Source organism: Equus caballus, chromosome 16 (assembly GCF_041296265.1).
Source record: "Equus caballus isolate H_3958 breed thoroughbred chromosome 16, TB-T2T, whole genome shotgun sequence".
Lineage (NCBI taxonomy): Eukaryota > Metazoa > Chordata > Mammalia > Perissodactyla > Equidae > Equus > Equus caballus.
The window spans coordinates 11,633,539-11,754,141 of NC_091699.1; the positions used below are offsets into that span (position 1 = coordinate 11,633,539).

A 120,603-nucleotide genomic window follows, 5' to 3' on the forward strand; every position below is an offset into this window, starting at 1 on the left:
CAGGAGCTGCGCCCCAGGGATGCAGAGATGAGTGGGGCTACCCTCTGCCTGGAGAAGCTCACTGGCAAGTGGGTATGAGACCCTAAACCACCATAATGCCATGGGCCAAACGCTACCTGCCAACAGCAGAGCAGGAGTGCCCTGGGAACACAGATAATGGCATCAGTAATTCTGCTAAAGATGTGTTCCAGGAAAGATACACAGAAGAGGTGACCTGAGCTGGATGTGGGAGATAATTCCCTAATTATATGCATTCATTTACTCAACAACTATTTATTGAGCACCTACTCTATGCCAGGCACAGTGCTAGGCTCTGGGGACACCAGGGTGAGCAGAAATAGACACAGCCCTGCCCTAGTGGCATTTATACATAGTGGGGAGAAGAGCCATTAATCTTATAATTACACAACCAAATGCAAAACTAAACCTGAGCTGAGGGCTAGAAAGGAGAGGTGCAAGGCTTTATGAAAGGTGAAATAACTGTGAATTAATCAATCTGTAGAGACGTATATAGCAAAGACTGCTAGCTGTATCATAGTGTGAATGAAAGAACTCCTGGCCACCCAGATAAGCTGAAATTTCCCAGCCCTACTCCCAAGCTGCTAGGTTTGGCCATGTGACTAAGGTATGGCCAACAGTGCATGACCAGAAGTTGTGTGACACCTGGGTGTGTCCTTAACAGGAGTTTGTCATCCTTTTCCTCTCCTCCCCCCGGCTGGAGGTGGCGGTGAGCCATCTTGGAGCATATGGACTAGGGCAATACTGTGGGGAAGGTGGACTAAGAAGAGAGAAGGCGCCTGGGTCAATTACACCCCCGGGCCACCTTAGGAGCCTTGGAATCCTTCCACCCAGGCAGTTGTGTGAAAGAAAAATTAACTTTCTTCATTTAATTCTGGCAATTCAGGCAAAAGAGAGAGGATGAAAATGGTAGAGATTATATTCTCCAAGGGGTCATGCCTGTTTTATTCACAGCTGTATTCGTTAGCATCTAGTTATACCTGGCACAGAATAGATGCTCAATAAATATTTGATAAATGACCAGACAAATGGATAGACAATTATCATTTAAATTCTTTATTAGAGAAGCTAAACCCATATATCTTAACTTATACAGTAGACAAGAAACTAGTCATTGCTTCATAATGCAACAGACAATAACATTAGTCCTGCCTGTGTTAAGAAACTATTTGCATGCTGCCTAAAACAAAATTTGATTATGCCTAAATTCAGAATTTGAGGATTTTGTTGCTGGGGAAAAGGAAGTAATCTAAGCATAGGGAGAGAAAGCTGGTTTCCAGAAGGTTTCATGACCTTTCAAAAACCCTCAAATCTACTAGACTAAGCTGTGTGCAGCGTTGAATACCCAAAGGCTGCAATGTCTGAGCATGGCTTCTCATCACAGAAGCAGGAAAGCAGGGGTTAGTGGACAGATAATAACTCCCTTCCCCATGCCTCCATGTGATGGATTCTTAAAGTGGAAGCACTTCCCAAAGAAGTATGGTCGACATCTCTGCCACAAGACAGGCTGCAATAAATACTACCAGTAAGGGGTGGCTTTCTGTCCCATTTTCAAGATCTTCGGGGAAAGGAGTTTCCATTTAATAACACATGCCTCGTCAGTGGAAAATGACTTCGAGTCACTTTATAGCTTATCAAAGCGCTTTCACACCCATTAGCTCTCCTATTTCATCCTCCTAATAACTCAGGTGTGAAGCAGATGTATTATCATTTTGTCTATTATAGCGCAAGAATCTGAGTTACTTACATGAGGTCATGAGGGTTGCAGGAGCAGAGCCAGGTTAGGATACCTGGTGTCCCATCCCCAGGCCCACCTTTCTGTCACTTCCCAGCTTTGCCTCTTGATCACCCGAATCAGTGAACACTCCCTGACCATCTATTCTCCGGAGGGCCTGAGCCAGGCATGTGAGTGGGCCACAAAGGCACACAGGACAGAGCTCTTGGCCTCAGAGAGCTTTCAGGCTTGGTGGGTAAATATGCCAGCCAGGTACACATGGCTACAATATGAAGTTCTGTAGGGTGAGCAACATGTGACAGGCACAGGCAACAATGCTCTCGGCCCTTCAGACTGGAACAGCCAGTAAGAACAAAAAATGAAGGCGTCGCAACTGCTGGAACTCCCACCCTCCCAAGCCCACAGGTGCTGAACCATAAGCTGTGGGCTCTAATACTAATAGTTATGAAGCTGCAGGCTCTAATACTCTGCTGCCTATACACATACACACGCACACACACACACACACACACACACAGACACACACACACACACTCAGAACAGGGACTAAGACCAAACACACCAGGCCCACCACCCTGTTTTTGGAAGTCAACACCCACGGTGAAGGCTCCCAGTGCCCAGACTGCTGTTCTCTACCAACCATCACCATTTAGAGTTCTTTATTTGCTTATTCTTAACCCAATTCTCTGCACCACCTTCACCTCCCAGTCCCTCCCATTGTGCTTTCCAGAACTGTCCCCCATCTGGCCACCCCAACTCTGTTTAGGACACCACTTACCTTTGTCCGTCTCAGGTGGTGGTGGTGTAGTCCCCCCAGCCCACAAACCTCAGGATGAGGAGGTGGGTGTAGCAACACACATTCTAGCCCTCCAACTACAGGAAGTGGAAAGTGTAAAAAACCTTTTTTAAAGCTCCATTTCCTAGACCCTCTCAAAGCCAGGGTGCAGATGCATGCCTTGGCTCTGTCAATCAGAGGCACCCACCGGACACCTGGAGGTAGACGTGAGTCAAGTCACCTGGAGGTGAGTCGAGGTCCTCTGGCAAGTACCGTGAAGGGAGAGTCTGAGGCAGCTGTGGAAGTTTCTGGCGTCCAGTCCCCTCACAAGGGCAGAGCAGCAGGCAGTGGGGGCATTTCTTCTGACTGTGTTGCCCGCAGCGCTCTAAGATCCAAGCTCAGCTCTGTGGCACTCCCAGATTAGCCAGTGAATTCCACTCTCTGCAACTAAGAACCCTGACCCACCCACTTGTTCATTCACTGTACAGATATTTATTGAGCACCAACATTGTGCCAGGCACTTTTCAAGGTGCTGAGAGTCCAGCAGTGAATAAGACAGACATAATCCCTGACCTCAGGAGGCTCACACTCGAGGTGAGAGGAGGACTGACAACAGACAAGAGACATTAAGTCTAATATACAGCACAGTAGTGATAGGTTTGGTTCCTGTTTCCTATCTCTCTTTCAAGTTTCTCTCTGCTGCTGCAACTAAGGTTGAAAGAAAAATCCCATCCCCCATAGGGTGACAAATTATCTCTGCTTTGCTCATTTTTCTGCACCAGACTTTGTGTTATGCCAAGCCCTCCATCTCCACAGTCCACAAACTATGGTGTACATGAAATATAACTTTATTGGTGCTCATGCGTTCTAGTTGCAGTCCCCATGTCACCAGATGACCACACCTTCCCCTTACCCCAAAGTTGGATCTCAGTTCTAGGGGGCAAGGATGTCTTACCAAGGCAGTGGAGTTAGGCAAGGGGCGTGGCTTCTGGTTGATGTCTGTCATCTGTCTGCACTGACACCACGGAGAGGTCCATTGTCCCAAGGTCCCTGGTTATGCGAGGGCTCCCCATGCGCTTGTCTGCACAAGTCTCTGGTTCAGTGGCTCTCTCTGTCACATTGGGGCCTCAGGGACATGCAAACCTCTACCATGGCTACCTGGCGCCCTCACTGTCCAAGACATTACAGCATCATTCCCCCATCTGGGTTCTGGCTGCCTCCCTGTAGCCCTTTCAGTGAGGGAGACATCAACTCCTTCTCTTCTCAGATCCCACAAACCTCTCCACACTTAGTCTAGCCAAACAGAACACAGGTCGTCCTCCTTCTTCCTCCTCAGTTAGCTAAGCGGGTATGGGAAGAGGATCTGTTACTCCAATTTAGGTTTTCTCCCAAATGTTTCATGCATGCCAATAATTCATTCCTTTCCTGAAAGGGCCTAGGCTTCTGGAATCAGAAGAGAGCATTTCCATCCCCCTCCACCTCACCCCTAGGGTTTCTGCTGTCCTGATCTCCCCTGAGGCAGTGAGCCTGGAGCAGTTTAACTTATTGAAATGGCACAGAGGAGAAAAGAATCATAAAGAAATACATGATAGAGGAAGGAAGGTGGGAAGAAACAGCTAATATTTTTAAAATATCACTTGACAGACAATAAGATACAGCAGAAGAACTGCAAGAAGATAGTAAAAGAATGAAGACATGGAAAGGAAAATAAAAGAAAGATGATACTGCTGCGTGCATCCATTCATCATTCTGTGGCAGGCTGTTTTGGGGACTGAATGAAATTTGAAATAATCAGATTGCTTGTTTTTTCATTTAGGAGCCTGCTTTTTCCTAATCAAAAGACTGCTCAAAAGAAGGAAAATTACAGACCAATATCACTGATGAACATAGATGCAAAAATCCTCTACAAAATATTGGCAAACCAAATACAGCAATACATTAAAAGGAAGATACACCACGACAAAGTGGCATTTATACCACAGACACAGGGATGGTTCAACATCTGCAAACCAATCAATGTGCTACATCACATTAACAAAATGAGGAATAAAAACCACGTGATCATCTCAATAAATGCAGAGAAAGCATTAGAAAAGATATAACATCCATTTATGACAAAAATTCTAAATAAAGTAGGTATTGAAGGAAAGTACCTCAACATAATAAAGGCCATATATGACAAACACATAGTGAACATCATACTCAACTGTGAAAAACTGAAAGCCATTCCTCTGAGACCAGGAACAAGATAAAGGCGCCCACTCTCACCACTCTTACTCAACATAGTACTGGAGGTTTTGGCCAGAGCAATTAAGCAAGAAAAAGAAATAAAAGGTATCCAAGTTGGCAAGGAAGAAGTGAAACTCTCACTATTTGCACACTACAGCAACGTTGCAGGGTACAAAATCAATTTACAAAAATCACTTGCATTTCTATACACTAATAACAAACTAGCAGAAACAGAAGTCAAGAATATAATCCCACTTACAATCGCAACAAAAAGAATAAAATATCTTGGAATAAATTTAACCAAGGAGGTAAAAGACTTATACAAGGAAAGCTGTAAGACATTATGGAAAGAAATGAATGATACATAAAGAAATGGAATGATATTCCATGCACATGGATCGGAAGGATAAACATAGTTAAAATGTCCATACTACCTAAAGCAATCTACAGATTCAATGCAATCCAATCAGAATCCCAATGACATTCTTCACAGAAATAGAACAAAGAATCCCAAAATTCATATAGGGCAACAAAAGATCCCGAATAGCTAAAGCAATCCTGAGAAAAAAGAATGAAGCTGGGGGCATCACAATCCCTGACTTCAAAATGTACTACAAAGCTATGGTAATCAAAACAGCACCGTACTGGTACAAAAACAGGCACAAAGATCAATGGAACAGAATGAAAGCCCAGAAATAAAACCACACATCTACGGACAGCTAACCTTTGACAAAGGAGCCAAGAACATACAACGGAGAAAGGAAAGTCTCTCCAATAAATGGTGTGGGGAAAACTGGACAACCACACGCAAAAGAATGAAGTAGATCATTATCTTTTGCCCTACACAAAAATTAACCCAAAATGGATTAAAGGCTTGAAGGTAAGACATGAAATTACAAAACTCCTAGAAGAAAATATAGGCCGTACATTCTTTGACACCGGTCTTAGAAGCATCTTTTCAAATACTACGTCTACACAAACAACGGACACAAAAGAAAAAATAAACAAGTGGGACTTCATCAAACTAAAGAGCTTCTGCAAGGCAAAGGAAATCACGAACAAAATGAAAAGACAACTCACCAACCAGGAGAAAATATTTGCAAATCATATATCAAACAAGGGGTTAATCTCCAAAATATATAAAGAACTCAACAATAAAAAAACAAACAACCTGATAAAAAAAAAAATGGGCAGAGGATATGAACAGACATTTTTCCAAAGAAGATATATAGATGGCCAATGGGCACATGAAAACATGTTCAACATAACTAATCATTAGGGAAATGCAAATCAAAACTACAATGAGATATCACCTTATACCCATTAGAATGGCTATAATTTCCAAGACAAAAAATAACAAATGTTGGAGAGGGTGTGGAGAAAAGCAAACTCTCATGCACTGCTGGTGGGAATGCAAACTGGTGCAGTCACTAGGGAAAATAATATGGAGATTCCTCAAAAAATTAAAAATAGAAATACCATATGATCCAGCTATCCCACTACTGGGTATTTATCCAAAGAATTGAAATCAACAATTCAAAGAGACTTATGCACCCCTACGTTCACTGCAGCACTATCACAATAGCCTAGTCGTGGAAGTAACACAAGGGCCCATTGACTTCTGAATGGATAAAGATGATGTGGTATATATATACAATGGAATACTACTTGGCCATAAAAAATACAAAATCATCCCAATTGCAACAACATGGATGGACCATGAGGGTATTATGTTAAGTGAAATAAGCCAGACAGAGAAAGACAAATACTACATGATTTCACTCATATGTGGAAGATAAACTAACACACAGACAAAGAGAATAGATTAGTGGTTAACAGAGGTGAAGGGGGTGGGGGTGGGCACAAGGGGTAAAGGGGCACATATATGGTGACTGACAAATAACAATGTACAATTGCAATTTCACAATGTTATAAACTACTATGATCTCAATAAAATAAAAATAAAAAATCATTTCTGGGGCTGGCCTCGTGGCCTAGTGGTTAAGTTTGGCACACTCTGTTTCGGCAGCCCAGGTTCAGTTCCTGGGCACAGACCTATACCACTCATCAGCGGCCATGCTGTGGCAGTGACCCACATATACAACAGAGGAAGACTGGCACAAATGTTAGCTCAGGGTGAATCTTCCTCAGAAAAAAAATTCCAAAGATTTTTGTCTGAAAAGATTAGTAAAACTGACAAACTTCTGGCGAGGTTGAAAGACACAGAGAGACAAAGAGAAACAGAATGAGAGAGATCAAATAAAAATATTCAGAGATGAAAAGAGAGGGGAATCTATAGACAGAGTCATGAAATAAAATAGAGAGAAAACTATAAACATTTTTATGACAATATTTTTGAAATCTTAGAAAGCTATAAGAATATATTATGCCAATATGATTCCAGAAATAGTAAAAACCCAAACAGAACTATAATCATTAAAATATTTGGTTTTTAGAACTTAACAATAAAAAAGCAATTAAATGAAAAAAAAAAAGACGCTCAAGCCATGTTATAGATATAACTGAAGATAAGAACCAAAATGTGTTGTGTCAGGAATAGTATTTCAGATATATGTACTTTTGCTTTAAAAAGGAGGAATGATATGATGTGGGAGAGGACGTGTGGGGAGAAAAATGACTTCTGTATCAAGGAAAAGCTGCTCAGAGTCAAATCACAAGAAAGAGAACCAGACACAGGTGGATCAGCTTCAAGGGGCCACAATGAAGGAAGACATTCAACCAAAATGGCAAAATCTTTCCAAAGGAATACAGAAAAGCAACTCAACATTGTAAGAAAGTGAAGGCTGAAAATGAAGCTTTCAACAGAAACAGAACAGAAAAGACCACAAGAAGAGAGAGAGATCAAGCAAGAAGGAGCCGCAATAGAAAAGCAGCACTGCAGAGAAAAGAAGTACATATTTATAAGTAATATATTCAAGGAGCACATTCCAAAAACAAGTTTGCTATTACCAAAACAAGTTTTTGGTAAGCCAGTATATGTGATAAACCTTAATCCTTCATTAATCATTTGCCAAGTAGATATTTTGAGAATTGACTAAAGCCCCTGATTGAGAGCCAAGATTCTAACTTAGCCTCTGACCTCAAACCCAAGCTCTTCACACCATGTCCCACTATCCTCCTGAAACAAATGAAAGAGGTGAAATAAGTAGCCAAACAGGAAATCAAACAGGGCCTAGTGAAAATTAATGAACAGAAACCTCATTTAAAATGCAGTTGAGAGGCCAAAAAGGGGAGCTCGTATGCCCTCTGATGATGGCAGAGCCCACTGGGAAGAAGAAAGGCTTCCTCTTCTTGCCCAGCACCAGCTCAGCCAATGAGAGACTGTCACAGCTCAGCCAACAAAAAGCCACCACCCTTGGGACTCCCAGTCTCCTCAATGGACTCTGTTTACAATAGCCCTCCCAATTTCCTCTTCCCCTCTATAAAGGAGCTTCTCCTCTCCTTGCAGCTTGGGACTTGCACATGATTTGCCACAGTTGCCAACCCCAAACTGCAATTCTTTGTCGATCCTGAATAAACCCATTTTTGCTGGCGAAGTAATTCGTTGTCTATTTGTTAAGGTCAACACTTTGGTGGCCCATAAAGGGATCCAGAGAAGATCCCCAGTGACTCTGAGGCTGGTGATAAAAGAGGTGTGGTACCCACAAAACAGTCCACCAAGCTTGCTGCTTTTCTCACTGACTCTGGAGTTTGAGGGTAAGTCTTTCTCCAGATGTGAGCTTCTACCCTCTTCGTATTTTGAGGTCCTCCAGGTTCTATTCAGGATCTGTTTTAAGGTTTTCTCCTTTTCTGGTTAAGGCCTTGTTTTGTCTGTGACTACTTACTTGGCACTTTGGCCTGACTCTTCTGAATCAGGATGTTCCATTGGAACTGGCTGCTCAGCCTTCAGTCCAATTTCTTTGGAATCAGACTGACCCCTCTTGAACCAAGCTGTTCTATTAGAACTGTGCTGTTCGGCCTTCATCCTGACTCCTTTGGGATTACGCTGTTCCCTTAGAACTATCCTAGTACTAAGCCTGCAGGCTGACTGAGCTGTTCAAGCTGTTTGAAAACTAATCTTTTACTCTAAAGAAAAACCTCTGAAAACTGGGATCCCAGTTATCTCAATATTTTGAGGGTGCCCCTTCTACAGGGACCCTGGCCAATTTTATTCTTAAAAACTACAGTCATTGCTCATGTGCATTTCTAACTAAATGACCAATTTAACCAAAAGTAATTTAGAATGCCAATGGCCATTATGGGGAACTTTTGAACTCCCAAACTTACTTTTCTCAAAACTTAATTGGACAATTGTAGCTCTGTAATTTCCAAGAATGAACGGAATGTCTATTCTGAGACTTCTAAACATTATCAGGAGTCTAAAATTGCCTCTTTACACAATAAAATTTTAAGATTAACTGAGGCAAACAAATGATTAAAAAAAGATAAAATGGCTTTCGAAGCTTCCTGTTCCTCTCCCCCGCTCCTCAAGCTCAGGCCTTGCCTCAGTGCCATCTTCCTCCTTCCCTTCTCTACCATCTACACCTCCTCTACACCCTCAGTTCCCCCATACTAAATCTCTCACCGAACTTCCCTCTTTCCCTGAACCTCTCCCCACTCCCTCTTCCTCTGAACCTATCAGAACCTGTCCCTTTAAAATGAAGCCTTCTGAGGATCCAAAGCCTAAACCCTTAATTTCTTATATTTCCTGGACTAAAGCTGAACTGTGAGCCACAGTCAAAGATTTTCCCAAAGTAACCAAAGATCCTCAGAGATTTGCTGAGGAATTTAACACAGTCACTCAACTTATCAACCTGTTTTCTCTGACTTATATCAGCTAGTTCATATGCTTGTTGGTGAAGGCCAGGCCCGGCATTGGATGAAAACTGCTAATTGTGAAAATCCTGAAAAGTCTCTAGAATTACAACCAGGAGACTAACCCACTGACCTGTTGTATGATCAGGCTCAAACAATTGCTAGACAACTTCACTGGGCAATTCCCAGGGCTTTCCCAAAGCCTATTGATTGTAACAAAATTCAAGCTTGTGCACAAAAACCCGATGAACCTGTTCATAACTATTACAATCGACTTCAGATTATTTTTAAAGGAAATTTTGGTCTTGTTTCAGATGTTGGTTCCACCTGGGTAGCTGGGCTGAACAGGACCTTTCCCTTCTAGTAAAGAGGACCAGAATGGAATAGGAAACTATGTACACACCAGACTTAGTTAATGTGACAAACCCAGCTCTCTCACACCCTAGATGAGTCACCTAAAAGAAAGACTGCTAAAATTCTTAATCTTCAACTCCAGCAAATGAAGGCCCCTAAACAAAACCACAATTCTCCTAGTTTCTGTTATTATTGCAAAGAGCTAGGACATTGGAAAAGAGACTGTGACATATTTAAGCATTTCAGGCAACTTCAGCCCTCTAATCAGCCTTTCCAATGTCCTCAAAACCCCTAATGACAGGGCTCTGAGGAACGACAGGGCTCTGCCCAGTCCTCACTCTTAATCGGCTTGGAGAAGCATTTCTCCAGATCAGAGATGAATCTCTTTCTGACACCAGAGCCATCCTCTCAGTGCTCAACTCCACTCATAAAGCAGCCCTGCCGCGGAGGATTAAGACAGTTCAAATACTGGGGATTTCTAATAAACCTCAGCAGGTTCTTGTCTCTGAACCTGGACCCTTTTGTTTAGGCCCTTTGAGAGACACACATCCTTTTCTCCCTAGTTTCTCCATCCCTATTTACTTATTAGGCTGAGACTTCTTGGAAAAGTACCATGCCAGAATTTCTTTTCCTCAAAAGGGAGAAATAATTCTAGAATTTAACAGTCGTAAAAAAGTGAATTAAATGACCCTTTGACATCTCTTATTTGCTCCATCTCTAACATTCCTAGAGCTGATTCTGGAAACACTGATCATTTGTCCCTATTGAATCAGCCACCACCCTCCTTATGGACAAAATCTCCAACTGATAATGGTAAAGTTCACCATGCACCTTCCGTCAAAATTCAAATGGATCCCTCAAAATCTCTCCCTTGAATTAATCAATGCCCTATAATTAAGAAGCCCTTTGAGGTATAAAGCTCTTGAATTACGACAGAGGGTTACAAGGCTCAAGGCCTCCTTATTCCCTGTAATACTCGTATTTTACCTGTGAGAAAACCCAAGGACCAGGGGTAGAGATTTGTCCAGGACGTCCAGGCAATAACCAACATTGTTCTCTCTCAACACCCGGTTGCTCCCAGCCCTCATACATTACAAACATCCATTTCCACTGGAAACAAATTGATTTACGCAGCGCATTCTTCAGCATTGCAGTGGATGAAGCTAGCCAATACCTCTTTGCCTTCACTTGGGAAGGAAAATAACTCACCTGGACAGTAGCCTAGGGTTTTAGTGAGAGCCCTTCTTATTTCTCACAGGTCCTGAAGGCGCTCTGGATAATACAATGTCCCCTAGCGGCTCACTTGGCTACGATATGTGAATGGTTTGCTTCTTTGTTTTCCCTCCCAAGTCTCCTCAGGAAGACAGCATCCACTTGCAAAAGCTTTTAGCCTTAAAGGGACATAAGGTCGCCAAAGAGAAATTGCAGTCTGCCTAAACCCAGTTTTGATACGTAGAGTATCTGAAATCAGAACAAGGCTAAATCTAGATTGAGGCATGCTTCATGGTGTACTAAGTTTCCCAAAACCCAGAACTAAGTGCCAGCTGCGAGGCTTTCTCAGGCTACTTGGTTATTGCCGAAACTGGATTCCAAATGTCTCTCTTAACGGTCAAACCTCTGTATGTTTTACTGAAGAACAACAAAACCGACTCAATTTTACGGGAAGAACTAGTGACACAGCCTTTAAGGCCTTAAAGGAGAGTCTGATGAAACCACCTGCCCTTGGACATCCCAATTATTAGATTCCATTTTTCCTTTTTGTATATGAAAAGGAGGGGAATGCCCTTGGGGTACTCATGCAAAAACACAGGGACCACCATTGATCCCTAGGCTACCAGAGGCAACAACTGGGCCCTGTGGCACAGGGATAACCCTTTGCCTTAGAGCCATTACTACCACTGCCCTTTTGGTTCAGGCCATGGAGAAAATCATTGCGGAACCTCCTTTAACCATTTCTGTAGCTCGTGCAGTAGAAGCCCTCCTGAATTCTCATCACACTCAACATTTTCCAGTTAGCCGCCTCACCTATGAAATCCCTTTGTTAACCGCTCCTCACATAACTCTTTAACGTTGTGATAACCTTAATACTATCACTCTTCTCCCCTCCATGACCAACAGTCCTTCACGACTGCTTCACGCGGACCGATCACCTCCTCACCCCTCGTGATGATCTGCAGGAAACTCCGTTGGGTATCGCCAACTTCTCCTGGTTCACTGATGGTTCCTACTTTTAAAAGGTGACAATGGCAAATATTGTGCTGGCTATTGCCACACCTTTTGATACGACTGAGGCAGCAGCTTTACCTATGGTTACTTCAGCCCAACAGGCTGAATTATACGTTCTTACACAAGTTTGTACTTTAGTCAAGGGCCAACATTTACACTGATGGTAGAGACGCTTTTAGAGTAGCTCATGATTTTGGAATGCTGTGGAAGTAATGTGGCTTCCTTACTTCCAGTGAAAATAAAATCCAAAATGGCCTCTATGTTCAGAAATTATTGGATGCTATACTTTACCTGCTGCTTTAGCTATTATTAAGGTCCTAGGGCATTCTAAACTTGACTCTGGAAGCTAAGGGAAATTACCTTGCTGATACTTCTGCAAGGAATGCTACCCTTAAAGGAACCAAGAGCAACCAAGCCTCTGTCACAGTCCAAAGGGATATTTCCCCAAATGATAACTTAGAAAAACTGACTACAGAAGCCTAACAATTGGTCTCAGAAAACGAAAAACAAGAGTGGAAATTCAACAATTGTTGGTTTGATAAAAAGAGAAAGCTCTGGTTTGGACCAAATAACAACCCAGTCCTACCAGAGACGCTAAATTTCCACCCCTAACCACTGTACCTGCATTTAACCATTGGTCTACTGACAAAGTGATAGTATTCATGAATCAATATTGGTGGGGAAATATTAACAAGGCCACAAAAAGTGCGTACCTCACTTGTCCCACTTATCCAAAATACAACGCAGGGAAGCCTGTTCCTACTGCTCCTGGACATTTTTAACTGCCTAATGGACTGTTCAAGGTTGGGCACACAGATTTCCTACAACTTCCCCATCTCATGGAGATAAATACGTTTTAGCCATGGTCTGCATGTTTTCTCACTGGACTCAAGCTTTTCCTTGCAGACAGGCTCCTGCCTGTTCTGTGGTTAATGTCCTTTTGGAAAAGATTATCCCTACTTGGGGAACTCCTCTCAAGCTTCATAGTGACCAAAGAACCCATTTTACTGCTCTGGCACTTCAACAAGACTGTGCTGTTTGGCCGGTTTTACAACACTTTCACTGCACTTACCACCCTCAATCCCCTGGTTCAGTTGAACCCACTAACAGCATTATTAAGACTCAATTTGCAAAATTTATAGAGACCCTCCAAATACCTTGGCCAACAGCATTGCCATTGGTCCTTCTAAATCTCAGATCCACCCCCTTTGGAACTCATAAGCTCTCACGTTTGAGACAGTCACAGGATGCCCAAAGCACTTGTCTCATGCCTCTTTTGACTGACAGCTGATAAAAGGAGATATACTCCAATATTGTAAAGGCCTAATTGCTTCTATTAGAGCAATCTTTCTCCAGAGAGACAAAGACCTTAAGAATCATACGTTGCAACCTGGAGATTTTGTCTATTGGAAAAGACACCTCCAGAAGGACTGTCTGCAACTTTTGCTGGTAAGGTGCCTATCAGGTACTGCTAACTAACCCTTGTGCTGCAAAACTCCAGGAAAGAGACTCGTGGATTCCCATGACACACCTACAGATAGCACCAACCCAACCCCTCAGTGGACCTGCACATCATCTGGTGACCTGAAAGTAGATTTCCCAGAATTGAAACAGAACCAAAAATACAGAACCAAAAGCAAACAAACAACAACAAAAGACTCACACCCAGTTAAATGTGAATTGAGCATGCAATATTTGGGACATACCTATACTAAAAAAATACTGGTTGTTTATCTGAAATTTACATTTAACTGGGCATCCAGTATTTCACCTGGCAATCGTACTCCCCGGGCCACGTTCAATGAGACCACACACAAGGTTTCTTGGCCATTTTGCATTTTTCAGAAACATTAAACGGACAGACTTGGCATTTTTAAAAGTTCGATTTCGGATTCTCTTTGGAAACGTGTCCTCGCCCCATCCCGGCCTACCTCCATCGCCCGCACGCGGGTCGTCGCGGGGAGACTGGCGCAGGCGCAGAGTGGCCCTCTGGCTGGCTAGTCGCCATCTGAAGCCGCGCGGGAAGGGCCCGCGCAGGCGCAGAGAGGCCGGCGGGGCTGTGGCGGCGTGGTCCCCGGCCGCCTGAGGCGCCGAGGGCGAGCACCTGTCGCCTCAGCGGAGCTGCCAGCGCCCCGCTCCCCCCGCCGCCCCGGCGTCTATTTATATCGCTCGGCCGGCGCAGGCCCATATTGGGCAGTGCGGCTCCGTCAGGCCCGCGCCCTCCGCCCCGAGCGTCAGGCGGCCGGCAGGCCAGGGCGGGCGCCATCGCGGGCGGCGCCTGCGGAGCGAGCGGGGCCGGGCCTCGGGCCGGGGGCGGCAGCTCTGTGAGTACAGCGGGAGGGTGGGCCCCTCGAAAGCCTCGTCTTGGTTCCGGGGCCGGGCGCGGGGTGGGGCGGCGCCGGCCTGGGCTGGGGGCCCGCAGTCCCTCGGCTCTCGGCCCTCCGTGCCTCCGCGCAGACCATCTCTGCCCAGCCAGGGCGGCTCGCTGCCCTCGGGCGCGTCCTTGGGCTGGCAGCGTTCGCAGTGTTCCCACTCCCCGAATTCTCCCGCCCCGTTATCGTTTCCCACTCCCGCCGCTGGAAACGCCGTTACGTAGGGGCGCTTTTGCCTTTCTGTTCCCGGGGGCCCTCCTGGAACCTGGAGGAGTGCCTGGCGCTGTGAAAAGCGGCAGTAAACAGCGAACGCGTCCCCGGGCAACTGTCTTAACTTTAAGGCAAGAAATAGAATTGCCGTGCATTTCCCCCCACGTGATTCTTCAGAGGAACTAAGGAGCTATAACGCATATTGAGGCACCTCGAAAAGTATAAAGCGTGGTGAGAACGCAAAACTTTGTGAATTCCTCAAAGGAAACTTGCCTTATTTAGCTTTATCATCCCCACGCCTGGCCGTTATTAAACGCCTAGGATGTGGGATAGGTTATTACTTTTAAATGAATCAGGTATTTTCCCACACTAGCCAGGGACTCAGTGCATTTAGGGTGATGCAGAGTGCATTTAGGGTGATGAGCCATTTTCTGCCAGTGTCTGCACAAGATGGTGATGCTGAAACAAAATAGGATATGGTGATGTAATGGTAAAAACCAGGGGTCACAGACTTAAATGGCTGTAGGATACATAAAGGGGCGGGAGTGAGAAGAGCAGTAGCATCAGAAGAAGTATAAATGATGACTGCGGCTTAGGTCTCTAGAAGAGAGGATAATGGGAGCTGGGGAAGGGGGAACAGGTGTGCCATCTGAGAGGGGGCACCTGGCCACTCAGATTCTGCACGCTGTTGTCTCCATGGGAATTAAGGGTCCACTGCTGCCATATCTTCTGGTTTTTTTTCAATAGATGACGAAATGATTCAGCCTTGCATGTTGACAACTAATTTACAAGGAAAAAAAAAAGTGTGAGTAGCCAATTTGCAATCTCTGGCCTAAGTGAAGCCAGTAGCATGGCTTCAGTTCTCTAAGAATGGGGGCCAAACTTCTGAGAGCACATGGTGACTGACTGGGAATTAGTTTTGAGGGTAGGGTGAGAAGTGGGTGTCACAATGCATTAAGCTATAGGCAAGGAAATCAACTTAATGATTCTGGGTGCTTTATTTGACTTGGATAAAGGGATAGCAACTTGCAGCATCAAGCACAATTTTTATATGTAGGAAAAAAATCTTCAAGATAGTGGTTTATTAACATGTATATAACCTAAAAGAAAAAAAAGAAAGATGTTCATGAACTTGTAATTTAGAACTAATCCAAGCCTTCATTTAATTGCACAAACTGTATTGAATAACTCTTATGTGCCAGGCATCATCACAGACAAATTTTAAGAATACAGAAATGATTAAGACATGAGTCCCCTACCCTCCATGTACTCTCACAGAAAGGGGAGGCAGCATATGTGTAAGTAAATTATGGTAACAGCAGAGCAACAACCACTATGTTCAAGATACAAGAGAGGAGGGGCGGGCAAGGCTCGCTGAGGAAGTGATGTTTGAGCTGCATTTTGAAGAGCCAGTTACATTTTCTCAGGTGGGAGAGGAAGAAGGATATTCCAGACGTAGAGGACAGCATGTGTAAAGGCCTGTATGCATTAGAATTGTTTGTGGTTCAGTACTACTAAAAGATTGAAAAATACAAGGAAGAGGAGCCAGGAGCTGAGGCAGGAAAGGTTGGGAGGTACATGATGTGAAGGGCCTTGTAATGCCTGATGAGGGATAGTGTTGGTGAAAATAGGCTCAGGATAATTTTTTTAATGTGAGTTAATGGTTTTATACATGATATATTGGCATTGGGACATCAGTTTCTGATATCATAATGTTGACATTCCTTGGGTTGCCCGTCCAAGTCTATTGAATGGAGTCTTAACGGAGTGGAATTTAGGAGCCTGTCCTAGTCATTTCTCAGGTCTCCACTTTTTTCATCAATAAAATTCAAGGCTTTGATGTTTATCAGCTCTATCAGATCATATTATAACCTACTTGCCATACTGAACATGTCTATGGGGAAAAAATGCATACCAATTCAGGAATCTAGTAGCTTTTTCCTACCACAAAGCAGGAGTAGGAAGGAATTGTTTCTGCCCTTCCCCCTCATAGAGGCTGATGCCAGGAAATTGCGGAGGGAGGGCTACAGCCGCAAGTTTTCAAAGCAGTTCTCATTCAGACTGGATAAGTAGGTTGTGAGCTTTCGTATTTTCCAATGCTTATAAATTGTTCTGCCTACACCTTGAGAGTTAAAAAGAAAATTCATAATGGGTCTATGTATCCTCTCTCTATATATAATATGCACAGACATAGTTTGCAGTGGGTTAGATTTTCAAAAGATAACACAATTTTTTATTTTAATATAATTTCAAACTTACAGAAAAGTTCTAAGAATAGTACAAAAAACTCCTATATGCTTTTACCAGATTCATCAGTTGTTTATATTTACTGTCAGAATATATCATCATTTGCTGTATTAGAATATATAATATTGTTTTGCATATTTTAAATATGATATCAATGGTGTGCAGCATCTATTCTTCTGTCTTTTTCGTACATTATTATGTTTGTCAAATTCATCCATGTTGATACATGTAGTCCTAGTTTATTCATTTTTTTCTGTACAATATTCTCTTGAATGAATATACTACAGTCTATCTGTTCTCCTGTTAATGGGTATTTAGGTTTTTTCCAAATTTTTGCTATTTCAAACAGTGCTGCCATGAATTTAAACTAATTTTAACTTCAAAACATGAAGAGTTTTCGTAGAAAAGAAGACATGGTCGTGTATCAATCATTACTTTGAAAAATTAGCAACTTTAAAGATAATATAAAGATGATAAAATTGAATATTATAAAACATTGTCAGTTTAAGTAAATTAACATTATATTCCACGTTAAAATCTATAGCAGTCCATTTTTCAAAACGCTGTAATGGATTTGGGTATAACTGCATTTTGGGTTTGCAAAGTAATTAGGCTTTATTCTTGTGATTTATATTTATCTTTGCTACTCATTTTTCTCCATTATTACGGGTACTATTAATATGAATGCATCAATTCAATCTTCTATAAATTGGAGCAGAGAATAACTTGCCATTGATATCATTGAGAACATTTGTACAATTTTGTTTTGCTGATGAAAGGAGAATGCCTTCTATGCCCTCATTACAAGAAAAAGTTGCTGTCAGCTCTCTTTTTATTTATGAGCTGTGTCTGTCCCCACAAGCAGTTGTATATGTACCCAAACATTGTTATTATTTGAAATTTATTTGTACAGGTGTATCCTTCTTCAACTTTACCAAGCAAATTTTACCAAGCAAATTATGTATTGTAAATGCTTGTCCTTATTTAATTCTCCCAACTATTCTTTATAATTCTCAAAACTAATCCCAGGTGGGAAAACTGAAAGAGGCTGAGAAACTTGCTCATGTTGCTAAATGGAGGAGCAAGGATTCAAACCCAGGCCTCAGTAACTCAAGCCGAAGACCCTATTCCTAGACTCTGACTGACACTGTGCTACACCACTGTAAAGTGACAATAATTTCCTTTTATTGAGCACTTGGATGCCAAAGACTGATCTGACTACTTTACATTATCCCCATTTCACGGATGAAGAAGCCAAGGTTTAGAAAGGTTATATAATTTCAAGATTACAGCAAGTGGCTAAACTGAGATTCAAAGCCAGGGCTGTCTCACTTCAAAGCCCCCGTCTGCAATGCCGGTGCCTTCCCTGCACCTTCTATGTATGAGAAACAATGTGGAGAATGGTTTTTGAAGTGTGGTGGCTGATTTAACTGCCCAGGTCGTTTTCAGGATTTCCATCAGTAAATTCATTTGGTCTGAATTTATAGCCTAAATTAGAGTAGCTTCGAGGAGTTGTATGAAAGGCAAGGAAGGAAGGGATGCTTAAATATCTGTGCACATTTTAAAAATTCTGAAATGTTCCTTCAGAATATTTGAAACAGTTATTTCTGTTTTAAAAGTATTTTTTATTGTTGAAGTCAATGTTTATGGCAGAGAAGCTGCATCCAAATAAAGTATTTATTTAAAAAATTGATTTATACTTGGGAACCCTGGGGACAGCCAGATGATCTTTTTAAATAGGAATCTCACCATTCCCCTTCTCAAAATTCTTCAACTGGATTAAGCAGAGAACTGGAGATTAGGCACCCAGATAGGATGTTGTCCTACTTGTAACCTAGAAAATTGATTTGTTTATGACACTAGAGCAGGAGTCAGTGACGTGCTGCTTGTTTTTGTATACTCTATGAGCTAAGAATGCATTTTATAACTTTAAATGGCTTTTCAGAATCAAAATAAGAATACTATTTTATGACATGCAAATGTATGCAATTCAAGTTTCAGTGTCCATAAAACGTTTTATTGGCACACAGTCACGCTCATTTATTTATGTATTGTCTATGGCTGCTTTTGCACGATAATGGCAGAGGTGAGTCATTACAACTGAGACTGTATGACCTACAAGCCTAAAATATTTACCCTCTGGGCTTACTTTGCTGACCCTTGCACAAGAGGGAGAGGTTAAGGGTGTAGCCTTTGGAGTCAGACAGAACTGGGTTCAAGATTCAGTTCCTGCACCTATAAAATGTTGTGGCCATTAAATGAGAAGAGGTTAACTCAGAAAAGTGACTTAGTGATTGTTGCCTTCCATCAAGGAGAAATCAGGATAAGTAGAGATTTCTGTGGTTCTTTTACCTGATGGTGTAATAATAGAAAATATGAGAATGTAACAAAAGTAAAATTTTATATGACATGTAATTCCCTTAGACAATCTTTTCTCAATACTTTTGCATATGCTGCTTATACTAGTAAGGACTCTTCAGTGCAAATGACAGCAATCCCAATTCAAACTAACTTAAATAATAAAGGAATGGTTCATTTCTCAAAACTGAAAAATAGAGATATAAGGCATGTTTCAAACTCCATTGCTCTGGATTTTCTGCCTTCTTCCCTGTATTGGCTTTGTCCTCATGCTAGCTTATGGGGACATGGCTGCCACAGTTCCAGACCTCCCATCTATACAGCACGTGGACACCCCAACCATTGAACCAGAGCCCTGAGCTTCACTCTAATTAGGCCAATTTCAGATCTCATACCCATCCCTGAACCAGTCACAGTGGTGAGGGGTATGGGAGTCCACCTTACCCCAGTGGTACAAGAGAAGGCAGTTGGGTACTAGGGGAGACTCAACACTGTGCACTATAACATTGTTTGTAAGATATTACCTATAGTGTGTTTATAAAGCAAACAAGTGCATAATCTACTAGTTGTTCCATTTTTAATCTCTCTTTGAAACTAATGCCACCTGTGTTTTTATTAAAATAGCCTTATGCCAAAAAGTTCAACAAGGATAGTTTGTTTATGTCTTAAAGATAACGAAATCCTAAGGTTGTGGTCATATCATTTGGGCCCCCAGCATCTCATTTCTGTCCTAGCAACGTCATGGTCAACACTTTAGGAACTAATGAGTCTAAACTGCCTGCAGTGTGTTAGATTTAGCTATCCTATCTGGAAACTGCACTTGGCCTTTTAGCACTGTGAGTGTTGGTATCCTTTGAGGGATTCTTGTATATCAGTACAAATTGAATAGTAGGAAGTTTTTAATATTTACTTCCTTGGGGCCAGCCCTGTGGCCTAGTGGTTGAGTTCAGCGGGCTCCGCTTCTGTAGCCCAGGTTCAATTCCTGGGTGCAGACCTACACCACTTGGCGGCAGCCATGCTGTGGCGGTGCACATGCAAAATAAAGGAAGACTGGCACAGGTGTTAGCTCAGGGACAATCTTCCTCAAGCAAAAAGAGGAATATTGGCAGTGGATGCTATCTCAGGGCGAATCTTCCTCAGCCAAAAAAAAAAAAATTGTTTCCTTATAAGAAATCTTTTATGGGGCCAGCATGATTGTGTAGTGGTTAAGTTCACACATTCCCCTTCTGTGGCCCGGAGTTTTCAGGTTCAGATCCTGGGTATGGACCTACACACTGCTCATCAAGCCATGCTGTGGCAGCATCCCACATACAAAATAGAGGAAGATTGGCACAAGTGTTAGCTCAGGGATAATCTTCCTCAAGCAAAAAGAGGACGATTGGCAACAGATGTTAGCTCAGGGCCAATCTTCCCCACCAAATAAAGCAAGCTTTTATGCTTTTCGATTCAAAGTAACAGCTGTCATCTATAAAGCTGATTGATATGTTTATGTATAAAGAAGCCTTCATAATATGATTTGGTCTGGTCATAATGTGTTGTAGGAGAGTTCAGAATATATAATGACCTCTTAATTGCTCATAATTGGATTCTCTTTGTAAAAATCTAAAACAAACAAAAGCAAAGGTTTCACTTTTAACCTGCACGCCCTATCAAAGTCTAAAGCTTTTATTAAAATAAAACAGAGCCATTAATGCCGGGAAATCTGGCAAGGAGGGTTTTATTCGTATTTCAAGTATTCAGATTCTAAGATCGACTGGTTGTTATACTTCCGCACTCTTCACCACAGTGATTTTTAGGTTTTATAGTTGCCATTATATAATTAAACATCCCTATCATGCTTCACACTTGTTTCCTGAAATGAATTTTATCAACACTGAAAAAATTGCCATCTTTCACTGAGATAATTGAGATTTCTAATCCTTTCCAGGATTACACAAATTTAGAAAATTTATTACAGCTGACAAATTTTGCTTTCACATTGTTGAAATTATCACCTCCCCTCCTTAACTCCTAGTCCTGAATTTTCTACCATCAACATTTATTCTTATTGCATGCTACTTACAGCCAAGTAAGAACAAGAAAGGATGACAGAGACTTGAGATCCACTCCTCACATTAAGGTTTCTGACTCTAGGAATGTCCTTCTTTAAGTCAAACAGCTAATTAACTTCCTTGAAACATCCTGTTTCCATTCCCCTGGGGAAGGAGAAGATGTGGCAACTAGCTTAAAAAGACTTTTAATTAGACCAGTGCTTTTTAAAGCGGGAAGTCATTCAGTGTCTGCCATTATGAAATAGGGAACAAAGAGAAGCTGAGCAAGGAGGGAGGATAGAGAGATGGGATGGCTTTTGTGCATTTTTTAAGTTTAGGACGGTTTAATTTTAAGTTTCAAGTATTGTGAATTCTCAGATCAGTAGACATCTGGTTGTGCTTTCCGAAGCACTGTTTTGAATTATTTGCCCCATAGCAAAGTTTGAGCAGAATTTTAGTGGACTTTCTTTCTTCAGCCATCCTATGTGTCCCCATTGTGATTTTGTGGATTGACCATTATAACATTTGGTTGCATTTTTTGGAGAGGTCCACATAACCTTTATGGTGATGTTACATCTCCTCAGAAAGAATGTTAGCTAGTGACCGTGTGTCCTCTGCCTGTGGGTCAGCTGTATTTGGTAATTGGGAATGGAATTGCAAAATATGCCCATCTTATCACTTCTCTCTTCATTCACCTTGGGAGGGAGGACTTTCCAGCCCTCCTAGAAAAATCTCTGCTGCTGATTAAGAAAATATTGCAGTGGTTAATAATTTACTGTTTATACAATCAATGACATTATTTTTAGATACAAAAGTAGTTGTCTTAAAGTTAAACTGCTCTGTTTGGAATGAATAATATTTATAAATACTGATCAGAACTAATACTGCATTTTTTAAATTATAGAGAAATTTTTTCTTAGAAGAAAACTTCTTTTTTTCCCCTCAGGAATGTTACATGACATCTCTGTTGCTTTGTGAGTAGTCAGACATGCAAATAGCCCCTCAAGAATCAAGCTGCATTTAAAGACTTACTTGGAAACACTGAAGAATATAACATGGAGTGCAAGATTCAGGGAAAAGAAAAATACCAACATAGCTTGAATTTACTGAATAAAGTTAAGAATATGAAAGAATTAGCAGAAATGGTTGATGTAGTTCTCATAGCGGAAGGGGAGAAATTTCCTTGCCACAGACTAGTCCTGGCTGCATTTAGTCCTTATTTCAAAGCTATGTTCACGTGTGGACTACTTGAGTGTACTCAACGGGAAGTCATACTTTATGACATCACAGCAGAAAGTGTATCAGTAATATTAAATTACATGTACAGTGCGACTTTGGAGATCAATAATGCCAATGTACAAACTGTAGCTATGGCTGCCTATTTTATGCAGATGGAAGAAGTCTTTAGTGTGTGTCAAAAATATATGATGGACCATATGGATGCCTCGAACTGTGTAGGTATCTATTATTTTGCAAAGCAGATTGGAGCTGAAGATTTATCTGATCAATCGAAGAAATATTTATATCAGCACTTTGCTGAGGTGAGCTTACATGAAGAAATACTAGAAACTGAAGTGCACCAATTTCTGACACTTGTTAAATCAGATGACCTTAACATATCCAGAGAAGAGAGCATTCTGGACTTAGTTCTGAAATGGGTAAATCATAATCGAGAATTACGCACAGTGCATCTTGTTGAGCTTTTGAAGCAAGTCAGATTGGAACTGATAAATCCTTCTTTTTTAAGACAAGCCCTAAAAAGGAACACAATGCTTCTATGTGATGCAGGTTGCATTGACATAATTCAAAATGCATTCAAAGCCATCAAGACACCCCAACAGCACTCTCTAAATCTTCGTTATGGCATGGAGACTACTAGTCTTTTGCTTTGCATTGGCAACAATTCTTCAGGAATCAGGTCAAGACATAGGAACTATGGGGATGCCAGTTTTTGTTATGATCCCGCATCACGGAAGACCTATTTCATCTCGTCTCCCAAGTATGGGGAGGGTTTAGGAAACGTGTGTACTGGTGTTGTCATGGAAAACAACACTATAATTGTGGCTGGAGAAGCAAGTGCCTCTAAACTCTCTAGACAAAGGAACAAGAATGTTGAAATCTATAGGTTTGTATCTAGCAATATGTTTGTAAATTTATTTCAATTATCTTGCTTTGACCTTAACAACAGTAGAAGAAAATACTCCTGAAGGAATGATCACATTTTGAATTTCATATAGTCAAAATTACCCTTTAATTACATATTTTATGTATATATAAAATTCATAATGAAATCACCCACAATTTAGAATTACTTTTTCTCTTCCTATATTTGTTAAGAACATATAGTTGAATTTGCAGAAGTTAAATGTATGTATGTTATGATTCCATGGTATATTTTCACTCTTAGATTTCATTATTTATCTATATTATGGGGTGTAATTGCTTTGTTTTTGGAGAGCTTGATATAACTTTTAATAGGAAGAAAAATTTATTAATGCTGACTGCTTGGAACTGATTTTTTTAGTTCATAATGCAGAGTAGTAATAAGTAATTTTTTTCTTGACCAAAAATTACTAATTATCTATCAGTTTTCATTCTCTATCCGTAATTTGTGAATCTTTCCTAAACTTCCAAGAGTATAAAATGTAGCTTAGGAATACTTCAATCCTAGAGTGGTAAAAGGAACCAGAGTGTCTGCTAAGAAGGAGCATATCATCTAGGTCTTGTATGTGAGGACGCATACATTTGTTTACTGTTTATTCAGCAAGTATTAGTGAGTATTCAGCTCTTAAATCTGGGTAAATAAGAAATATGCACATAGAATAAAGACTAGATAATAAAGTTCCCCTTCAATATCCTTCCCCTCTCAGCTCCCTCTTACCAGGGTTTGTTCAGACTTTTCAGTTAGGAAGTAATTCTTCTTGACTGTGAAGTTGGGACAAAGAAAGAATTAAGAGGTCAATGATTTTTCTGGCATCTTTTAGTATTCCATTATCTGCTTCAAGCTATAGGCCTGTCCGTTTTACACATTCAGACCTTGAAGACGTGTTTCCTCTCCGCTTGTAGTGCTAGGGGAGGGAATGCAGAGCCCTGGATGAGTGACCTGGCCCTGTGCCATGGTAGCAGAGCACATCACTGAACAACAGGAGCAGCCGTCTTCAGAATTATCAGGTAGAGACTGCAGAACCAGGATATCAGATCCGTAAGGAAGAGGAAGCTCTGGCTTTCCTGGCGTGGTTCTTATAGGTCCATGCCACTTGTTTTATACTTGTTCTTGGTTAGGTACCCTTCTTTCCATCTTCTAGCCTCTTGTACAGGTACCTCAGTTTTCTTTAGAGAGCTTTTTTTTTTCTTACCAAGATAGTCCACAATTCTGCCATCATTATCTATTTATTTTTTATTATTTTACTGAGGTCATATTGGGTTATAACATTATGTAAATTTCAGGTGTACATTATTATATTTCAGTTTCTATATAGACTGCATCATGTTCACCAGCAATAGTCTAGTTTTTATCCATCACCATACATATATGCCCCTTTATCCCTTCACCCCCCTCCCACCCCCTCCTCCTCTGGTAACCACTAATTTGTTCTCCTTGTCTATGTGTTTGTCTTCCATGTATGAGTGAAATCATAGAGTATTTGTTTTTGTCTGACTTATTTCACTTAGCCTAATACTCTCAAGGTCCATCCATGTCGTAGTCATTTGCAACACTAATTCAAAAAGGATTTGTGATTTGATGTTCTTTGGATAAATACCCAGTAGTGGATTAGCTGGATCATATGGTATTCCTATTTTTATTTTTTGAGAAATCTCCATGCTATTTTCTATAGTGGCTGCACCAGTTTGCACTCCCACCAGCAGTGTATAAGGGTTGCCTTTTTGCCACATCCTCTCCAACACTTATTTCTTGTCGTGTTAATTATAGCCATTCTGATGGGTGTGAGGTAATACCTCATTGTAGTTTTCATTTGTATTTCTCTAATAATTAGTGATGTTGAACATCTTTTCATGTGCCTGTTGACCATCTGTATATCTTCTTTGGAAAAATGTCTGTTTATATCCTCTGCCCATTTTTTGATTATTTGTTATTCATTTTCTTGCTATTGTGTTGTATGAATTCTTTATATATTTTGGAAATTAAGCCCTTGTCAGATATATGATTTGCAACTATCTTCTCCCAGTTGGTGGGTTGTCTTTTCATTTTTGTCGATGGTTTTCTTTGCTGTAAGGAAGCTTTGTAATCTGATGTAGTCCCAATTGTTTATTTTTTCTTTTGTTTCCCTTGCCTGAGTAGACATGGTATTCGAAAAGATACTGCTAAGACTGATATGAAAGAGTGTGCTGCCTATATTTTCTTTTAAGAGTTTTATGCTTTCAGCTGTTTCATTCAAGTATTTAATCCACTTTAAGTTAATTTTTGTGTGTGGTGAAAGGTAATGGTCTACTTTCATTCGTTTGCATGTGGCTGTCAAGTTTTCCTACCACTATTTATTAAGAGACTTTCTTTTCTTCATTGCATATTCTTGGCTTCTTTGTCAAAGATTAGCTGTCCATGGGTGGGTGCTTTCATTTCTAGGCTCTCAATTCTGTTCCATTGATCTGTGTGTCTCTTTTTCTGCTAGTACCATGTTGTTTTGATTACTATAGATTTGTACTCTAATTTGAATTCAGGGAGTGTGACACCTCCAACTTGGTTCTTTTTTTTTTTTTTTTTTTTTTTTTTAATTTTCAAAGATTTTATTTTTTCCTTTTTCTCCCCAAAGCCCCCCGGTACATAGTTGTGTATTCTTCGTTGTGGGTTCCTCTAGTTGTGGCATGTGGGACGCTGCCTCAGCGTGGTCTGACGAGCAGTGCCATGTGCGCGCCCAGGATTCGAACCGATGAAACACTGGGCCGCCTGCAGCGGAGCGCGCGAACTTAACCACTCGGCCACGGGGCCAGCCCCTCCAACTTGGTTCTTTTCCTCAGGATTGCTTTGGCTAATTGGGGTCTTTTGTTGTTCCATATACATTTTAGGATTCTTTGTTCTATTTCTGTGAAGAATGTCATTGGGATTCTGATTGGAATTTCGATGAATCTGTAGGTCGCTTTAGGTAATATGGATATTTTAGCTGAGTTTATTCTTCCAATCCATTTGCATGGAATATCTTTCCACTTATTTATGTTGTCTTTGATTTCGTTCAATAATGACTTATAGTTTTTGGTGTATAGGTCTTTCAACTCCTTGGCTAAATTTATTCCTAGATATTTTATTCTTTTTGTTGTAATTGTAAATGGGATTGTATTCTTGACTTCCCTTTCTGCTAGTTTGTTATTAGTGTATAAAAATGTAACTGATTTTTGTATGTTCATTTTGTCCTCTACAACTTTGCGATATTTGTTGATTATTTCTAATAGTTTTTTGGTGGATTCCTTAGGGTTTTCTATAGAGAGAATCATGTCACTTGCAAATAATGAGAGTTTTACTTCTTCCTTTCCAATTTGGATCCTTTTTACTTCTTTTTCTTGCCTGATTTTTCTAAAACTTCAAGTACCATGTTGAATAAGATTGGTGACAGTGGGTGTCCTTGTCTTGTTCCTGTTCTCAGAAGAATGGCTTTCAGTTTTTCACTGTTGAATATGATGTTGGCAGTGGGTTTGTCATATATGGCCTTTACTATGTTGAGGTACTTTCCTTCTCTACCCATTTTATTCAGAGTTTTTATCATAAATGGATGTTGGATCTTGTCAAAAGCTTCCTCTGCATCTATTGAGATGATCATGTGACTTTTATTCTTCATTTTGTTAATGTGGTGTATCGCATTGATTTGCAGGTATCAAACCATCCCTGCATCCCTGGTATAAATCCCACTTGATCATGGTGTGTGATCCTTTTAATGTATTGTTTATTTGATTTGCTGATATTTTGTTGAGGATTTTTCCATCTATGTTCATCATTGATAATGACCTGTAATGTTCCTTTTTTGTGTTGTCCTTGTCTGGTTTTGGTATCAGGGTAATGTTGGCCTTGTAAAATGAGTTACAAAGTGTCCCCTGCTCTTCAGTTTTTTACAAGAGTTTGAGAAGGTTAGGTACTAAATCTTTGGATGTTTGGTAGAATTCACCAGAGAAGCCAACTGGTGTGGACTTTTGTTTTTTGGGAGGTTTTTGATTACTGTTTCAGTCTCTTTACATGTGATTGGTCTATTCAGATTCTCTATTTCTTCTTGATTCAGTTTTGGGAAGTTGTACAATGCTAAGAATTTATGCATTTCTTCTAGGTTTTCCAATTTGTTGGTGTATAGCTTTTCATAGTATTCTCTTAGAATCCTTTGTATTTCTGTACTATCTGTTATAATTTCTTCTCTTTAATTTCTGATTTTACTTATTTGAGTCTTCTCTCTTTTTTTCTTAGTGAGTCTGGCTAAGGATTTCTCAGATTTGTCTATTTTCTCAAAGAACCAGCTCTTAGTGTCACTGATCTTTTCTATTGTATTTTTAGTCTTTATTTTGTTTATTTCTGCTCTGATTTTTACTGTTTCCTTCATTCTACTGACTTTGGGCTTTGTTCTTCTTTTGCTTTTTCTTTTAGGTATAGTGTAAACTTGTTTATTTGAGATTTTTCTTGTTTCTTGAGGTACACCTATATTGTTCTAAATTCCCCTGTCAGCACTGCTTTTGCTGCATCCCATAGCTTTGGTGTGTTGTCTTTTCGTTTTATTTTCTCTACAGGTATTTTTTATTTCTCCTTTGATTTCTTCATTGATCCAATAGTCGTTCAGTAGCATGTTGTTTGGTCTCCACATATTTGTAACTTTCCCAGCTTTCTTCTTGTAGTTGATTTCTAATTTCATACCATTGTGGTCAGAAAAGATGCTTGATATGATTTCAGTCTTTTTAAATATATTGAGACTTGTTTTGTTTCTCAACATATGGTCTGTCTTTGAGAATATTCCACGTGCACTTGAGAAGAATGTGTATTCTGCTGTTTGGGGATAGAGTGTTCTATATGTATATATATTGTTCATTTGGTCTCGGTTTCATTTAAGGCCACTGTTTCCATGTTGACTTTCTTTCTGGATGAACAGACATTTTCTGGTTTATCTCCTTGCTCCAAGTTTTGTAAACCTTGCCTTTTTGTTTCAGGTAGGAGGGCTCCCTTCAGCATTTCTGGTAAGGTAGGTCTAGTGGCAGTGAAATCTCTCAGCTTTTGTTTGGGAAAGTTTTTATTTTCCCATCATATTTGAATGATGATTTCACTGGATAGAGTATTTTTGGCTGATAGTTTTTCTGTTTCAGTGTTTTGAATTTGTTATTCCACTCTCTCCTAGCCTGTAGAGTTTCTGCTGAGCAATCCACTGAAAGCTTGAGGGGGGTTCCTTTTTAAGTTATTTTCTTCTCTCTGGCTGCCCTTAATATTTCTTCTTTGTCATTGACTTTTGACAGTTTTAATATTATATGCCTTGGAGAAGTCTTTTTGCATCGAGGTAATTAGGAGTTCTATTAACTTCATGTACTTGCATGTCCAGTTCCTTCCCCAGATTTAGGAATTTCTCAGCTATTATTTCTTTGAATAAGCTCTCTGCTCCTTTCTCCCTCCCTTCTTCCTGTGGGATACCTATAATCCTTATGTTACTTTTCTTAATTGAGTTGGATATTTCTCAAAGAATTTCTTAATTTTTTAAAATTCTTAGTTGTCTCTCCTCCTCACCAGAATCATTTCTAGACTTTTATCTTCAAGCTCACTAATTCTGTCCTCGTTAAGGTCTGCTCTATTTTTAATGCTTTCTACATTATTTTTCATCTCATTAATTGTGTTCTTCATATCAAGAATTTCTGTTTGAGTTTTTTTAGGGCTTCAGTGTCTTTGGTATAGTATTCCTTGTGTTCATTAGTTTTGTTCCTGAGCCCATTTTCTTTCTGTTCTGCTGTGTTACTGTAGTTCTTCATGGTGTTTGATCCTTTGCTGGCACATTTGTGGTAATAATCACCTTTTTGTATTTGGGTGCGGCTTTGTTACTTTGGTTCTGAGCTGCTTCTCCTTGTATTTGAGAGCCTACACTTTCCACACTCCACTGCGTCTCCCAGAAGTATCATCAGCACTGTCTTTGTGCTGCTTGTGCCTCTGGGGTTGCTAGTGTCTTGCTCCTTACCATGTTGCTGAGTATCAGGTGATTCCACTGGGTTCACCAGGCTGTGAGCACTTCTGCTGCTTCCGGGGTCCCCTGGGTCTTGTGTTCCTCCACTAGGTCTCTGTGGGCCTGGATGCTGCTGTCCCGTGCCTCACTTGTGCTGCTACTACTGGGTTTTCTATAGGTGCTGGTTGTACCATTACCAGGGGTGCTAGGTTCATGGGTGTCACTGTTGCTGGTGGGGGCCCAGGGACCCTGGGACTTGTTGTAGCCAATGCTGCTGGTGGAGCTAGTGTCAGGGTGGCACCACTGGGGACTGAGTCACCACTTCTGCTGTGGTTCCTGATGCTTGTGGTCACAGGTTCTACCTACCATCACTGGGGGCGGGGGCAGGGGCAGGGGCTGGGGCTGGGGCTGTGGCTGTGGCTGTTTTCTCTGCTCTGTCTGCCCACTCTGCTCACAGTTGTGCAGGTCATGAGCTGTCACACAGGCTGGGTCATCCTCACCTCCACTCACAGTCACACAGGCCACTGCACGAGGATCCACCCCTGGATTGCTGCTGCCAGGGGAGGGGGAGGGGCCTACTCCCTTAGTTCCACTGCTTCCCAAGGGTCAAGTCCACCTACCTTCAGATGTATAGATACATGACTCTCTTAGTCATCCTGTTGTGCTGTGTGGGGAATCCTCTGTTGGTCAGTGGATGTGCACTTAGTTGTAATTTAGAGGGGAGTGACAAAGGGAACAACTCACTCCGCCATGATGCTGATGTCACTCTAGAATTTGTTTTTAACAAATGTCTGACCCTGTCAAAGTGTCTTCCTGTTTCGATCCTTAAACATTTTTCTTCTAAACTTTTTTTGAAAGGCTACTTCCCTTTATTATGGCATATTTCTGACTATATTCCCCATGTTTCCCTTCTTACCTATCTTGAAGTTAGCCATGTTCCCATCACCAGCCAGCTCCTCCACATTGGTCAGAATTAAGGTAAAAGTATCAGCTGCCCTCCTCATTTCCTTCAATAATAAAATTGTCAGCAAGGCAGATAATGAAATTATCAGAAGTATTGCTTTGGGCTCAAATGAGACTTCCTAGTTCTCTTAAGTTTTCGTCTACTATGTGGAGATTGCCATGCAGATTTATTTCTTCTTGACCTAGAAAAGGAAGTAGACTAGTACTTTGGTAGGTCATTTCTTTTCAAAAATATATACCTTTCCATCTCTTTTAACTGTCTTTCATACTTTGGTATACAAACAGCTGAGGATATAAATGTCTTTATCAACCTCTATGAACGTTGAATGCTTTTGTCACTACTACTTTCTTTTTTATGTCATATCCATTTTTCTTAGTAAGTTTTTAGTTTTATCCAGGCATTTTCTCTCCCCATTTTCAGTTCAAAATGTTAAAACAAAAATCAGATTAGTGAGTTGCCCAGCAAACATGTATTTCCCAACCTTCTTGGGATGTATTTCGTTCTTGGCCTATTTTCTTAAACCATGTCTCAGAAAACTAAAACCCATTTTTTAGTTCTATTCATATATTTATCCATTGGCTTTACTTCCATATCCCCCACCTATAAACACCTAATTCTCCTTTCTCTTCTAAAATCTAATACAATTAAAAATAGCAGTGAAAAATATCCCCTATGACTCTAGGGACTTTGCTTTTCTACCTAGAATTACATTGAAGACAACTATCATAAGATTTGATAAATTTTCACATTCGACTTGTAATAAGCCAGACGTGCCCTCGAGGAAAGGAACATAATCTGCCCACTTCCCTGTCAATCCTGAAGTAAAAATTTATCTCTAGGGAAGACTGTAAGAGTTGGCCTAGAACAACTGGGAAAAACTCTTATAATATGATTAACTGTCAAATATTTGATGCAAAATAAGTAGTCTATACTTAAAAACTGTACTCTATATAGAACACACACATTATAATTTCTTCATTTGCTTCCAAACAGGACTTTTTTTTCTGTATTTTCCTGGTTTGTTTTGTTTTGTTTTCTTTTCTTTTGAATTCAGGTGTACTTTCTGGATTTTCTACAACAGGTCTGATTTCACATATTTTATCCCATTCTCCCCATAAGTACTTTTGTCCTTCGACTATGTGTCCCAAATCATGATTGGAGAGAATAGACATCATCATCAAGAGGCAAGACAGAAGATAGCCACAAAATCATATACTTAGTGACTAATGCCATACACACAATCAGTTAATGTGTTGGACTCTAGTAGATATTGAGAGACCGTGTATCTAAGTGTCCCTACCTCCCAAGACTCTTCTCAGACCAACATAATTATTCGTGGCATAAATTACTGAAATTACCATACCTAGAGGAGTAGAATAGGCGTTAAATGTCCAGCAGACACCTACTGGTGGGTTTTTATACACCTAAAGGTGCTCTTGACTTTGTTCTAAGCCAGTTAGAACTATAAGAACAATCCTTAAAATTCTACATATCCTACGTAATCCCATTATAAATCTCCGAATTGGAACATTTTCAGATTCTCTGCTCTGAAAGTGACTTCTTTAATGTAGTGTTAAAGTGTGACTTCTAGTTCACAGAATAAGACATTTTTGTATTTTTCTTTATTTTTACTTATTCTTATTACAAATTACAATGTTTTTTAGTTTTATCTGGGCATTTTCTCTCCCCATTGTCAGTTCAAAATGTTAAAACAAAAGATTAGTGATTTACAGAAATGCAAATTACAAATGATTTGCGATTTTTCTATTTGTTCTCGATTTTCTTTTCCAGAATTAGTAAATGAAAGATAGTCCTGGATAATCTATACCTTTTCAATGTATTATTTTTTATAAAATCCTTCAGGTAGGTATGGTTAATTGTTTCCATGCACATTATATTTTGTTCGTCAGTCTTTGCAAAGAAGAAAGGCACAAACCTGTATCAGTACCTTATATTAATTTTTTCCTCTCCAATTAGAAGAACCAAATCATGTTGTTTTTATTTGGAAAAGAAAATGAAGTGTGTTTCTTGGATATGTTGTTTTCATGTTAATGCTAATCCTGGGTTCTATTTCTGTTAATTTACAGGTATCATGTTAGAGGAAACCAGTTTTGGGAAAAGTTATGCACAACTGAATTTCGAGAGCTCTATGCTCTAGGCAGTGTCCGTAACGACCTCTATGTTATAGGAGGACAGATGAAAATGAAAAACCAGTATCTTATTACAAACTGTGTTGATAAGTACTCCGTAGAACGGGACAATTGGAAAAGGGTGTCTCCCCTTCCACTACAATTGGCATGTCATGCTGTAGTAACAGTGAATAATAAACTTTATGTGATTGGAGGCTGGACCCCTCAGGTTAAGAAATTTCCTGTATACCTAATTGCATGGCTATGCTGAGTCTGGCTGCTGTATTGAAAAATGTAGTTGTTGAATGCTAAAAGAGTATGGCTTGCATTTTAGTAAAATGCCTTTTATTTTATAGAACATTAAACTTAAGATTTTAAAGCGTTAAAGTAATTTAGGAGAATGAATTTTAAAGTATATTATTCATAGACATGACTTCATTGAGTATTCATATTATGTTCTTCATAATCCCTCCCATTCTTGCTAATTATGAAAGATGCTTATACTGACAGCTTATTTGTAGGGAGCGTCTAAGTAGGAAGAAGAGAAGCTGGATCCTGCTCCCACTTCTGTCTGCTTAATAGCCATGTGACCTGAGGCAAGTAACTCTTAGGTCTTTTCCATATTTAAAATTCTTACTCTAAGTAGGAAGCCAGAATACTCATCCTGTGATGGCCTAATCATTTCCACAAAAGTATATTGTAATTTTAAACACTTTATGTCTTTGCTGGGCATCAGCAGATAGAGAAACCAGAATACTGTTTGTATTTAAGCCTAGCAAACTGATAGGAAGCCAAAGTTGAAGTCAGTAGAGTGTGACCACAGTGGCCCTTTCTTTTGTCTTTGGGTGTCCTTCCCACTGCCTTGGAGCTCTTATAGTAGTATCACTCCAGCTGCCTTCTGCTCTGGCCATCTAGTCTTTCTAATAAAAATTAATCTTACTAGCTCATTGTCTGTCCCGTGACAGAAAGTAAATTTATTTTTGCCAGTATGATTTCTTATTTCTCTAGATTTCCTTCATGATAGGACTGATGCTTCTTGCATTCATTTCATAAGCTTGGATTTTGCCATTTATACCATATCATACCTGTTTTTAAAACTTAAACTTTACATTTAATACATTTTTAAATTTGTGCTATGTATCAATAAGTAGTACAGACTTAATCACACCTAGTGGCTGAAACCTGACAGATTATTTGTAATTAAGCTTTTTCAAAACTATCCAAAACATTATTAGTTTTGCATGAATAAGCTCCAAAGACCACTTAGAAGCTTTTCTTTCACCAAAATCGAGATTAAATACTTAAATTAGCAGGAAAATTAAAACAATAAAGTCAATATTTGTTAATTTATAATGTCTTTAAATAGATGACATGTGACTATTTATTGCATAACAAAAGCTTTTGCTAGTTTGTACCTAATACAGTGTATTAAATTGCAAGATGAGATGAGTTGTGATTGCGCTATAATGATCATAACTGTCGTATTTGAAGTAGTTCACTAAAATTAATTGCACACAACTTTCTTAAGTATGGCACTTATTTCTGTGTTGAACACCTACATCCAAAACAACAACAAAAGACACGTATGCATCCTTAGCCTGAAGCCATAGAAGGTTCTGACACATTGTAGAAAAAAAATTACTTCACTTGAAGTTTATGAGTAGGAGAAGCCACATACATCTGTGTAAGAATAAACATTCAATTTGTACTGTCTCTAGTCATTAAAAGTCCATATAAATAAAATAAAGTACGTAAAAATAACTGCAAGTAATTTATTTCAATCCATGTATCTTGAAAATTGAAGTCACACCATTCTTACATAAGTCATAATTATGGTGTAAAAATACTCCAATTATTAAAACACTAAAATATTTTTGTAATTTTCTTCCATTTGGATTAGAAAAATATTCTAAAGAAAAATACTTCATAAATTATTAAAATTAGTTTCTCAAATATTATTAAAATTCACCACTATAAAGTTTGATAAAGTGAAATTACACTTTAAAAGGATACTGTTCAAGAACACTTAGTTTCATTTTTAAGGCTTTGCGGTTGCTTAATTTTTTAAAAAATGCTATATTGTCTTATTGCTAAGATCACAGATTGTTTGCTGTAAGCCAACACCTTAGTCTCCTTATTACAGAATATAAATTCTTCTGGTATTGGCAGTGTACTTATAACCCCAAGTCACAGGATTCGGTGTGTTTGAGTCACTACAGTTAACCTCTGTTTATCTCCTTCGCTGTCTGCTTTGATTAATTGCATTCTTATACTCACAAATATGCCCAATGATATGTTATTATATTGGCTGTCATATTTTATACAGATGGATCTTCCTGATGAAGAACCTGATCGATTAAGCAACAAACTGTTGCAGTATGACCCCAACCAAGATCAGTGGACAGAGCGGGCACCCATGAAGTACTCTAAGTACCGATTCAGTACAGCTGTAGTCAACAGTGAGATTTATGTTTTGGGTAAGAAGAAGCAGATTGCTAAAAGAGTATAACTACTTTTATTTTTCTTAGCAGTTTGCCTCGGTAAAAATGAAATATTCTCCCTTCTGCCTGCATCCGACTTCAAATGTATACACAACTAGCCAAAAGTTTTTTCTCATTTATTGTTTTCTAGAGCACAGTGAGGTAAGATTAAATGAAAGTCCACTAACTTATTGAAAACAAAATTGTTTTATGGAATTTTCAAGTTCCTTGAATGCAATAATGGTAGTGATACATCCTTGTATATACTACTAAGTAAAATGTTTTGAAGTAAGAGTAAACCTTTGGTCACCTTTAGTTGATGAAACATGGGCTTTTACAACCAACTGTGATTATCTGCACTAATAGAAGAGAAAGCCACTGTAGGTAAGACAGTGCTACAGATTATGTCAGTCCTCTTCATTTTTCCTCACCCACCAAATTTCTGTAGAGGCGTTAGCAAATAATTTTTATCTGAATACATTTTTTTTTAAAGATTGGCACCTGAGCTAACAACTGTTGCCAATCTTTTTTTTTTCTGCTTTATCTCCCCAAATCCCCCCAGTACATAGTTGTATATCTTAGTTGTGGGTCCTTGTAGTTGTGGCATGTGGGACTCCGCCTCAGCGTGGCCTGATGAGCGGTGCCATGTCTGCGCCCAGGATCCAAACCGGCGAAACCCTGGGCCACCACAGTGAAGCGCGCGAACTTAACCGCTTGGCCCCTGGGCCGGCCCCATGAATACATTTTTTTTTATATCTTGAATACGTGTAGACTTGTACAAGCCAGGGGGAATTAGTGAAAGATTGGTTTGTTTCCACAAGAAACAATTCTAGAACATCCCTTATATTTCCCCTATCTTTCTTCACTCCTTGTTTTTTCCCTCTTTTATTAAGTCCTTTGCTCTTCTAAGCACATTCCATCTCCCTGACATCATCCTCTTTCACCCCACTCCCGCCTCCTCTGTCACTTTCCCTTAAGTATCAGAGAGAATGAGACTGAGGTAAGGAGGCTTACTGAACTAGTAAAATGATAAATATGCCAATATTCTTTATTTCATCCTATTACCATTGATGGCTAACTGGCAAAAACATGTGGAACATGATGGGTAGCAAAGAGATGGCAAAGGAAAAACATGAAATATGGGCTGAAAGCTAACTGAGGATTTGAATAGATTTCCTTTTTTTTTTTGCTAAAGGGAAGCCATTATCTCTTGGCTGCCTGCACAGCATGAAGCAAAATAATTAATGCTCTAAAATATTAATAGTTTTATGATTTGAAGTACAAGAACATTATGCAACATAATTTATGACTACCTCAGTTATGAGACACACTTGTAATTATAATTGTTTTTCCTCTGAATGTATATTTGTTACTTTGTTCTGGCCATATGCTGTGACTTAGGCCCAGAAGAGATAATATCTAAACTAGGATAGATTACCTAGGTTAGATGTATAACTCAGGGGAGTGACGAGCTGATCTACTAATTACATTCAAATTGGAGGAAGTCAAAAGTGGGATAAAAGTGGTGTATCAATTGAACAAAAATGAGATTTCCCACTAATGTGGAGCCACAACTAGGCTAGATGTGGAATAAAAATGAAAATGTCTTTTTGGTAAATTATATGGGGAAACGCACCTTAGAGACACCTTTTGGAGCTTACACTTCATGGCCTGAACAAAATGCCCACTGAATGAATGAAAGGAGGTAGGTTTTAAAGAACCTGTAAGATTTGGGTAGGTGAAATAGAGAAAAGAGTATGCTCCAGGAAAGAAGGTAGTGGGGAGAGGCAGGGAAGAATAAGTAGGGAAAGTGGCAGAAGCAGAGGTTTGGAGGTGAAAATGAAGGTGGTAAGAATGGACAGTGAAGGGAGAGTGAGTAAATGAGCCTACCAGGGGCAGGGAGTTGTGAGAGACAGAGTTGCATAGGTAAACTGGGAGTCAAATTATAAAGGCCCATGGATGAAGAATAAGAATAATAGTAAGCAGTAAGAAACTACACATAAGCAACATGATTAAAGAATGTTTTTGGAATATTGGTGAGGTGAGAATCTAAGAACAGATCAAAGGTGAGAGGAAACTGGAAGTGGAGAGACCATTTAGGAAGACTGTTGAAGTAGCTTAGAATCTGGTTTCTGAATATTCAGAAGATTTATATAAGTGTTCAGATGTTGTTATCACAATTTTTTATTGAGCCCCTTTATGTGACAGATAGTTGCTGAATTGTTTGCATAAAGGATTTCATTTAATGGTCATAAAAAACTGACAAAGTATTAACTCTCCTCTGTATGACTGACTAGATATCTGGACTGATCCTCCCACTGAAAATACCAAAAAATATTGGGTAAAACATTTTTAAAATCTCCTGAAAATCTTCTAAGATCTGTTATGGCAGTAAGAACTTAGCACACCAAAAGCTAAGTGAAAGCAATAGACTTCCAGCTATGGAGACTCGAATGAGTTGATGTCCTCTCTCCAAAAAGCAAGTATAAAACCAGACAAATTTGTCAAAAGCAACCCTTTCAGATCTCTAGAAATAAACCTAAGACAAACAACAAATTGAGAAGAGCTTGGCTTCTCAAAACTGCTGTGCTTGAAGTAAGTCTTCAGGCAGACTGTTGCGTTCTTCTCTGAGGCTGCCCCATCCTTGACCTGTTCATTTAACATGGTAGTTCTGCCAGAGTGGGGCTAACTATGAAAATTAGCATCTTTGTCTGTCAGACGGGACTGGCTGACATGTTTGGGAGTGAAGGATGGGAATCCCACTCTCACGGCGGCAAATGGGAAAAGCCTGCAGCTCTCCTGGACAGAGCTTTTAGTCCTGGTTGGGACAAGACAAGACAGTAGACAGTAGACAAGAGAGCTAGCCAGAAGTTTAACAGGGATCTTCCAAGGAAATCCTGAAAAAGAGATTCATAGAGGGGCTCAATAAGTTCTCCACATGTCCATGGAGATTAGGGAAGCTGCACAGATATGCAGCCCTCAAAAGGGTACAAGCTCTGCACACATTCCTTCTTGACTGATTGGCTGAGCACATGTACAGAGGAGATCTGAGAGGACCAAGCACAAAGTAAAATTCATGGTAGACTTGAAAACTACCTGAACTTTGAACGCATTCCCCAAACCACACAGATCCACCAAGAGAGGGTGGAAGCATTATTGGTGTTTGAGTACAAACAACTAGTCATTGACTAGCCACTGAACAAGGAAAAAATAAGCGTAACCCCTAGGCTAAAAAATAAAAATGAGAATTTAAAAAATGGAGCAGAGACAGCAGCAAACCACAGGGAAGCTCAGATTAAATCCAAATAGTAACAATAACAAAAAGCAGGGGGAAAGTACCCTCAGGGGAAAAAAATAAAATCAGAGTCAAAAGTTGCTACAGTATATTATTTTAAACGTCCAGTTACCAACAAAAGCTTACAACATATACTAAGGAAAAGAAACAGGGAAGTGTAACCTATGCTGTGGGGTGGGAGGAGGAGCATTCAATAAAAGCTGTCTCTTAGCAGGCCCAAACGTTGGATTTAGCAGGCATAGACTTCAAAGTAGCTATTCAATATATGTTCTGAGAACTAGCAAAAACATTTTTACAGAATTAGAGGAAAATATGATGACAATGACATTAATAAAAAAAATAGAAATTATGTAAAAGAACCAAATAGAAATTCTAAAGTTGTAAAGTATAAAAACTCAAGTGAAAAATGTACTAAATGAGCTCAAGAGCATATTTGAGATGTCAGAAGAAAGAAGCAGTGAACTTAAAGTAGAGCAATAGAAATTATATAATCTGGAGAAGGGGAAAAATTGAGGAAAAATCAGCAGAGCCTCAAAGACATATGGAATAACACTCAAGCCTACCAACATAGGTATAATGGGAATTGCAAAAGGAGAAGAGAGGAAGTTCTTTTTCAAATAAATAATGGTCAAAAACTTCTCAAACTTGATGGAAAAACATTACAGATCCAAGAAGCTCATCAAACTCCAAGTAAGATAATTCACGGAGATCTTTAACTAAATACATCGTAGACAAACTATTGAAAGACAGATAATTCTTAAAAGCATGAAGAAAAAAATGACACGTCACATAGAGAGGAACAACAATATGCTCAACAGGTGACATTATCAGAAACAGTGGAGGCAAGAAGGCACTGGAATAACATTCAAAGTGCTGCGAGACAATAAACTCAAGGTGGCATCAGCATCATGTCAGAGTGAGTTCCCTTTGTCTCTCCCCTCTAAGTTACAATCAGTAGGACATCTATAGACCAACAAAGGACTATCTGCACAGCACATCAAAACGCCTGAGAGATCCATACATCTATACAACTGAAGGTAGGTGGAGTGGACCTCCTGGAGGCAGTGGAACCAGGGGAGCAGTGGTGGCAGCTTCTGGAGACTGAAGGTTCCTGGAACTGCAGCCATGCCAGAGGCCCCAGGAACTGGAGTAACACCCATGAACAGAGACCCCAGGAATCCCGGCAGCCTACACTCCTGGAGGCACCAGGAATCACTGTGGGCCTGCAACCAGAGGCTCTGAAAACCACAATGATACCTGTGACCCTCTCCCCTGGTGGTGGCACCTCTGATGCTGGCCCTTCCAGCAGCAGGGGCTGCATCCAAGACCTCGATACCTCTGGCTGCAGTGACAATGCCTGTGACCTGAGATTCCAAATCACACCAGTACCAGAGACCAGAGACTGCAGTAGCTGCAGTAGCACTCATGGCTCAGCTCCTGCCCCTCCCCAGCAGTGGCAGGTGGTGCCGGTGACCTGAGGCTCCAGGAACCACAGTGGTGACTGTGACCCAGCCCTATCCCCATCCCCCAGTGGGGGCACCTCCAACACTTGCCCTTCCAGCATGGGGCCTGCATCCAAGACCTCAATACTCCTGGCAGCAGCAGCAGTGCCATGACCTGAGAGTCCAGGAGTTTCACTGGCATCTGAAACTAGAGGGGGAAGGAGCCACAGTGGCACTTGCAGCTCAGTTCCTACCCCTCTGCTAGCAGTGGCAGGTGGCACTTGTGACCTGAGCCTTCAAGAACTGCAGTAGTGCCCACAACCCAGGCCCTCAGCAGTGGCAGCAATGCCTGTGACCTGAGGTTTCAGGAACTGTGCAGGTGCTAGAGACCAGAGGCATCTGGAACCCCATCACTGCTTGCAACCCAGGTACCCTTCCTGCTGTGGTGATGGTGGTGTCACTCATGACCATGGCTGACCCAGCAGTGACAGTGACACCCACAAGCCCAGCTTCCCTGGCAGTGGTATTGATAGTACCCCCAGATAACCCAGGAGCAGCAGCACAGGAGGCATATAGAGCATCAGCACCCAAGCCTGCAGAGAGCCTGTAGAGAGCCACATAACAATGACAGCAGAACCTATGACTCTGGTCTTCCCCCACTCCAGCTGCAGAGATATCCACAACTTCACCCCCCACACACCCGTAGCAGCCATGCCTGCAGACCCAACCTGAATATGGCAGAGGTGCCCATGACCGTGGATCCCACCCTACTTTCCCTCTCCCAGCCACTGCAGTGGGAGAACACACACCCCAGGCAACCCCAGAAGCAGCAGAGGTACTTTGCAACATGGTGACCCCAATGGCAGCATTTGCAACTGCAGTGACATCATAAGTAGCAAAGCACAAACAATCTTGGAGGCACAACTGCCTCTGGCTGAGGCAGTGCAAGTTGGAAAGCACAGACTCGAATCCATCAGAAGCAGCTCAGAATCCAGGTAAAGAAAGTGTTGCCCAAATAAGAAGGGTGTTTGCTACCACAAATGTGCTGGCAGAGGAAAAACTCATCAAGCACCCTTGGGGTCCAAGATGCTCCCCAGGAGCTCAGGAATCAAATTAACAGAAGGAATACTTCACCAAAGAGATTAAAACTTTGTTTAAAAAATTCTGGAGCTGAAGAATAGAATAAATGAGATGAAGAATAAATTAGAAAGCATTGGAAATAGAGCAGACCATGTGGAATAGAGAATTAGTAATCTTGGAGATAGAAATCAAGAAATTATTTGGGTGGAAGAGAAGAGAGAAATAAGGGGGTTTTTCAAATGCAGAAATTCTATAAGAAATATCCGACTCAATTCGGAAAAGCAACTTAAGGATAATGAGATCCCAGAAGGAGAAGAGAGGGAGAAAGGAGCAGAGAGCTTATTTAAAGAAATAATAGCTGAGAACTTCCCAAACCTGGGGAAAGAACTGGGTATACAAGTATGTGAAGCAAGTAGAACACCTAATTATCTCAATACAAAAAGACGTTCTCCAAGGCACATTATATTAAAACTGTCAAAGGTCAATGACAAAGAAAGGATATTAAGAGCAGTCAGACAGAAGAAAATAATGTACAAAGGAACCCCCATTAGGCTATCAATGGATTTCTCAGTAGGAACGCTGCAGTTTGGGAGAGAATGGAATGATATATCAGAAATATTGAAAGGTAAAAACTGTTAGCCAAGAATACTCTATCCAGCAAAGTTATCCTTCAGATATGAAGGGGAAATAAAGGCTTTCCCAGACAAACAAAAACTGAGGGAGTTCATTGCCACTAGACCTGCCTTACAAGAAATGTTGAAAGGAAACTTCCTACCTGAAACAAGAAGGCAAAGGTATACAAAGCTTTGAGTAAGGTGATAGAATGAGAAAATTGCAAGTCTATATCAGAATGGGTTAGCAAACACTTAATAAAGAATAAAGGAAAACAAAGCATTAAAAATAACTATAATCGCTTCAATTTGGTAATAAACTCACAATACAAAAAAGGATAATTTGTAACAACAAAAACATAGAAGGGGAATACGAAAAAGATGGAACCTGCCTAAGCAAATGGAGATAAGTTGCTATCAGCTGAAAAAGGACTATCTCATCTGTGAGATCTTTTATATAAACCTCATAGTAACCACAAAACAAAAAGTCAGAGCAGAGTCACAAAACATAAAAAAGAGAAAACAGATACACATCACAGAAAATCACCAAACTGAAATGGCACACAGAAATATGTGAAAAAGAAATAATGGAAATATAGAGCAACCAAAAAACAGGATAAAATGGCAGTGCTAAGCCCTCATATGTCAATAATCACCCTAAATGTAAATGAATTGAATTCACCAATCAAAAGATACCGAGTGGCTAGATGGATTAAAAAACAAGACCCTACAATATCCTGCAAGCAGTAGACACATCACAGCTCTAAAGACAAACATAGGCTCAGAGTGAAAGGATGGAAGATGATACTCCAAGAAAATGACAAGCAAAAGAAAGTGTAGCTATACTTAGACAAAACAAACTTCAAGACAAAAAAGATAACAAGAGACAAAGATGGACATTATATAATGACAAAGGATACATTCTACCAAAAACACATAACATTTATTAATATATATGCACCTAACACAGGAGCACCAAAGTATATAAAGCAACTATTAACAGACCTAAAGGGAGAAATTGACAGCAACACAATAATAGTAGGGGACTTTAATACCCCACTAACATCAATGGAAGATCACCCAGACAAGTCAACAAGGAAACATTGGCCTTAAATGAAATACTAGGCCAGGTGGACTTAATAGATAAATATAGAACATTTCATCCAAAAGCAGAAGAATATACTTTCTTCATAAATGCACATGGAACATTCTAAAAGATAGACCATACGTTGAGAAATAAAACAAGCCTCAATAAATTTAAGAAGATTGAAATCATATCAAGCATCTTTTCTGACCACAATGGTATGAAATTAGCAATAAATTACAAGAAGAAAGCTGGGTAAGTCACAAATATGTGGAGACTAAACAACATGCTACTGAATAACTGTTGGATCGATGAAGAAATCAAAGGAGAAGTAAGAAAAATACCTGGAGACAAAGGAAAATGAAATAAAAACATACCAAAACCTATGGGATGCAGCAAAAGCAGTACTAAGATGGAAGTTTATAGCAATATAGGCATACCTCAAGAAACAAGAAAATTTTCAAATGAACATTCTGACACTACACCTAAAAGAACTAGAAAAAGAAGAACAAACAAAGCCCAAAGTCAGTAGAAGGAAGGAAATAATAAAAATCAGAGCATAAATAAAAGAAATACAGACTAAAAAGACAATTCAGAAGGTCAATGAAAATAAGAGTTCATTCTTTGAAAAGATAAACAAAATTGACAAGACTTTACCTAGACACACTAGGAAAAAGAGAAGACTCAAAATCAGAAAGAGAAGAAATTACAACAATAGCACAAAAATACAAAGGATTATAAGAGGAATGCTACGAAAAGCTACATCCCAACAAATTGGATAACCTAAAAGAAATGAATAAATTCTTAGAATTATACAACCTCCAAAAACTGAATCAAGAGAAAATCTGAATAGACCAATCACAAGTGCAGAGATTGAAACAGTAATCAAAAACCTCCCATAAAACAAAAGTCCAGGAGCAGATGGCTTCTCTGGTGGATTCTACCAAACATTCGAAGAAGATTTGGTACCTGTCCTTCTCAAACTCTTCCAAAACATTGAAGAGTAAGGGACACTTCTTAACTCATTTTACAAGGCCAACATTACCCTGATACCAAAACCAGACAAGGACAACACAGAAAAGGAAAATTATAGGCCAATATCACTGATGAACATAGATGCAAATATCCTCAACAAAATATTATCAAATCAAATATAATACATTCAAAGGATCATACACAACAATCAAGTGAGATTTATTCCAGGGTTGCAGCAATGGTTCAACATCTGTAAATCAACCAACGTGACACACCACATTAACAAAATAAAGAATAAAAATCACATGATCATCTCAATAGATGTAGAGGAAACATTTGATTAGATTTGACATCAATTTATGAGAAAAACTCTGAATAAAGTGAGTATAAAAGCAAAGAACCTCGACATAATGAAGGCCATATATGAGAAACCCGTAGCCAACATCATACTCAATGGTGAGAAACTGAAAGTCATTCCTCTGAGAACATGAACAAAGCAAGAATGCCCCATCTCACCACTCTTATTCAACATAGTATTGGAATTCCTAGCCAGAGCAATTAGGCAACAAAAAGAAATAAAAGGTATCCAAATTGGAATATAACAAGTAAAACTGTCACTATTTGCAGATGACATGATTCTCTCTCTCTAAAAAAAAAAAAAAAAAAAAAAAAAAAAAAAAAAACTCTAAGGAATCCATCAAAAAACTGTTAGAAATAATTAAGGAATACAGTAAAGTTGCAGGGTACAAAATCAACATACAAAAACAGTTGTGTTTTTATATGCTAACAATGAACAAATAGAAACAGAATCAAGAATACAATCCCATTTACAATTGCAACAAAAAGAATAAAATACCTAGGAATAAATTTAACCAAGGAATTGAAAGACCTATACACTGAAAACTGTAAGACATTATTGAAAGAAATTGAGGATGACATAAGAAATGGAAAGATATTCCATGCCCGTGGATTGGAAGAATTAACATAGTGAAAATTACCTAAAGCAATCTACAGATTTAGTGCACTCCCAATCAGAATCCCAACATTTTTCATGGAAATAGGACAAAGAATCCTAAAATTTATATGGAACAATGAAAGACCCAAATAGCCAAAGCAATCCTGAGACTACAAGAACAAAGCTGGAAGCATCACAACTCCCTGACTTCAAAATATACTCCAGAGGTACTGTAATGAAAAGAGCATGGTACTGGTGCAAAAACACACACAGATCAATGAAACAGAATTGAGAGCCCAGAAATAAGTCCACTCATCTTGAACAGCTAATTTTCAACAAAGGAGCCAAGAACATACAATGGAGAAAGGGAATTCTCTTCAATAAATGGTGTTTGGGAAACTGGACAACAACATGGAAAAAAATGAAGGAGATCATTGTCTTATACCATACACAAAAACTAACTCAGAATGGATTAATGGCTTCAATAAAAGACCTGAAACCATAAAACTCCTAAAAGAAAACATAGGCAGTATGCTCTTTGACATTGGTTTGAATATGATGTCTCCTCAGGCAAGGGAAACAAAATAAAAAAATAAATAAACTACATAAAACTAAAAAGCTTCTGTACAGCAAAGGAAACTGTCAACAAAGCAAAAAGACAGCCTACCAATTGAGAGAAGATATTTGCTAGTCATATATGCTAAGTGGTTAATTGCCAAAATATGTAAAGAACTCATACAACTCAACAACAAAAACTGAACAGCCCTATTTAAAAAATGGGCAGAGGATATGAACAGACATTTTTCCAAAGAATATATGCAGATAGCCAACAGGCACATGAAAAGATGTTCAACATCACTAATTATTACATAAATGCAAATCAAAATTACAATGAGATATCACTTCACACCCATCAGAATAGCTATTATTAAAAAGATAAGGAGTAATAACTGTTGGAGAGGATCTGGAGAAAAAAGAACCTTTGTACACTGATGGTGGGAATACAAATTGGGCAGCCACTATGGAAAACAGTATGGAGATTCCTCAAAAATTAAAAATAAGGATCTTATCAAGATGGTGGTGTAAGCAGACTCTGAACTAATCTCCTCCCACGAACGCAACCAGGTTGCAACTATTTTTGGAAAAATTACCCTGGATAGAAAACTGAAAACTGGATAAAAAGAACCCCCACAACAAGGGACAGTCCTGACTAAGGCAGAAGGGGCAGAAATTCCTGCTGGAGAGAAAAAGTCACCTTCAGGAGCAGCAGGGTTTCTCAGCTGGCCAGGCGGGAGCCACCCTAAGGTACACAGCCCTCCCTGGAGGAGTGAGGTCTGGAGCAGGGGCTGATACTGCTATAAGAATCCTCAGACTCAGCACAACTGAGACGAGGGTCTTACTATCTGGCTTTGCTGGCTATTAACTGCAGCAAGGAATACCCCCAGGAAAGCTATTGGATAAAAGCCGAAAAGACCTGAATCTTAAAGGGCCCACGTACAAACTCACCCATCTCAGCAAACTAAAATCACCAGAGAGAAAGCTGACAGTCATTAGGTGAAAAGAGACTCACCTGGTGTGCTCTGGGTTATCTCAATGAGAGGAGGGACCTCTCCGGAGACTGAGGCATTGGTGGGGGCCATTGTTCTCACCTGGTCCAGGCGTGCTGACATAGACCCCAGGAGATGCCATTGAGGTTCTTCCCCTGGCCTGTTAGCCCAGGGGGCTTCCACCCCCACCCCCACTAGAGCACAGATTTAATCCAGTTCAGCCAGGGCAGGCAGCCCACCCGAGGGACCCACCCTGCCGAACAGCAAGCCTTCAGGCTACTTGTCAGCCTGCATTGGCTGGGTGCCTTGATCCGCTAGAGGCAGGCGAGTGTGTCTGCCTCTGTGGGGCAGGGCCTGTGTGAGGACCTTGTGAACTGTGGGTGGCACTGGTGGAGAGGTGGGGCCCTCTGCAGTGGGGTGTGGGGTACACTCCAGTGGGTTGGGAAGTGTGCATGGACCAGGACTGTGTTGATGGTGTGTGTGGTCCTCTGGGGGGTGAGGTTTGTCAGCAAGAAGTGGGGGCCTCTGCAGTGGGGTGTCAGGGTATGCTCCAGGGGGTTGGGAAGTGTGCATGGACCAGAACTGTGTTGACTGTGTGGTCCTGTTGGGGGTGAGGCTTATCAGTGGCAGAAGATCTGTGCTTCACAAAAAGCCATATGAAGGATCAGCCCCACCTTCCAAAGGCTTAAACAATTGAGTGCTCCCATGCCTAGGGCCAGCCCCACTCAGCTGCACTCCTAAGAGAACTGACAACAGCCTTGTAGACCTGAGACCTGTAGCAACTGTAAGCCCCTGAGCCTAGCAACCAGTTACACTGGGTACCAATTAACAGGAAAACTGCAACAGGAGTGTGCTGTTAGACCTTGTAGCCAATGGTGCTGGGGCTCCCCAAACCAGATTTATAAACAGCTGACCAGGAAAGGAAAGACTAGACTCCCTGGGTACCTGCATTAAGAGAAACCCTGCCACAGCAGAAGGACACAAGTAGCCCACAAAAGGGTCGCTCCTGGGTCTTTTGGACTGGTGATGAGAGGGAAGCACAGTGCTGGGCCTCAAAAGTCGTCTCTTACCTAAGGCCGCTTCTCCAAGATCAGGAGACGTAGCCAACTCACCTAATACATAGAAATAAGCACAGAGAAAGAGGCATAATGAGGAGACAAAGGAATACATTCCAAGCAAGGGAACAGGACAAAACCCCCGAAAAAGGACTAAATGAAACAGAAATAAGCAACCTACCCAACAAAGAGTTCCAAAAAAATTTCATAAGGATGCTCACAGGTATTAGGAGAAGACTGGATGAACACAGTGAGCTCATCAACAAAGAACTGGAAAATATAAAAAGAACCCATCAGAAATGAAGAATACAATACTGGAATTGAAAAATCCACTAGAGGAACTCCATAGCAGAGTAGACGATACAGAAGAACAGATCAGCAAGGTAGATGAAAGACTAGAGGAAATCACCCAAGCAGAACAGAAAAAAGAATTAGACAGAATGAGAAAAATCTAAGGGAACTCAGAGACAATATCAAGTGCACTAACATTCATAGTATAGGGTCCCAGAAGAAGAAGAGAGAGACAAAGGGGCAGAAAATTTATTTGAAGAAATAACAGATGAAAAATTTACTAATCTAAGGAAGGAAACAGACATTCAAGTACAGGAAGCACAGAGAGCTCCAAACAAGAGAAGCCCAAAGAGGCCCACACCAAGACATTAGAATTAAAATGTCCAAAATTAAAGACAAAGAGAGAATCCTAAAAGTGGCAAGAGAAAGGCAACAAGTGACATGCAAAGGAGAGCCTATAAGGCTATCAGCAGACTTCTCAGCCAAAACCATACAGACAAGAAGAGAATGGCATGACATTTTTAAAGTGCTAAAAGGAAAAAACCTACAGCCAAGAATACTGTATCCATCAAGGTTGTCATTCAGAAAGGAAGGAGAGATAAAGAGCTTCCCAGACAAGCGAAAATTAAAGGAGTTTATCACCAAGAAACCAGTTCTACAAGAAATGCTGAAGGGACTTATTTAGGAGAGAAAGCAATGACCACAAATAGAGATAAAACAATTATAAAAAAAAACCAAGCGAAAAAATCACTGGTAAAGGTAAAAATATAGTAAAGATAGAACCACCTGTGAAGATAGGACAAATGTTAAAAGACAAAAGTACTAAAATTACCTATTTCAATGATAAGAGGGTAATGGATGGACACACACAAAACAAGAGATTATATATGATTTCAAAAGCATAAAATGTGGGAGGAGAGGAGTGAAAAAATAGGGCTTTTAGAAAGAGGTTAGGCTAAAGAGACCATCAACTTGATATAGACTGTTATATACATATAATATTATGTAGGTTCCTCATGGTAATCACAAATCAGAAACCTATAATAAGTAAACAAATAAGTAAGACAAAAGAAATCAAACATATTACTAAAGAAAGCAAAACCACAAGGGAAGAAAGCGAGAGAAAAAGAAAGGAACAGAGAAGAACTACTAAAACACCCAGGGGAAAAAAGTAACAAAATGGCAGTAAATACATACTTATCAATAGCTACTTTACATGTCAGTGGACTAAATGCTCCAATCAAAAGGCATAGGGTGGCCAATTGGATAAAAAAAACAAGACCTATATATATGCTGCATACAAGAGACACACTTCAGACCTGAAGACACTCACAAACTGAAAGTGAAAGGATGGAAAAAGATTCCATGCAAATAACAAAGAAGAGAAAGCAGAGGTAGCAATACTTATATCAGACAAAATAGACTTTAAAAGAAAAACTGTTAACAAGAAACAAAGAAGGGCACTACATACGATAAAGGGAACAATCCAACAAGAAGATATAACACTTGTAAATATCTATGCACCCAACATAGGAGCACCTAAATATATAAAGCAATTATTAACAGACATAAAAGGAGAAATAGACAGTAACACAATAATGGTAGAACACTTTAACACTCCAGTTACACCAATGGGTAGATCATCCAAACAGAAGATCATTAAGGAAACTGGCCTTAAACGACACATTTGACCAGATGGACTTAGTGGATATATAGAACATTCCATCAAAAAACCATAGAATATACATTGTTTTCAAATGCACATGGAACGTTCTCTAGGATTGATCACATATTAGGCTACAAAACAAGTCTCAATAAATTTAAGAAGATTGAAATAATACCACGCATCCTCTCTGACCACAAAGGTATGAAACTAGAAATCAACTACAGGAAGAAAACCAGAAAAGCCATAAAAATGTGGAGATTAAACAAAATGCTACTGAACAATGATTGAGTCAATGAAGAAATAAAAGGAGAAATCAAGAAATTCCTGGAGACAAGTGAAAATGAAAATACGACATGCCAAAATGTATGGGATACAGCAAAAGCAATTTTAAGAGGGAAGTTTATAGCAATTCAGGCCTACCTTAACAAAGAAGAAAAATCCCAAATAAACAATCTAACAGTGCATGGAAGGGTAGTGGAAAAAGAAGAACAAACAAATCCCAAAATCAGCTGAAGAAAGGAAATAATAAAAGTCGTAGCAGAAATAAAAGAAATAAAGACTAAGAAAACAATAGAAAAAAACAATGAAACCAAGAGCTGATTCTTTGAAAAGATAAACAAAATTGACAAACCTTTAGCTAGACTCACCAAGAAAAAAAGAGAAGGCTCAAATAAAATCAGAAATGAAAGAGGAGAAATTACAATGGACACCTCAGAAATACAAAAGATAAGAGAATACTATGAAAAGCTGTACACCAACAAATTGGATAATCTAGAAGAAATGGATAAATTCTTAGAAACATATAACCTTCCAAAACTGGTCCAAGAAGAAGTAGAGAATTTGAATAGACCAATCACTAGTAAAGGGGTTGAAACAGCAATCAAAAACCTCCAAAAAATAAAAGTCCAGGACCAGATGGCTTCCCTGGTGAATTCTACCAAACATTCAAAGAAGACTTAATACCTGTTCTTCTCAAACTCTTCCAAAAAATTGAAGAGGAGGAGATGCTTCATAACTCATTCTACGAAGCCAACATTATCCTGATACCAAAACCAGACAAGGGCAACACAAAAAAAGAAAATTACAGGCCAGTATCACTGATGAACATCAATGCAAAAATCCTCAACAAAATACTAGCAAATCGAATACAACAATACATTAAAAACATCATACATCATGATCAAGTGGGTTTCATTCCAGGGATGCAGGGATGGTTCAACATTCGCAAATCTATCAATGTGATACACCACATTAAGAAAATGAAGAATAAAAATCACATGATCATCTCAATAGATGCAGAGAAAGCATTTGACAAGATTCAGCATCCATTTATGATAATGGGTATAGAAGGAAAATACCTAAACATAATAAAGGCCATATATGACAAACCCACAGCAAATACCATGCTCAACGGAGAAAAACTGAAAGCTATCCCTCTAAGAACAGGAACAAGAGAAATATGCCCACTGTCACCACTCTTGTTTAACATAGTATTGGAAGTCCTAGCCAGAACAATCAGGCAAGAAAAAGAAATAAAAGGGATCCATATTGGAAAAGAAGAAGTGAAACTGTCACTCTTTGCAGACGACCTGATTTCATATATAGAAAACCCTAAAGAATCCACTAAAAAACTTCTAGAGATAATAAGTGAATACAGTCAAGTCGCAGGATACAAAATCAACATACTAAAATCAGTTGCATTTCTATACACTAACAACGAAGTAGTAGAAAGAGAAATTAAGAATACAATCCTCTTGCAATTGCAACAAAAAGAATAAAATACCTAGGAATAAACTTAACCAAAGAGGTGAAAGATCTGTACGCCAAAAACTATAAAACATGTTGAAAGAAATTAAAGAAGACAGAAAGAAATGGAAAGATATTCCATGCTCTTGGGTTGGAAGAATTAACATGGTTAAAATGCCCATACTTCCTAAAGCAATCTACAGATTCACCGCAATCCCTATCAAAGCTCCAACAACATTTTTCACAGAAATAGAACAAAGAATCCTAAAATTTATGTGGAACAACAAAAGACCCCAAATAGCCAAAGGATTCCTGTGAAAAAAGAACAAAGCTGGGTGTATCACATTCCCTGATTTCAAAATATACTACAAAGCCATAGGAACCAAAACAGCATGGTACTAGCACAAAAACAGACACACAGATCAATGGAACAGAATCGAGAGCCCAGAAGTAAACCCACAAATTTATGGACAGCTAATATTCAACAAAGGAGCCAAGAGCATCCAATGGAGAAAGGAGAGTCTCTTCAATAAACGGTGTTGGGAGAACTGGACAGCACCATGCAAAAGAATGGAAGTAAACCATTATCTTACACCATGCACAAAAATCAACTCAAAATGGATTAAAGACTTGAATGTAAGACCAAAAACCATGAAACTTCTAGAAGAAAACATAGGCAATACACTCTTTGACATCGGTCTGAGAAGCATATTTTCAAGTACCGTGTCTGACTGGGCAAGGGAAACAAAAGAAAAAATGAACCTATGAGACTACATCAAACTACAAACCTTCTGCACAGCAAGGGAAACCATCAACAAAATGAAAAGACATCCTAACAATTGGGAGAAGATATTTGCAAACTATATATCAGATAAGGGGTTAATATCCAAAATATACAAAGAACTCATACATCCCAACAACAAAAAAACCAACAACCCAATTAAAAAATGGGCAAAAGATCTGAACAGAGATTTCTCCAAAGAAGATATACGGATGGTCAACAGGAATATGAAAAGATGCTCAACATCATTAGCTATTGGGGAAATGCAAATCAAAGCTACAATGAAGTATCACCTTACTCTGGTGAGAATGGCTATAATTAACAAGACAGGAAACAGCAAGTGTTGGAGAGGATATGGAGAGAAGGGAACCGTCATATACTGCTGGTGGGAGTGCAAACTGGTGCAGCCACTATGGAAAGCAGTATGGAGTATCCTCAGAAAATTAAGAATAGATCTGCCATATGATCCAGCTATCCCACTGCTGGATATTTATCCAAAGAACTTGAAAACACTAATGCATACAGATACATGCACCCCTATGTTCACTGCAGCATTATTCACAAAAGCCAAGACTTGGAAGCAACCTACATGCTCATGAAGGGAAGAATGCATAAAGAAGATGTGGTATATATACACAATGGAATGCTACTCAGCCATAAGAAATGATGAAATCCGGCCATTTGTGACAACATGGATGAACCTTGAGGGTATTACGCTAAATGAAATAGGTGAGAGGGAGAAAGTCATATACTGTATGATCTCACTCATAAGTAGAAGATAAAAACAATGACAAACAAACACATAGCAATGGAGATTGGATTGGTTGTTACCATGGGGGAAGGGGAGGAGCGGGGAGGGCAAAAGTGGTGATTAGGCTCACACGTGAATTGATGTACTATAATTAGTTTTTGGGTGGTGAACATGATGTAATCTACACAGAATTTGAAATATATTATGATGTACATCTGAAAGCTATATAATGTTATAATCTAATGTTACCACAATTAAAAAAATTAAAAAAAAAATAGAAATACCATATGATCCAGTTATTCCACTTCTGGTTTTTTATCCAAAGAATTTGAAAAGATGTTTGCACCGCCATGGCAGCATTATTCACAATAGCCAAAAGTTGGAAGCAGCCTAAGTGCCCATCAATGGATGAATGGATAAAGAAGATGTGGTATATATAAAGTAGAATACTACTTACCATAAAAAAGACAAAGTCTTGCCATTGCAACAACATGAATGGACCTTGAGGGTATTATGCTAAGCAAAATAAGTCAGGCAGAGAAAGACAATCACCATATAACTTCACTCATGTGTAGAAGATAAACAAACAGCACACAGATGTGGAGAACAGATTGGTGGTTACCATGGGGGGGGGGGGTTGGTGGAAGGGTGAAAGGGGTAAAGGGACACGTGTATGATAAGAGATGGCAAGTAGACTTTTGGTAGTGAACATGATGCAGTCTATGCTGAAGTCAAACTATAATGATATACACCTGAAATTTATATAATGTTATAAACCAATGTGATCGCAGTAAAAAAAGAAAGAAAAAAACTCAACTAAGAGTTCTATGTCCAACAAAACTATCCTTCAAAAATGAAAGTAAAGGGGCCAGCCCCATGGCATAGTGGTTAAGTTTGGCATGCTCTGCTTCAGTGGCCCAGGTTTGTGGGTTCAGATCCCAGATGCAGACCTAGACCACTCGTCAGCCAGGCAGTGACCCACATATAAAGTGGAGGAAGATTGGCACAGATGTTAGCTCAGGGATAATCTTCCTCAGAAAAAAAAAAAAAAGGTAAAACAAAGACATTCCTAGATAAAGACTGACATAATTTATGGCTAGCAGACTTGCAAGGAATACTAAAGAAGTACTAAACTCCTTCAGATTAAAAGGAAATATACCAGACACTAACTTGAATCCACAGGAAGAAATGAAAAGCACCAGAAATGGTAAATATGTAGGTAAATATAAAAGACTGTGTAAATCTTTTTCTTTTTTCTTCTTTGAATTTCTTTAGATGATATAAGAGCATATAAAGCAGTAATTACAGAACTATATTGTTGGATTTATTACATATGTCGATATAGTATATATAATCATATCAGAAAGTAGAGGTGGAGAAAATAGAGATGTATTGGAACAAAGTTGCTGTATCTTAATGAAATTAAGCCAGTATTAGCCTGAATTAGATTTTGATAAAGTATTATACATATGGGATTTCTAGAGCAACTACTTGGAAAAAATTTAAAATAGTTTAAAAATCAAAAGAATTAAATGGTACACTTAAAAAATGTCAAACACAAAAGAAGGCAGTAAAGGAGGACCAGAGGAACAAAGAAGATATGAGTCATAGGAAACAAACAGCAAGGTGGCAGTTGTAAATCCAACCAAATCAAAAATTACATTAAATAAGAAACCAAAAATTTTCATCAAAAGACAGAGATTTTCAAACTAAATAACAAAGTAAGACCAAGTATATGCTGTCTATAAGAGACACACTTTATGTTCAAATAGATTGAAAGTTTTACTATCATTTTATAGAAAAAGACATACCATACAAACAGTAATTTTAATAGTTGAAGGTGCTATAATATTATCAGAGAAAATAGAGTTTAAGACAAGAACTACAACTATGGTAGAGAGAAATTTCATAATAATAAAATAGCCAATACATCAGGAATATAAATCAGTTATAAATGAGTACCCAACAACAGAGCCCTAAACTTCATGAGGCAAAAACTGAAATGAGAAATAAAGAATCACTTGGAGATTTCTATCTCATTATCAATACTTAATAAAACAACCAGACAGAAAATCAGCAAAATTAAAGAAGACTTGAACAGCACTATCAACCAAATTTACCTACATGACATTTATAGTACATGCATATAACATCAGCAAGTACACATTCTTTTCAAGTGTACATGGAACATTCTCCAGACTAAATCACGCCAGCCAAACAAAAAACAAGTCTCAATAGATTTAAAAAGTTGAAGTTATTCAAAGTATGTTTTCTGACCACAACAGAATTAAATTATAAGTCAATAACAGAAAACAAATTAGGAAATCCTCAAATGTGTAGAAATTAACACACTTCTAAATAACCTTTGGGTTAAAAAAGAAATTACAAAGCAAATCAAATATTTTGAATTGAATGAAAACTACAGACCAATATCCCTCATTCCCGTATGTTCAAAAATCCTTAAGAAACAATTAGCAAACTGAATCTAGCAACATAAAAAATGATTATATACTGTGGCCAAGTAGGATTCATCCCAGGAATGCAGGAAGCAAAGTTGATTTAATGTCCAAAATGCAATTAAGGTAATGCACCATATTAATAAAGGACAAAAACCAAATGATCACCTCAATAGATTTAGAAAAAGCATTTGACAAAATCCAATTCATAATCAAAATTCTCAACAAATTAGGAAAAGAAGGGAATTTCCTCAACTCATTAAAAGGCATCTATGAAAAATCTACAGCTAACATGATACTTAGTGGTGAAAGATCATTCTTCCTAAGATCAGGAATGAGGGAAAGCTGCCTGCTCTTGCTATTCCTATTTAACAATTAACCAGTGGTTGTAGCCCATCCAATAAAGCAAGAAAAAGAAATTAAAGGCATACTGATTGGAAAGGAAGAATTAAAAAGTATTCACAGATCATATACTCTTGTGTATAGAAAATCCTAAGGAAGCTACAAAAAAAAAGAAAGAAAGAATAAGAAAGACTACTAGAGCTAATAATTTTAGCGAAGGTCACAGGATACAAAGTCAGTATACAAAAATTAATTGTATTCCTATATGCTAGCAATGAACATTCCAAAAATGAAATTGAGAAAGTAATTCCATTCCCAATAAAATCAAAAAGACTGAGTTACATATGAATGAATTTAACAAAAAAGTGTGAGAATCATACACAGAAAACTATAAAACACTCCCAAGAGAGTTAAAGAAGATCCAAGTACATAGAGATATATTTCTTGTTTATGTATTTGAAGACTCAGTATTGTTAAGATAGCAGTTTTCCCCCGATTGATCTACAGATTTGACACAATCCCTCTAATATCCCAGCATTGTTTTTTAATATTGACAAGCTGATCCTAAAATTTTGTGGAAATACAAGGTACATAGAATAGCCAAAACAATTTTGAAAAAGAATAAAGTTTGAGGACTTAGTTAACCCATTTTTAAAACCTACTATAGAGGTATGGTAATTAAGGTGAAGTAGTATTAGCCTAAAGTCAGGCAGATACATCAATGTAACAGAAATGACAGTATAGTAATAAATCTTTACATTTATAGTCACTTGGTCTTTGACAAAGGTGTCAAGGCAATTCACTGGGGAAAGATGAATTTTCAAGAAAGGTACCAAGACAATTAGGTATCTGTATACAAACCAATGAGCTTAGCCCATTACCTCACACCATAGCAAAGAAAAAAAAACTCAATATGAAGCCTAGACCTAGGAAAACATAAGAGAAAATTTTTGTGACCTTGGATTAGGCAAAGATGACACCAAAAGCATAACCCATAAAAGAAAAGTGTTGAATTGGACTTTGTCAAAATTAAAAAGCTTTTGCTCTTCAAAAGGCAACATTAAGAAAAGTGAGAAAACAAGCAAGAGATTGGGAGAAAATATTTGCCCATCATATATCTGATAAAGGACTTGTATAAAGAATATAAATAATTTGTAAATAATTTTTCAATTCAACTATAAGAAGACAATCCAATTTAAAATGGGCAAAAGATTTGAATAGATATTTCACCTAAGAGGATACATAGATGTCTAATAAGCACATGAAAAGATGATGTTTTCTTGTCAAAAACCACAGGAGTGGGGCTGGCCCTGTGGCCAAATGGTTAAAGTTCTATGTGCTCCACTTCGGCAGCCCAGGGTTCATGGGTTTGGATCCAGATGTGGACCTTTTCCACTCATCAGCCATGCTGTGGAGGCATCCCACATACAAAGTAGAGGAAGATTGGCACAGATGTTAGCTGAGAGCTAATATTCCTCACACACACAAAAATACATGGGAACAAGAAGGCAATAGGAAAACATTTTTTAAGTGTTAAAAGAACTGTCAGCATAAAATTATGTATCCCATAAAAATACCTTTCATGGAGGTGAAATAAGTACACTCAAAGATGAAATAAAACTAAAATGCATGAGAATTCATAGCAAGTAGATCTACTCTAAAAGAATTGCTAAAGAAAGTTCTGCAGACAGAGGAAAACTATAGCAGAAGGAAACTTTGAACATGAGGAATTAAATACGACCAATAGAAATGGTAAATATCTGGGTAAATATAATAGAATATCCTTTCCTTTTGAGTTCTTTAGAGTATGTTTGATGATTGAAAGTAAAAATTATTACATTTCTGATTTTTTAAAAAGTATGTAGATGTAATATGCGACATGTATTTATATAGCATAAAGAGGGGAAGGTAAAGGGACCTATAAGGTAGTAATGTTTCTACATTGCAATTACAGTGGTAAAATATTGATTCCAAGTAGACTACCAAACGTTAAGTATGTATTTTTTAATCCCAAGACCAACCGCTAGAAAAACTATATTCAAAGGGATATGGTCAAATCACAGTAAACATATTAAGATGGAAAACTGGAAAATGTTCAAATCCAAAAGAGAGCAGACAAAAAAGAGGAACCCCCCAAAAAGAAGAAAAGAGCAGAAGGGAATAAACAGAACACAAGCAATAAAATCATAGACCTTATTCCAGCCATAGTAATAATTACTTTAAATGCAAGTGGTGTAATGATACCAATTTGAAGACAGAAATTGTCAGAATGAATGAAAAATAGAATAACCTAACAATATGTTGTCTACAAGAAACCGACAACTATAATGATGCAAGCAGTTTCAGAGTAAAAGGATGGAAGAGATATATGACGCAAACACTAACCAAAAGAAAGTTAGAGTGACTGTATTAATATCAGACAAAATAGACTTTAGAGCAAAGAAAATTACCAGGGATAAAGAAAGACATTACATAATAATAAAATTATTGATTTACCAAGAAGACATAACAAATGTGTATGCACCTAACAACAGATCTTCAAAATATGTAAAGGAAGAACTGATAGAACTGAACGGTGAAATAGACAAATCCACAATTATAGTTGAAGATTTCAACATTCCTCTTTCCATAATAGGCAGAACCAGTAGTCAGAAAACCAGCAAGGGTATAGAAGAACAGCACTGTCAACCAATTGGATCTAACTGACATTTATTGACAACTTATTTAAAAAGAGCACATGGAACATTTAAATGCACATGGAACAGTCACCAAAATAGAACATATCCTGAGTCATGAAACAAACCTTAATAAATTTAAAAGAAGTGAGATCATACAAAGAATGTTCTCTGACCATGGTGAAATTAAACTAGAAATCAATAACATAAAGATAACAGGAAGGTCTCCAAACACTTGGAAATTGAACAACACACTTCTGAATAAGCCACAGGTCAAAGAGAAAGTCTCAAGAGAAAATAGAAAACATGTTGAATGAAAATTAAAACACAATTGTCGAATTTGTGGAGTGTCACTAGTGTAGTGCTTAGAAGTTAACTTGTAGCATTAAGTGCTTATATTAAAAAATAAGAAAGTTCCCAGATCTATAATCTAAGAACTCACCTTAAGAATCTAGAAAAAGAAGAGCCATATAAACCCAAATAAAGTAGAAGGAAAGAAAAGAAAAAAGATGAGATGAAAACAATGAAATTGAAAGCCAAAAAAAAAGAGAAAATCAATTAAACCAAAGCTGTTTCTTTGAAAAAATCCATACAATTGATAAACTTCTAGCAAAAGTGATAAATAAAAAGAGAAATAAGGCACAAACTACCAATATCAGGAATGAGAAAAGGCATATCACTACAGTCTCTGAAGACATTAAAGGAAACAGTGCTACAAACAACTCTCCATGCATAAATTTGACAATTTAGATGAAATGAACCAATTCGTTGACAACCACAAACTACATAAAGCAACTCAAGGTGAAATTGATAACCCAAAAACTATTAAATACGTTGAATTCTTCATTTAAAACATTCCAAAAAATAAATCTCCAGGCCCACGTCATTTCACTGGTAAATTTAATCGAACACTTAAGAAAGCAAGAACACCAATTCCACAACATCTTTCAGAACATAGAAGAAGAGAGAACACTCACCAACACTCATATCATTACCTGATATGAAACCAAAGATGGTACAGAAAAAGAAAATTACAGACCAATATCCCTCATGAACATTGACACAAAAATCCTCAACAAAATGTTAGCAAGTTTAATCCAGCGATATATAAAAAGAATAACACACCATGACCAAATATGCATTTTTATACTGGGAGTGCAAGGTTGGTTCAATATTCAGAAATTAATCAATGTAATCTACCATAGTAACAGTCTATAGAAGAAAAACTACATGATCACATCAATTGATGCAGAAAAATCATTTGAAGAAATTTAGCATCCATTCATGATTAAAAACTCTCAGCAAATTAGGAAGAGCAGGGAACTTCCTCAACCTCTCAACCTGATAAAGGGCATCTATGAAAAAGCTACAGTTAACATTATTCTTCATAGAAAAATTGAATGCTTACCCCCTAACTGTAGGAACAAGGTAAGGATGTCCACTCTTACTACTACTACTCAACATCATACTGGAAGTCTTAATGCAATAAGAAAAGAAAAAGAAAGAAAAGTCAGGCAGGTTGTAAAAGAAGAAATAAAACAGTCCTTGCTTTTAAATTACATGATCATTTATGTAGAAAGTCTCAAAGGATCTATTTTTTAAATTCTTAGAACTACTAAATGAGTTTAGTGTGGCCAAAGAATACAAAAATTCAGTATTATTTCTATACATTATCAAAGTACAAATGGAAAACAAAAAATTTTTTAAACTGTTTACAGTTGCTTCAAAGAAAATGAAATAGTTAGATATAAATCTGACAAAACATGTACAAGACCTGTATGCTGAAATTTTTAAATGCTGATGAAATCAAAGAGGATTGGAAGACTCAAATAGTAAAAATGTCAATTCTCCCCAGATTGATCTATAAATTTAATGCAATACCAATAAAAGTGCCAGAATTTTTTTGTAGATATAGACAATATGATCTAAAATTTATATGGAAAGGCAAAGAAACTAGAGTAGCTAAAACAATTTTGAAAAAGAATTAATTTTCAAGAATTTTCAATCACACTATGTGATTTTAAGATTTTCTATCAAGCCAAAATAATCAAGACAGTGTGTCACTGGCACAAAGATAGGTATATAAATCAATGGAACAGAATATAGAGTCCAAAAAATGGACCCACAGAAGTCTGGTCAGTTGATTTTTGACAAAGATGCAAAATAAATTCAACGGAGAAAGGATAGTCTTTCAACAAATGACATTGGTGTTCTAACCAACTTTTACAGATTTTTGTAATTGAAGATTTAGCATCCACTGATCACAGGACCAACCTGCCAAAGTTGTTTACATCTCTCCTACATTCTGGCTTTTGTGGCCACTTGAAATCATATTGCAAATTTGCAACCACAATTCCCAACATCTATAGTTTCCCTTCCTGCCAAATAGGGGACGTCCCCACCTAACAACTTCCTGCCATATGGTAATAAAGACTCGTACCCATGCTTTCCCTTTGCTCCTCTGCCTTCTGACTGACCTTGGTACTTCTCCCATGTGGCACTGTGCGCCATGGTATGGCCCCTTCTCTCAGGAATTGTAACTAATAAATTCTTTCAGTGGCATTGACCTCTCCATGTCATCACTCAGTGACCTCCAAAAATTAAAATCCCACAAATACAATCAAGAAAATTGGAATAATTAGTCATACGTATGGAAAAAAAGACACTTCAGTCTAAACCTCACACCGTATGCAAAAATTAACTCAAAATGGATCACAGATATAAATGTAAAAAAAAAGACACTTCAGTCTAAACCTCACACCGTATGCAAAAATTAACTCAAAATGGATCACAGATATAAATGTAAAACATAGGAATGTAACATTTCCAAGGAGAACATAGAAAAAAATCTAAATGATCTTGAGCTAGGCAAAGAGTTCTTAGATATGGCACCAAAACCTCAATCTATGAAAGAAAATATTGATATACTGGGCTTCATCTCAATTAGAAACTTTTGCTCTGTGAAAGATACTGTTAAGAAAATGAAGATAAACTGTATACTAGGAGAAAATATTTGTAAATCACATATATGGCAAAGAACTTTTGTCCAGAATATATAAAGAATGCTCAAAACTCAGTAAGAACAAAAGATAGGCAAAATACATGAACACTTTACTCAAAGAGGATATAAGGATGGCAAATAAACGCATGATAAAGTGTTCAACATCATTAGCCATTAGGGAAATGCAAATTAAATTCAGGAGAATATATCATTTACAATAGCATAAAAATATCAAGTATTCATGAATAAACCTAACAAAAGTGATAGAACAGTTGTTTGGAGAAAATTTTAAGAGACTTTATTGAAGGCATTAAAGAACATCTAAATGTATGAAAAAAATACATGATACTCATGGACAGAAAGGCTCAATCTTATAAATATGTCAGTTCGTCCCAGAATACAGGGAAGCCTCAAACTTTGAACTTTTTTTTAACTTGACAGGCTGATTCTAAAACGTTAAAGTGTAATGGCTAAGATAGCTTCAAGAAGAATAAGGTGTGATGGCATTCTGTATCAAATATTCATACATACTATGAAGCTGTAATACTTAGAGCAGTGTAACATTTGCATAGGGATAGGCAAATATTCCAGCGGAAAAGAACAGAAACCCCAGAACAAATCTACATGTATATGGACATTTGACATCATAAACATGGTATTGAAGATCAGCAAAGAAAGGTTGAACTTGCCAATAAATAGTGCTGGGACAATTGGGTATCTGTATGGGGGAAAAATGAAATTATAACACTAGTTCGTACTATTTGCAAAAATTACATTGTATTCTAGATTGTTCCAGGACTAAATCTGAAAGGCAAAGCTATAAGGTATATTTCAAGTGGCTTTTAGACCATGTACATTTCATGTAATTACTAATATAGCTGGATTTAAGTTAACCATCTTGCAACTTGTTTTTATATGTCTTATCTGTTCTTTGTTTCTTTATTCCTCTTTTCCTGCCTTCTTGTGAATTAATCGAGTATTTTTATTCCATTAAAGTAATTATACATTCATGTAATTTTTCGGTAGTTACCCCAGGGATTTCAATATGCATTCTTGACATTACAGTCTACTTTAATTTAATACTTTTGCCACTTCTCAAACAATGTAAGAACCTGACAGCAGTTTAACTTCATCCCCTCTACCCACTGCACTTTTGTTGTCATATATCTTATATATCCTTATATTATGGTTATTGTTGCTCTTGTTGTTTAAACAACCTTTTATATTTATTCACAAAATTGCCATTTCCTGTGCTCTTTATTCCTTCCCGATGTTGCAGGCTTCCAACCTTCCCATAAAGAGAAATTATCTTCAGTCTAAAGAATTTTCTTTAATATTTCTAGTGTTGCAGGTCTGGTCTGCTGGTAATGAATTCTCTTGGCTTTTGATTGTCTGCAAATGGGTTTATTTTGCCTTCATTTTTGAAGCATATTTTTTGCTGGTTATAGAACTCTAGGTTGGAAGTATATTTTTTCTTTCAGCACTTTAAATATGTCAGTCTTGTTGCATCTGGCTTTCATAGTTTTTGTTTAAAAAAAATGTCATTCTCATTGTGGTTCCTTTGAAAGTAATGTGTCCTTTTTTTCTGACTTCCTTTAAAATTTTCTCTTCACAGTATTTTCAGCAGTTTCGCTGTGATCTGCCTAAGTGTGATTTCTTTGTTTTTATTCTACTTGGGGCTCACTGAGATTTTGGAATTTATGGATTGATGATTTTATCAGTTTGGGGGAAATTTTCAGCCATTATCTTTTTGAATATTGCTTCTATTTTATTTTTTCCCTTCTTTCCTTTGGTGAGACTCCAATTAGCTGTATGTTAGACCTTTAGACTTGTGCCACGTGTGTCTTATGATCTTATCTGGATTCTTTTTCCATACTTTTTTCTTTCTATACTTCAGATTGAATATTTTTTATTGAGCTATCTTCAGGCTCACTTATACTGTCTTCTACTGTGTTCAGACTTCTTAACCTATCCTATGAGTTCTTATTTTCAGATACTATGTTTTTTGGTTCTATAATGTCCACATGAGAATTTAAGAATTGGCTTTATAGTTTGACCCATTGGGTTTGGGTAAGAATGTAATGTGATTTCTGTTGCTTTTGTAGTTTAATAATCGGCTTTATAGTTTGACCCATTGGGTTTTGGTAAGAATGTAATGTGATTTCCATTACTTTGGTAGTTTTTAAATTTTGTTTGTTGTTATCTGAATTTGATATAGTAAGATTTGCAATATGTATAAAAATTCAAATTACAAACCCCTTATCAAATATACGGTTTACAAATATTTTCTCTCATTCCATAGATTGCCTTTTCACTCTGTTAATTATTTCCTTTGCTGTGCAGAAGCTTTTAGTTTGATGTAGTCCCACTTGTTTCTTTTTGTTTTTGTTGCATGCTTTTCTGTCACATCCATGAAATCATTGCCAAGACCTATATCATGAAGCTTTGCTCCTAAGAGTTCTTCTAGGAATTTTACAGTTTAAGGTCTTATCTTTAAGTCTTTAACAGTTTTGAATGGATAAGTATTGGCAAAGATATGGAGAAAGTGGAACACTTGCATGCTGTTAGTGGGAATTCAAAATAGTGCAATCACTGTGGAAAATAGCACAGAGGTTCCTCAAAAAATTAAAAATAGAAATACCATGTGACCCAGCAATCCCACTTCTGGGTATTTATCCAAAAATTTGAAATTAGGCTCTCTAAGAGATGTTAGCATTCCCATGTTCATTGAAGCACTATTCACAATAGCTAAGATGTGGAAACAACCTAAGTGTCCATTGACAGATGAATGGATAAAGAAAATGTGCAATATACATACAATGGAATACTATTCAGCTTTAAAAACAAAAAAAGAAGGAAATTCTGTAATATGCAACAACATGGATGAACCTTGAGGATTTTATGCTAAGTGAAATAAGCCAGTCACAGAAAGAAAAATACTACCTGATTGCACTTTTCTGAGGTATCTAAAATAGTCAAATTCATAGAATCAAAGAGTGGAATGGTGGTCGCCAGGGGCTGGGGGAGGTGAAAATGAGGAGTTGCTAATTGTTGGGCATAAAGTTTCAGTTAAGCAAGGTGAATAAGTTCTAGAGAGCTACTGTACACCATTGTACCTATAGTCAACAATACTGTATTGTACACTTAGAATTTTGTTAAGAGGGTATATCTCATGTTGTGTTCTTACCACAATAAAATAAAATTAAAAATATTAAAATTACAAAACATGCCATTGAGCTAAGAGAGATGTAAAGGGATGTGGGAAAACTCACATACTAGGGAAAGAAAATTTTGTATAGAAATTCAAAATTATTACAGTGAGGCAGGTGGGAAGAAGCAGGTAGCAAGGGCTAATGGGAAGGAAGAAACTTCAAGAGACTTAGGAATGGAAACAGTTCTTGGGAGCTAGATGAATGAAAATGAGCAAAGTTTGGTCTCTCAGAATTGAGGGAAGAAATAATTTAGTGAAAAGTAAGCCTTTTTAAAATAACAGCCAAAATTCAATTGAGTAACATTGGTGTCAGATAGACTAATAATTTCCATTGGAAAGATATTGTATTTTCTTATCATACTATAATTTGATTCAACAAATACTTATTGGGGCATATGATATGTCAGACTCTGGGCTGGTGCTGAGGACCTAGAAATGAAAGACACACTCTAGGCCCAGAAGGAACTCATGGACTAGGACAAGATAGACAGAGATCAGTTGTTCATACAGTTAAGTGCACACCTATGGGCATATAGTGGAAGGTCAACCAACTCACTCTATAGGTAGGAATTAGTCAAATGAAGAAAAAGGAGAAAGATGTGCTTAGCACCAAGAACAATATAAGTTAAAACATGGTAGAGAAAGATTAGGTTGAGTTTTTTTAATGCTTTAATATCTTCATAAGTGAATATTAATTTAATCTGTTTCTCAATTAAATGTCAGTTATTGATTACCATTAAAGGATGAGACCACCACTCAGTATCTGAAATCAAAAAAGCTGAACTTATTGCTTACTTAAGTGCGGGAATGGTTCGCTGGTAGAGAGATTCTCATTGAGCAAAGGTGACTGGTAATCTTAAATGGGATCATGGGCAGGAGTTTATTTTGGATTATTGTTACAAAGGTGTGAGTGGGTTGCTGTCAACCTTAGAAGTGTGGTTTGTGTTCATTATGGAGGCAGGAGTGTGTCAAACCAACCTCAGCAGAGGATTCAGTGAAGTGATTCAGCTGCTGGTTTCAGAGTGTGAGGCTCCATCTGACTCACTGGTTCCAGAGGCATGTTCACTGAAGCAAATTGCCATTGATTGATTAACCAGGTTGAAAACCATTTCTGACGTTGATTTGTTACCATGGCTATAGAACAATTAGTCTTTCCCTAGGAGTGCAGAACTTTTACATATTCTCACTCTCCCCTTTTAGTCTTCTGTCAGCCAAAGCAACAGGAAAGACCATCAGGGGTTGTCCAGATGTTCTCCGCTGTTGTTGATTCTTCTTGAAGACAAGGTTTTATTTGTGGATCTGATTTTCAGTTTGTGAGTCGATCAGCATGAGTTCATGCTGTTTTTCTCTTTAAACCATTTGTTGAAAATTTGTTAGGACAGTGGCTATGTAGATTTAAGACTCTGGATAAACAAATCAAGCTGTGCAATATACAAGTATAACAAAGTATTAAAGAAGGAATCGGAGGACATTCTAATGGCCCGATGTAGACTTTTCCAGGTCTGACCATGGAAACAAGTCCCCCAAACTCCCTGGATCCTCCTTAATAGTCAGTTTTCCTTTTCTTTTTGTGTAGATAGAAATTGTTCTACCTCATCTGTGGTGTTAATCCAGGTACAAAATGAAGTGTTAGCAATAGCGCAGACTCTCTTTGGTTAGCAATAGAAAAATCCAAGGTTATACTAATTTCCATAACTATTTGGGCAAAGAAATTTTAACTGGTTAGTTTACTATTTTCTATGTCAGCCAAAGTGAGGGACAAATTTTTGAGGATCACCTGAGTTGAACAGCACATACGGATGAGATTGTTATCCTCAAGAATTTGTGCCACCAGTGTTCATTTATACCGCTCAGGAAGGGTTTTATCTCTTCAGACTCTATAAGAAGACATAGCCCCCTGAGAGTATCAGAGTCATGCACTTGAATGGTCTAACTAATAGATGATAGAACAGTTGGTCCTGGTCCTGGATTGGCATCAAAGAGCCTGATTCCCACACAGGAAAAAAGAGCCCCGGAGCTGCATTAGAGATGTGATCAGCCTTGTTGGAGCTGTAAGTGTACTGTCTTTAGGTCTCATGATGAACAGCCACTGTTACATCCCAAGAAAATTTTTATCCCCCCATCTCAGTACAAGGACATTTTTTAAATTTTTGTATTTTATCATTATTGATAATGTTAGTGTAACAATGTCCATACCATACTTCAAATTAGCACAAGCAATAGTTTGGGAGAACCAAATTATAACGTTAGAATAGGCCTCGTCCCTTAGTAATCCAGTAAAGAGAAAAAATATGACTGAGGGAATAAAGAATAACACCACACAGAACCAAGTGTGGCGCTGGGTTTAGTAGACTCTTGTTCTCACGGTTTTAGGCAGGGTGCTTGCTTTGGACAGTGGTCTTCTTAGTCCAAGGCTTTTCCGTGGACCAACTGCTTCTGGGGGTTATCTGGAGAACCTCATTAAGATCCCTGACAGGTGCGTGTCCCACTCTGTTTACTTTCTAAAGCTCTTTGAAAATGTTCAGCCCATGTTAGAGATCCTCTAAATCAGCAATTTTCCATTCAAATTTATTTTTTCTGGGACTCCAAGTTCAGGTTTGAATCCATTTTCAAAAAGAGAAGACAAGGTTTCCTTTCCTTTTGCTATTGAGTGTTCCCCAGAAAATTGTTTGCAAGTTTCCTGAAGTCTATTTTTAAAGTCTCCTATTGGTTCATCTTTATTGTGTTTACAATTTTGAATCTTTGTGTTACTATTACTTATCCAGCACTATTTAGATAATTACATTGACAAGACCCCTGTCCACAAAAAGTTTATCATTTTACTTATAGGGTAAAACATACCTTTAAGTAAGCAGATAATCCACTATGTCTGAGTTCTGAGTGGTGCAAAAACTGTTTTCCTTGGATTGGAAAATGAAAGAATCCATACAGTTACATTTTCCAAATAATTGATGCCAGCACCTTTAAACACCAAAATATGATAACATTTTTGACAAGAAAGAAATACTTTAAGTTATCACAGTCCTCTCTGCCTCATGAAAAATTTCTTTGAGGGAAAATAATATTTGTCGAAGAACTACTAAATGCTGGGTGCTTCACACATACTGTCTCAGTTCTCATAATATCCTACAAAGGTAAGTTCTTTGTTTATTTTTATCTCACAAATAGTGTGATTAAACCCAGGATTCAAATACAAGTCTGTCCCATTTCAAAGTTAAAGTAACTTTTAAAAATAACTCAATCATTATGAGCATCAAAAATTGTGCTCCTCTATATTTGAGTGCTATACATTGGCTGTTGAATTATGTAAGACTATTGGCCCCGAATTAGAAGGCCACCAATTGCTGTGTTTTGATGGTTCTTCCTTTCCTTCCCACTGCTCAGTTATCATTTCTTCACTTCTCATTGCCATCCCCATATTATACATACAAGATTCCGCCAACAGTTGTACATGCATATTGTTCATACAGTTGTACATACAAGATTGCGCATGCAGACAATTGTGCGTTCATACAGATTGTACATTTAGTTATGTCATTAGGCCATGTGTCTTTAACAATGTCTCCAGTTTTTCAGAATAAAATTCAAGGTCTCTGTCACAGCACTGTTACTTTTTTGCACTTTTGTTCAGGGTTTGCTTTTGTGTTCTGGACTGTGGTTTGAAGTCTGGCTTCCTTTTAAATGAGAGGTTACTGTAACAGGTTAACTGGAGCACTAGGGGCCTTAAAAGCCCTAAGTATCTGACTACCATGGGGAGAGATTTAGGCATGAGGGATAATGTAGCTCATTTGATTAATGGCCCTTGCCTTTATGTTATTGTATTTTTATAAATCTTCTGAGTTAAATCTTTACAAAGATTTCCCCAGCATCTTCTTTACCTCAAATAATGGTAAGGTCCTTCTACAGACAGATCCTATTCAACTTAATAACACTATGTGATTGTTTTTTATTATGGTAACATTGGTTTATAACATAAATTTCAAGTGTACATCCTTATATTTGGATTTCTGTGTAGATTACATCATGTCCACCACCCAAAGACTAATTACCATCCATCACCATACACATGTGCCTAATCACCCCTTTCGCTCTCCTGCCTCCCTGCTTCCCCTCTGGTGACCACCAGTCCAATCTCTGTCTCTATGTGTTGTTTTTTGTTGTGTTTATCTGCTATTTATGAGTGAGATCATACGGTATTTGACATCCTCCTTCCGACTTATTTCACTTAGCATAATACCCTCGAGGTCCGTCCATGTTGTTACAAATGGCCAGGTTTCATCCTTCTTTATGGTCGAGTAGTATTCCATTGTGTATATATGCCATATATTCTTGATGCATTCGTCCCTTGAAGGGCACCTAGGTCACTTCCAAATCTTGGTTATTGTGCATAATGCTGTGATGAGCATAGGGGTGCATGTATCTTTATGCATTTGTGTTTTCATATTCTTTGGATAAATACCCAGCAGTAGAATAGCTGGATCATATGGTAGCTCTGTTCTTAATTTTTTAAGGAATCTCCATATTGTTTTCCATAATGGCTGCACCAGTAAAGTATGAGAGTTCCCTTTTCTCCAGATTCTCTCCAATGCTTGTTATTTCCTCTCTTGTTAATTATAGCCATTCTGATGGGTGTGAGGTGATACCTCATTGTAGTTTTGATTTGGATTTTCCTGATGATTATTGATGTTGAACATCTTTTCATGTGCCCGTTGGCCATCCATGTGTCTTCTTTGGAGAAATGTGTGTTCACATCCTCTGCCCATTTTTTGATTGGGTTGTTAGGTTTTTTGTTGTTGAGATGTATGAGTTCTTCATACATTTTGGAGATTAATCCCTTGTTGCATATATGAGTAGCAAATATTTTCTCCCAGTTGCTAGGTTGTCTTTTTGTTTAGATCCTAGTTTCCTTTGCTGTGGAGAAGCTTTTTAGTTTGATGTAGTCCCATTTGTTTATTTTTTCTATTGTTTCCCTTGCCCAGTCAGACATGGTACTTGAAAATATGCAGCTAAGACTGATGTCAAAGAGTGTACAGCCTATGTACTCTTCTAGAAGTTTCATGGTTTCGGGTCTTACCTTCAAGTCTTTGAGTCATTTTGAGTTTATTTTTGTGTATGGCAAAAGATAACAGTCTACTTTCATTCTTTTGCATGTGGCTGTCCAGTTTTCCCAACACCATTTATTGAAGAGACTTTCCTTTCTCCATTGTATGTTCTTGGCTCCTTTGTTGAAGGTTATCTATCTGTAGATGTGTGGTTTTATTTCTGGGCTTTCATTCTGTTCCATTGATCTGTGTCTGCTTCTGTACCAGTACTGTGCTCTTTTGATTACTATAGTTTGTAGTATATTTTGAAGTCAGGGATTGTGATGCCTCCAGCTTTGTTCTTTTTTCTCAGGATGTTTTAGCTATTCAGGGTCTTTGGTTGCCCCATATGAATTTTAGGATTCTTTGTTCTATTTCTGTGAAGAATGTTATTGGGATTCTGATTGGGATTGCACTGAATCTGTAGATTGCTTTGGGTAGTATGAACATTTTAACTATGTTTATTCTTCCAATCCATGTGCATGGAGTATCTTTCCATTTCTTTATGTCATCATTGATTTCTTTCGGGAATGTCTTACAGTTTTCATTGTACAGGTTGGAATTTTATTTTTTGAGGTTTTTGATTACTATTTCAATCTCCTTACTGGTGATTGATCTATTCAAATTCTCTATTTCTTCTTGATTCAGTTTTGGAAGGTTGTATGATTCTAAAAATTTATCCATTTCTCCTAGATTATCCAATTTGTTGGCATATAGCTTTTCATAGTATTCTTTTATAATCTTTTGCATTTACGAGGTGTCTGTTGTAATTTCTCCTCTTTCCTTTCTGATTTTATTTATTTGAGACTTCTCTCTTTTTTTCTTGGTCATTCTAGCTAAAGGTTTGTCAATTTTGTTTATCTTTCAAAGAACCAGCTGTTGGTTTCATTGATTTTTTTTCTGTTGTTTTTTTAGTCTCTATTTCACTTATTTGCACTCTGATTTTTATTATTTCCTTCCTTCTGCTGACTTTGGCCATTGTTTGTTGCTTGAGGAAGATTGGCCCTGAGGTAACACCGGTGCCAGTCTTCCTCTATTTTATATGTGAGTTGCCACCACAGCATGGCTTGCTGAGTGGTGTAGGTCTGCTCCCAGTATCTGAACCTGCAAACCACAGGTTGACAAAGCAGAGCATGCCGAGCTTAACCACTACGCCATGGGGCCAACCCTGTATTTGTTCTTCTTTTTCCAGTTCCTTTAGGTGCACTGTTAGATTGTTTATTTGGGATTTTTCTTGTTTGTTGAGGTAGGCCTGTATTGCTATAAAATTCCCTCTTAGAACCACTTTTGCTGTATCCCATAAATTTTGGCATGTCATATTTTCATTTTCATTTGTCTCCAGGTATTTTTTGATTTCTCCTTTGATTTATTCATTGACGCAGTAGTTGTTCAGTAGTATTTTATTTTCCACATATTTGTGGCTTTTCCAATTTTTTTCCTGTAGTTGATTTCTAGTTTCATACCCTTGTGGTCAGAAAAGATACTCGGTATTATTTCAATCTTCTTAAATTTATTGAGACTAGTTTTGTGGCCTAATATGTGATCAATCCTGGAGAATATTCCATGTACATTTGAAAAGAATATGTATTCTGCAGTTTTTGGATGGAATGTTCTGTATATATCTACTATGTCCACCTGGTGTAATGTGTCATTTAAGGCCAATGTTTCCTTATCGATCTTTGGTTTGGATGGTCTGTCCATTGGTGTAAGTGGAGTGTTAAAGTCCCCTACGATTATTGTGTTGCTGTCTATTTCTCCTTTTATGTCTGTTAATAATTACTTTATATATTTAGGTGCTCCTATGTTGGGTGCACAGATATTTACAAGTGTTATATCCTCTTGTTGGATTGTTCCCTTTATCATTATATTGTGCCCCTCTTTGTCTCTTGTCACAGTTTTTGTTTTAAAGTCTATTTTGTCTGATATATGTATTGCTACCCCCACTTTCTTTTCATTGCTATTTGCATGGAGTATCTTTTTCCATCCCTTCACTTTCAGTTTGTGAGTGTCTTTAGGTCTGAAGTGTGTCTCCTGTATGTAAGCATATATATGGGTCTTCTATTTTTATCCATCAGGTACCCTATGCCTTTTTACTGGAGTTTTAGGTCCATTAACATTTAAAATAGCTATTGAAAAGATGTACTTATTGCCATTTTGTTACTTTTTTTCTAAGTGTTGTAGTAGTTCTTTATTCCTTTCTTCTTCTCTTGCTCTCTTCCCTTGTGGTTTGATGGCTTTCTTTAGTATTATGTCTGGGTTCCTTTCTCTTAATTTTTGTGTATTTATTATGAGTTTCTGGTTTGTGATGACCATGAGGTTCATATATAATAGCCTACCCTATATATCAATCTATATTAAGTTGATGGTCTCCTAGGTTTGACCTCTTACTAAAAGTTCTACTCTTATACTCCCCTCCTCTCACATTTTATGTTTTTGATATCATATCCAACCTCTTTTTCGTGCATGTGTAGCCATTACCCTCTTATCATGGAAATAGACAATTTTAGTACTTTTGTCTTTTGACCTACATATTAGCTTCATAGGTGGTTGATCTGCTACCTTTACTATATATTTGCCTTTACCAGTGATTTTTGGGTTTTGTTTTTGTTTTTGCTTGGTAATTTTCTCATTCTTGTTTGTGGTCTTTTCTTTCCCACTTAAATAAGTCCCTTTAGCATTTCTTGTAAGGCTGGTTTCTTAGTGATAAACTCCTTTAGCGTTTGCTTGTCTGGGAAACTCTTTATCTCTCCATCCATTCTGAATGATAACCTTGCTGGATAGAGTATTCTTGGCTGTGGTTTTTTTTTCCTTTCAACACTTTAAATATATCATGCCACTCCCTTTGGGCATCTTTGGGTTTATCTTTTTTGGTACTCTCTGTGCTCCTCTACTTGGATGTCTGTTTCCTTCCTTAGGTTAGGAAAGTTTTCAGCTATTATTTCTTCAAATAGGTTCTATGCCTCTTTGTCTCTCTCTTCTCCTTCTGGGACACCTATAGCATCAGTGTTAGTGCTCCTGATGTTGTCCCAGAGGTCCCTCAGACTGTCCTCATTCTTTTTAATTCTTCTTTTTTTCACTGTTCAGTTTGGGTGACTTCCTCTAGTCTCTCATCCAGCTCGCTGATCCATTCTTCTGTATCATCTACTCTGCTATTGAATCCCTCTAGTGAATTTTTCATTTCCACTATTGTATTCTTCATTTCTCATTGGTTCTTTTTATATTTTCCAATTCTTTGTTGAGATTCTCACTGATTTCATCCATTCTTCTCCCACGATCAGTGAGCATCCTTATGACTATTAGTTTGTACTCTTTGTCAGATAGATTGTTTATCTCTGTTTTATTTAGTTCTTTTTCTGAGGATTTGTCCTGTTCTCTTATTTGGAACATATTCCTTTGTATCCTTATTTTGCCTCTTTCTCTGTGCTTATATCTATGTATTAGGTAGATCAGCTATGTCTTCCTGATCTTGGAGATGTGGCTTATGTAAGAGATGCCTTATGAGGCCCAGCAGTTTGCTTCCTCATTGTCACCAGTTCCAAATGTCCCAAGAGTGACCCTGTGTGGGCTGCATGTGTCCTTCTGATGTGGCAGGGTTGCTCTTGCTGCATGTGCCTACGGAGGCTAGGCTGTCCCCCTGGCCAGCTGGTTGTAATGCTCAGCTATGTGTGGCTGCTATGGTCCCCTTAGTAACTTTATCAGGTGTGGGGAGCCCCAGCACAGTTGGCTGCAAGGTATAATAGCACTTTCCTGTTTCAGTTTTTTTGCTAAGTGAGTAGGCCCCAGCATGGCTGGTTGTTAGGCTCAGGAGCTTACAATAGTTGTAGTTGCAAGGCTGTTGTCAGCTCTCTCAGGAGTGCTAAGTGGGGTCAGCCCCAGGCACAGGAGCACCCAATTGTTTCAGGCTTTGGAAGGTGGGGCCAATCCCCCATGTGGCTGTTTGAGAAGCACAAGTCTGCTACAGCTTAAAGCCACATCACCTAGAGCCACACACCCCTGAAGCACAGCCCTGCACTGTGCACACACCCTGACCTACTGAAGCAGAGTCAGTCACCCCGCTGCAGAGGCCCCAGACACTCCACCAGTGCAGGCCCACCACTTGTGCATGCCCTGCCTCACAGAGGCAGACCTGCTCCCCTGGCTGCAGAGCTTCCAGGAACGTCGCCTATGCAAGCCCACAAGTTGCCCAAGGGCTTTCTGTTGGGTGGGCCCAGTCCCTAGGGTGTGCTGCATGCCTTGGCTGAGCTGGATTAAATCCGTGTTCTAGTGGTTGGGGCAGACCCCTGGACTAATAGGCCTGGGGAAGAACTCCAAAGGCAACTGCCAGCATCTGTGTCAGCAAACCTGTACTAGGTCACAATAATGGCTGCCACCAAAGTCTCACTCCCTGGGCAAGTGGTCCCAGCTTGAGGAGGTCTCACCTCTCACCAAGATGCACCCAGAGCCTATCAACTGAGTCTCTTTTCACCAAAGGACTGTGCACCTTTCTTTCTGTCGATTTTAGGTTGATTTATAAAATGGGTGAATTTATGCATGAGCCCTTTAAGAACAGGCTTTTTTCCTCCTTATGTCTGATAGCTTTTCTGGGGGTATTCCCCGTTGTTGTTACACTATGTGATTTTGAGCAAATTGGTTAACTTCTCCAAGTCGGTTTTCTTCATTCATAAAATGAGGATGATAACAATATATTATCATCTCATGCAGTTGTGAAGCTTAAGAGAGAGTATTATGTCAAATGATGAATACTGTGCCTGGCATATAAGTGCTCAATAAATGATAGTTACAGTAATTGTTATTATTTTTACTTTGGCGAGGTGCCTAATTATGCCTCAGTGCTGTAATAATGCTCAGCCCTATTCTTCTCTTATCTTTAATAGCCTGGAATATCCTAGCTCCTCCCGACAGGTCTCTATGCTGGCTACATGGCCCAACTAAGGAGGCGTCATTGTGCTGAGGTCACTCTTTCCTCATGCATTTGGAGTCAAAAGACTGCTTCTTTATACTCTCTTCATTTCCTCCCATTTCACCAATGACACCAATGACATACTGCACATTCAGACAACTTGCTTTGCTATATGGAGTAGGTACACATTTTCATATAAGGGACTCTGAAAATATTGTCTAAAATGTATTTTTCTCTTAGGAACTAAAGATGAAAACACTGAACTACTGGACATTGTGGTTAACACTGACCCTGGAGATTTGATTTGAGTTGTAAAGATTTTAGAATATTGGCCTTAGTTAAAATAAAATTTTTATTGTGGAAATATTTTGTCTTTGAAAAGCATGTCATCAGAGATACTGTGCATAAGTTGAATTTAGATGAACACAGCTTATGTAATAATGGCAAACTAGCCAAGTGACAATTGATCAGATAGTGGATAGCTTTTCTTGGAAATCTGAAAATTTCTTTCTTAACATAAAAATACAGACTAGATTGTTTGCTTAAGTGACTCCATTGTTCATGCAGTTATCTGTGTATTTTATCAGCTTTACCACACTATAATTGGCTCTTCTGTTGAGTAACTTCCTGGAAAGCTTAAAATAATTTAAATAGTCTATATAAACCTTATGAGTAAATGATACCCTTATTGAAAACCTAGGTATTTAAAACCAGCTGATTTTCATTTTGATTTTTTTCCTTAGGGCTTTCTTGGGAATGTAACCATTTTTGTTAGGAAGTGCAGGAAAGAGTGGAGCTGTGTACGTAATGACAGAACCAATTGAAATCCTCTGGGAGAAGGTCAAATGGAAGGGTGCTGTTTAAGGCCATGCATTTTAAGATGCTTTATTTTTTAAGAAAAGTCTTTTGTCATTTGTACCGTGAGAGCTTATTATAAGAGATATTTAAGGTACTTTAATCCAGAATATACCCTAACCTTCTAAAAAATGTTCTTTAAAAAGACAATCCAAAGTAGGATATATTAGGTTAATATTTCCTATTGCTATGAGAAAAATGTTAATTCCTTGTTTTCAAGGTTTTAAATCCTACTTTTATGAATAATAAAGTAAGAAGTGAATTAATTGCAGACTCCTCTTAGTAAGGTTTTGGGAAAGATAGAACCTTCTTGGCTCCACCTCATTAAAACCTAGTTGTGAGCACTTGTTGAGTGCCTCCACTATAAAACAGAACACCAGAGCACCAGAATCTATTTGTGGAAATGTCTAGACCTTTCACAAACTGGCCCCAGCCTGCCACTGCAGTCTCATCTCCTCCAGCCATTTCCCTCCCAACCCCACAAAACCTAAACTCTAGCCACAGGGACTGAGAGTCACTTCCTGAACTTGCCTCCCTTCTGTGCCTTTGTTTACTCTTTCCTCTGCTCTTAGTGCCTCCTCCTCTGCTTGGCTGACTCCTACACATCCTTCAAGGTCTGGAAAAATGCCGTCTCCTCTTGGTGGTTTGTGTGACCCCTGGTCAGTATTAGTTGCACTGGTTCTCTGCAGCATGCTGCTCTGCCTCTGTCATTGCCTCATCACACTGTACTCAGACTGTCTAGGGAAAGAGAGCTTGCCTCACTCATGTCTGTGTCTCTTCTAAAGCCAGCTCAGGCCTGGCTTATGGGATAGATGCTTAGTAAATATCAGTTTACTGAATTTACTTTTCTCATCTTGTAGCCTGTCCTAGTCTCCCATCATGTGAAAAGCCAAAAAAATAATCAGAGTTACAGGTCTTGTAGAGAATTTTTTAAAGTAAAGACTTTTGATTTCCTTGTCTGGAGCTAGCTAATAATAAGTCTTCCCACACAGCTAATGTCTCAAACTATTGGTGTTGTTTTCTCCAGGAGACCGTTCTGTGCCTCAGTGGCTTACTGAAACAGCAGCCCTGTGCGAGTCTGACTCAGCTGGAGTGCCATTGAGGGTGATGAAGGAAAAATTACACAGAAAGTTCCAGTTACTATAGTAAATGCATTTCAAAGATCACTTTAGAGATAAATTATTTTATGAGATGAGAGGACCAAGTTTCAATGTGGTAAGGTTTCACCTTTTACTTTCTTTTGATAAAATTCTAAGCAGTTTTCTTAAATATGTTTTTCTCAAATTACCTAGGTTGTTTATTAAAATGACAGATTCCTGGTCCTCACCCTTGGCAAATCTGAGTTAGTAGGCCTGAAATGAGACTTAGGAATCTGAACTGTAGGAAGCATCTGGTGTGCATAATCATATGACTGCACTTGGAGAAGTACAGATATGGTGGGGAAAGTGAAAAGATAATCTCATGTTAATGAAGGTATCATACGCTCAAAATATTTACTAAGCATGTGTTACATAAGCCAGGCTCTGGGCTGACTTTTAGAAGAGACTCAGAGATGAATGAGACAATGTCTCTTCCCCTAGACAGCATTGTGGAGTTGAGTATTCTAGGAAAATGAGTGAGGTTATTTGGTCAAAGTATCCTGGCATTCATAAGTTATCACAGCAGGCTGGCAAGTATGTTCTGATCTAATTCCAAGAGTTTTATAAGCTTAAATGCACATTTCTTAAGCTCATACTGAACAAGGAAAGAAATATGCTTTTACAATAGCCAAAGAAGTCAGATGGTATTCCTAGTGCCTCCTTTTGCTGAGAAAAGACTTGGATTTAGAGATTTGACAGCTGAAGTGACTTTGAACTGGAATGAATGTTTTTCCTGTAAGTATCCATGAAATGTATTTCCAGCTAATCAAATGAGGATATTAACCTTGATTATCTGGCACTCTCAGTGGGGACCCTAGAAATAAATGCTCTAAGAGACCAAAATTTTCCTATGGCTCCCAAATTGTGACTTAGCTATATAGTAAATTTTGTCATTGATATTCTAAAAGTTCACGGAGAGTTGGCAGTTCCACATTTTACTGTAACAATTAGAATTGTACTTTATTCAATCAGTGTATAATTAAATGCTGTATTATAATGGTTTCCTATCTGCCTTTGATTTCCCAATAGACTGTCTCTTATGAACAACAAAAAAATCTTAAACTTGTTATTCTATGACACCTAGTACAAACATGAAGTGAATATCCAAAATATACTTATAAATCGCTTAAAATTAACCAGAAGTTTAGAGTGTTTTTGATTCTGAAATCAGAGAATTTTTGAAAGCTTCTATAATGTGAAAGCCCCTGATGAAGAGTGATAATAATGTTATTGAGACTAGATGAGAAATATCTTAGGAGAATGTTGTCTTGGCCTCTGATTTACTTCTGTATGTTTGCAGAAAAGCATAATGTTACACAACCAGAGTTGTGTAACTACACATTCTATGCTGTGCTTTTATGAAAAAGAGGTAAATTGCTAAAAGCCACACCAATAGCAAGGATTTGTTCCAGAAAGCAAATCTTAGGTATGTCTTCATGCAGCCTTATGTATAGAACCATCTATATCTATGGCATATTGTGAGAATAGATCATATTGTTACTCCTGAATCCTTAAGAAAATGTTAAATTATATTTAGTATCTTCAATTCACTAAGGCAGGGAATATCACAATATATGTTTTAAAGCATCATAAAGAGTTGAAACAGAAAAATTTTGATGCTTTAATAGAGGAAAAAGTCAATTACCAAAAAATCCTCTCATTCTGAGTAAAATGTATATCTTCTATTAGTTTACCCTAATTCGTATATGTAATCATTCCCTTCTTCTACCAATTCTTGGGTAAATATGGAAATGAGCACAAATTATCACTTTCTGTAAATTATTTTATTTACACACAAGATAAATATGCCAAAGAATAATTATGATCTTTTTCTTTAATAGTTATCCAACAAATATTGTCAAGTGTCCTTTAGAAGAAAGACATTATGCTTGGACCCTCAGGGAATATAATGACGCACATTTTGACTCAAGGACTTATATCTTGTGTCTCTACATTTTGAAGCTGTGGAATATATTTGATTAATAGTTCTTTGCAGGGCCACTTCAGAAAAGTATTAGTAGGAAGTTGGCCTGTCTCCTGTTAGTTTAGGACTAGCCCAAGTTAATAGAAGTTAGTGATTCTTTTTGCAGGTAGATCTGGGATGAAACATGAACCCCAAAACAGACTCACACCAACAATTTCTCTCAACATCTGGGCTGAGATTACCATATCCTTTAAGAAGCTGACTTTTATAATCTGACAGGAAGTGAGTTTTCAGCAATTTGGACTCAGGGCTTAACACATTTTGGAAAGACAGCCATTGCTTTTTGTTTTGACAAAAGAGTATGGGAAAAAAAGATACCTGGGATGAGGGTAAGGAGCTGATCCATTCATACATTCAGTTAAATTTTTATTTCTTGACTATCTGTATCATGTAAAAAGTGTTGGGGATACAAATGTGAATTCTGCCCTCAAGTGACTTACAGTCTAATCTAATAGGAAAGCATACATAAAGATAAATAACAGCAATATATGTTATAGGGATCTTGATTTCTATTCAGAGGACAGTGGAAACCCAAAGGAGGGAATGGCCAATTCTATGTAGAGAGACATGAAAGATTTCTTAAGAGGATGACTACTGATCTGAGCCCTGAAAGAAGAGTGGGAGTTTGTCAAGTTGAGGAGAAGGAGGAGAGACCATTCTAGGCAGAGAGCAGTCTAAGCAAAGGTCCAGAAATAAATAACCCTGCCTGTTTGGGAAACCGCAAGTCTCTGAGTGTGCCTGGAGCATAAGGTGCTGGGGAATGTGGAAGGGAGATGGGAAGGGTGAGGAATGTGAAGAATTGGGCAGTGGCCGGGTGATCAAAGCTTTATATACCTTTAGATGAAGGTACAGATCTGAGAAGTGTTGAGAAGGCACAATCAACAGAACTGTGTGACTGATGAGAGATGGAGAGTGCTGAATCAAGGAGGACAGGGGTGACACTCATCTCAGGCTGAGCTTTGTCACCTTTGACCTGTTGTGACATCAATAGGTCATCGGTTAAACTTGCTCCTACTCACTGTTCCCAGGCTCTCCCTTTGTTCTCCCTTTTTGTGCTTAGCCTTCAGACCTGCTAGGACCTGCAGGACAAGCTAGTGAAGAGGGATGGGGAAGAAACAAAGAAAAGACAGGCCTAGGGTTCAAAAGAACTGATGAGGTAAGACCCAGACTTGCCTCGCACATTGAAATCCACTGAGGCCCAATGCTGGGCTGAGACCGAAAGCCCAGGGATTACACGGAATCAGATGGGATAGCAATGTTGTAATTGCAACTTGTGTGGCACCCCGGGCTCAGTGCCAGAATTTTCTATTCAACTGTCTACATTTCCACTTAGAAGTTGTAAGACATTTCAAACACTTGATTTTCCCTCCAAAATCAAGCAAAGGCAATCTCTAACAAATAGAACTTCCCTTTTCCCCAAAATGATCTTCTCTTTCAGCTCTTTTCTTTGATTTCAGTGGTAATCTGCTTTGAGGAGCATACAAGATGCAGACGGATGATTATGTTTTCTTAGCCTGGCGAGAAAAAACTAGCAAAGGACAATGAAGGGTAGGCAGGTGAAGAAATTGTCCTTAATACAAATATCCTTAATACAGACCATGTTGTGTGGGCCCAAGAAACACTGTAGGTTAGCATTACCTGGCATAGCCCAGAATTTTGTAGAAGGCAGGTAAACCTGCTTTCAACCCTGTCCTGAACGACTTTTTTCTGAAAATACCCAAGGGACCCCTGTGTCAGATTAAGATAAGGACAAGAAGCTAGGTTCATGTCTTAGGCTTGAGTTCATGTCTTCGGTTTAGGTCTTAGGCTCCAAATCTGGAGCTCTAAAATGAGAGTAGAAAAAAATCAGAGAGCAGACAACTCAAGTGAGAATGAAATTGTCACAAGCATTATATTAGCAGTGAACAGATTGTATTTGACATGCAAGTCAGAAAGTAGCCCATCCACTCAGCTGGGTGGACTAGCTTCACTCCTGGAAGCCTGTAGATTACAAAATCCTTTTCTAGCATTTATGATGTCACCTAACTGCTCCCACCTCTCTGAAATGTTTATGACCAAATGTTACTCGAAATCATGTCAGGAGAAGGCTCAGCTAATTTCTCAGCCCTTTGACTTTCTGATTATCTCTATCCAACCTTAAAGAAACTTTTAAAAGAGACTTGACCATACAGTCAGTAAGACATCAATTATAGACATAGCAAATAATTAAACTGAGAATAAGCAAACGTAAGATTTCAGTGAACACTGGTTTTACTTACACAACATCCTAGAGCCTAAAAGAGAAAGAATGAACATTACTGAGTAGCTACTACATGCTAGCCATTTTGTTTACATGCAATATGTGAGAATAAATAAAATTCCTAGAGTAATACTTGTGCATAGGTATACAGGAAATGTGAGTTCCTCCTTTACATAATTATCCAATATTTTAATCTTTGCAAAAATTATGAAATTGGTATTATTGTTCTTAACTTACAGATGAGAAAATTGAGACTTAGAGAAATTTTATTGACCAAAGTTGTCCAACTAGTAAGTGGTGACAGGCATATGAGCCAAGGTCTGTCTGTTTCCAAAAGCCCGCATGCTTTTTCAGTGACACATGGGAGCACACAACAGTGGATTTATTTACTAACGCTTGTTTCTAAAGCTTGTTGAGCAATGCAAGCAACTTTGGGAGCTTGCCAGAACAATGATAGAATGTTCCTTCTCTTTTGGATCCAGCCCAGCGGAGAATAGAGTAAGCCTGCCACCTGAAGGCAGCCAGGCAGGCAGAGGGGTCTTTGAAGCCAGCACCATTGTCTTCAAGGTGCCATGGACTGCAGGGCAATTCTTTGGAGAATGTCAAAGAAGTATCACTCCCCTTCTGCCCTCAGCCAGCTGCCTGCCAGGTTTGGCATGGGGAGAGATTTCCTCCCACACCCAACGGAAAGAAAGGAATCTACAATAGGAAAACACAAGAAGAGTGGGCCTTCATCTCTATAGAAATGAAAAAGAGGAGAGAGAGGCATTATCCTCTTCTATAATTTTCTACACTCCCCGCAACCAAAAAAACTAAGGTTTGTTTTGCATTTGAGGTCCACTTGGGTATGACTCACAAAGATAATCTCTATTCATTTGTCTGTTTTAGAATAAAGAAAAGTCAGGCTCAGACGTTCTGAAAGCATATAAATTAAAGATATGGAGGTATCTCATTGAAATTCTAAAGACGTGCGGATCCTACCCTAGGATTTCTCTCATCAAAAGAGTTCTCTTGTAGTGGTGGTGCTGACTTATTAATAAAGATCATGCTTTTATTTGATGATTTATCTAATCAGGATTCACCTTCAGTTTAAGCTCATTAAGTCTGCTGTTAATAGGCTGTCGCTGAAAGTGTACCTGATGGTAGAATTACATCCAAGTGAGACAGAGAATGTGTTCAGGCACTAATGGTCAGAAACAAAGACAGCGCCCTGGAAGCCCATGTCACCCTCAAGTGGAGTGTGTGAACTGTCTGCTAACCAAATAGAAAGAGGACATATTTAAAAGAGTCATTTGTAGAGTAAGAGATGAACATTATAATGAAACACACTTAGTAACAGAGAAATGAAAATGACAAGCACTCTAATTATTCCGAAAACCAGGAGAATAAAACCCATTCTTTATATGCATTATGTTGAAGCTTTTCTAATGGGCTTTTGTGTGAGACTTCTGCGTTACACTCAGGATGTTGGTTGTTCAATGTGCCCCAGCCCGACTCCCAGTGACTTGCATTTAACCTGTTTGCTTCCACTTACTGGTTTTCTAAAGTGGTTGTAATATAAACCAGCCTAACAACATCTCTCCTAGGTCTTGCAAAACAGGTAACTATATCATTCTCGTTCTTACCTGATGGGTGGTTGCCAGGTTCACTTGCTACAGATAATTCCTCTTCTTTAAGGCCCTCCTGCCCCACAAATAGGAAATTCCACTTTTTGTTGGACTAAGAAACCTCCAGCTACCACAGTGCCACAGTGAAAGAGGACCCACGAACAGCAGAGCTGTCCAGTTAACCAAGGCCAGTGTGTCCCCTCCTTGGAAATGCTGCAGCTCAGACTGGGCACTGTAATGGGCTAAGTTATTTATCCAGTCCAATAAGAGAGAGAGCAGCTAAGAGCTTCCTGAGTTTATAGCCTCAGTCCCTGGATTCAGGCTAGAAAGGAGACAGGCCAGGCTCTATCAGCAAAGAGAAAAACTAAAGACTTCCTCCAAAGCCCTGTTCCATCACCTCTTATGCCTGGCAGAAGTCCCAACCATGGAGAAAGTAAGCTGTTCCCATCAATCTTCTTGGATTTCTTGAGTACTGTGTGTCAGGCACTATGAAATATAAGACGTGTAAAAAGTGGTCTTTGCCCTCAATAAGCTTACAATACATCCACTTGGACAGACAGAGAAAGCTTAGGAAAAGTTCAATTTCTCATTCATTCATTCATTCCAAACACACATGTCAGGCATTGTACTAGGGAATGGGGATGCAGTACTAAAGAGATGAAAAAATAGGTGATAATGAAAATACCATCAGACTAGTGCAATAATGGGTAAAAGTTCTTAAATAACAGTGAAAGAAGAAATGCTTTGAGACAGTATGTGATTAATTTCTCAGTAAGTGATATATTTGGTAAATGCCATGAGATCAGAGCAATTCTTAGTTTGGTTTTGATATTGCTATAAACAACATAGCCAAGCACCGTCAACACCCCACAAGTGCAATGACTCTTTTAGGACCCTCTCTACAGGAAAGAGAGCTAGCTTAGCCTGTGGCCAGCACTTTAAAGTCTTCTTGATTGGTCATGTAAATCAGGATGATCAGATTGCATCAGCATGGAATGAGATCACCAATGAGAGGAGTGTCTGCAAGTACAGGTGTGTCTTTCCTAGGGAATTCACCTCAGTGTCAGGAGCCATCCTTCAGGTCTAGGAAATATGGCCCTGACGCTTCAGAAATTTCACTGTGGGGCTTGAGGGGAGAGAACAAAAGAGATCACATGCAAACTTGTGTTTCTTATCACAGTGGATTGGAAATTCTTACACAATTACTTGTCCCACGGAGCGTTGTACTTAAAAGTCATAATTATGTTAATGATATTTCTGTTACTTCTTACAGTATCTGCGCTTCTGAGTCTAATTTGTATCTCTTTTAAGGTACCTGTCATGATGTCCTCTACCTATTTATTTACATACATGGCCCTTTTGACTCCATTAATTTCTTAATGACAAGAAATAATGCCTTATTTGTCTTTCTAAACTCCTTATCAGTTAGCACATTGCCTTGCATGTAATAGGCAATCAATGAATATCTGTTGAATGAACTGTATCGTTCAAAAATGGAAGATGTACTGGACTTTTGGGTTTGGGGCATTCCTTTGACCCCAAACCTGAAATTTACCAAATAATGGCCCTTCCTAATGGGGAAAAATTCACGCAGTTTAAGAAGAGAGGGAGAGACAGGCTTGCAATGATGAGGACACATCTGTAACTAGCCAGATCAGTGAAATCATTGCTAACAATCAACAGGAAGGCAGACGTCCGAGTCGAGTTATCCTCACAATCAAACCTGAAATGCTTATTCTAAAGGGGATGCTCATTGTGTGAACCGATGTTGGATGCGGTAGAATATAAAGCCGCCACTGGAATCAACCTCATGCATAAGAACAAACAGATGGAACACTGTGAATAAAAATGATATTAAATTTGGCTATGGAGTACATAGGTAGACATCACTATTGCTTAGAAATTATCTTAGAAGTAGCACCAGGCGAGAAAGAGAAAAGTCAAAGGCCCATAAACCTGTGATATAAACCATAGAAGGAAAGGGGTGCTATCCCCGATGAAGTTTCAGTTCCTGGTCATCTCATTTCTGTGTTTCATTCTCTGTAGGTGGAATTGGCTGTGTAGGTCGAGACAAGGGCCAGGTTCGAAAGTGCCTTGATGTGGTGGAAATCTACAACCCTGATGGGGACTTTTGGAGAGAGGGCCCACCTATGCCAAGTCCCCTGCTCTCACTTCGAACCAATTCTACCAATGCAGGAACAGTGGATGGGAAGCTGTATGTCTGCGGGGGATTCCATGGAGCAGGTACTAATCCAGTTTCAAACACTCTGTAACCTCCTTCGGTGTTGATTTTGACCTCCGTTAACTGACCCAACCACCAATGAATAGTCCTGAGAGCAGTGTGAGTGCTGTCAAAAGCACGGCTTTTAGAGTTCAGTGACCATGAGCAACTCAACAAACCTCTGAACTTGGGTTTGCACATCTATAAAAAGGAGGTGCCACCTCCACAGGCTATTGTAAGGGTTAAATGAGATCTAGTTTATAATGTGTATGGCATATAGCAAACACTCGATAATTACTAGCTGAATCTGAGGAGAGAAGAAATGAGAGAGGAAAGGCTAATGCCTGATTGTAGGACTAAAAGAGAGATTTAAAAACATGAAGAACAGGTGGAAGTGGAATAATGATCTGAAGCATTGGATTTTATCTCTGCCTGTATTGATCGAGAGATCCTGCCCTCAGAAGACGCTCTCATCCCTTCTCCACTACTGCCACTTGAAATAAATTGCTTGAAAACATTTCTAAAATAGTACCCAATACCCAATAATACCTATCTATCTAATTTTACCACCATTGCAATCCACAGTATAGATTTATAATTTTTAATGTAACAGGGGGATTTTTAAATATGCACAAATTTAATAAGCTACCATCTCCAAAGTTCTATTAGTTGCATCAGTAAATAAGGCAGAATACAATTCTATTAAAAATGACTTTAAATCTGACCACACTAATAGAAGCACTAGACCAGTAAATATCCATGAAAAACATGTCTCAAGAGCACTGAAAATTTTGAAAGTGTGCCAGATTGAAGTAAAGCTGACATTGCAGCAAAGAAAACACTTTTATAAGCCTACTTTCATTTTTACAGTACATAATTATATGTAACTTAAGGAATAAAGTTTTCAGTACTAATTAAAAGATACAGGAAATATATGAACTAGATACAATGAGTGGGCATTATTTAGCTCTTGATTCAAACAAATCTTCTATAAAAAGATATTTTTCAGGTGATTGTCCCAGATTTTGGAAATTTTAATATGGACTGGAAATGAGATAATATTAAGAAATTATTAATTTTGTTAGGTTATGATAATAATGGCATTGTAGTTTTATATAAAAGAGAGAGAAAAAAGAAAAATCTTTCTTAACAATTAGAGATTGTTTGGATGAAAATGACATGCTGTCTGAAATTAGCTTTAATCTACTCCAGCAAATATTTTTTTAAAAATTAATGGAGGGGAGCCAGCCCTGATGACTTAGCAGTTGAAGTTCAGCGTGCTCCACTTCAGCGGCCCGGTTCGGTTCCTGGACACAGAACCACACTGCTGTGTGTCAGTAGCCATGCAGTGGTGGCAGCTCACACAGAAGAAGCAGAAGAACTTACAACTATACACAACTATGTACTGGGGCTTTAGGGTATAAAAAGGAAGAAAAAAGCAGGAAGTTTAGCAACAGATTTTAGCTTACAGAAAATCCTCCCTTGCAAAAAAAAGGAGAGAAATTTTTTTTAAAAAAATGTACCAAGGGCATGAGGGGATAAGAATAGATTTTACAGGGGGCTGGCCCCGTGGCCGAGTGGTTAAGTTCGCGCGCTCCGCTGCAGGCGGCCCAGTGTTTCGGCGGTTCGAATCCTGGGTGCGGACATGGCACTGCTCGTCAGACCACGCTGAGGCAGCGTCCCACATGCCACAACTAGAGGAACCCACAACGAAGAATACACAACTATGTACCGGGGGGCTTTGGAGAGAAAAAGGAAAAAATAAAATCTTTAATAAAAAAAAAAAAATAGATTTTACAACATTGGTAAAATGTTGATTGTTGATTTTACCATTGGTAAAATGGTAATTGTTGAAGTTGGATAATGGTTACATGAAGCTCTATTTTACTACTTTTGTATATGCTTGAAAATTCCCATTATAAAAAGCTTTAATTTTTCTTTCTCTGTTTGTTCTTCAGAGGACTTTTCAAAGAGGTTTTTTAAAAACTGTTTTAATATATTTTATATTAAACATCACATGGTTGTGTAAAGGTTGTAATCTATCATAGTAGCAAGAAGCCTGGCAGAGCAAGGAGAAATAATAAGTACCCCCTTGTTCAAGCTCTGTGTGTAAGGAGTCAGGAGAGAGATCCCAGGTGCTGGACCCACTCATCCACCAGGGCTGTCTTGCAGCTGCAGATCACATGCCTTCCTCTCCATCCTCTGGCTTTTGGCTTTCTCTTGACCAGAAGAGAAGAGCAGAGAATATAAAAGGTAGCCTCTGGACCGCCAGAGGGAGGAGTGGTAATTAGTGTCTAAGGATCTAGAAGTTGTTCTGTTTTGTCCACTTTCTTTATCTCATCTTTCTTTATATAATATTGAGATAGAGAATTGATATCCTACAGTTTTCCAAACATGTCTAAACTCATACTATGAGCCAGCCTCTTTTCTTGGGATGATAGTGGACTAACAATGCTTTCAGCCAGAGGAAAGGGATTTACTAAATGAGCTCTCAAAGTCCATTTTAATTATTTGATTCTAAGATGGTCAATTGTCTGGGATTAGCTGAATGAACCATCACCAGGGTTTTATGAAAAATAGAACAAGTGTATAATGGCATGCCCATTATGAACTAGATATCTCAGTATCAGACCTAAAAACAGGCACTGAATTTTCTTTCCTTGTCTGATGCAAACCAAGTCATCTCATTTATTTATTCAGAAAACCTCAGTCAAGAAATTCATCTCTTTTAATTCAATAAAAATGTTTTGAAACATTACTGTTTACAGGTATTTGGGACACAATATTGAGCCATTCAACATTTGATGGGAAAGACAGATACATTAACATGTAATAAATATAGTAATTTGGTTTTGGTTAAAATAGTAGGTTGAACATCTCTATTGTCTTCTCACGCCTCAGTAAAATGACAGTTAATAGAATAAACCGTAGACAAAGAAGAGGAGGGAAGATAACAGGAACCGAATCTTGGAAGCAGGAAAGCAGATGAATGAGTTGGAACTAACTAGACCTGAGAAAGTTCAATCTTAAACTGGCAACGGGAAAAGCAAACAAACAAAAAAAACCAATTTGTATCACAGAACCCCAGATAGTCTCAGGAACTGGCAACAACAGGTAACTCTGGAAGAGGGAATGAAGGTGACGCTGAAAACATGAAGATTAGTTGAAAGACAGGAAGACCCCAAATCTCCTGCCCTATTCTCAATAGTGAGATAAAGCCCCCCCTCTACCCTGACAAAGACTGAAGTTGAGAGAAGGAGTTGAGGTCATCCATCCAGTACTAAAAACGGAGATGAAGTGAAAAATTGCATTCTGTATATTGATATCACCAGCCTTCTTCCTTTCGTGGCTCCCAGAATGTGAGCAACCATACCCCCGGACAGGAGACTGGAAGATTCTTCTTTGGGGATCTGACCAGCCCCAAAATAAGGCAAAGCCAAATCACCCTCTAGAGAACTTCACAGAAAAAGCTTCCATGGTGTCTTATTCCTAAAGATGAGCAAACAGCTGAGGATCATTAGACATGTGAAGAAAGCATGTATATAAAAGACAGAAATCAGAACAAACAAAGGAAGAATAACAACCTGGAGGAGTCAGAGACTATGCCAGGAGAAGTATTCTCAGAGAGATGAGAGAAAATATTGCATCAGTGGAACAGGAAAAGAATATTTAAAAGAGTTCTTGGAAGTTAAAAATATGATAGCAGAAATTAAATATACAATAGAAAACTCAGAGTATACAGTGGAGGAAACTTCTCAGAAAGTAGAGCTAAAAGCAATTAGATGGAAAATGAGAGAAAGAGAAGTTAAATCCAGGAAGTCCAATGTTCGCATAATAGGAGTTCAGTAATAAAGAACAGAGAAAATGGAGAGGGAATAAACCATCCATGAAACAAATAAAGAAATTCTCCCAGAACTGAAGTCATCCTATTGAAAGGATACACCGAGTAGCCAGCACAGTAGATGAAAACAAACCCAAGCCAAAGCACATCGTTGTGACGTTACAGAACACGAGACAAATAAAAGATCCTAAAAGCTTCTAGAGAGAAAAAAATTTCATAGAAAGTGTCAAGAACTAAAATGGTATCAGACTTCTGAACCACGACATTGGAAGCTGGAAGAAAATTAAGCAAATGCCCTCAAAAATTCTACAGGAAAATTATTTTCTACCTACACTTCTATACCTACTGAACTATTAAGTGTGAGGGCACATTTTCAAACATGCAATGTTTCAAAAAGTTTAGCTCCTATGTGCCTTTTTATTGCTATATGCTTCACAAAAAATGAACGCTTAAACCAAGAAAGAACAGACATGAGATCCAGGAAACAGGATTAAACACAGTAGAAGGAGTAGGAAAGCTCCAGAAGTATACTGAGGGAAGACCCAAGAATGACAGCTTGTACAGCAGACCTAAAAAGCAACCAGTACAGAATGGAGCTGGTCAAAAGGCTCTGGGGAGATGACTTCCAGAAGAGAAAACTGATCAAGTCTTAATATTTTGAAAGATTTAGACATTTGGAGAAGAGCAATGAAAACTAACAAAAATAAAACAATTAACTTGAAAGAAAACAAGATGTTGCACAGGAAAGGAAAAGTATGCTCCATGAACCAAGCATCTGTGAATAGAATTTATAATAATAATGTCTAATAATGTAAATATTAAATATTGAGCTAACCAAAGTTGTGCCTTAATTGTACTGGAAAAATGAGAAACATAAAGAAGGCAGATATGGTAGGGATGTGAAAGAAAGCTAAAACCACATTTTCTACAGTGGACATGAAGAGTTAATGCCTTCATCTGAGAAATCAACAAGTCTCAGTACAGTCACGTGCCACGTAATGACATTTCAATCAACGACAGACTGCATATATGACAGTGGCCCTGTAGGATTAGTACCATATAGCCTAGGTGTATAGTAGGCTATATCATCCAGGTTTGTGTAAGTACACTCTGTGATGTTCACACAAAGATGAAATCGCCTAACACATTTCTCAAAACATATCCCTGTCATTAAGTGATGCATGACTATAGTGTAAAAAATGTTATTATAGTGCTCAATGCCAGAAGAATCAACCAGAGTTGAAACAGGAGCAGTAATGAAGAGCAGGGGAGAAGACAACTATTTTTAAGGAATAAGCCTTGTGAAACTGTTGACTTTTTAAACCATGTGCATGTATCACTAATAAAACTGAAACTAAATTTAAAATATCTAGTAGAGGAATAGTGAGGGAAGTACATATAGTAGAGGAATAATGAGGAAGTATTAAGGAGAATAGTAACAGGTGAGTCTGTTGGAAGATAATTCTCCATGGGTCTCTTGCATTTCTGCAGAGACGCATGACTGTCTTTACTCTGGACTATCTTTTCAAGCATGTTCATATTGCAGACAACCTTGGAGGATAAGGATAGTGTCTCCCTCCATAGCAAAGGGCAGTCATGCTTACTGGCCATATAAAAGCTTCAGGTTCCCTAAGCTCAGGGTTCCTCTCCTATAAAGCAAGCCACTGATTGTACAGGTGTCACCTGGCACTCTTCACGTTGCCCTGTGGGAATTGGGGCTCAATATAACTGACATTTTAAAAATGCTCAAACACTGGCTGCTACTATTGCTATAAACGACAGTGTCCATCTCTGACCTAGGAGTTTCACATCATCTATGAAATGTACGTGAAACTGGCAAGCTCCCTTGTAAATCTCAGACTCTTCATATTTCTTGACAGAGTCTTGGGACTCACCAGGAAAAAAAACAAAACCTCTTTTCTCCACCTCCAATACAGAGCGAGGATGCCAACGTTAAGTTTCCAAAAAGGACATAACACCAACCCTTCACAAACTTATAAAATTTAGAAGAGGAGGAAACATTTCCCAACTCCTTCTACGAGGCCAGTATTTCCCTGATACGAAAACTAGACAAAGACATTGCAAGAAAACTATAGGCCAATATCTCATATGAATATTGATACAAAAATCCTCAATAAAATATTAGCAAACTGAATCCAGCAACATACGAAAAGAATCATGCACCGTGACCAAACTGGATTTATCCCAGGAATGCAGAGTTAGTTCACAGTGTGAAAATTAATCAATGTAATACACCATTTACTTTAGTAGAATAAAGGACAAAAACAGATTGATCATCTCAATAGATGCAAAGAAAGAATTTAAAATCCAACACCCTTTGATGACATAAACATACAATAAACTAGAAATAGAAAGGAACTTATTCAGCCTGTTAAAGGGCATAAAGTCTACAGCTAACATCACAGTTAGCAGTAGAAGACTGAAAGCTTTCTCCCTAAAATCAGGAACAAGACAAAAATGTGTCTCTCACCACTTGTATTTAATGTCATACCGAGGTTCTAATCAGGGCGATTAGGAAATAAAAATAAATAAAAGGCATCCAGATTGGAAAGGAATAAGTAATTGCATATGCCATGATCTTTTATTTAGAAAATCCTGGAAAATCCACAAAAAAAAGCTATTAGAGCTAATAAATGAGTTCAGCAAGTTTTCATGACACAAGATCAGTATACAAAAAGCAATGGTATTTCTATACACTAGCAATGAGCAATCGGAAAATGAAATGAAGAAAACAATTCCATTTATAATAGTATCAACGAGAATGGCACATCCCACAACTACAAGGACCTGCAACTAAGATATACAACTATGTATGGCGGGGTTTGAGGAGATAAAGCAGGAAAAAAAAAAAAAGGAATGAAATACTAAGGAATAAATTTGACAAAAAAATATGCAGGTCTTGGTAAGACATTGCACACAAAAATTGGCAAGCTGATCCTAAAATTTATAGGGAAATGCAAGAGACCCAGAATATTCAAAACAAGCTTGTAAAAGAAGAACAAAGTTAAAAGACTCGTAGTTCCTAATTTCAGAACTTACTTCGAAGCTGTAATAATCAAGACTGTGTGGTGCTGGTATAATAATAGAGATGTAGGTCAATGGAATATACTTGAGAGTTCAGAAGTAATCTCTTATGTTTATGGTCAATTGATTTCAACAAGGGCGCCAAAACAATTCAAAGGGGAAAGGATCCCTTTTACAACAAATGGTGCAGGAGTATTTAGATCGCCACATGCAGATGAGTGAGGTTGGACCCCTACCACACACGTGTACAAAAATGAATTCAAAGTGGATCTGAAACCTAAACTAAGAGCTAAAGCTATAAAGCTCTTAGAAAAAAACATAGGCATAAATCTTTGTCATCCTGAATTAGGCAATGGTTTCTTAGATATACCTAAATCACAAACAAAAAAGAAAAAAATAGATAAAATATACATCAAAATTAAAAACTTTTGTGCTTCAAAGGGCACCGTCAAGAAGATGAAAAGATGACCCACAGTATGGGAGAAAATATTCGCAAATCATGTGTCTGATAAGAGACTTGTGTCTAGAATATATTAAGAACGCTTACAACTCAATAATAAAAAGAGAAATACCTATTTTTTAAAAAAATTGACAAAGGACCTAATTAGACATTTCCCCAATGAATATAAACAAATGGCCATGTGCTCAGCATCATTAGCCGTCAGAGAAATGCAAATCAAAACCATAATGAGATACGACTTTGCACCCACTAGGATGACTGTAACCAAACAATGAGTAACTTGTGTTGACAAGGATTGGAGAAACCTCGTACACTGCTGGTGAGAACGTGAAATGGTGCAGCTGCTTTGGAAAACTGTCTGGCAGTTCCTCAAAAGGTTAAACATATGACCCAGAAATTCCACTCCTAGGTATATACCCAAGAGAATTGAAAATATATGTCTACACAAAAACTGTACGTGAGTGTTCATAACAGCAGTATTGATAATGGCAAAAAAGTAGAAACAACCCAAGTGTCTATCCACTAATGAATGGGTAAATGAAATAATAAAATATGGTGCATTCATACAACAGAATATTATTTGTCAATTAAAAAGGAATGAGAGGGGCTGGCCGGTTGGCATAGTGGTTAAGTTTGCCTGCTCTGCTTCAGCGCCCTGGGGTTTGTGGGTTCAGATCCTGTGCACTGACCTAGCACTGCTTGCTGAGCCATGCTGTGGCGGCATCCCACTTAAAGTAGAGGAAGATTGGCACAGATGTTAGCTCAGGGCCACTCTTCCTCAAGCAAAAAGAGGAAGATTGGTAACAGATGTTAGTTCAGAGCCAGTCTTCCTCACACACACACACACACAAAAAGGAATGAAGTACTAATACATGCTACACGCAAATGAGCCTTGAAAACATTATGCTAAGTAAAAGAAGGCAGTCACAAAAGACCCGTATGATCCCATTTGTATGAAATGTCCAGAAAAGACAACTGCATAGAGACAGAGAGTAAATTTGTGGTCGGCAGGGGCTAGGGGAAGCTGAGCTAAAATGTTCTGAAATGAGATGGTGGTGATGGTTGCGCAACTCTGTAAATATACTAAAAACCACTGAATTACACACTTTTAAAAGATGAATGTTATGCTATATGGATTGTATCGCAATAAAACTGTTATTAAAGAAAGAAAGTCAAAGCTCTGCCCCTCCCTGCCCCCCAGAGTAGTCAGCTTTTGTGTTTGACACTAATAGGGAGAATTAAACTGAATTGCCCACAGGGAGAATGCATGGAAGTGGGTTCTTTGAGTGGAAGAGGCAGAAATGGCTCAATCCAGGGTCAGAAATTTAGTTTTCCAGAGACAAGAGAGAAGACAGTGGTGGCAGATGACACCTAGTGGCAGGAACCTATATTCTGCTCATAAGAGCCTCCGAGAGATGAAAGCATTGAGGTCTTAGGAACTTGCAAAAGATTCCTGTGCCCATGCTTGGCACACAGAAATCCTGCCTTTCCAGGGACCAGGAGGGCTTAGACAGCAGGCATCTTGGTGATAACTGTAATGAACTGAATACCAAAGACCCCCTCCTGTGTTTTCTAGCTTGGGGATGCCCCCAAGATTCCTGTATATCCCACAAGGAGGGGTTGCTCCCAGGGAGCTCAGCCAGCTCCCTGCTGACGAAGCCCCCACTTTGGCTCTTGTTCTCTTTAGTCTGTTTGCCCCTAACTCTCTGGTACAGGATCCCCTCCCCTAGACCCTACAGCAGCCAGTTGGCACACAGACTTATTTGCGATCTGCAGCTACTCTTCCCTCCCTCCTGGGTAACCCTGGACATCCAGGAGCACGCTGAGGCAGCAGGGAGGCCTGCTGTTCTCCATTTCAGCTCTGCACGGGCCAGGGCTTTGGGCAGAGAGCTTTCTCCCCAGAGTCCAGTCATACGTCCTTCCTGCTTTCAGGCCCCTCAACCCAGCTGAGACGTTTTCACCATCTTCTTGGGCTAACTTGGAGGGGACTCAGGCAATGTTTTCACTTTGGTCTCATTCCCTCCAAAACTGTCCTTCCTCCACCCAGGACTGGAGAAGCTCTCCACCTCCCCTATCTGTCTGCAAGAATTTCCCTCAAACCACCGCTCTGTCTTCTCTAGACCAGCCTGGGGCCCAGGCTTAGTGGTGGAAAGTCTACAGAGGACAAACCTGAATTGTCAAAAAGAGAAAATGCATTGCAAAGTATTTCAAAAAATAAATTATCTCACTAACAAACATAGAATAAAATTGACAGCTGACAGTTACCTCGTGTTGACTCTACTAGGGGCTTTTCTAAGCACTTTCCGTACGTTTATTTGATCCTCACAACAGCCTGTGAGGTAGATACTGTTATTATCCTTGTTTTATAGGCGCAGAAACTGAAGCTGCCTGAAGACGTCACACAGAGGGTAAAGGTTGAATCTGGGATTCAAACCCAGATAGTCTGGCCCCAGAGTCTGTATTTTTAACCAGTAGGCTAAACTGTCTCTCCATGTGAGACAAATTAAAGCAGAATATTTGGGTATGGAGCCTGGGCATCAATATTTTTTAGAAGCTCTTCAGATTATTCTAATATGCAGTCAGGGTTGAGAACCACTGCCCTGGCTGATGTCTGTTGGTTTCATTTATTCAACAAACCTCTATTGAATGCCCTCTAGGTAGTAAGTCTGTGTTAAGCCACAGAGATTCCAACATAAACATATGCAGTCCTGGCCCTGAAGGAGCTAAGTGAGGGCAAAGTAGGAAGTTGCTACATAAGTGATGATGTCTCGGCCAGCCGCTTAGAATGTAGCTGTGCTCTATAGAGAAATAGCTGATTCCTCGTTTAGAGCACAGAAACTACAAGGTAAGCTTAGGATAGCTTGTTATACCAGAAAGCAAGTGAGCTGTCAGAGACTTAGGGAGTCATATCAAAAAACAGAGAAGCCAGCCTAAAAGGGCAGTCACTGGCCAAATTTGGAATAATTTAAACATCAAAAATCATAATTGTTTATAGTTGATTGAAGCACATTGAGTAAAAAGCCAGCTAATAAAATGTAGAAGGAGATAGAATCATCACTTTGTAACCCGTAATATAGTAACTGGTTCAGGCAAAATCACCAGTGGATACTAAAAGCATTGGTTGAAAGGTTATGAAGAAGAGGATATGCACATGGCACCAAAGTATTACCCAATGTTAATCACAATACTAGTACTAGTTACAATGAGAAAAAATATGCACTTTTACAGTGGCAAAACTGGATGGTCACCATTGTAACCAAATGATCATCATTAATAATGGGATAAATTTATAATGTTTTCTTTCTGTGTAATATATTATGAAGTATTCTTGCCCCCTGCGTAGCCAAAATGCTTAACTTGTGTCTAATCAAGCCTGTAGGCTTCTGGTTCATAGGAAATACAAGCGAGAAGAACAAATTAAATGACCCTATGAGGAAAAAAATAGATACATTCAGAATGTGGGACATTCAACAAGAAAACTGGCCTGGGGGCCAGCCTGGTGGCGTAGTGGTTAAGTTCGTGTGCTCTGCTTCTGCAGCCTGAGGGTGGCAGGTTTGGACCCCGGGCACAGACCTATGCACTGATCATCAGCCACGCTGTGGTGGCGTCCCACATACAAAATGGAGGAAGATTGGCACAGATGTTAGCTCAGAGACAATCTTCCTCAAGCAAAAAGAGGAAGATTGGCAACAGATGTTAGCTCAGTACCAATTTTCCTCACATACACACACACAAAAGAAAAGAAAACTGGCCCAGACTCTTAAAAATGTTGTCATGGGAAAGAAAAAAAACCAAGATGGTGCTATCTGAAATGAAAAAAGACCAAAAAGATATAAAAACCAGATATAATCTGTGAGAGTTTATTGGATTCTGGTTTGAAAAGAACAACTATGTAAGACACTTTTGGGCCAACTGGGTAAATTAGAATATGAACTGGATATTATTCAATGTTATGGAGTTAATGTTGTTTTTTCTTAGGTGTGATCATGGTATGGTAATTATGTAAATGAATATCGTTATTCTTAGAAGAAGCATGCTGAGTATTTAGGGGTGAAGTGTCACGTCTGCAAATAATTTTGAAGAATTTCAGGAAAAAATGTATGTGTGTGTATGTGTGTATATGTGGGGGGGCAGTAAAGGAAATATGGAAAAATATTAACTATTATTGAATCTGGATGCAGAATCTACAGGTATTCATTGTAGTATTCCTTCAACTTGTCTGTTCCAAATTTCTCAAAATAGAAAGTTGAGAAAGAAACAAAGCTTTGGCGGCCACTAGCTACGGTAGCCACTATACTATCAATTTTTATTTTACCCTAGGACTACTAACTACAGAAAGAAATATAGTATGGTTGAATTTGTCTGTTTTACACTTGGTATTTTGGTCCTCCCTGGTGAAATTGTACTAAAACTGTGATATCTTGAAGGAAAGTTGCTGCTTTTATTTTCAACTTTAAATATACCATATATTTATACTGTATATGTCATATATACAACATCTGTTTCCAAAAAGAATGGAGACAATTTCTAGAAGAAGCATAGATACAATAAAACTAAAAACATGCTCAGTAGTAAGTAGAGGGGGTAATTTTATCAGAAAACCAAAGCCAAGAAAAACTTCCAGAATTTAATTCAGCTTCCTAGCCACCAAGGCAAAGAAGGAAAAATGATGGGTTCTAAAGTTCTTGTTGTGAGAGGCATGTGAGAGCTTCTGCTGCTTCTCATCCTATGTGTGCCTTATTCTGTTCTCTCTCTTCCATCTGTGTTCTTCTCAGGGACCTCCCATGATACAGGGCAAGATAGTTCAATAGCCATCAGTTTCACCCTGCTCTTCCACTCTGGCCTGATAGCACTGCTCCTCTAGACGCTAGAGCAGTGGACTGTGAATCAGATCATGTGTGGGCCGTCAGGACGGTAATATTCTCCAACTGATAGCACCTCCTGTCACTAGGGAGTGAGAAGTTACAACGCTATCCTGAAATCCTGTGGCCTCACTGCATCAGTTCCTGTCCTGACTGCTAATGGACTGGTTCCCTCTGCCACACCACTGGACCTATTCTTTCCCCTCTACACCATTTGGCTTCATTTTCCAATTCAGTTTCCAATAAATAAAAGTAATCATCTGTCTTAAGTTGAGCTCCCTGGAAAGTAGACACTGAAACAAAGATTTGAGTGTAAATAGTTCCAGAGGCACTAAGCGGGAAAAGAGAATGAGACAGGAGAAGAGTGAAGCCATAAGGGAGTATTAACTGGCAGTTACTGCTGTGGGTCATTGGGACTCAATCCCATTGGAAAACTGAGAGACTCTATGGAACACGCCTCGGAGTTGTTCCCTCCCAGAGGGTAGGGAATCTGAGGTATTTATCCTCAGACTGACTTCCTGTGCTCCCAATTTGCCCCACTTGAGCTGAGAGAAAAATCCTCAAAGAGTAGCAGGTGGATGTAATCAGCATGTTCTGGAACAGTGATCAGAGAGGGGCTATGGCTGACAGCTCACATGTCAGTATATTACTGACAGTCTCCTCCGCCATCTTAACCCCCAACCTTTAAACAAGGAAGGTTTATTACTTTTAACTAAAAAGATACATCTGAACAGATTCAGCTTGTGTGGTTTTAGCCAACTGTCATTGTCTCATCTTGCACCAGCTTCTTTCCACCATGTAATCACTGGTTTTACATTCTTTTTTCTAGAATGCATCCAAGAATAGGAACTCAGCCTCCATGCTCTGTGCTAAACTGACATACAGATCTATATATGTTTTATAAGTTTTTGCAAATTTGAAAAATTGACATTGATTTGTAAGCATTAAACAAAATTCTTTCTCCAATCGCTATCAACTAGGAAAGGCTTAAGAAGTCTGCTACTCTCTGGACTTCAGGCAGCAGAAAAGGCCTGGGATTGGTCACTGCTATTTGCAATATTGATTGACATCACAGTGGCCATGAGAGAATAGAATTTAGGGGAACTCTGTTCTTTTATAAACTTATTTGGAAATAACTTCAAACTTACAGAAAAGTTGCAAAAATAAAAATAGTGTAATGAATACACAGATTCACCTGTTGTTAACATTTTGCCCTGTTTGCTTTATTTGACATTTTTTCACTCAGTCAATCTACCTGGCTATATGTATGTATACATTCAGACAGACAGACAGACAGATACATAATTCTGTTCTGACCGTATGCAAGTAAGTTGCATAGATCTTACCCTTTCCCCTGAGTGTGTAAAATAGGAATATTCTCTTATGTAACCACAGTATGAATAACAATTTTAGGACTTTTAACATTGATTCCATACTTTTATTTATTCTACTTGACCTAATAATGTCCTTTATAGCATTTTTTTCTCTCCATACCAGTCTTGGATCATGTATTGTGCTTTGTTGACATGACTCTTTAGTTTCTTTAAACCTGGAATATTTCTACATGCATTTTTTGCCTTTCATAACATTGACATTTTAAAATAATACAATCTTCCCCCCACCCTTTTAAATAAAATATTCCTGTTTTGAGGTCTATCTGATGTTTCCTTGTGACCAAATTCAAGTTACACGTTCCTGGATGGAATATTACACAACTGCTATTATGTCGTTCTCGGGGCATCACATCTAGAGGCAAACCAAGTCCTTGTGCACCTCCTCAGCCATGTTAATCTCATCTACCTGGTCAAGAGATTGTCTAATTTCACCACTATGTAGTTACAATTTTTCCTTTGCAACTAATAGGCAATGTGTAAGGAGAGCCTTTAAAAACATGCATTTTATTTTTTTTACTTAGCAATATCTCCCAGAAATCATTCCATATCAGTGGTCTTCCTTGCTCATTTTATAGCAGTGTAGTGTTTCATTGTATGTATGTATCATAGGAACTCTGTTCTTTATTTTTTGCTAAGGCAATTTCTCAACATCTCTTTAGAGCAAAAACTAGGGCCATCCTCTTGATTTTAACAAGACTGGAACAATGGATTCCAGTCAGGATGGAGTAGCACCTTTCACCCTGTCTCTCCCACTGAATGCAAATAAAAACCGTGGACAGAGTGCGTAGAGCAGCTGTCTGAGGACTCTGAAAAGTAAATAGGAGTGGGCAGATTGGGGAAAGAAACCAGAACTTGACGTATCACCAAATCAGTGATAAGTTTCCCGTTTTTTCCCCTCAATATCTCCTGACCTGAACTCTTAGGCAGCCTGAAACCTGGAACTTCACGCAAAGTGTGGACAGAAACAGCTCCAAGAGAAACCCTCTATTTCTGTTTCAAGGGTCAAGAAGAGGACTCCTTGGGTCAGAGAGAGTAGGGGAACATTTTCTTTCTTTTTCTTTTTCCATTCTCTCAGGGGATAGCAGAAGGGGCTGGGCTGACCCTTCTCTCTTGACCAGGGGAAACTTGGCCCCGAGAGGAGCGTAAGGAAAGTCCCCATTGCTTTTCTCTCTCAATCCACCGGCCACTTAGCCTGGAGGCATAGACATTTGTGGAAAGTGTGCAGCAGAACATGGACTCTAAAGCCCAGCTTTTTAGCCAGAGGACCAGGAGGGAGAATAGGGAATGCCTGGGATCAGAAGAGTGTCAGAAAGATTGCAGACAGGAATGAGCTCAAGAAAGTGACCCCCTAAAGTTGGACATGAACTTCTGAGCTCACACTTGAGCTGCACATGGATGATTTAGTCCTGAACCGTATAGCACAGTCTCTGAGAACTGATCTGAAAGGTAAGCCTGCTCAGTCCCAGCCTGGCCACTTGATGATGCACACATGGAGCAGATCCAAACAGCACTGCAAGGGCTTTGAAAACTGAGCTGACATTGGAAACAGCCCCCAGAAGGGAGGTGGGAACTTGTGACCTACCTAACTGGGTCAGTTTTCTACTTTGAAAATAATCAATATTTTCCATAGGATTTAAACAAGACCCAGGATCATATAATATGATATTCAAAATGCCTAGTATATAATTCAAAATTACTTGACATACCAAGAACCAAGAAAACATCACCATCTCACAAGGAAGAAAACAAGACAAGCAACTGATACCAACCCTGAGATGGCGCAGATTTTGAAATAACTAGACAGATCTTTAAAGCAGTTATTATAATAATGCTCCAAAAAGTAAGAATGAACACTTTTGAAAGATATGTAAAGACAGGAAATCTCAGTAGAGAAATAGAAGTTATTTAAAGAAAAAAAAACCAAATGGAAATTTTAGAACTGAAAAATAAATAAAAGAATTACTGAATGGCTCAATTGCACAGTGGAGATGACAAGAAGGAGTGAATGCACTTGAACATAGACAAATAAACATTGTCAAATCTGAGTAACAGAGAAAAAGATTGAAAAAGTGCACAGAGCCTCAGGGATCTATGGGACAATACTAAAAGGTCTAATGTTAATGTACATTAGATCCCAGAGGGAAAGGAGAAGGAATGTGAGTAAAGAAAAAATATTTGAAGAAATAATGGCTGAAGACTTGCCAAATTTGGCAAAGACACAAACTTATAGATTCAAGAAACTCAGCTAACTAAAAACAGGGTAAACTAGAAATAATCCACACCCAGACACATCATAATCAAACTTGTGAAAAATGAATAAAAACTAATGAAGAAGCCAGAGAAAAACAACAGCTAACATGTGAGGGAAAAATTGTTGATTTCTCAAACCATGGCGGCCAGAAGGCAATGAAACAAAATTTTTAAGCACTGAAAGAAAAGAGCTATCTGGAACTATATAGCAAGCAAAAATATCCTTCAGGATTGAGGGCAAAATTGTGATAAGATAACAATCTCAGATTGAGAAAAACTAAGAGAATTTATTGCCAGCAAACCTGCCCTAAAAAAGAAAGTTAAAGAAAAATTTTCAAATGGAAGGCAAATGATACCACAGAGAAACTTGGAACATCAGGAATCAAGGAAGAGAAACAGAAATGGCAAATACCTGGATAAGTATAGTGGATTGTTTTTTCTCTTTATCAATTCTTTAAAATATGTATGACAAGTGACAGCAAAAATTATGACATTGTCTGATAGTGTTTTCAGTGAATGTTAATGTTACACAACGAGGACCATCTCCCCTTTGCTGACAATTACAACATGAAGTGGGGAGGGTGAGAGACTATATGGTGGTAAGTAGGTTCCTACATTCCACTTAAAGTGATAAAGTATTAATTCAAAGTAGTCTGTCAAAAGTTAAGTATGTATATTGTAATCCTTAGAACAATTGCTAAAAACATAACTATACAAAGAAGTGTAGCTAAATACTCAAGATAAATTAAAATGGGATATTAAAAATATTCAAATAGCCCAAAAAAAAAGAAGGAAACGGGAAATAGAGGAACAAAAATAAAAGAAATAGTAAAAGACCTAAATCCAAACATATCAATATTTACAATAAATATAATGGTCTTTATCAGATAATTTCATCTCATTGACCCTCCACTTGTACTTAGAGAAAGCTTAATCTCATTTAAAAAAAGGGGGGGGAGCCGGCCCCGTGGCCGAGTGGTTAAGTTTGTGCACTCCAATTCAGTGGCCCAGGGTTTCCCCGGTTTGGATCCTGGGCGCTGACATGGCACCACTCATCAGGCCACGCTGAGGTGATGTCCCACATGCCACAACTAGAAGGACCCACAACTAAAAATACACAACTATGTACCAGGGGGATTTGGGGAGAAAAAGGAAAAATAATGTCTTTAAAAAAATAAAAATGAAGAAAATAAAATAAAATCTTTTTAAAAAACAGGGGCCATCCCCATGGCCGAGTGGTTAAGTTCACATGCTCCGCTTCAGCAGCCCAGAGTTTCACAGGTTTGGACCCTGGGTGCGAACATGGCACCATTCATCAAGCCGTGCTGAGGTGGCATCCCACATGCCACAACTAAAAGAACTTACAGCTAAAATGTACAACAGTGTACCGGGGGGGCTTTGGGGAGGAAAAAGAAAAAGAAAATCTTTAAAAAAAAAAAAAGATGTCTTTCTCTTAAGAAAAATAAAATTAAAAAACTAATTTTCTTGAAAGAACCATTTCCTATTTTAGCTCTTACATGTACTTTAAGCATAAAACACATTTTATGTTTCTTATAAATAAACCCAGAATACTTAGTAGGAGTTTGTTTACAACTCCCATTACATGGGATGCCTATTATCCCTTGATCAAAAGTGAATTTACCTAAACTTTCTTCAATCTGGTGAAAAATATAAATCTTTGATTAACTAATTGAATTTATAGATAGAGAAAGAATGTTACTGTGCAGCATTACTTTTATAATTATGCTGGTATACTCTAGAGGACTATAAAGAATTGTTGTTCCCATCCCATTTACAGACAGGCAACTACATATACTCAGCCATTTATTTTTCTTTTGTGTCCGCTTGAATGGACTATTGGCCTCCTCCACTAGCCAAGGCAATCATCTGCTGGTCATGCCTATTTGTGACACTCATGACTGTCTTCTTTCTGCTTGAGTCAGGGCAGCTAAATTACCCCTTTCACTGACTAGTGGCTCCTTCACCACTAGAGAGGGTAGATAACACCCCTCACCTGAGGACAAGCCAACCAGCTGGACAGGCCAACTTAACCTGCGTCAGTTACTCATTTTATGACATTATCTATTCACATACTCACTCCTTCAAAATGAAATTGAATTTGAGATGGCTTATAGAGATGCATACAACACAATAAGATAGAAATTAAATAAATCAGGAAATGGGGTGAAGGGAAAGTAAAAGTAGAAAAATAAAATCAAGCAAGACGGGTAAAGGTGCCCAAAGCTCTTATGCACTGGCTATAGATAGACCACAATTTCTCTCTGATCTCCCTAGAGACCAGAGCAAAAAGGAAAGCCTGCCCTCTTATAGATTTGCAGCGTCCTCAAGAGAAGAGCAAATCACTGCTTAGAAGGTGCGCATCTTGTAAACATGGGAGAAATCTCTCCCCTTAGCTTCATATGTGGTGATGGGAAATGTCCTCAATGCTAATCCTACAATAAACAAAATGGCAAGTTAACATTTCACCAAAGAGTATGTCAGGAAAAAACAACTCTGCAAGGGACTAAAAAACTTCCTAAGTTTCAGTTTTCTGATAGTCTGTTTGAATTCAAGGATGAAATTTAGACTAACATGGTACTTCTCGAATTTTTCCACTCAAGTACCTCCAACAACAGAGAGCACCCCCTGAAACGCATGGGGGTACAGCCCAAGGCAATCTACCATACACATGAAATTTCTTTGACATCTCATTATTTACCTCAGAAAGTCGTGTGAATTTCTTGTTTACTTCATATAAAATAATATTTTAAATTGCTTACTATTGGAGGTGGCAGCATGCAGGGAGAGTTTCCTGACTCCTTTAATAATTAAGATGATGTTGTATTAGTGTGTCTATTTTTGGAAAATTAACTGAATTGAAAAGAGCTGACATTAAGTTCAACTTCCAGTTTCTTTTTCCTTGTTAATATAATAATATTTCAAGACCCAAACTCACATAAATAGGTAGATACAAATGCCACTGTTGTTTCCTTGCATTATGAGCTCTGTAGGGTAGAAACTTAGGATGGCACCCAGAATGGCCCCACAAGGATATGCAGTGCCGTCAGACCACTCTGGGCAGGAGCTTTGACCAGTGTGCATTCTTCCCGAGAGCTCAAGTCTCTGTGGTCACATAAAACAAATGTTATATAATGTCTGTGATCTAGTACATTCTCTCTTTCACAGTCAAGAAAGGTTGCTGATTATCTTCTTTACTTCTTTACCACTAATGCAGTAATTTTCATTCCATGTAATTAAAATAAGAGATTTTAATAAGAGGAATATGGTAATATGCATGCATGGTTAAAAAAGAAGTCTCCCCAATAAACACTGAAATGAGCAAAAGGAAGCAAAATAAATGCAGAAAACTCTGTCTACTCTGAAATTTTAAAAGGCCCCAGGCTCGTTAATTTAAATAAGGACCCCGTAAGCCTTCATCTAGCTAAAATAAAACAAAACAAAACAAAAAACCCAGGTGTGGCAATTGTGAAAGACACATTCCAAGACAATAGCAGAAAATGGGAAGTAGAAGGCTGCTTCACCTCTATAGGAGGAACAAGCAAGAAGCCAGAACAAGGGAACCCTCATACACTGCTGGTGCGAGCGCAACCTGCTGCAGCCACTGTGGAAAACAGTATGGAGATTCCTCAACGAATTAAGAGTACAACTACCGTATGATCCAGCTATTCCACTTGTGAGCATTTATCTGAAGAACATGAAAACACTAATTTGAAAAGATAAATGCACCCCTATGTTCATCACAACATTATTCACAATAGCCGAGACTTGGAAAGAACGTAAGTGCCCATCAAGGGATGAATGGATAAAGAAGATGGGGCATATATATGTATACAATGGAATACTACTTAGCCATAAAAAAGGTGAAATCCAGCCATTTATGACAAGCATGGATGGACCTTCGGGGAATTATGCTAAGTGAAATAAGTCAGACAAAGACAAATACCATATGATTTCACTCATATGTGGAAGATAAACAAGCACATAGATATGGAGAACAGATTGGTGATTACCAAGGGGAAAGAGGAGGGGGAAGGGAAAAAGAGGTAAGGGGGCATATATCTATGGTGATGGATAGAGACTAGACTTTTGATGGTGAATACAATGCAGTCTATACAGAAGCCAAAATATAATGCTATACCCCTGAAATTTATATAATGTTATAAATCAATGTGACCTCAATAAAATTTTTAAAATTTTTTACAAAGGTTATGGACAGGGGCTGGCATCTCGGCCAGGTGGTTAAGTTTGCATGCTCTGCTTAGGCAGCCCGGGGTTTCACCAGTTCAGATCCTGGGTGCGGACATGGCGCTGCTCATCAGGCCATGCTGAGACGGCGTCCCACGCAGCAGAGGCAGAAAGACGTACAACTAGAACATACAACTATGTATGGGGAGCTTTGGGGAGAAGAAGAAAAAAAGAAGATTGACTACAGATGCTAGCTCAGGTGCCAATCTTTAAAAAAGAAAAAAGAAAAAGGCTATGGACAGAAAGACAGCCAGACCTTATGTAACTCCTGATGAAGTACACAGCACCACCTTTGAAATAGCCTTGCCAAAAAATCAAACCTGAATCCAATTAAGGTTTTGCATCCAAACACCAATTTACAGGAAATCCAAGAAAGAAAGAGATGTGTTAAAACAACCTCATGAGGATGCAAGCAGCAAAACCAGAGTATGGAAATCTCTACAGGACAAACACCTGAGTTTCTTAAAAAAAAACAGACAAGGAAAAGAAAAGGCTGGAAGAGGAATTCTCAGATTAATAGAGACTAAAGAGACAGATTAACATATGACAATATTACCAGAGGGGAAGGAGGGAGGAAAGAGGGCAAAAGGGGTAATTAGGCACATGTGTGTGGTGATAGATTGTAATTAGTCTTTGGGTGGTGACCATGATGTAATCTACACAGAATTCGAAATATATTACAATGTACTCCTGAAAGTTATATAATGTTATAATCCAGTATTACTTCAATTTAAAAAATCACAATAAAAAAGCATTCTGGGAAATGCGAGTGCTGACTGGATATTGGATGATACCAAGGAATCACTGTTAAATTTGGGGGGAGAGGGGATGTTGGTCTTGTGGTTATATTTTTTCAAAGGAATTACCCTAATATCTCTTTTAAAAGAGGTACATATTGAAATATAGGTGTAATGATAGGGTGTCAGATTTACTTCAAAATAATCTGTGGGGGTTGGAGGATGGGGAGATGGATGAGGAGAAGAAGGTGGAAACAAAGTTGACCACGAGTTAATGATGGTTGAAGTTGAGTAATGATATTGGAAGGTCGTTATACTTGTGTTATGGACTGTATGTTCGTGTCTCCCCAACATTCTTATGTTGAAGCCATAACCCCCAATGCGGTGGTATTTGGAGGTGGAACTTTGGGGAAATAATTAGGTTCAGAAGAGATCATGAGGGTGAAGCCCCCCATGATGGGATTAGTGCCCTTACAAGAACAGGAAGAGACACTAGAGCTTCCTCTCTCTGCCATGCCGTGTGAGGATACGAAGGAAGGCAGCCGTGTGCAAACCAGGAACAAGGCCTCACCAGAACTTGACCAAGCTAGCACCCTGATCTCAGGCTTCTCAGCCTCTAGAACTATGAGAAATAAATATCTTGTTGTGTAAACCAAAAAAACGAGAAAAACCAGAAACCAGAGCAGCTGTAAAAACATCTATGTGTTTAGCCACCTATAGTCCAAGCCCTCTCCCTTTACACTTAGGAGGACAGCCCTGCTCCCACTGGGAGGCTGGAAGTGGGAGCCTTCGTCATCTCCCCCTCTGATAGACAGTCCCAGGGTTGGGCCCATCAACCTCTCACTCCCAGGACTCTGAAGGGAATGGCGGTGTTCCCAGCAGTAGTGCCCCAGCCACGGCAGCCAGCAGTGTGTAGGAGCCAGGGTGGCACTCCGGCCGGATTGGGCCCACCGCCAGGCCTCCAGCTTCCCTCAGTCTGGTGAGCCACCTTCCTTCTAATAAATCCCCATTTTGCTGAAGCCAGCCCAAACTGGTTTCTGTTGTTGCTACCAAGAACTCTAATACAACAGGCATGACTCCTTTTGCGTTTAACAACACAACTTTAAAATATATGAAACAGTAACGGTTACAAATCATAACATAAATGGATAAATCTACACATGGACTTTGAGATACCGTTCTCAGAAATCAACAGATCAAATAGATTAAAACACTAAAGCAAAAAGAGATCTAGAGCTTTGTGTCTATTTAAGTTTTAATTTAAGCTAATTACAATTAAATAAAAGTTAAAATCAGCTCCTCGGTCTCACTAGCTCCGTGTCAAATTACTCGATAGCACGTGTGTCTAGTGGTCACTGTATTGGATAGTGTGGACTATAGAGCATTTCCTTCATCACAGAAAGTTCTATTGGACAGACCTGGTATAAGAAAATGTGATGTACAGGCAAATCTCACTTGATTGCGCTTTGCAGATACTGAGTTTTTTACAAATTGAAGGTTTGTGGCAACACTTGCTCCATAGTGTCGAACAAGACTATCAGTGCCATCTTTCCAACAGCATTTGCTCACTTTGTATCTGTGTCACAATATTTCAGACTGTTTCATTCTTATTATATTTGTTATGGTGATTTGCGATCAGTGATCTTTGATGTTACTATTGTATTGTCTGGGGCACCACCAACCACGCTCATATAAGACAGCGAACTTAATTGATAACCGTTGTGTGTGTTCTGACTGCTCCACTGACCAGCCTTTCCCCCTTCTCTCTCCTTCTCCTTGGGGCTCCCTATTCCTTGAGACACAATAATATTGAAATGAGGCCAATTAACAGCCCTACAATGGCCTCTGAGTGTTCAAGTGAAAGGAAGAGTGGCACGTCTCTCACCTTAAATTGAAACCTAGAAGTGACTGAGCTTCATGAGGAAGGCATGTCGAAAGCTGAGATGGGCTGAAAGCTGGGCCTCTTGCACCAAACAGTCAGCCTGCTGTGAATGCAAAAGAAAAGTTCTGGAAGGAAATTAAAAGTGCTGCTCCAGTGAACACACGAACGATAGGAAAGCAAGACAGCCTTATTGCTGAAACGGAGAAAGTGTGAGTGGTCTGGACAGAAGACCAAACCAGCCACAACATTCCCTTAAGCCAAAGCCTAATCCACAGCAAGGCCCCGACTGTCTTCAATTCTCTGAAGGCTGAGAGAGGAGGAAGCTGCAGAAGAAAATTTGAAGAACCAGCCAGCGGAGGCTGGTCCGCGAGGTTTAAGGAGAGAAGCTGTGCCCATAACACAAAAGGCGAAGCAGCACGTGCTGATGTAGACGCCGCAGCAAGTTACCCGGAAGATCTAAGTAAGATATTAATGCAGGTGGCTACGCTGAACAACACGTGTGCGATAGAGACACAACAGCCTCATATTGGAAGAGGATGCCATCTAGGACGTTCACAGCTAGAGAGGAGTCACTGCCTGGCTTCAAAGCTTCAAAGGACAGGCTGACTCTCTTGTTGGGGGCTAATGCAGCTGGTGACTTTAAGTTGAAGCCAATGCTCCCTTTTTTTGTTAGTGCCCTCGAGTCGATTCTGACTCCCAGTGACCCTGTGTACAGCAAAGTGGAACCATGCCTGGTCTTTTGTGCACCATCCTCTCATCTTCCGGTGCTGGATCAGACAATGCTCCACTGCTATTCACAGGGTTTTCAGAGCCAATTTTTTCGCAAGTGGATGGCCAGGTCCTTCTTCCTAGTCTGGAAGCTCCACTGAAAACTGTCCACCATGGGTGACCCTGTTGGTATTTGAAATCCCAGTGGCACAGCTTTCAGCAACACACAGCTGCCACAATATGACAGCCAACAGATGGATGGTGTGGTTCCCTGACCGGGAAACATACCCAGGCCACATAAGGGAGAGCACCAAATCTTAGCCACTAGAACAAAAGGCTGGCTATAGTGCTCATTTATCGTTCCAAAAATCCCAGGGCCCTCAGGAATTATGCTAAATCTACTCTATAAATGGAACTTTATAGAGCCTGTGCTCTATAAATGGAACAACGAAGCCTGGATGGCAGCACGTCTCCCTACAACATGGTTTACTGAATATGTTAAGCCCACTGTTGAGACCTGCTACTCAGAAAAAAAAGATTCTTTTTGAAATATTACTGCTTGTTGATAGTTCGCTTGGTCATCCAAGAGCTCTGATGGAGACACACAGTGAGATTACTGTTTTCATGCCTGCTCAGACAATATCCGTTCTGCAGCCCATGGACCAAGGAGTAATTTTGACTTTCAAGTCGCCATTCTAAATGTTATTAACAACATTTGTGATTCACGGGGAGAGGTCAAAAATATCAACATGAACGGGAGTTTGGAGGGAGGTGACTCCAGCCCTCATGGACGACTTTGAGGGCTCAAGACGTCAGTGGAGGAAGTCACTGCAGATGCGGTGGAAACAGCAAGAGAACTGGAATTAGATGTGGAGCCTGAAGATGGGACTGAGTGCTGCAATCTCATGGTCAAACTCTAACGGATGAGGAGCTGCTCCTTGTGGATGAGCAGAGAAAAGGGTTTCCAGAGATGGAATCTGCTCCTGGGGAAGACGCTGGGAAGGCTGTTGAAACGACAACAAGGATTTAGAATTTACATAAACTCAGTCGATAAAGCAGCAGCAGGGTTTGAGAGGATTGACTCCAATTTTTTTTTTTTTTTTGAGGAAGATTAGCCCTGAGCTAACATCTGCCACCAATCCTCCTCTTTTTGCTGAGGAAGACTGGCCCTGAGCTAACATCCATGCCCATCTTCCTCTACTTTACATGTGGTCGCCTACCACAGCATGGCTTGCCAAGCGGTGTCATGTCTGCACCAGGCTCTGAACCGGCGAATCCCAGGCTGCCAAAGCAGAATGTGCAAACTTAACAGCTGCGCCACCAGGCTGGCCCCTGACTCCAATTTTGAAAGAAGTTCTGCTGTGGGTAAGACGCCATCAAACAGCACTGCACGCTGCAGAGAAATCGTTCATGAAAGGAAGAGTCAGTCAGTGCAGCAAACTTCATTGTTGTGTTACTTTAGGAAATTGCCACAGCCACCACCCCACCCTCCAGCAACCACCGCCCTGATCTGTCAGCAGCCATCAACGTCAAGGCAAGACTCTCCAACAGCAAAAAGATTATGACTCGCTGAAGGCTCAGATGATGGTTAGCATTTTTTAGCAATAAAGTCTTTTTTTAATGAGGGTATGTACATTGTTTTTTTAGACATAATGCTACTGTGCATTTAGTAGACTACAGTATAGTGTAAACATAACTTTCACTTGCACTGAGAAACCAAAAAGTTCATGTGACTCACTTTATTGTGATTTTTGCTTTATTGTGGTGACCTGGAACTGAACCCACAATATCTCCTATATATGCCTGTGTATATGTATATACAATGGAATATTATTCAGCCATAAAAAAGAAGGAAATCCTGTCATTTACCACAACAGGGTTGAACCTGGAGGACATTATGCTGAGTGAAATAATCCAGATGCAGGAAAACAAGTAGTGTACGATCTCACTATCTGCAGAATCTAAAATAGTAAGCGCACAGAAGCAGAGAGGGAATGGTGGTTGCCAGGGACTTGGAGGGAAGAGAAATGAGAAGATGCTGGTCAAAGTCTAAAATCTTTCAGTTATAAGATGAATAAGTTGTGGGGATCTAATGTATGCATGGATCTAATGATACTGTAAGGTACACTTGGAAGTTGCTGAGAGAGAAGATCTTAAGTGTGCCCACCACACACGCACACAAAGATAACTGCATGAGGTGATGGGTGTGTTAACTAGCTTGATTGTGGTAATCATTTCACAATGCATACATACATCAAATCATCACATTGTGCACCTTAAATATATACAATTTTTATTTGTCAATTATACCTCAAGAACGCTGAAAAAAACAGATATTCACTTTCATACCTAATTTTGTACTTGTAACTTGGTAATACTTTCCTTAAAGAGAGCCACTGAAATTGTATAAGCTTTAGGTCCCACAGCACCCATCTGTTCCTGGCCTCATCAACATGCTGTGAAAAATACAGTTTCTCTATGTCCTTCTTCATTCACTAGAGCACAAGTTTTGAGAATCAGATCTGGTTGCATATTCTGGCTCTGCCACTTCTGACTATACACCTGTAGGCATGGCATTTAATCTCTCCAAGTTTTTCCTAATCTGTGAAAAGGGGATGATGTTAGTACCTGCCTCACGGGGTTATTATGAAGATGATGTAACATAATGCCTCAAAAGCAGCCACCACACAGTAAGCATAGTATGCATAGTATGCAGCAAGCATATAATGAATATCAGCTATTACTATTTTTTGGTGTTTGGGGAGTAGAAATTCTTTCAGGAAATGCAAGTGAAAAAAGACATTTTCAAACACACAAAAGCTGAAAGAGTTTGCCATAAGACCTCTTCTAAAGTGTATACTTAAGGCATAAGGAAAATTATCTCAGATAAGTCTAAGATGCAGGGCCAGCCCAGTGGTGTAGTGGTTAAGTTTATTCACTCTGCTTCGGCAGCCTGGGGTTCATGGGTTCGGATCCCAGGCACGAACCTACACACTGCTCATCAAGCCATGGTATGGCAGCATCCCACATACAAAATAGAGGAAGATTGGTACGGATGTTAGCTCAGGGACAATCTTCCTCACCAAAAAAAAAGTCTAAGATGCAAGAAAGAATGAAAGTGTAAATATGTGGGTTATTCTAAATAAACATTTACTATATAAAACAATAAAAATAATGTCTTGTGGAGTTAAAAAATAATATAGAATTAAAATGCATATCAAAAATAGCTAATAAATTGGCAAGGAAGTGAATACAATTAAACTATTCTAAGGGCCTCCAAAAGGAGAGTCACGATTTTATTATCTTTAGATCTTGGCAAGTTGAGTATGCATGTTTTACTTCCAAGGATAACCACCAAAAGGATAGAAACAGAGTTTATAACTTCTGAATCAGTGGAGGGAAAGAAATGGAATGATAAGAAATACTAAGCCAATCCAAAAGACAGCATCAAAGAATAAAAGAAAGAACAAGTGAGATAAGGACAACCCACAAATGGAATGGTAGATTTAAATCAAGATACGTCAGTAATTGCATTAAATGGAACTGGACTAAATTCTCCAGTTAAAAGACAAAGATTGTCAGAATGGTTTTTAAATTCATACTTTTCACTATTTACAATGTTAGTCAAAAGAATTCTGGTGGTACTTATTCTAGAATAAGAGGATTACTTATAATGATAAATTTATAAATGATAAAATGTATATTACTTAATAACAACTCAAAATGTATACACTAAAAATTGACAGAACTAAAAGAAGAAATATACAAATCCATAATCTTAATGGCATATTTTATCACAGCTCCCTTAGTAACTGACAGAACAAGCCCCCCCCAAATCATAAATATGCAGAAGAGTTGAACAACACGACCTAATGAACATATATGGAGCACTGCACCCAGCAACTACAAAATACACATCCTTTACAATCACACATAGACCATTCTTAAATATTGACTTTTATCTGCCAGGACTGGGTACTTTTACATACTTTATTTCCTCTAATCATCATAAAATTGTGAAATAGACATCTGGGCTGGAAATCTTCCATTTTCCCCTTCATATTCACCCTGTCCTCTTCCCTATCATGTTCTGTGTCCCGCGAGGCTGATCTGTATGGGCTGCATTCATAGGCTCCTTTCCCCTCTGGCTTCTGGTTGGGTTCAGCCAATGGGAGGCAAGAGCAGAAATTGTTGGGTGAAAGGTAGATAGGGTCAGGGTATTTATTCTCCCTGCACCCTCCCTGGGGGATTGCCAAGCATAGCTGCATCCATCTTCCCCTAGCTAAGTCTGCTCCTGCCAGGCAGCGCTCTCCAGACGGCTGCCCTCTCCAAGTTCCAGTATCCATTCCTTCCCCTTGTTTCCTTTCAGGTTGAGGAGTGGTAATGGTCCTTGCTATTCTTAGTCTGGAGTACTGTGCCATCCCTTGTAGGTCTTCCTAAACCCTGCCCACACCTTTCCAACAGTCCCTTTACTAAACTTTCTTCAATTTACCCAGTTTGAGTATACCATCTGTTTCCTGCAAGGACCCTGTCTGTGTATTGGCATCCTATCTGCATTTAAGGAAACATAAGCTCAGGGAGGTCAACAACATGCACAAGGTCACATTACTCTGGCTGTACCTCTTCTCATGGGTGTAGAAATAAAGACAGTTTCATTCCTTGCTCCCATCATTAATAAATCCTTAGCATGGTGTTGAAGCATCCTTTCAGTTTTAGACAATAGTATGCCCTGTCAGTATGTCTTGAATGATTTTTGAATGTGAGTTGTAACATGGCCTTGCTTAGTTTCTTAATTATAAGGAACACTGTGTCTTCCATTTAAAGTATCTGTATTCGATTGTTTGTTAATTAGTTTTTGGTGCATAATACCTTTTGGAGGAAGTTGTTTAATACAGGATAATGACCTTTGAATTTAATACCCCCATGATAATTTGTCTTCCTACTTTACTGTTTTTCAGATCGCCATGAAGTTATCTCCAAAGAAATATTGGAGTTGGATCCATGGGAAAATCAGTGGAATGTTGTAGCCATCAATGTCCTCATGCATGACAGCTATGATGTCTGCCTGGTGGCCAGGATGAATCCCCGAGACCTCATCCCCCCGCCTTCAGATTTGGTGGAAGAAGGCAATGAGCACTGAGGTCAGCGATGCTATAGGACCTCCTGTTGTGTCTGAAAAGGAGGCATTAGGAATGGAGTGAGCCCACAGGCATCCGTCAGCCACCTAGGACATGTGTTGCATGTGTAGTGACCTATGTGCAAAGCAGCATATGCTGGGCACTGCAAGGGGGAGTGTGCAGAGTCTGCCCTCAGGGACCTCCAGTTGGCTAGGGTGGACAAGATACTACAAGGAGAAATGTGGTGACAGCACAAGAGAAACACAGGGTGAGTGCCACAGGAGTACAAGGGATGGAGGGACATCACACTGCTGGGGACTCAAGGACAGCATTGCCAAAGAGCAGGGCCTTTGGAGGCAGTCCCATGGGTGTAGTTGATGGTGAGGTCACAGAGAGTGCTGAGCAAAGACTGAGAAGTTTGGACCTAGTCTCTGAGCAGGGGAATCATCTCAAAATAGTGGTATTAAAGGAAGACTTCTCTTTGGGCTCTGTTCTGGCTTCAGTCTTATACAGACTGTCTATTCTCATGCCGTATACCCTTCTACTACAGTGACATTGCCCAAAACAGGGCTAGCAGTGGACTCCAGGTTCACGACAGCCCAGGCACTCAAGCCTCACCACAGTGAACAGAGGAATTCCGCCCTTGGTTGAGTCTGTGTCAGCGACAGAGATGCGGGGTTCCACGGCCCTGGTCCACTCTGGGGTTGGTACAGAGTGTCCTGGACTGGTCTTACCTGAGCTGCCCTTGGCCTTTTCTCAGATACATGTGACCTTCTACAGGTTCGCCTTGGTTGAACAAAACTGGCCTAGACCACCCAAGCCAGGGACAGACCAGGCTCTAGAATGGAGGAGAGAGGAAGCACTCCCTTTGACTGCCAGCTGCTCTCTCTGACACAGCCTTTGCAATATCTTCTCCAAGGTTGGAGAGTAAGGATGGAGCTGCCTGCTTCAGCCCACAGTTGAGCATAATCAGAAAACAGCCACTCCCAAAATATATTTTCGTGACAACATTTAAACACATAGGAAATCATCTGTTCTTTTACTCGCCATCTATACTTCTGGAAGCACAGTGGTTCAAAGAATGCATTTCAGTGGCTGTTCTTCAACAACTCAAGAGTTTCATGTTCCACAAGTCTCTTTTTGAAGCAGGAGTGGTCAGTGAAATTCCCTAGAATTTTCTCAGGGGAGACAATCCGAGACTGTGACAGCTCTTCTTTGGTGCAGAGCTGTGTGACTGTAATGTCTGTTAGTCCATGTCCCCAGCTTCCAGCTGTTAGCCCAGGCAGGAGAGGCAGGTCCATGGAAACAAGCCAAGTGGAAACTTGCTTCTGCCGCCATGAAGGGGGGACCACTTAGACCCAGGGGAAGTTGTCCCTGAGTAGGCTAGACTCTAGGAGGGCAGGGGCCACATCTATCTCTCTGCAGTTGTGCCCCAAGTACCCATCACAGTACCTGGCACATGGTGGCTCTTTGAGTGGCCTGCATGGGGTAGCATTTCTCAATTTGACGGCTTGGTCTCTGAGCACATCTAGGAACCTGAGTTAAAATGAGCTAGTTCTTCTCCCTGGTGAAGGGTCACAACCTTGGGTTCTTTCTCTTGTTGCAAAGGCAGAGCAGTTCCTCCAAGTGGGCTGTGCTGGCTGGTGGCAGCCGCGGTTAAGGATAAACCCTCCAGGTCTCTGCTTCCCTCACTTCCTCTTACAAATCGTGCACCTACTCCATCTGCTCCAACAGACTAGAAGCTGCCACATTTCCCTGGATCAAGGAGGCTTTGTTGGCGTGTCATGACACATTTCTAGATGCACTGGGTTCAAGACCTAGGCTCTAGTCCCAGCTCTGCTACCTAGCTAGCCACGTAAGCTTGGGCCAGATGACCTTTCCAAAGCCTTATTTTCCTCATACGCAGAATGGGAGGAAAAATACTTTATAGGGTTGGTGTGAGGATTGAGTGAGAAAGTGCTGAGCACAGTGCCCGCTGGACACCAAAACAGTCAACATTCTTCAGCTGCCATTACTTTTATTGTTATTATCACTGTAATCAGCATTTCCCAAAGCACAGTGCCCCAAACAACTAGACGCAAATGCTGGAGTGGCCTCTCTTGGGATTTTAGGGAGCAAGGTGCGTGTTGTCTAGATAGTTCTTAGTTTCCCAGCCCCAGCCCCTCAGCTGCTCCCGCTGGTGTGCCGATCGACAAGGGCAGGTTTCCTTTAGTGTTTGCTTCAAGCCCTGGCTGCTCCTTGTCTGACTGTCATATTTGTGATTAAAAACAAGCAGCCCTGCCCTCCTGCTGTTAGGTAGCATTAGAGATTCACTTTTGGAACCACATTGTCCTCTCACTCCTTTTCTTCACTTTAACTGACGGCTGAATCAATGATGCATGGAGGACTCCTAAAACTTTGACTGTTTGCTAGTTCTTAGCTTTGTGAAGCAGGGTTGTTTGACACTGAGCAACAGAACACAAGAGGAAGTGATCAGATGCTGAGGCTGATGGAAGACTGCAGCTGTCAGCCGCCCCCGGTCAGTCTGTGTTCATCGAGAAAAAGCCATTGTTCTCACTGATTAATTTCATAATGAGCAAATGCTTTAAATTTGAACATATAAAATAAAATTTTACTAATAAAGGATCGCTTTCATTTTGTTTTTCATGTTGCAATTCAGTGCAAATCTCATCTAGAGAAGGGGTTCTCATGCCTGAGAAGTGCTGAGAGTCACCAGAGTTGGGGACGACCAGCCAGAGGATCACTAGGAGCAGGACCCAGAGGCCAGGCCATGTGAGCTGGGTGAGGGGCAGGAGGTGGTCCCATTTCCAGGGTGGCTGAGGCACTAGAGGATGTCAGGAACAGGAGATGAGGCCAGTCACAAAAGACCTCGATGCTTATGCCTCCGCAACACACTTTCAAGCAAGGAAGTCCTTTAAGAACATCCGTCTACAGCCCAGTGTGGACAAGCAGGGTGAGAGCAGACATGGGCAGACGGGCAGGAGGCCTGGCAGGAGCCCGTATCAAGGAAGCTGAGCTGCCTAGCGGCAGTGGGAACCATCGAGTCCTGTGCAGCTGGAAATTGGGAGAGTCAGCAGTTGGCTGGCCGACACTGAGCAGGGAGATGCCACCTCAAGAGAACGGCTAGTCAGCCAAATCCAAAGACCAGAAATATTTCCAGGGATCCCCTCCACGTTAAAGTGTTCCTTAAAGAGAGCCACCACTCAGATGGCTTCAGCTGTTCACCCCAGGCCTGGCTGGAAGCACCAAGAGAGAGAAGAGGCTGTGGGGGACTGGAATTGGCCACCCCAAGATATGTCTCTTTGGCATGAGGATTATTTTGGGGCTGGTTACTTTTAAAAACTGCAGACAGGAAAGAAACGGAAAAGTAGAATTTACTTACCCTTTGTTAAGAGACATTTCCATTTGTAAGAGAAATCTCCATCTGTAAAGGTGTCTCCCTCTCTGTACCAGGAAGGAGGGATGACCTTATCTCTAGAAACTCTTATCAGTGTGGAAGGCAAGGACTCAAGTTTGCATAATAACCTGACCCTTGTTTACTGTACTTGTGTGGTAATCTCCCATGATGACTCCCCCTCCACCCCCAACATCCTCCTTTGTCTTTAGCTGAAGATGATATTTAAGGTGGTGGCTTCAGCCATTTTGGCGAGTTGCTCAGTTTGCCTGAGCCTCTCCCATGTATACATGTTATAAAGCTTTGTTCAATTTTCACCTGTTATCCTGTCTCATGAATTTAATTCATTCTCCAGCCAGAAGAACCCAGAGTAGGTAGAGGAAATGTCTTCCTCCCCTACAAGGCATTGGGGTATATTCAAGTCACCCACTTCCTTGCCGGCCCTAGCAGACCCAGCTGGGTGTGCCCCACACTGCCATTCCCCTATTCTTGCTTCCACGGACAAGGACCCCGCCCCAGCTCACTGGTAGATCCTGCCTAGCATGAGCTGCTGTAGCACTCGGATTCCTTTTACCACTGGTTAGTCTGATACGGCCGTATGGCACAATCCTGGCCAAAGAGACACAGAGGGAAACGAGGGAGGGGCTTTGGGGAGAGGATTTCTCACTCTCTAGAAGAGAAACAGAGGAAGAGATGGCTCTTCTCACTGAGTCTTTTCAAATCTGCCTGCCGCCCAGAACTGCAGTGACTGATGGCTGTGAAGAGGAACTAGACAGAGACTGTGGCAGTTGATCCACAGAGCGTGGTGGGATGGGGGTGGATAGACCCAGGTGTCCTGGACGGTGTGAGTGAGCCACTGAATGAACCAGCCACCGGACTTCTCGCTAGATGCTGTTACAATAAATACTCCTTATTGTTCGGGCCACCTTGAGGTATTTGCAGCCTAAGATTTCCTAGTGATACTCCAGTCTTCCCCCACCAAAGCCACTTTCTCTTAGGTGACATTTGCTCCCCCTACCAAAGGGGAGGATTCAAACAGTCCTGGTCCCTGGGACGTCTGGTGACAAGGTGTTTGAGTTCATCGCAGTGAGGTAAATTCTGCATGCCCAGAGAATGCCGATGGTTTACAATCCCGAGGCACTTCTTAACTACTTAGGCATCTTTCTCTCAGAACTTCAACATTGTTTTTGCTATAACTCCCACTTACCACCTGTTTCTGTAAATAAAATTTTGTTGGACAGTCAGGGATTGTCTGTGACTGCTATTGCACGAGGGGCTGCCACAGAGCCCTTCTGGCCCAAGCCTCAAGTGTTTCCTATCAGAAAAAGTGTGCCAACTGGTGTATTCCATCAAATTTTCTTGAAGAAAAATACTGAGCTAAAGGAATATATAAATTATAAAGGAATATATATATATGCATGCTCCTTCATTTTTACACATACATAACATTTTTACGTAGATATACGTATATATATAGCATTGTTCTAATCCATTCTTTCACTCAACAGTATATTTTAAAAAGAGTGTTCCATACACTCTTGCCTTTCACAGCTGCATAGTATTGGATCATAGACGTAGCATCGTTTCTTTAACAAATCACCTGGTGGTTTCCTCCAGCTGTTATTTGAAGGGGGCAGGGACTCCATTCTCTCGCTATAGGCTCTGGCACCAAATTCAAGGCTGGGGGTTGATTAGAAGGTGGAGTTTGCTTAGATTCCCTATGGGAGCCTGGGAGCTTTAGAGACAGATGCAGGAGCCTGCCTGGCTGTGCTATATGTGGCCTCAAGCCACTTAGAGTCTTTGGGGCTTATTGAGAGACATTACAGACAGCAGCCAAGTTAGGAAACAGACCAGTCTCATGCAGAGGCTGGCCCGAGCTGCCCAGAGAGAGGACCCCTGGGAGGGAGCAGGCAGACGGCACCGAGAAGAGAACTGGCTGACGCAGGCACAGTCAGGTTCTCGGGGGAGACCAAACCCGACCTGCAGCACTGAGAAACGCAGCAGTACTCCACTGGCGTGGAGCACAAGAAAAATACACAGGTCCGAAAGAGCACCAAAGCTTCAAGTTCAGGCCAAACACGAGGCTTTCCACCACCAACGGCACTTCCTTCAGGTTGGAGGCATGATTTAAGGCCTAGCAGCCCCACTGAAAGCATGTTTCTCTGCCTTCTCAATGCTATGGGTCTTTAGAGCAACATTCTAGAAAGGAAGTGTGCCAATACGGGATCTGCAGCATCTGGGGGACCGCACCATGAGAGGGTGGACCAGAAGACGACAGGAGCAGAGTGTCCCCATGGCCTTGAACCAGCAGCTTCTAGCTCCAGATGAAAGCCACTCTTCCCATTTCTCTATCCCTACTCAATACATACGGGTGCTCAGCCCCGAATTAGGCACTACTGGCACTTCCAGAATGAGCCTTGCTGTTGAGGAATTGCTCAGAGGGCAGATACACACAGGGAAGATAGAAAAGGGTCAGGAGTCGGTCAGCATGTTCTGAGCACTTTTTCTGAGCCAGGCACTGTGATGGGTAGAAAGACGCGATGCAAGGCTGTGCTCTCGACGAGCTCACTTTCTGGAAGAGAGAGATGTGGGAACACAGTGACAGGACATCTTATGAGGAGTTGGAGTCTAAATCTACGTCAGGCAAAAATGCAGCATAGTTCACATTATCCCTGTATTATTTTCCGATCTCTGCCGGAACAAATCACACATTTAGTGGTTTAATACAACACAATTTATTATCTGACACTTCGGTAGTTCACAAGTCTGAAAGGGATCTTGATGAACTAAGATCAGGGTGTCAGCAGGACTGCCCTCCTTTCCAGGCTCTGGCGAAGAATCCATGTCCTTGCCTTTTTCAGTCGCTAGAGGCTGCTGGCATTTCTTGGCTTTGTCCCCTTCCTCCATCCTGGAAGCCAACAATTACGATGTGGGGCCTTGCCCCCATTATCACATCTCCTCTGCAGACTCCCTCACCCACTCTTAAGGATGCTGTGATTACACTGGGCCCACGCAGATATCCAGGAGATTCTTCCCATCTCAAGGTCAGCTGATTAGCAACCTTAATTCCCCTTTGCTGTGAACATTATATCTTCACGGGTTCTATGGATTAGAATGCTCACGTTTGGGAGAAATCATTGTTCGGTCTACCACAGCATCTAATGCCAAAAACTGCCCGTAAAGTACATCTGTGTACAACCTGTACAGGATTTCTTGTGTACCCCAAGGGTGGGGGCCACAGGGGTGACAATGGCAAGTGTAAACGCAGATGCATGATCATGAGAGCCCCTGTCTCAGAGACCCCGCACCATCCCTGCACAGGGGACGATGAGGGGCGCGGCTCCTCCTTGCCTGCAGGATTCCCTCCATTCTGCCTTCACAGAAGCCTCTGGTACATGCCCTCGGATTCAGAGAAGTGCAGCAACAGCTAAAGACGAATCCTCACGTACATTAGATGCTTCCCCGGTGCAAGCAAAGTGACCGAAACTGCTGGGGGTGTCCAGGAAGGAGTACTCGTAGCTTAGGGAGTCCAGGGGGCTCCTCTCATGGACAGGTGACAGTGGGCTTGGGTTTGCTGGATGCACAAGAAAGAGGAAGGACGTTCCAGGTGCAGTAGCAGCCTGTGCAAAGGCCCTAGCATGGGATGGGCCTGCTGTGTCTGGGGGACAGAGAAAAATAAAGATATTATATTTAATAGAAATAGCATTTATAATAAATTATTGACTTGCCAACAATTCTACCTTTCAGAATACAGAGAAAATGACAAGCTAACTTCTATTCTGAGCGATACAAAACTAGCCAGGCAAGTGAGTGTGAAGGAGAGTTCTTTTGCCATCTCTCCTCCTTTTTCTTCCTCATTTTCATCCTCTGCCTTAATTTTTTAATTGCGGTCTAAATAGTTTATAACATTGTGAAATTTCAGTTGTACATTAATATTTGTCAAACACCACTTAAATGTGCCCCTGCTCCCCTTGTGCCCACCCTCGCCCCTTTCCCCCAGTAACCACTAAATTGTTCTCTTTGTCCCTAAGTTTGTTTATCTTCCACATATGAGTGAAATCATCTGGTGTTTGTCTTTCTCTGTCTGGCTTATTTCACTTAATATCATGCCTTCAAGGTCCATCCATGTGGCTGCGAATGGATGATTATGTCTTTTTTATGGCTGAGTAGTATTCCATTGTATGTATGTAACACATCTTCTTTATCCATTCATCAGCTGATGGGCCCTTGGGTGGCTTCCACATCTTGGGTATTGTGAATAATGCTGCAGTGAACATAGAGATGCATAAGTCTCTTTGCATTGTTGATTTCAAGTTCTTGGGATAAATAACCAGTAGCGGGATAGCTGGATCATATGGTATTTCTATTTTTAATTTTTTGAGAAATCTCCATACTGTTTTCCGAAGTGGCTGCAGCAGTTTTCATTCCCCCAGCAGTCTATGAGGGTTCCCTTTTCTCCACAATCTCTCTAACATTTGTTATTTTTTGTCTTGGTTGATTACAGGGTGTGAGGTGATATCTCATTGTGGTTTTGATTTGCATCTCCCTGATGATTAGTGCTGTTGAACATCTTTTCATGTGCCTATTGGCCA

The 120,603-nt window shown here is 39.5% G+C and overlaps 1 protein-coding gene across 2 annotated transcripts; it reads left to right on the forward strand.

Annotated features, from left to right (window-relative positions):
* The first annotated feature begins 14,340 nt into the window (after window positions 1-14,340).
* Window positions 14,341-115,239, forward strand: KBTBD12 (kelch repeat and BTB domain containing 12). Of its 2 annotated transcripts, XR_011426752.1 has the most exons (7): window positions 14,400-14,476; window positions 22,316-23,494; window positions 32,544-32,814; window positions 34,912-35,062; window positions 75,893-76,080; window positions 83,881-84,078; window positions 112,459-115,239. XR_011426752.1 is itself a non-coding variant. In XM_001488860.5 (6 exons), exons 2-6 carry the CDS (start codon window positions 22,425-22,427, stop codon window positions 112,638-112,640), a joined length of 1,872 nt encoding a protein of 623 aa, XP_001488910.1. In that variant the 5' UTR covers window positions 14,341-14,476; window positions 22,316-22,424; the 3' UTR covers window positions 112,641-115,239. The 2 variants fall into 2 exon arrangements, 1 of the variants encoding a protein (XP_001488910.1); XM_001488860.5 differs by lacking the exon at window positions 75,893-76,080 and having other exon boundaries at window positions 14,341-14,476.
* The last annotated feature ends 5,364 nt before the right edge of the window (window positions 115,240-120,603 follow it).

Excerpts from the sequence above, each read along its gene's own strand:
- KBTBD12 (XM_001488860.5), top strand. The coding sequence starts at position 22,425 with ATGGAGTGCAAGATTCAGGGAAAAGAAAAATACCAACATAGCTTGAAT. Across the intron at positions 35,063-83,880 it reads CAGTGAGATTTATGTTTTGG|GTGGAATTGGCTGTGTAGGT; the intron begins GTAAGAAGAAGC and ends CATTCTCTGTAG. Across the intron at positions 84,079-112,458 it reads CGGGGGATTCCATGGAGCAG|ATCGCCATGAAGTTATCTCC; the intron begins GTACTAATCCAG and ends ACTGTTTTTCAG.